The 129,871-nt window shown below is 39.2% G+C and overlaps 14 protein-coding genes and 3 pseudogenes across 14 annotated transcripts; 8 read left to right on the forward strand and 9 right to left on the reverse strand.

The window, feature by feature from the left end:
• Nucleotides 1-12,028: 12,028 nt before the first annotated feature.
• LOC139446519 (uncharacterized) lies at nucleotides 12,029-17,321 on the reverse strand (annotated as a pseudogene).
• A 1,189-nt stretch (nucleotides 17,322-18,510) lies between these two features.
• Nucleotides 18,511-28,713, forward strand: LOC139446520 (C-type lectin lectoxin-Lio3-like). The gene is made up of 4 exons (XM_071227824.1): nucleotides 18,511-18,522; nucleotides 19,777-20,104; nucleotides 23,111-23,290; nucleotides 28,487-28,713. Exons 1-4 carry the CDS (start codon nucleotides 18,511-18,513, stop codon nucleotides 28,711-28,713), a joined length of 747 nt encoding a protein of 248 aa, XP_071083925.1.
• An 11,681-nt stretch (nucleotides 28,714-40,394) lies between these two features.
• Nucleotides 40,395-42,610, reverse strand: LOC139444867 (uncharacterized). Its single transcript, XM_071225858.1, has 3 exons — nucleotides 42,472-42,610; nucleotides 40,630-40,749; nucleotides 40,395-40,453 (listed from the first exon to the last, which is right to left on the reverse strand). The coding sequence occupies exons 1-3, from the start codon at nucleotides 42,608-42,610 to the stop codon at nucleotides 40,395-40,397; spliced, it is 318 nt and encodes a 105-aa protein (XP_071081959.1).
• A 2,146-nt stretch (nucleotides 42,611-44,756) lies between these two features.
• LOC139444948 (uncharacterized) lies at nucleotides 44,757-45,865 on the forward strand. The gene is made up of 3 exons (XM_071225969.1): nucleotides 44,757-44,895; nucleotides 45,504-45,623; nucleotides 45,807-45,865. The coding sequence occupies exons 1-3, from the start codon at nucleotides 44,757-44,759 to the stop codon at nucleotides 45,863-45,865; spliced, it is 318 nt and encodes a 105-aa protein (XP_071082070.1).
• A 4,793-nt stretch (nucleotides 45,866-50,658) lies between these two features.
• On the reverse strand, nucleotides 50,659-52,886 carry LOC139444866 (uncharacterized). The gene is made up of 3 exons (XM_071225857.1): nucleotides 52,748-52,886; nucleotides 50,894-51,013; nucleotides 50,659-50,717 (listed from the first exon to the last, which is right to left on the reverse strand). The coding sequence occupies exons 1-3, from the start codon at nucleotides 52,884-52,886 to the stop codon at nucleotides 50,659-50,661; spliced, it is 318 nt and encodes a 105-aa protein (XP_071081958.1).
• Nucleotides 52,887-55,020: 2,134 nt separating this feature from the next.
• Nucleotides 55,021-56,130, forward strand: LOC139444947 (uncharacterized). The gene is made up of 3 exons (XM_071225968.1): nucleotides 55,021-55,159; nucleotides 55,769-55,888; nucleotides 56,072-56,130. Exons 1-3 carry the CDS (start codon nucleotides 55,021-55,023, stop codon nucleotides 56,128-56,130), a joined length of 318 nt encoding a protein of 105 aa, XP_071082069.1.
• Nucleotides 56,131-59,021: 2,891 nt separating this feature from the next.
• On the reverse strand, nucleotides 59,022-60,237 carry LOC139444946 (uncharacterized). The gene is made up of 3 exons (XM_071225967.1): nucleotides 60,099-60,237; nucleotides 59,257-59,376; nucleotides 59,022-59,080 (listed from the first exon to the last, which is right to left on the reverse strand). Exons 1-3 carry the CDS (start codon nucleotides 60,235-60,237, stop codon nucleotides 59,022-59,024), a joined length of 318 nt encoding a protein of 105 aa, XP_071082068.1.
• A 7,993-nt stretch (nucleotides 60,238-68,230) lies between these two features.
• LOC139444945 (uncharacterized) lies at nucleotides 68,231-69,340 on the forward strand (annotated as a pseudogene).
• Nucleotides 69,341-74,113: 4,773 nt separating this feature from the next.
• Nucleotides 74,114-76,345, reverse strand: LOC139444864 (uncharacterized). The gene is made up of 3 exons (XM_071225854.1): nucleotides 76,207-76,345; nucleotides 74,349-74,468; nucleotides 74,114-74,172 (listed from the first exon to the last, which is right to left on the reverse strand). Exons 1-3 carry the CDS (start codon nucleotides 76,343-76,345, stop codon nucleotides 74,114-74,116), a joined length of 318 nt encoding a protein of 105 aa, XP_071081955.1.
• A 2,146-nt stretch (nucleotides 76,346-78,491) lies between these two features.
• Nucleotides 78,492-79,600, forward strand: LOC139444865 (uncharacterized). Its single transcript, XM_071225855.1, has 3 exons — nucleotides 78,492-78,630; nucleotides 79,239-79,358; nucleotides 79,542-79,600. The coding sequence occupies exons 1-3, from the start codon at nucleotides 78,492-78,494 to the stop codon at nucleotides 79,598-79,600; spliced, it is 318 nt and encodes a 105-aa protein (XP_071081956.1).
• Nucleotides 79,601-83,488: 3,888 nt separating this feature from the next.
• On the reverse strand, nucleotides 83,489-84,610 carry LOC139444944 (uncharacterized). The gene is made up of 3 exons (XM_071225966.1): nucleotides 84,472-84,610; nucleotides 83,728-83,847; nucleotides 83,489-83,547 (listed from the first exon to the last, which is right to left on the reverse strand). The coding sequence occupies exons 1-3, from the start codon at nucleotides 84,608-84,610 to the stop codon at nucleotides 83,489-83,491; spliced, it is 318 nt and encodes a 105-aa protein (XP_071082067.1).
• Nucleotides 84,611-98,383: 13,773 nt separating this feature from the next.
• On the reverse strand, nucleotides 98,384-99,605 carry LOC139444943 (uncharacterized). The gene is made up of 3 exons (XM_071225965.1): nucleotides 99,467-99,605; nucleotides 98,625-98,744; nucleotides 98,384-98,442 (listed from the first exon to the last, which is right to left on the reverse strand). The coding sequence occupies exons 1-3, from the start codon at nucleotides 99,603-99,605 to the stop codon at nucleotides 98,384-98,386; spliced, it is 318 nt and encodes a 105-aa protein (XP_071082066.1).
• Nucleotides 99,606-102,103: 2,498 nt separating this feature from the next.
• Nucleotides 102,104-103,324, forward strand: LOC139444854 (uncharacterized). The gene is made up of 3 exons (XM_071225841.1): nucleotides 102,104-102,239; nucleotides 102,963-103,082; nucleotides 103,266-103,324. The coding sequence occupies exons 1-3, from the start codon at nucleotides 102,104-102,106 to the stop codon at nucleotides 103,322-103,324; spliced, it is 315 nt and encodes a 104-aa protein (XP_071081942.1).
• Nucleotides 103,325-104,469: 1,145 nt separating this feature from the next.
• Nucleotides 104,470-105,648, forward strand: LOC139446521 (uncharacterized; annotated as a pseudogene).
• An 8,514-nt stretch (nucleotides 105,649-114,162) lies between these two features.
• LOC139444941 (uncharacterized) lies at nucleotides 114,163-115,377 on the reverse strand. The gene is made up of 3 exons (XM_071225962.1): nucleotides 115,239-115,377; nucleotides 114,398-114,517; nucleotides 114,163-114,221 (listed from the first exon to the last, which is right to left on the reverse strand). Exons 1-3 carry the CDS (start codon nucleotides 115,375-115,377, stop codon nucleotides 114,163-114,165), a joined length of 318 nt encoding a protein of 105 aa, XP_071082063.1.
• A 2,039-nt stretch (nucleotides 115,378-117,416) lies between these two features.
• LOC139444942 (uncharacterized) lies at nucleotides 117,417-118,639 on the forward strand. The gene is made up of 3 exons (XM_071225964.1): nucleotides 117,417-117,555; nucleotides 118,278-118,397; nucleotides 118,581-118,639. The coding sequence occupies exons 1-3, from the start codon at nucleotides 117,417-117,419 to the stop codon at nucleotides 118,637-118,639; spliced, it is 318 nt and encodes a 105-aa protein (XP_071082065.1).
• A 6,896-nt stretch (nucleotides 118,640-125,535) lies between these two features.
• On the reverse strand, nucleotides 125,536-126,750 carry LOC139444940 (uncharacterized). The gene is made up of 3 exons (XM_071225961.1): nucleotides 126,612-126,750; nucleotides 125,771-125,890; nucleotides 125,536-125,594 (listed from the first exon to the last, which is right to left on the reverse strand). Exons 1-3 carry the CDS (start codon nucleotides 126,748-126,750, stop codon nucleotides 125,536-125,538), a joined length of 318 nt encoding a protein of 105 aa, XP_071082062.1.
• Nucleotides 126,751-129,871: the final 3,121 nt, after the last annotated feature.

A 129,871-nucleotide genomic window follows, 5' to 3' on the forward strand; every position in this document is an offset into this window, starting at 1 on the left:
ACGCACTGGAGGTTATAGTTGGTGAGGTGGGAAAAATGGGGATTAACGTCTCATTCAAGATCATTGCACTTCTATAGAGACGTACATGCACGTGTCCTAGTCAAGAATAATGCCGATTTTACAGTGCTAGCCCACCGAGACATCATGCCGCAGCCCCAGTGAGCTGGGCATGAATAGCTCAAATACTTTTTATCAGTGGAATTGTAGAGGACTAAAGAATAATTTCCATGATTTACATTCTTCCTCATTCTAACCATTTACCTCAATTTCAAAAGCATAAAATGCAGCAAGAAAATAAACTATTAAATCAGATAATTGGGAAGATTATAATAAAAATGTTTTCTATTTATGAGTTTCATACTGCAGTTGGGTAGGCTCAGGATACTGCTACAGTAGATGATAACATACATTATCAACTCTTGAAACACTTACCAGTATCATATTAATATTTGACGAAATATGGACATCTGGAAACATTCCGTCTTCATGGCATGATGCCATAGTTGTTCCCCTACCAAAACCTGGATGGGATCACACTGATTCCTCAAATTATAGACCTATTTTATTAAGCAGCTGCGTTTGCCAAACCATTGAATGCATGGTCAACAATATATTAACATGGTACTTGGAATCTACTAATGTAAAATTCAATTTGGATTTCGGAAAAATTTGGTTAGATTGGAGTCATTCGTTAAGAATGCCCTTATTAACAAGCAACATGAAGTGTCTTTTTCGATTTAGAAAAAGCATATGACACCACATGGAAACATCGTATTTTATAAGATTTACATGATTTTGGATTGCGAGGCTGTTTGCCTCAATTCATATACACGTTTTTATCAGACAGTCAATTTCAAGTTATGTGATCAGGAACAGGACGTCCCACAGGGCATTATTTTGTCTGTCACATTGTTCAGTATGGAAATAAATAGCCTATCTAAGGTTTTAAATGATTCCATTGACGGTTCTTTATTCCTTGATGATTTTAACATTTCATGTTGTGGTCAAATATGAATATTGTCGAAAGGCAACTACAATTGTGTCCAAATAAAATCCATAAATGGTCATTAAAAATGTTTTTAAATCTTCAAAATCCAAAACGAATTGTATACATATTTGTAGAAAATACAAACCCCCATAAAGACCCAGAGCTACTTTTGGATAGCACTCCTATTAAAATTGTAAAAGATGCCAAGTTCTCCGACATTATTTTTGATCACATCTGACCTTTTTACCGCAAATAAAATATTTGAGCTAACAATTTCACGTTGTGACAACGTCGTGACAACGTTGCGGATGTTACGTCCATATAACGTTATTCTGTGGACTCCCATTTATGTTGTCACAACGTCATGGCCTAACGTTGTGTTACGTCATATTCATGTCGTCACAACGTTGTGATGACGTTGTATTTTACGTTGTGGGAACGTTGTGATAAGGTCGTGTTTACGTTGTGGTAACGTTGCGGATGTTACGTCCATATAACGCTATTCTGTGGACTCCCATTTATGTTGTCACAACGTCATGGCCTAATGTTGTGTTACGTCATATTCACGTCGTCACAACGTTGTGATGACGTTGTACTTTTACGTTGAGGGAACGTTGTATTCGACGTTGTGGTTATGTTGTATTTTACGTTGTGGCAATGTTATAATAATGCGTCCCTACAACGTTATTCTGTGTACTACCATGGACGTGGTCACAACGACGTGAAATAACTTTGTGTTACAAGGATGAAATACGGTTGTGACCATTCAACACTAAAATGTTGTAAAAACAACCCCAAAACTTGTTCCGGAAATGTTTTAGAATATGCTTTAGTCACGTGAATGTGTATGATTCGAGATACCTTTTACCAATATTTTAAAACCAGGGCGTCGAATAGCCCAGTTAACAGTGAGTTAGATCGTGTTTTGCTAACAATGTTCAAAATTTAAAAACACCACTCAGCTGTTAACTAGATACATGATTTGACTATAACAAAGTCAGAAAACATTACCCTTTAGGCTTGTACTGAAAAAAAAACAAAAAAAGAATGGCAGACATTGTAAGGGGTTGACCATGTGATATTTTCTGGGGAGGGTCGGGTCCTGGAATATTATCGAAAAAATATATTGTCACCGAAAATTCTTGACAAAAATAATTACGGTTCAGACTGGTGAAAAAAATGCCTGCCACAAAAAAATTACATAGATCTAGATGCAAGGTGCTTATCTTCAGGCTCATAGAGTTAAAGAAAATCATATATCTGCTTTTGTAGCTGTGACCGAAAACATATGTAATCTCCATAGAAAAGTTCCAGGTCCCCACCTCCTTCAATATTAAATGGTCGGTCTCTAATCAAGTCCATATTGTATACTTCAACTTTCAGTCATGCGAAGTCACCATTCAACAAAGAACTCCAAGACACATTTGCGTTTACATTTTATTATTTTTAGATTATAGAAAATGTATACACTTTTCGAAATTATTGAATGCCAGAATCTTCTTTCTTTGGTGTTCACTTCCACTTCCCTGAAATACAAACAGCTTAATAAATCTCGAGCAGGTATTTGAAAGATTTCGTATGAGGAGAAACATTCATTTGGAGATAAGGTTTTATCAATATTCAAACTATAATGTGTAATTCAAGTGACTGATGGAAACAAATTTTAACATTCATTCAGAGACATCAAGAATCAGGTTGAATACAAAACGTGGTATGAGCATAGATTTATATAAATAGATCTTAGCATTCATTTCAAGCCTAAAAAAACCCACCAATTAACATGGATATAGACAATGGAATGTAACCGTAAACAATTGTACTTACGTTAACATAATTCACAGCCCAGGGTTTATTTGGTGTGTTCCTCAATGATTCAACATTCTTGATTTTATCTCCTGGAATGGTCGTGTAACATTTTCCCCCTTGCTGCAACGAAAACAAGAAAAAAAGTCAAAACTAAAACTATATTCAATAAGCATACATTTAGATCTGTAGTCTAAACAAAAAGATAACATACATTGTATAATTGCCTAAAATTTAGGAAAACTGTAAATCTAAAGTCTTCATGTATAAGGTCCGATCGGAAATAAACTCAGGCTACAGATATAAGTAACAAAATTATGAGTACCATCATAAAAAAAAAACACCTAATGTAATTTGGTTTTACATATACACCGGTCTGACAAACCAGTGATTGTTATAGTGAGCCACGTCTCACAACCTCTGTCAGAGTACAATGACACACAATCATGTTAGTACAAACATGGTTTGTTGGGGACCTTTTCTAAACCGGAATCCAAACGGGAACAGATATATTTGACAGACTTTGTAGCTAATTACGACTCACATCTTCATCGCAGCGCTGTTTATAAAGATCTAGCTACAGTACGATTTCGTAGCTAGCACTGGAACTTACTCGTTCAGTTTTCGATCACCATTTTATTCTCTCTCATTGCCAAAACGTTTCAGAGAACCAAGTATCATATACTTACTACGTTTATTAACATAATACAGTTCAATATCGTTAAATATAATTCTATAGTATGGTAGCCTGGCAACATACCGAGATCGAAAACCGAACGAATATGGTTGCTATCAATTCCATTGTATTTTTCATTGGTGCACATTGACTAGATCTACACCTATCTCACATTAATAATCAACAAACGATGACCAAATCACTGACAATGTATGGTGATATTTAACTTTTGATTATCGACTAGCTTATCATCACCAGCGAGAACAATACCGCAAACACCCCGTTATAGCGCGCGACGAGACTCGTTTTAATTTTGCTCGTTTTCATTAGAAGGGAGTCGGACATAGATCTAGTTATCGGAAAATGATGGATTGATTCTTTTTTGGGAAATATTAAAAATACACATGATAAGCGCCTTTCTCAAATAAACTTTATAGACAGCACCAACAACCATATGATCCACGTTTAGGCTACTTCAGTCAGTGCTAATTGAGCCTTTTCGGGAACAACAAGTATGTTTCTGTCTCTTCCCGAAAATACAATTTTTCATAACATCATTGAGCGCTTTAGACAAGGGCTATAACTAGCAGCCTACAGAGAGTCGATCTGAAAATACTTCCATTGTTTTGATTCCCTCTCTTCGCTGTATAAGAGAAATCTACTCAACCTTTCCCATGGCCTGAATGAGCCACATTGTTTCACAAAAATCAAAGTCAGAATATAATTATAGTTACAACACACCAAGACGAGTTGTTTGGGCAGTAAGAGCACGGTTTGGCTGGGCATTTGATTGACAGACAAAAGGACCGAGGGGCGGAGCCCCGAGGTGATCCTTTCGTCTGTCAATCAAATGCCAAGCCAAACCGTGCTCTTACTGCCCAAACAACGAGTGGGTGGGTGTGTTGTAAGTGACTTGTAGCACGGGTTGCGACGGTCATTCCAAAATTGCGCGAGTTTGTGTAAAATTTAGTGACGTATAATATGACGTTAACTTTTAACGTTAACGTTTAACTTTTAATCTAATTGTTAAATCAAGTGTAAACTTTGGTATTTTCAAAAGCACATTAGAAATGTCAACTATTAATTTTCCGAATTTAGCAAAATGCGTTCTGTGTCCAGTTGTTTTTATTTTTGACCGTTACATTGTAATCTTTTAATTAAGTTATAAACATTTCTGTTGTTTTTTTTGTTTATTTACGTTATTACTCTTGAAAACTGTACAACACTAAAGAAACATTGTAAGTTTGAAATTTCTCAAGCCAATAGGCGGGGCTTGCTGATCTTGGCATCAGCCAGTGGTAATAATCTTTAACAAACCGTGCTCTTACTACCATGATACAGCACGGGTAAGATCAAAGGTACCGCTCGCAACCCGTGCTACAAGTACATGTAAACTTTCAGATTTCAGAAATAACACGGAAGAAATGGCGATAACTGTCAGTGGTCAGTAGGCGATGCATACGTTAAGCCTATTTAGGCCTACAGACCTTATACGCTTACGATCGAAACCCGAACATAATATGACGACCACAAAACGCCGCCAGACTGAATTCTGGTCAAATATATACCTACTGCTTGCCCTAGGTAATTACCCTTGGTATCCATAAAATAATAATATGGTAAAAAGTCATGGGCTTCCTTCACCTCTATATACATCATGTTCTGTGTTTCAAATATTACTATCAACATTGACGCTCAGCTCAGTGAAAGTGACCGGCAAACTACATTCTAAACCCCGCCACTTCTGAATAATACGATACATTTAAATCATTTGACTATCTGCATGTACAGAAACATATCAACAAGCGGAGACTGCTTTTGAAAAATAACTTACCTTATCCGAATTCACAGATCATCTGTCCAGTTCCCGTTGCTGCACAATCACTTGGTTGTATTATATCCAGAGTGAGCTTGAACTAAGATGGCTGGTGACAACAAATCTTCCGCGACAATGTGACGTCATTTTGACGTCACTTCACGAGGCAACAGGCTAAACTTTTCAGCAGTCGCTCTCACGCCACAAAAAATGCGCGCCAATGTGCTTTTAACTGTAATTTTGCTTTAGACAACATTTAGTCGACAGATAACTTCGTTCATAGATATATATGTTTAAAATAAATAAAACTAAGAGATGGTAGATCTACAAGTGGTTTCCTAAACATCATTTACAAAAAGTGTTGTAATGTCAAAGCATAACGTTATCACAACGTTAATTTGCAACGTTGTTGTTACGTTGTGGAATAACGTTACAATGTAACGTAATATTAACGTTGTAATAGAGATAAGCAATTACGTTCTGGAAATTTTAGTATTAAGAGATGAAAATTCAAATGCCAAATATACAGAAAGGTAATGCATTACTGCCTTGGTATTCTGACAAATTCATGTTGATTTTGATAAAGCAGTTCTATTCCTTTATAACTATCAAGAAGCAAACTTTATAACGTTTCACCGACGTTTCAGAAACGTAGTTACGAAACGTTGTGCGATGTCCGATGCACAACGTTTTCACAACGTGAATGTGCAACGTTGTTATAACGTTGTGAAATAACGTTGCACGTTGACGTTATAAAAATGTTGTGACAACGTTATTTCACGACGTTTCCAATCCACAACCTTTCCACAACGCTGTGACAACGTTATTTCACGACGTTACCAATCCACAACCTTTCCACAACGTTGTGACAACGTCGTGTGTTAGCTGACTTACTGAAAGTATATGTAGCTTCAAATTCCAAGTGGGGAGGGGATGAGAAAACCCTCCTCAACTGTACAGAGCACTTATTCGCTCTAAACTTGATGTTTCTATCATCTATGGTGGAGCCTGCAAAAGCAATCTAAACGTTTGGATTCTATTTACTATCAAGGTCTCAGACTCTGTCATGGATCTTTCCGAACTTCTATTGACAGTCTGTACGTTGAGGCCGATGAGGCATCTCTTAAACAATGACGAATTAAATTATCCTTACAGTATATCTCTAAATTACGTTCTAATAACTCGAATCCAGCATATGTCTGTGTTTTAACTCCCTTTAAAAGATCTCTACAAGTAGAACAGATGATCTCTACTTGTAGAGATCTTCTGTTCTCCCACCACTTGGAATAAGACTACAATCTGGTATTTCTGCAGCTAAAATAAGTTTTGAAAATATAGCCCCACTCAGCTTTTGTCTTCTCCACCATGGCAGTTAGTAAAGCCAGAAGTGGACCTAACATTAACTAAATTAAAGAAATCTGAGTGAGTGAGTGAGTGAGTTTATGCTTTACTTCACATCGGCAATATTTTAGCCATATCGTGACGAGATGTTAAACATTACATATATTAAACGAATTGAAAACTTGTCATAGATGTAAAGAAATCTAAAACATATCAACTATTTTATCAACAACAATATAATAAATTAAGATACACATATGATACTTCCAAATCTATATTTATACATGGATCCAAGGATAGGGGCTTGGGTGCAGGATCATCACCTCCATACCTGATAATAGTTCGAGTTTCAAAGCAGAGGCCAATACCATTTTAACAGCTTTACAATATATCAGTAAACAGTCAAAATATAAGAAGTTTATCATATTTTCCTATTCTCTTTCGTGTCTACAGGCTATTCATAACATGTCGTGTCTACATCCACTTTTAATCGATTTTAATTGATGAACTTGCCGCTGGCCATTGAGACATCATCCTTGGTTGGTTACCCAGCCATGTTGGCATCATTGGTAAACACAATGGCTGATGCTGCGGCTAAGGCAGCACTCAATAAATCTGTGACAACATGGTACACTTTTGCTCCCATACACTGATTACAAACCATTTATTAGATCCTATATCTGAGATCTAATGCAAAAGAAATAGGACACCCAAGTAGGTATAAATATATTACATGAAATAAAAACAATTTTGGTTTACACCTACAGGAATATTTACTGAAAGGTGAGGATCCTCCATTGTGTATCCCTTGTGATGAGAGAATCACGGTCAAGCATGTCCTGCTTGACTGTATTGCGATCACAAGGGATAAATATTTCAAATCATCATCTCTTGAGGATCTCTTGAATACACTCTTCAAAAAAAGAAACGCATAGGTACATCCGGTTGCATCACCCTAGGAATCGATTTGCTACAGCAACGGACACTGCAGGACGGCCAAAAGTTGGACCTGTCTTGCGACGTCTACACCGTCAACGACGTGTCCGGTGGTGCAACAGAGTACAGGTATAGGATCTCAGGAACTGGCGACCCGTTTGGTTCAGCGATGAGTCACGTTTTCTTCTTCAACGACGGGATGGAAGACAAAGTGTATATATACTGACGTCGACATGTACGTTTCGCGCCGAACTGCGTTGGAAAGGTGGATTGGTTAAGTGGAAGGAGTGTCATCGTTTTGGGAGCCATATCCTACACGGGTAGATCACAGTAAGTGGTTGTCCAGGGCATTCTAACAGCAAACCTATACATAGACCAAATTCTGCGCCCTCACCTCCTGCCAACTTTGAGTGAGTGAGTGAGTGAGTTAAGTTTTAAGTCACATCGGCAATATTTCAGCCATATCGTGACTAGCAATGGTTAAGTATAATTCATAGATTGAAGCTTATGTAAAAACCTGTCAACGAGGGACAGTAAAATGACTAGATATATCACAGAAATAAATGTAAAACTAGTATTTAATCATAAAATCAATAGCACTATACAAAACATGACAGTATAAAAACGGGCTATAGATCGCCAGCAACTGAAGGTAGACCACCATGCTAGGGTCCATGGGGACTTACAGTACTTTTGCTACCTGCATGGACCCCAGCAGGATTTACACCATCCCTTCAGTGGTTGGCGATTATTGTCAATTTAGCCGAATTAAAAGAACATATATCCTGCAATTAAAACCATGGTAGTAATAAATACACTGTGAATGCCGTGGACTTACGTACCATCTCCGGGGGACAATTATTTTACACTACTTCAACCCCCTTCGAAGTACAGCCACTGACAATCTTAGTTATCCAATTTATTCAACCAGTATTAAAAGATCATTTATTAATTACAAAACACATTTATCAAAATTTGTGTACAAGTTCTATTTCTTTTATAAAGTTAATTATTAAATGAGACGAAACATTATTAAAAAGATCCATTATTGAATTTGCACTGAAATATTTATCCCTTGTGATGGCAAAATCAACACAGTCAAGCAGGACATGCTTGACTGTGATTCTCTCATCACAAGGGATACAAAATGGAGGATCCTCACCCTTTAAAAGATATTCGTGTGTATACCTGCTATGGCCAATACGACATCGTCGCATAATGACCTCTTCAAATCTGGACTGACAGCCCAAGTAGGTGTAACCAATATTTGGTTTAATTTCACGTAATTTATTGATACCGACTTGGGAGTCCCACTTCTTTTGCATAAGATCACAAATATAAGATCTGATTACAGGTTTAAAATCAGTGTATGGGATAAGAAGTGGTGTCACAGATTTGTTGAGTGCTGCTTTAGCAGCAGCATCAGCCATTGAGTTGCCTTTGATGCCCACATGACTGGGCAACCAACAAAAGACGATGTCATATTGGCCAGTAGCAAGTTCATTAAATAATTCAATGATTTTGATTAAAAGTGGATGTTGACATGATACGTTATGGATAGCCTGCAGGCAAGAAAGAGAATCGGAAAATATGATAAATTTCTTATATTTTGACTGTTTACTGATATATTTTAAAGCTGTTAAAATGGCATTGGCCTCTGCTGTGAAAATAGAACTATTATCGGTTAATCTGGAGGAGATAATCCTGGATCCAATGACAGTGGCGCTGTTGCCAGCGCCACTATCCTTGGATCCATCTGTAAATATAGATTTGTAAGTATTATATGTGTGTCTTAATTCATTATATTTTTGTTGATAAATAAGTGGATTAGTTTCCGATTTCTTTAAGTTAGTTAATGTCAGATCCACCTCTGGCTTTACTAACTGCCAAGGTGGAGAAGACAAAAGCTGCGTGGGGGCTATATCGTCAAGATTAATTTGAGCAGCTGAAATATCAGATTGAAGTCTTATTCCAAGTGGGGGAGAACCGATGATTTTTTTTTATAGAGATTTTCATAGAGGGGGTTAAAAACACAGTCATATGCTGGATTCGAATTATTAGAGCGTAATTTAGAGATATACTGTAAGGATAATTTAATGCGGCGTTGTTTAAGAGATGGCTCATCAGCTTCAACGTACAGACTGTGAATAGGAGAAGTTCGGAAAGATCCAAGACACAATCTTAGACCTTGATGATGGATAGTATCCAAAAGGTTAAGGTTGCTTTTGCAGGCTCCACCATAGACGATGGAGCCATAATCCAGTTTAGAGCGAATTAGTGCTCTGTATAATTGGAGTAGGGTTTTCTGATCCCCTCCCCACTTGGAATTTGAAACAACTTTCAGTAGGTCAGTATTTTTCAAATATTTTATATGTGGTAAAAAGGTTAAATGGTGGTCAAAAATAATACCCAGGAATTTAGCCTCTTTTACAACTTTAATCGGAATGCTATCTAAAACTAACTCAGGGTCTTTATGAGGTTTGTATTTCCTACAAAAGTGTAAACAGTTTGTTTTGGATTTCGAAAATTTAAAACCATTTTCTAAACACCATTTATTTATCTTATTTAGACATAATTGTAATTGTCTTTCGATAGTATGCATGTTTTTACCACGACATGATATGTTAAAGTCATCCACGAATAAAGATCCATCAATGGAGTCATTTATAACCTTAGAGAGGCTATTTATTTTAATGCTGAACAATGTGACAGACAAAATACTGCCTTGTGGGACACCCTGATCCTGATTATAATGATCAGACAGGGTAGTACCCACGCGGACTTGAAATTGTCTGTCAGATAAAAACTTGGATATAAATTGAGGCAAACGGCCTCGCAATCCAAAGTCATGTAAGTCTTTTAAAATACCGTGCTTCCATGTAGTGTCGTATGCTTTTTCTAGATCGAAAAAGATAGACACTGCATGTTGCTTATTTACAATGGCATTCTTAACGAATGACTCCAATCGAACTAAATGGTCAATGGTACTGCGATTTTTACGGAATCCACATTGGATATTTGTGATTAAGTTATTAGATTCTAAGTACCAGGTTAATCTGTTATTGACCATGCGTTCCATGGTTTTGCAAACGCAATTAGTCAATGAAATTGGTCGATAATTGGAAGGATCAGTATGATCACGACCAGGTTTAGGTATGGGAATTACAATAGCATCATGCCATGAAGAAGGAAATTCTCCTGACGTCCAGATTTTATCAAAGATCATCAAGAGGGTTTCTAAACAGGATTGCGGTAAATGTTTTAAGAGTTGATAATGTATATTATCAGACCCGGAAGCAGTGTCATGAGCTTGCCCAAGGGCAGTATTGAGTTCATGAATGGAAAAGATTTCATTGTAATCCTCCCCATTATCGGAATTAAAATTAATAGGTTTCTTTTCTTGTTGCTTTTGATATTTTTGGAATTGAGGGGCATAGTTCGAGGAGGAAGAATGTTGAGCCAGAGTTTCACCAAGTTTGTTAGCAATATCATAAGTATCAGTTAATAATTCATTCCCATTTTTAAGGTGGTGGACACTAGATTTAGAACCCTTACCTTTTATTTTCTTATTCATGTTCCATACCTTAGATATCGGCGTACGTGAATTTATCTTGGAGACATAATTTTGCCAAGATTGACGCTTGTTTTGTTTAAAAGTACGCCGTGCTTTAGCGTTTAATATTTTAAATTTATTTAAATTGTGGACCATAGGATGGCGACGGAAATAGTGTTCAGCTTTTGTCCTTGCCTTCCTAGCTAGCTTGCAATCATTGCTGAACCATGGTTTACGTATGTGAGGATTTGAGGAGGACTTCGGAATACATTCATCAGCTATTTTATTAAGTTCATCAGAAAAAATTTTAATAGGATCGGTCACATCAAGAAAACCATCAGGTTTTAGTTGATTAGTGCAAAGGACTTCATATAAAGCCCAGTTTGCCTTAGTAAAATTCCATCTTGATGATGGCGGAACATCAGATGGTGTCACAGATTTTAAAATGGTAGGAAAGTGGTCACTTCCACAGAGGTCATCGTGGACTGACCATTCAAATTCCTGAAGTAAATTAGAATCTACAACTGACAAGTCTAGACAAGAGTACGTGCCAGTTGCAGGATGTAGATATGTGTGAGTATCATCATTAAAAATGCACAAATCGTTATTTATGAAAAAGTACTTTTCCTTTATTATTAGTGTCACTACTACCCCAAAGAGGGTTATGGCCATTCAAATCTCCCATGATAACACATGGCTTAGGGAGTTGGTCATATAGTGCTTGAATATCAGACTGTCGAAGAGAGTACGACGGTGGTACATACAATGAACATAATGTAAAAACAATATTTAATGTCACACGTACCGCAACAGCCTGAATAGTTGATTCTTTCAAATCTTGAATTAGTAGCTGAAGATCATTAAAATTATTCCGAAGTCCTCTACAATTCCATTGAATGAGGGTAGCAGAGCAACTCATGGGGGTTCAACTGGAGATCTTGAGCGGGAGGAAGACCCTCTCCGTTGAATTGGTGGAGATGGGGTGACTTCCATATCTAGAGGTTCAAAGGGGTTATGAACCTCCAGAGGGACTGTCAATGGTAAAGGCACCTCGCAGTGTTTCAGGGCCTTTGATTCTTTTTTCTTTTGTTGTTTTTTTCCTTTTCTTGTCATGCTTACATTATGTAGCATTGCAGTAATAGTTTCAGGTTCAGGTTCAGGTTCAGGTGCAGATCGTGGCCGAGTTTCTGTAGTTTGTGAAGCTGTTGACGATGAAACAGTGGTCTTGTCAGTATTAACTGGAAATAAAATGGTCTGTTCGTCTGAGACCCGTTTGGCATGAAGCATCAACTTTGAGTGGAGACAAGGAGACTGCAGCAGAGTAATTCAGCCTAGAAGTGGAAGTAGGTGACTCTTGGTCTAAAAGCTTTTTAGCATCTGTGAAGGAAATGTCATTATTGTATTTGATTTTTAGAATTTTTGTTTGTCTCACATAACAGGGGCACGATTTAAATGTGGACATGTGAGCACCGTTGCAGTTTGCACATTTGATGGCATCTGTGCAGTCTGTGCTGTCATGAGACTGGCTGCAGCGGGAGCAAACAGGTGAGTTTCGACAAGATTTAGCACCATGTCCAAATTGTTGGCATTTGAAACACCGGAGTGGATTTGGTATATATACATCCACCCCAATGTTGAAATACCCCGCTTTGATAGACGATGGAAGCTTTGCGAGAGCAAACGTGAAAAGATATGTATTTGTTTTTACGAAGGAGTCACCATCTTTCCTTGTGAATCTCTTCACAGAAGTCACACCCTGATTTTTCAGTTCCGTTGCAATCTCCTCCTCAGACATGTCGGAAAGGCATTTAGCACGATCACGTACAATACCTCGACATGAATTCAGAGTCTTGTGCACTGAGACAACAATCTCAGTATTTGCAAAGTGATGAGCTTGGAGTAGATTTAGAGACTGTTGTCTCCGTGCACATTCCACAAGCAAGGAGCCGGAACGGAGACGAGTAACATTGATCACATTTCCACAGATACCTTCTATGGATTTGGAAACTACAAAGGGGTTGATTTTGAGGGGTACACCATCAACTCCTTCTACAACAAGAAAACGGGGCCAAGAATCAACAATATGTGCAGACTCTTCATCAGAAGAAGTTGCATTATTTGTGTCAATATGACGTCTTTTTGTTTTTGATCGAGAACCAGTGGACATGGGGGTAGCCATGATGAAAGAAAGATATTCGACACCCCTGCTCCCCACCCGCCATGGAGTGTCAACAAGGACAGTGTTGTAGTGGTAACCGACTACAAACACCAGGGTTACAAGGGTGCTATACTCCAGCAAAAAGGACACAGGTAGCTAAAATTGTCAAACAGGGTAAAAGTCAGGCTGGTTCCGCCCAAGACAGTTACCTGAAGACCAATAGAACCTGGAGGTCAATAATGCCAGATTGGCCCCTGAGCCACCGCCTTCTGGCATAGGACTCTAGACAAAGTTATTTACAACATGACTTTTATTATAATATTACATGTTGAAGACACAGTTATAACAATGAATTGGAAGTGCAACTTATCCATGCACAGGGCATGGCGTGACCAGCCGATTGATAGAACCGGGCCCATTCTACCACCCGTCTAGGTGAAGTTAGGGTCAAAGTGGTGTGTTGGGCAAAAGGAACACTGTTCCTGGCTCCAGAGCCCTCAACCACCAGTATCCCGTCCTCCACCGACACAGGGGCGCAACCCACGGCAAACGGGCTGCCCACTTTGGTCGCCTCTTACGACCAGCAATGGGGTGCTGTGGAAATATTCTACCCCGGTTCCACACGGGGGAAGAGCTATTAGCGCTACCCAGCACTCACCACGAGGAGGTTGCTCTTCACGAGTGCCTCCCAACTTTGAACCGCCAGAGGGAGTTGTTCCAACATGACAACGCTCTGCCCCACACAGCACGTGCAACAGTTAATTTCCTTGTTAATGAGAACATCAATGTCCTTCCATGGCCGTCCAAATCACCTGATCTCAACCCGATTGAACATTTGTGGGACGAACTTGAGAAAAAATCTGACGACTTGTGCAATCTGTGCCAAGGAGGTGTCGAGCAGTGACGGCTGCAAGAGGTGGTGTGACCAGGTACTGACCACGACGCCTCCTTGTGGCTACACATGTCCAGTGACTGAACTGAATCAATGCTGACAATAACGACAATGCTTTTGTCGATCACTGTGTCTAATTTCATTTGATTGTGTACACGCATATTCTGTGTTGATACTTTTACATCCGTTTAATAAATATCCTATGCGTTTCTTTTTTTGTGAAGAGTGTAGTCTTAGTTCTCATTTAATTATAGGATTTGTAAAAGAAATAGAACTTATTTATAGATTTTGAATTGTGTAGATAGTTATTTTTTTATAATATTGGTAGTGTTTAACCTGTAACTTAGATGGTAAGTGTCTGTATCCTCAAAGGGGGTTGAAGTTGCATAAAATTACTGTCCCCCTGAGAGGATTTGCAAGACCACATCCTCAAAGTATGTTTATTCAAACCACAGTTCTTAAACGTCGTATTTTTGTTTATTTTAACTGTCCGCCCGGAGAGCGGAAGGTCCGGAGTTCGATCCCCGGCCGCCTCATACCAAAAGACGTTAAAAGATGGTACTTGTTGTTACCCTGTCTGGCGCTCGGCATTAAGGGGCTAAAACAAGGATTGGTCGGCTCGGAATCAGTATACTGTGTCTGAGTGGGGTATTCATGTTAAACTGCGGCATGGTATCTCAGTGAGCTAGCACTATAAATCGGCATCAGTCAGGTCTAGTTCAAGCAGCCACACACACACACACACACACACACGTGCATGCACGTCGCTATATAAGTGCAATAATATTGGACGCGACGTTAAACCCCATTTCACCTCACCTCACCTTATTTTAACTGATGGCTAAATTTCGTACAATCGCCAGCCACTGAAAAGATGGTGTAAATCCTGCTGGGGTCCATGCAGGTAGCAAAGGTACTGTAAGTCCCCATGGTCCCTAGTATGGTGATCTACCTTCATGTGCTGGCGTTTTATACCACTTTTTATATTGTGTTATAACATATAGTGGTGTCTTTTTATGGTTGTCTGTTGGTTTTAAATGATAATCTGTTATATTCTCGTGACGATATGGCTGAAATATTGCCGATGTGACGTTAAGTGAGTGAGTTAATATTTAACGTCACATCGGCAATATTTCAGCCATATTGTGACGAGAAGTTATACATTAATAATACATATATTTAGATTACACAATAACTAGAATATCACAGATTCGATTTAAACTAGTTGAGAACATTTACAAGAATACAGTTTTTGTCAACAACACAGTTATAAACCTGGGATATAGATCGCCTTCGACTGCTGATAGTTCAACAGTTAACCCGAAGAATAAAATGACGAATATACTACGTTTAAAAGTGTGGCATGCATAAAAATACTTCGAATTAATGTGTGAGATGTACACCCTTGTTTTTAATCAACTAAACGAGGACTCTCGCACAGGTCTATGCAACTGCGGATTCTCAGTATGTAGACACGAGTGGGTGTGAGATGTACACTCTTGTATTTAAGCCACTACACAAGGACTATCGGACCGGGTTTTTTAACTCTCAGTATGCAGGCAGCAGTGGGTGTGAGATGTACACCCTTATATTAAACAAACCACAAAATGAGGCCTCTTGTTCATGCCTGTTAGTTTGGGGACTCTCAGTATGTAGAAAACAGTGGGTGAAAGACATTACCCCTGAACTCTTTCAACACCGTAGGCCGGTTTACCTGCCACTAAACCTTGAGTCCCTAGACACCGCAGGTCGGTCGACCGGCAAAGCCGTACTCACGTCAAAATAGTTTATTATTTTATAAACCTTTCTGTTATACCATTTATTTATTAAAGCTGTCACATTTCACAATGTCGGAAATATACATTTCAATTTATCATATTTTATTGATAGATTAAAAACTTATTTACTATTTCCTGCAATGTAATTATTGAAAATAAAATTTTCGAATACACACTTCGACGACCATGGTTTTCGAATATGAGGATTTACAGACCCCTTATATTAGGATTTGTCTGGTCAGCAATATAACTGAGTTGACCCGAAAACCATTGGATTGAATCCGGTACAAATTGATGTAGATCAGCAAGAATAGACTAAATAAGGCATTTTTATCCCGGTTTTGGATATTCAAAATAGCGTTTTTATCTTTGAGATATTTAGGGAGGGGGAAGTAGCTGCTCCCTGACAAGGGGACATATTCAGCTGTGTTTACCTCTATAAGAACAATGCGATCTAAGATCCACCCACTCCCTTCAGACTGAAACTCTTGGGAGTCTTTATACAATTTTTGAAAAGCTTCACCTAAAAGGGATTCTATCGTGGGTCCATAAATTGGTTGTTCGAAGAATGGGGTCCGATAAATTGCTCTCATTATTTTCATTTGATATATTTTACTTTCAATGTTAAAAACCATTTCATACCTTTCTTTTCCAACAGAAAGTCATGCAAAATAGTGACTATGTTTGACTGTTCATTTGCAAGAAATTGCAGAATATCGACACTACCTGCCTCGCCCGGAGTCAGTGTTGCTGTCCTAAGCGATCCTTTGAGGGCTGACCTCTGACCTTCCCCTATTTGGCTGCGTCTTGCTTCATATCTCTCTCGCCTGCGAACACATGAGTCGCACTTCCCTACGCTCGGGGAGTAGAACCTCCCTTCTAAAGCCAGCATACAAAGCTCGCGGTCCTTCTCACTGCATTGTTGACAAAACATTTACCAGGTAGCAAACATCGCACGTGACCGCAAAAGTTACAGGTATCATAACGGGCTGAATGATAATTGGCATTTGTTGAGAGTGTCTGTAAAGAAGGCCGTTTACTTGTAGTTTCAGAACTCGCAGACTGGTTTGGTCTCTTCAGGCTCGGTTGACAACTGTGGTTTTTGTATTGATCCACGCGTGAATAAGCCACATTGATAACACTCATACCTCTGTGTGTCATGGACTGTTCGCACATGTCGGAGAAGATGTTGGTTCTGTTTAAACACTTTGCTACACAGATGGCAAGCGTAAGACTTTTTGTTGATACCGACGTGGTTAGGTAGTAACTCAATTCTTTTTAGATTTACACCTGGACACTCGTGCCGTTGTGACTTATAGCCCATGTCTCCACGTCCGAGATGGATTTCACTTCCTCAAGAAATCACAGGTTTTCTTGATGTGTCAAGTTATTAGATAATATATTTATACAATAATACAATCAGTTAAGGAATGGAATATTTGATTTCTTTTCTTTTCTACTGATATTCAACTACAGTAAACTACGGTTATAATATAACCGGACTACGGATATAACGAACTTACTTTTTTGGCCCCGACTGTTTGCTGTAGTTATACTGTATATATGCTTATAACGAACTACGGTTATAACGAACTAAAATTAGTAGTCCCTTTGAGTTCGTTATAACCGTACTTTACTGTATTACCTTAGGTCGAGAGAAAATCTGTGCTCGTGTATTGACAGACGATTTTTAAACAGATTTGTACTTTCGACAGACAGGCTGTTTGCGACCTTCGTACATGTGTATATGCGGTGTATTATTAATAATTTAATTTTTCCTTGAATGTTAACACTCACTAATATGTATATTACTGATAATGTAGAGAATAATTACAATATTGGTTATAGGTAGCTCACGCACTGTCAGCTTAATGACCAAGTTTTAGCGCGAGGATTCCCTTGTATTGCACCACGCTTTGCAATCTCAGACAGTTGTTTTACTGTGACGTCACGCTCCTTAACCAATCAAATTGCCTCCCCCCCGATACAAAATCGGTAAAGTAAACTCATCAATATCCCATGTTTGTCTGGGGTTATTGGTAATCAATTGACATACAGTGCATTTACATTAGTCAAGTCTATATGTCATGACGTTGTTGAGGATATAAATAGTTGCTCGCGTCAACAACCCCAGTTACAAAACAATATTACAAAAACACATAGACAAGGCCACAGCAACCTGATACAAGTGCTACCCGTCGTCCGGCAGCTCATGTTTACCCTTTTCGCGAACACCTGGTGTCATATTTCATTTTCAGCGATCCCCTTACATCATTATCACCCACTACTTTGCCTTTTTACGCCCAATGGAATCTTTTTTGGTGGAAAAATCGAGACTGGTTATTCTCAGGTGTTGACGTTCTATTGCATATGGGATGGGTTCTTTTTTAAAGTTGATGAAAAAATAACGCAAACTCTTGAAGCAAGTGTTTTTCTACGACATCAGAAGCAGTATGACGTCAGTTTCAGATATCAATGGTTAAAATACCGAATCCACAGAACGTTATGACGTTACGATATTTTCGAACTATGTTTGAACAAGCGTGAAATACTCACATGCCCCGCCAATATGACATGCCGGGTGTGTGCAATGCATTAGCTCCTGCGAACTATGTTCACTGGGCCTTTTTGTAAAGAAATATAGTACGTTTTTCAAGATCTGCTCTGGAAACGAGGACTACCGCCATTTTCAGTCTACATCAAAGTCGTTGCCATGGAAACTCGAAAAATAACTTTTTAAAAAAAATCCCAAACTATCAAAAGGCACCAGTTCACAACTAGATCTATCTATGTGCCAAGTTTGGTGAAGAAATATGGTACGGTTTTCAACTTCTGCTCCGGGAACGAGCATTACCGCTATTTTCAGTCTAAATTAATCTCGTTGCCATGGAAACTCGAAAAATATAATTTTTTTAAATCCCAAACTATCAAAAGGCACCGGTTCACCACTACATCTATCTATCTGCCAAGTTTGGGGAAGAAATATGGTACGGTTTTCAAAATCTTCTCCGGAAACGAGGATTAACGCCATTATCAGTCTAAATCAAAGTCGTTGCCATGGAAACTCGAAAAATATATTTTTTTTAAATCCCAAACTATCAAAAGGCACCAGTTCTCCACTAGATCTATCTATGTGCCAAGTTTGGTGAAGAAATATGGTACGGTTTTCAAGATTTTCTCCGGAAACGTGGACTACCGCCATTTTTAGTCTAAATCAAAGTCGTTGCCATGGAAACTCGAAAAATATAATTTTTTTAAAATCCCAAGCTATCAAAAGGCACCAGGTTACCACCAGATCTATCTATGTGCCAAGTTTGGTGAAGAAATATGGTACGGTTTTCAAGATCTGCTCCGGAAACGAAATGTGACGGACAGAAGGACGAAAGGATGAAAGGACGGACGGACGGACAGCACCCATTCCTATATCCCCCTTCCACTTCGTGGCGGGGGATCATAATAACAGAGTGAATTTAACGCCTCTCAGATCAATAGTTCTGTTATATCACGGCGTGTCGGTTTGTTCTGGATCTCAGACTCTGACAAACCTGGAAACATAATCAGGGCCAAATGGATTCAATACCAGGATCATAGGTTTCTGGCAAAATACATAAATTCCACCAGGTACCAATTCACCTCTGCGCGAACAGGTGATTAAAACATTACGATGCAGATGATTGCAATCTAGCGACAAATCTGATCCTGAATTGCGTTAACTATTTACATGGGACGCAATCAATATGTATTAACACGCGGTAATTATTTCAGTCTGTGGGATCGATATGGTAAGCGAACATATCGGCAAACCATTTTATTTTCTCGACGTTGGTGACTGAAGAAAGACTACATACTTTGCGCAATGGAGGCTGGTTTTATCATACTCGTACTGACTTATTTTGTTACCGGTGCTTCTCCTTCAGTGAAGTCCGGCTTTGGAAACAAGTGGGAAAGTTTCACAAATATTATAATATCAGCTGACATCCTATCTGAAGTTTCCGACATTTTAAGCAGAGTTACGTGTGTGTCTCTGTGCCTCAAGAACGAGGCGTGTGTGTCTGTGTTCTACAGACAGCAGCACCGGCGGTGTCAGCTCCACGACGTGGTGTTTCTGTCGCCCCAGGACGGACAAGAGGAAGCAGGCACCGTGTACTACAGCCTTACGGCAGGTAATTTATATTTACCTTCTTCACCAACTCGAATTGCAATTTGCATATCAAATATATAGATAATACTAAACTCGCTCCAGTGTGATACCATTTTTATTAAACGAGTAATTAGTTCTGGTATCTGACGAGCGAAAGCGAGCCAGATACCAGAACTATTGTCGAGTTTCATAAAATTGGTATTACACGGGAGCGAGTTTCGTATCTTTTTTATTACTGCCGTTTATAACTTTTTCAAACTTGCACTGTCGTGTGTATCTGCGCGTGTATCCACAGCACAAAGTTTGACAGAATAATACTTCAAATAGAGTAAATATTGACGCATTTTAATTAAATATCATACAAAAACTACCTACTTTCAGAATTCAGGGTCTGTTCCATAAAGCTAACGTAGCGCCATCACAATGTCTTATGGCGTAATTTGTGGAATTTTGTTGCAAGATATCCCGGCAAAACAATGCCATATGACGTCAGACTAGCCACAGGGGTGCTGGGGCAATCGAAAATGCATAAGCTCCTCATTGAACTATACCATTGATGTTGAGAGTTCTCGATATTTGTTCGTGAAACATGTTCCCACAGTGTATAAGCACGAGCTTGGTATTAAACACTGTTTAATACCAGCTCATTGTTATTAAACAGTGGTATCTTTAACGGGCGTGAGGTGAGGTAATAGGTGTGAGAAATGGGGTTTAATGCCGCGTTCAAGATTATTGCACTTATATAGCGACGTGCATGCACGTGTGTGTGTGTGTGTGTGTGTGTGTGTGTGTGTGTGTGTGTGTGTGTGTGTGTGTGTGTGTGTGTGTGTGTGTGTGTGTGTGTGTGTGTGTGTGTGTGGCTGGCTGCTTGTACTAGTCCGGGCTGTTGCCGATTTATAGCGCTAGCTCACTGAGATACCATGCCGCAGTTTAGCATGAATAGTGAGTGAGTGAGTGAGTATGGTTTTACGCCGCTTTTAGCAATATTCCAGCAATATCACGGCGGGGGACACCAGAAATGGGCTTCACACATTGTACCCATGTCGGGAATCGAACCCGGGTCTTAGGCGTGACGAGCGAACGCTTTAACCACTAGGCTTTAACATGAATACCCCACATAGACACAGTATACTGACTCCGAGCCGACTAGTCCATGTTTGAGCCCCTTAATGTTCAGCGTCAAGCAGGGTAACACAAGTACCATCTTTAAAAGTCTTTTGGTATGACGCGGCCAGGTATGGAACACAGGACCTTCCGCTCTCCGGGCGGACGCTCTACCGCTAGACCGCGGAGGCGGTCAGGCGAGTAATATATCAATTTCGTGTATTTAAGGCACATTCGTTGTATAGACTTTCGGTTGTGTTTTAAGATATTTTTTTTCATATTATGGGTGGGTTTTTTTCTGGGCAGGACAAAACTAACTGACGAAAGAATGTGGTATCCGATGGGATCAATTATGCAAATAAAAATGGTCAGGTACGAGTAGGTCGCCCTTGTCTGTTGGCGATCGAGTCAGAACTGACAAATCGGGAATCTGGACAGGTTACCGGCATAATGGATCACACTTCAACTAAGAAGTAATTCTCGGTGTCTACATAACAAGTTTCAGTTGGTATTATGTTGCCTGCTGTCAGTGTTCGCCTAATTAATCACTGGCCAAGTGGCGTAATATTTTAATGCGGACTTTCCAGAAAATTGCATTATGCAGGTACGGTCTGTGAATGATGAGAAATTCAATGCTTTTTTTTCGACAATGGAATTTAAGAATGACATTTTTTCTCGGTCTACTTGTAATAGTTCTGTTAAGGTCAGTGAGGACATCAGGCTTTAATGGGTTACTGTATAGGAAATTCATGCTTTTCTTATTTTGTCTACAATTGCCTGTTCATGTTTGGTATATGGTACAGACCGAATAAAGAAGCAACACGTCTGGGGTGATTTCCTTCTATCATCCAAAACTGGCTCCCACAGGAGATATCGCTTGGATTAGATCAAGCGATATCTACACTGTAGATATCACTGCAAAGAAATTACATCACAATGCTTTGCAGACCATTGTGACGTTTAACCCCATTTCACCTCACCTCACTTGTTTAAGATAACCCGTAAAATAGGAAATGAACTGAAACCAGTATGGTTCATATTGTTTTAAACATGCCAGTGTTGAGTAAATATTTCGGGAATTTTTTTTTATTGTAAATATAATTTGGCGAACAAAGAGTTTACCGCCGTGTTGATGCATCGCATCAAATCTATTCTTGTATGATAAAGAGGTTGTCATACAAGTGCGTTTTGCGATAGTATATATTCTGTTTTAAGAAAAAAATATTGTATTCAGCGAGCCTTTGCCACAAAATACAGTTGCGTGAAAAACTCTGTATCCAGAGAAGTTCATGGTTTCTAGGGTCACTTACAATTTCATTAAGTTGTACTTTTTCTTGTATTCTTTTACAGCAAGTGCTTTATCGTTAAGATAGTTACTTGAAACAAAAGAATATGCCTTCTTGTTACAATGATCCTATTGAACAATGTGATTATATTTTCAGTACCACATGCATTGTCACTTGCTAATTCCTCTTGAACAGTTATAGAGTTGGTATCCTTTGTCTGCCACGAGTATTGTTGTGGTATTTTGTAATTGCAAAAAAGTCCAGTACATCACAGTCTGTGTCCCATCTAACTTACTAAGAACTTAAAGAAAAGAAATTAATGAGTCTACCCCCAAAATATTCCGGACCAGAAACGGTCGTCATCAGCCTCAGCAAATCGTAGGAGGTGACTTAAATGTGGACCAGGTGATTACAATGAGTAACCTAGCTCATGTGTCACTTCACACTGACGGTTTGGGTATCAAACATTGGTTTAGTAAAAAAAACTTACTATTCTCATAGATTTCCCGTTTAGAACCTTTAAAATATATATCTTTTGGTGTTGCCATGACTTCTGTTAACATTTAAGTAACAAATAGAAAAGCACCACAAAAAAACAACAACAACTTCAAAACATAACTTTTTTTTTCTGTCTTCAGGTGCTTGTCCATCTGGCTACGTCCACAACCGCCTCCTCAACTTCTGCTACCAGCTTCATCTTGACAAGTTACTGTACGACGATGGTCTTGCTGACTGTACGGCAAGAGGAGAACACTTTGTTGTTATTGACAGTGCGGACAAGCAGAACCACGTGGTGAAGCAGATCACATCCTCGTCAGGTGGTAATTTACTCTCAGATATGTGATAGGATCACACACACACACACACACACACACACACACACACACACACACACACACACACACACACACACACACTAATACTAACACTAACACACTAACACACAAACGAACCAGACACTAACACTAACACTAACACACTAACACTAACACACAAACGAACCAGACACTAACCCACACACACATTGGCCTTCAAATCACCTGTGTTTTTTGTGATTTGAAACCAGTGACCGATCAATCAGAATCGACTGTTTTCCAAATTTATGGTAGAGTTCATTCATGAAGTTTGTTGGTTCCTGTCCTAGATGCTGTATGCTGTTTAGCAGGCAAGGTACATGGGCAGATGATGTTATACATGTTTATCACTTCGGTCCGTCCGTCCGTCCCTCCGTCTGTTAAACCGTCTGTCCTCGGTCCGTTTTCGTGAAAACCGTTGATTATTTCTTGATTAAACGTGCCACATAGATCCGTCTAGTGGTGAAATCGTGCCGTTTGATAATTTGGGATATATTCATAAAATTGAACAGCATAATTTTCTTCACTGAACTTGACATGTAGGCAAATAAGGCACCTATACAATTTGTCTAGTCAATTTGTTGAAACTTATTTATCTGAAGAGAGAAAATACTAAGCAAAAAAAAAAATACGGGATATTTTATTTTGAGGTGAAACTACAGAAAAAGACACCAATGTTTGGTGAAAGTACAATAATAAACGCGTTGAGAGCGCTGTACATGTAACACGGTGCTCACTAAGTTGCACCATTGATTTTAAGATAATTTTAGAACTGAATCTAAGCTGCCACGTTGTCTGAGTGCAGAATTTGTGATCTTAACTATCACCGAGTGATATCACAATTGCCTAGAACCAGTGGTTGGAGATGACAAAGGAAACGGTTCATTATCAGAGGAAAGTGGTTGTGAATAATTAATGCTATAAAGATTATAGATGTTTAGAGTCCTTAATTATTTCGCTGTAGTTAATTATTTCACGCTAATGTTAGAGAGTCACTTCTATGTCAAAGAAGAACAGACTTCCAGACATGACAACTTCCAGCTAGCAACGACCGCCTCCGTGGTCTAATGGTAGAGCGTCCGTCCGGAGAGCGGAAGGTCCGGGGTTCGATCCCCGGACGCGTCATACCAAAAGACGTTAAAAGATGGTACTTGTTGTTACCCTGTCTGGCGCTCGGCATTAAGGGGCTAAAACAAGGACTGGTCGGCTCGGAGTCAGTATAGTGTGTCTGAGTGGGGTATGCATGTTTAACTGCGGCATGGTATCTCAGTGTGCTAGCACTATTAATCGGCACCAGTCCGGACTAGTACAAGCAGCCACACACACACACATACACGTGCATGCACGTCGCTATATAAGTGCAATAATCTTGGACGCGACGTTAAACCCAATTTCACCTCACCTCACCTCCAGCTGGCAACAGTTTATTAAACGTGACAAGTGGTGATGAATTTAAATATTCATATTATTATAGTTTGAATTTTTTTCAATAAAACTGTAACATAAATTATTTTTTATGCACTTTTGGGGAAATGTCACTGTGGGGTAGTATCCGATGGGGGAATTTTACATGTGGGGAAGTGTCCTACGCTCTTGCGAAATATATACACAATGTATTGTCAGTGAGTTCGTTTAAAAGTTACGTCACATCAGCATGCAGTGTTTCGTCACATCAGCAGTGTTTCGTCACATCAGCAGTGTTTCAGCTGCAATGACTTCCATAAACAATGCTGACACTATCATAGTGTTCAAATTCAATCTGCCTCACCAAGCGTGAATAAGCCTTATGCATATTAAGCAAACAGATTTTCGCACTGGGCAAATACCTAGCGGGTATATATTTTTATAGATACGAACCGTCCTCGTTTATTGTTGACACACTGGGCACAAATGCATAAAAAAGACCAGTGCAGCTTTTGCAGCAGCATCGGCCGTTGTGTTACCAATGATTTCAACATGGCTGGGTACCAAACAAAAGTCGATGGCATACAGGCAGCAGCAAGATCACTAAATTATTCAACGATTTTAAGTGAAAGAGGATGTTTACATGACATATTTTTTATAGTAGCCTGAAGACACGAAAGAGAATCTATGAAAATAACAAATTGTGTATGTTTAGATTTTTGATTATTGATATATTTTAGTGCTGTTAAAATGACGTTTGAATATGTAACTGTTATCTGGTAGTCGTGAAGACACTGTTCTGGATCAATCAATAGATTTATAAGTGTCATATTTGTTTCTCAATTGGTTGTATTTTTTGTTTATTTATACATAAGTGGGTTTGTATCTGACTTCTTTAGTTCAATTAATGTCAAGTATACATTTTGCCTTACCGTTTGCCTCAGAAGGTGATGACAAAAATTGAAAGGGAGCTATATCTTTAAGGTTAATTGTACCAGCGGAAATGACAGGTGTCGGTCGGGTAGCCTAGTGGTTAAAGCGTTAGCACGTCATGCCGAAGACCCAGGTTCGATTCCCGACATGGGTACAATGTGAGAAGCCCATTTCTGGTGTCCCCCGCCGTGATATTGCTGGAATATTGCTAAAAGCGGCATAAAAACATACTCACTCACTCATCCAAGTAGTGGAATATATAAGAGTTGATTTTTTTATATTGTAACTGTCTTCATAAAGAGGATTAAATAGGCATTCAAATGTTGGATTTGACGGATTAAAATATAAATTAGTTATGCATTGTAAGGATAATTTCAAACCACGTAGTTTAAGGGAAGGCTCATCTACTTCCACATACAGACTATGAATAGGTGGAGTTCTGAAGGTTTCAGGTCAAAGCCTCAGGCTCTGATATCTAGCTATTTTGAATTACTATTACACGCTCACCATAAACGAGGGAGCCATTATCAAGTTTTGAACGGATCAGTGACCTGTACAAGTGTAAGAGGGTTATCTGATCTCCCTCCCCACTTAGAATTAAAAACTACTTTTAACAAGAGTCATCAGAAAGATGACATATCCCCCCGGCAGCTGTCTGTAAAGTAACCACTAGTAAATGTGAAATTCTGTATGTAATGAGTCAACAGTTGAATGTTCTTTTAGAAGCATACATTGTTTACCCACTGAATGGTTTTCGAATTCTGGCCCGGAAACGAACCCGTTCCTCAATGGAGTCTAGGTCCAACTTCTTTTCATAAAAATCGTAACCAAATAAAAATTCGTAAAAACAAAATATCAAAAGGCATCACTTCAGTATGTGCCTGATAGCTGTGCCAAGTTTCAATAAAATACACTGAATGGTTTTCGAATTCTGCCCCGGAAACGAACTCCATCCCCAATTGAGTCTATGTCCAACTTCATTCCATAAAAATTTAAAAAAATTAAAATTAGAAAAATCCCAAAATATCAAAAGGAATCACTTCAGTATGTGCCTGATAGCTGTGCCAAGTTTCAATCAAATACACCGAATGGTTTTCGAATTCTGCCCCGGAAACGAACTCCATCCCCAATTGAGTCTATGTCCAACTTCATTCCATAAAAATTTAAAAAAATTAAAATTAGAAAAATCCCAAAATATCAAAAGGCACCACTTCAGTATGTGCCTGATAGATTTGCCAAGTTTCAATCAAATACACTGAATGGTTTTCGAATTCTGCCCCGGAAACGAACCCCATCCCCAATTGTGTCTATGTCCAACTTCATTCCATAAAAATTTAAAAAAATAAAAATTAGAATAATCCCAAAATATCAAAAGGCACCACTTCAGTATGTGCCTGATAGATTTGCCAAGTTTCAATCAAATACACTGAATGGTTTTCGAATTCTGCCCCGGAAACGAACCCCATCCCCAATTGTGTCTATGTCCAACTTCATTCCATAAAAATTTAAAAAAATAAAAATTAGAATAATCCCAAAATATCAAAAGGCACCACTTCAGTATGTGCCTGATAGATTTGCCAAGTTTCAATCAAATACACTGAATGGTTTTCGAATTCTGCCCCGGAAAAGGAAATGATTACGGACGGAAAGACGGTCAGACGGACGGACGGACGGACAGACAGACTGGCTGATCGCTATATACCCCCGCATTATATGCCGGGGGGATAACAAATCGTTTGCCTTCAGACATTTAGCTTTAGGGTATTTAATATGCGGAAGGAAAGTTAAGTGGTTATTAAAAATAAGTCCCAAGAACCTGGCCTCCTTCACAACTTTGATGGGGGTGCCATTCAAAAATAGTTAAGGGTCCTTATGCGAATTATGTTTCCTGCAGAAATGATGTATACAGTTAGTTTTCTTATTGAGAAAATTTCAACCCGTTTTCAAGGGACCACTTATTATTATTTAGACTGCCTCTCTATTGTATGCATATTTTTACCTGGACAAGTAATATTAAAATCATCCACGAAAAGTGATCCATCTTCTGAATCACTTAAACCCTTTGGCAGCCTATTTATTTTAATACGAGTAAGTGAAAAACAAAATACTGCCTGATTCTGATTAGCCTGAATGGTCAGACGGGGTTGTACCCACTCGGACTTAAAATTGCATGTCTGTTAAAAACTGATATGAAATAAGGTACATGAATTCTTAACCCCAAAGCAGATAAATCCTTTAAATGCTATGCTTCCATAGTGTAGTAGTGTATGCTTACCCAAGATCAACGAAAATTGATACTATGTGTTGTTTGTTTGCTAGAGCATTTTAACAAAGTATTATAATCGTATTAATACTTAATAGTACTTCTATTTCCCCCCGGAAACCACATGGAATATTTGTGTGAAGATTATTGGTTTCCAGATACCCAACTAATCTATTATTCAACATTCGTTCCATTGTTTTGCAAACGCAACCGGTTAAAGAAACAGGGCGGTAATTTGGGGGACCTGTATGATCCCGGCTAGGGTTTTGGTATTGGGAGTACAATGGCCACGAGTGATGTAAAATATCCTGATATCAAAAATATCAAAAAGTGTCTGAAGACATGTTTCAGACAATTGCTGCAATAATTGGAGTGGATATCATCCAATTGACCAATCATAGGTTTCAATAATGACTTGAAGACCACATGGCCACTGCACATTTGGTTCCTAATTAAACTAAGTGCCATTAGATATCCATGTAGCACACATCACCACATTGACATCAAGGTAATTTTATTTTCTAGAATCTTACCTGACTTTTACTTTTATAAACTTTCAGACAGTAAGGTCTCCAGCTACTACTTCGATGGTTCAGATGCGACAAATGAAGGACAGTGGGTATTCCACGATGGCCGACCTATGACCTACTTTGCCTGGAGTCCATCCTTCCCGGTTAATCTTACAAACAAACATTATGTTGTCGCCAGCAAAGCTAGCAATGCATTTCTGTGGCAAGACAGGAAGAAGGCCGAAACAAAGTACTACATTTGCGAGAAAGATATTTGATCTGGTGTTGTTTTGTCAAGATTAGGACGATACCTTGGTGTATTGTGCTCTCCAAGCAAAGTTTCATATACAGAACATGACTTGGCCCCATACCTGGCACTTATGGAACATGAAGACTTGCCGTGATGTTCAGCACACATACTTTTAATCTGTAAAATACCTGATTGTTCTGCACCGATGTTTTCTGTAGAAAATCAATTCGACATTAGTATGTGGAATCAGACATGTATAACCATTTTTACATAAATCTATAAAGTAAACTACGTTTATACCGCACCCGTGAGGTTTAGGGGAAGAATAGGTCTTCAGCAACCCATGCTTGCCGTAAAAGGCGACTATGCTTGTCGTAAGAGGCGACTAACGGGACCGGGTGGTCAGGCTCGTTGACTTGGTTGATACATGTCATTGATCCCAATTGCGTGGATCGATATTCATGATGTCAATCACTGGATTGACTGGTCCAGACTCGATTATTTACAGACCGCCGTCATATAGCTGGAAAATTGCTGATCCCATCAGTCGCCTCTTACGACAAGCATAAAAACGGTATAGTCAAAAGTATATTACAATAAATTGTTCTATACCAACTACAGATTTAGAGTGAGTGAGTTGGGTTTAACGCCTCCTAACGTGTGCATACCAACTCCTGCGGGGAACAGTTGGTATTATTGTAGTCATGCCTTGCGAGTTGGGTTTAACGCCGCTTTTAACAGTATTCCAGTCATATTGCGGCTTTTCAGCTTAATGTGGGAGGAAGGCCCGAAGTGATGCAGGTCTCAGACGTTTACCACTTTGGTGAAACCCACGAGCACGGGTATGGTACTGACACACCTAGAAACATAATCGGAGCGAACCGGGATTCGAACCCACAATCATTCTAGGTTTCTGGCGTGTCCAAAGGACGCAATTTTGCATAGCAACTCGGCCACCCGTGGCCCCTACAGATTTAGAATGACCAGAGGACACTCTAAAAGACAATATAGCAAGAGGGCTGCTTCAACTTTCCAACTTGGGACCAGCTGCTCTAAACTTTGGTGTAAACATTCAACGTCTTTTGAGGTAGAAGAGGCTCTTTTTCGAAGATTTCAAAGAGCGTCATTCTACTGTTACACAAACGTTGTTTGATCAGGGTTAAACATTTTAAACTTTTTCAAAAGGTTTATGGTAGACTCGTTGAAGCTTCACTGACAAAAATGATGTTTCATGAAGTGAGTCAGGGCTCCAGTCTATAATAAACTCCGGAAACGTACACACATCAGTGAAACCTGCTACAAGAGAGATGATGAGCCATTAGGACGTCAGGGCGTACTCATTGTTGCATCACCACACAGCTCATAATCTGTAGTGATCTGGTTGTTTTATTCCTTGTGACATGGTATCAACATAAATATTCAGCCAGCGTTTCTTCATGAACATATATTCGTTTGACGGTTTCATGTCTTGAATTGGGCGGTCGGGTAGCCTAGATGTTAAAGCGTTCGCTCGTCACGCCGAAGACCCGGGTTACGATTCCCGTCATGGGTACAATGTGTGAAGCGCATTTCTGGTGTCCCCCGCCGTCATATTGCTGTAATATTGCTTAAAACGGCGTAAAACCAAACTCACTCACTCATGTCTTGAATTGATTATCCTGCATTTGTTATTGAACTAATTAATTTTAAAAACTGGTTACCAGGTTATTAACGCATCTTTATGAAACAGAATAAATCTAACAACATCAATCAATCAACCATTAGCTATACCCTTTTCAGTGATATATAAGAACATCGTGTGACAGTTGTATTTACTCTGCAATCATTAGTGTACATGCAACCGGACCCGTGAAGATCCGGGGAAGAATAGGTCTTCAGCAACCCATGCTTGCCGTAAAAGGCGATTATGTTTGTCGTAATAGGCGACTAACGGGATCGGGTGGTCAGGCTCGCTGACTTGGTTGATGCATGTCATTGATCCCAATTGCGTGGATCGATGTTCATGATGTCAATTACTGGATTGTCTGGTCCAGACTCGATTATTTACAGACCGCCGTCATATAGCTGGTATATTGCTGAGTGCGGCGTAAAACAAACAACCAACCAACCAACATGCAACCGGGACTTGAGAATGACTGCATTCGTCTCAAGGATTAATTCCGGAGTGGTTACACTATTCCTTATTCATTTTGTAACAAGTTCGCCCTCTTTGATGAAGACTGGCTTAGGAATCAAGTGGAAAATGTTCACAAATGTTATAGTACCCTCACTGCAGTTTCAAACGTTCAAAGCAGTTTGACATGTGTGACGCTGTGTCATCGGAACGAGGCTTTTGCATGTGTGTTCTACAGACGGCAGCACCGACGCTGTCAGCTCTATTGTTGTGTTGTTCCTGTCGCCCGAGGACGGAGATCAAGAGGCGGACACCGACTACTCATTGTTACTACAGGTGAGACGTGTTTAGGGAAACTGTTCAAACGTTTACCCTGCTCTTGTCCTGGGGAAAAGTATACGTGTAACTCTGTCTCAGGAAGGAACGATTGTCCTTCATTCATTCTCGAATCCTTGGTGAATGTATGCCAGCTGAATACACTAAAGTGGTGAACGATGTCCGATGCAGCCTTTCTCCAAATCATCGGTATGTATCAAACCGCTATTTACATACTGAAAATACTAAACAAGATTATTAGCGGGTTCTTTTATTCAAGACCTCAGTAAAGCTTTCGAAAGAGTTATGGTAAACATGTGATAATTATTTCAAAATTTTACGAATCATTGACAAATATACATTACATCTGATACAATTGCCTATGGACCCGTGGAGATTCGGGGTAGAGTAGGTCTTCAGCAACCCATGCTTGTCGTAAAAGGCGAATATACTTGTCGTAAAAGGCGACTGACGGTATCGGGTGGTCAGGGTCGCTGACTTGGTTGATGCCTGGGCGATATCAATGTCATCGGATAGAAAAAACATTGAACAATAAATAAAGAAGATTTTGGTGAGTTGTGATTGAAATGTACAGACAAAAACATCATGGTAACACAGGTACTGCTTTTTACCGTGGACAATGCCTTAAAAAAGTGCGGAGCTGTAGGATTAAGTAAACGAGTAACGTTTGATGTTTCATGTGAAAGTGTTCCTTAAAGTCACATGACACATGAAACAGATCAGTAGCGGGTATAACCGCCACGTGCCCGGATGACACATTCCACCCTACGTCTCATGCCTGCAGTCAGACGTTGGATCTGTTTATAGGTCAACAACAACCACTCCTGACGCAATGCTGCTTCCAATTGGGGTAAATCTTATACAGGACGATCTTGTGGCTGTATGCGCCGCCCGAGAATATCCCAAAAAAATATAAGGGGGTTCAAATCTGGGCTCATTGCTGGCCAGGGTAGAGTCGTTATTGCATTGGCCCTCATGTAATCCACGAATGCATGCGAACGACGAGGCCTGGCATTGCGATCTATGTACTGAGGTATCATGATCAAGAGGGTGGTTGTCAAATTAAGGAACTACGACTGGCCTTAAAACGTCCCGGATGTACTGAGCCCCATGCAATCATGGGAGATACACCCCCAAACCATTACCGAGCCCCCACCGTATGCAACAATCAGTTTAATGTTCCTGGGGGCGTAAGTCGTGTTCCGGTGCCTCCAAACACTCGTTCTTCCACCAGTGACGTGCAGAAGAAAGCGAAATTCGTCTGACCAATGGATCCGTCTCAAAGTTCTCAGATTCCAGTTCTGTCGCGCAATACACCATGCTAAACGAGCAGCTTTGTTGTGATCTCTATGCCAGGGACGCTTTATGACTCGTCTAGCGCTCAGTCCTGCTGCTTTCAGCCGGTTCCTGACGGTTCTGGTGCTTAATCGACGATTGGGCAGCCACACCTATTTCAGAGGAGTACTTGTTAAAAAGGGTTCTCGGCGTATGAGACGAAGAAGGTCCCTGTCTACGCGATGTGTCGTCACAGAAGGTCTTCCGGTTCTGGGACGGTCCTGTACATCACCGGTCTGAGCATGTTTCTCGACTAAAGGGCTTACGACAGTGAGATGATTCCCCAAATTCCGACCAATGGCAAAAACATTCCTGCGTTATGCTTGCCGATTATTTGCCATCTTGTGGCGTTTGATAATCGCCTTCGTGCCACGGCCACACAATGTCATGGAATCACCGTTTAAAACCGAGCTTAAGAAAGCAATTTTAACGTTTGGATATACTGCTTTCACAGATACTCGAGGGTAGCATGCTGCACGGGCATACCATGCATGGTGAGCTTTGGTCACGCATGGCTGATTACATCATTTCGAAAAAATAATTCTTCCCGTAATTATATCTTTCATAACTGTTACAAATATTGGGACCAAACAATAATGAAATATATAACAGTGTGCTGAACTCTTTCTTTGTGTACATAACACCTAATAATATGTCAGCTAAACACAGCTTTTGAACGTTGTTCAATAAACACCGACTGTATGGTTGTATTGATATAAATTAAATACTGTAGCGCTATTTTATTCATTAAGATCAAGAAGTTGTACATATTTTATAAACTATCTTATTTTGTATTAATGATTTTAGCGTGTCTCACATTGCCGTGAAGATTCGGGAAGGAATAGGTCTTCAGCAACCCATGCTTGCCGTAGAAGGCGACTATGCTTGTCGAAAGAGGCGACTAACGGGATCGGGTGGTCAGGTCCAAAGACTTCATTGATGCATGTCATCGATCCCAATTGTGCGAATCGATGCGCATGATATTAATCATTGGATTGTCTGGTCCAGACTCGATTATTTACAGACCGCCGTCATATGGCTGTAATATTGCTGAGTGCGGCGTTAAACAACATAAACTTTATTGATGGCGTTACTTTTTACCTGTTGTACCAATCCACTGTAATCAATATCTAATACAACCAACCTATTGTTTTATTAATCACGACAACTGTAACACGTTACACGTAAATAAACTATTTCTCTTCATAGACACAGATGTGTATGCTTGTCCACTGAAGGAATAGGGGTCAGGATTGATTTGGCGGACTGCATTTCAGTGTTGCCCATGTCGTGTATGTGAAGCTTTCAGTGTCTTGTTTGTCTGACCAAGGCTCGATTATTTACAGGTGTTGATCTAGCAATGTTTATTTGTTTGTGACGGCTTTGCAGCAGCACTCGGTAATAATGGAGTCAGGACCACACAATCCAGTGATTGACGTCACCAGCTTCGATCTACGCAAATGGAAGACGATAACTTGGAAACCAAGTCAGCGAGTCTGACCACCACCAGATCCCGCTAGTCGCCTCTCTCGTATTGCTTACTGTGGTGTTTAGGATTCACGTGTTCACTACAATACTATACCATACCAATTCTATCGTGACACTGAAGAATAATAACAGACGTCAAAATAACATTAAAATCGGGTGTTTAATTCAATGCCATCTAATTCACTTAAATACCTCAAAATTAAGCCTTTTCACACACTAAAATGCGTGCGAATGTATCGATCTATCGTTAGCCTTCATATAATCAATGCAACGACAGTGGTTTCCGATTACATTATCAGATGTTTTTGTCACTGACTGGTACATTGCACAAGCACTTGGTCACATCGATTTCAGAACACATAAAAGGCGACTATGCTTGTCATATGAGGCGACTAACGGGATCGGGTGGTCAGGCTCGCTGACTTGGTTGATGCATCTCATCGATCCCAATTGCGTGGATCGATGCTCATGATATCACAATCACTGGATTGTCTGGCCCAGACTCGATTATTTACAGACCGCCGTCATATAGCTGGAATATTGCTGAGTTCAGCGTACAACAACAAACCAACCGACCAACCAACATGCAATAGTTAAAACATACAGAAGCCACGAGTCAAAATCAAGCTCAATCTAAAGCGCTCGGTTCCGAACTAAAATAACAGTTATCTATTTTACAATTACAACCTCAAATTTCAAAATACAATAGGTTTATCTCTTAATTAACTGGTTTAGCCAGGTGGATAAAGGGAGAATCGAAATAGAATTGATTTATGCCGACATTTACCCACTACTACCATGTCAACTCGTTAGTTCCTGTAGCATTGAACACGTATTCAATGCTGTGCTATCACGGCACAATGGATAGACTGAAACCTTGTGACGGGTTAATGCATTAAGTCGAGACACCGAGCACTAATTAATACTAAGTTTTTCTATGGTCAGGTGCACACAGGCCGCTCATTAACCCAGATTCACATTATAGCGTTTTGTTCGTGTTACTATCCATTTGATTTATTTATCAAATTCAACTGAAACCCGATTTTGTGTTACAGGCATGGCTCATCCATTGGTGATGCATTGCACACGGGGGCTTCACGACTTCAACTCGCGCTTCACAACGATTGCGGCCTGTGAAGTTCCGGGGTAGAAGAGGTCTTCAGCGACCCATGCTTGCCATAAAAGGCGACTATGCTTGTCGTAAGAGGCGACTAACGGGATTGGGTGGTCAGGCTCGCTGACTTGGTTGATGCATGTCATCGATCCCACACTGCGAGGATCGATGCTCATGATGTCAATCACTGGATTGTCTCGTACCGACTCGATTATTTACAGAGCTAGAATATTGCTGAGTGCGGCGTTAAACAACAAGCAAATCACAGCGGTTACACACGCATGTCAAAGGTGTGCAACGTGTGGAGCACCCGTGTACCATGCGTTCTCAGCGTTTGAAGGGGTAACGAACATCTGTGCAGTAGTGTATATCAAGACAGATTTACATAAATCGTATGTCACCTTTCCTTTGTATTTCATAAGGAATTCTTTGAATACATACCTTTTTCTCAAACATAATCATGTCCATTAAAAAAAAAAAATACGACCTCAAACATACGTGTACCGCGTCATGATCGATTATCGTTGATGTCCGTTCATCTCGAATGTCAAGATATCTGTAAAACATTTCCCACTGAGGCACGGATATAACGGCATATATTTTCGGTAATTTTCAATGAACATTATCGTTTCCTTCATGGGGATTGGCTTGTCAGCACGAATTGTTCCATTGCATTCAAGTTATTTGAAAATGTCATAGTGACGTCATATGAACGCATTGTCATAAGTAATTGAAGATGACGTCAACCATAGGTTCAGGCGTTTTCACGAGCGGGTGTTCCCAAGGTTTAACACAGTATTATTGATCATTATACAATACCTGTTAAAAATAACAGATATCACATCGCTCATAATACATGAGAAAGATTTGCATAAGCATTCCGTCCATCGGCAATAAAGGTGGCATAAATACGTATTGAATAATTCAACTGTGTGTCTAGCGCCAAGACAAAGGTATTCAAATCTTTGAAATAAATTAGTAGATTTAAAAGAATATCTTTATGCGGCAGGAACGACATTAAAGGTTGTGTACAATCTAATATAAATCTAATATCTAATTATAAATGCGTTTTTACGCAATTACGACATTTACTACGCTAGCCTATTTTAACCAAAAAGCGTGATTGTGTATTGATAATGTACTAACTCAAGAACCGTCAATTTGGCTTACAATGGGGCAAACAGGAACTGAATACTTTTCATTGTCAATTCTACTGTGGTTACAGATGATGTCTAAATGAGAACCTCCTTCGTTTGAAGGGGCAGCCTAGTTATTAAAACGTTCACTCGTCACGCCGAAGACCCAGGTTCGATTCCCGACATGGGTACAATGTGTGAAGCCCATTTCTGGTGTCCCCCGCCGTAATATTGCTGTAATATTGCTAAAAGATACCATACCCACTCATTCACTCTTCCGTTTACAGTTATACATCCAATTCCTGAGGAATTGTGAACAAACATGAAAACACCATTACTTCTTGTCACTGCCTGTCCGTTATTATGGCATTCAATATAAAACGTTAACGCACTAGAGAATGATTATTCTCGAGTCTGTGCCGAAACAGTCAGTGAGTGAGTATGGTTTACGCCGCTTTTAGTAATAATCCAGAAATATCACGGCGGGGGACACCAGAAATGGGCTTCAAACAGTGTACCCATGTCGGGAATCGAACCCGGGTCTTCGGCGTGACGAGCGAACGCTTTAACTACTAGGCTACCCGACCGCCCCCTGTGCCGAAACTGATTCCATTAGGCGTACATGTAGAAGATAAAGTACTGGTGAAAATAATATGAATGGATCGAAAATCAATGTTGACACCAGGTGTTCGTGATGAAAAGGGTAATCATGTCCTGCTCTACCGATAGGGGCCGTAATTCATACAGTTTGCATGACAAGGTAAGTGTATGTTTGTCACCTGTCGACTTCAGCCTGTAAACAATCAAGACTGGACAAGACAATCCAGTGACACGATAACGCGTTTACTGAATGTGTTGTCACTAGAAACACCCTGCCATGATTGGGATTGTCGAGTTAAATTCAAGGTCCACCAACCATAGTGAAGGGGACAAGCTGCAATATTCTGATGCGCCTCGGTAAATGTTTGATTGTTTGTTTGTTTGTTTGTTTGTTTGTTTGTTTTTTCTACTCAGCAATATTCCAGCTATATGACGGCGGTCTGTAAATGATCAATTTTGGACCAGACAATCCAGTGATTGACATTATGAGCATCAATCCACGTAGTTGGGATCGATGACATGCAACAACCAAGTCAGCGAGCCTAACCACCCGATCCCGTTAGTCGCCTCTTACGACAAGCATAGTCGCATTTTACGACAAGTATGGGTTGCTGAAGACCTATTCTTCCCCGGATCTTCACGGGTCGCCTCGGTAAATGCACAATTCACATCCACGATGCAGATCAATCATCTTTAAAGCACTGGGTATGAAATGTGTGATTGCTGGTAATAACATGCCAGTAAGTGCTATCGTGATTGCTTGTTCATTGTTTGTCGGTGTAGTGGCTCTGTTGGTTCTTTGAGGCATGTTCGCAAGATGGAATTTACCACGTCTGCCCCACAGAATACAATACATTCAGTTCTTGCTTGATGCATATGACATCCAGTTATTTACCTAGTTCCATAGAAGACTCAGTCAATAATCGAAATCTATGATTGTGGGTTCGAATCCCAGTTCGCCCCGATTATGTTTCTAGGTTTGTCAGCACCATACCCGTGCTCGTGGGTTTCACCGAAGTGGTAAACGTCTGAGGCCTGCATCACTTCGGGCGTTCCTCCCACATTAAGCTGGCACGCCACGATATAACTGGAATACTGTTAAAAGCGGCGTTAAACCCAACTCGCAAGGCATGACTACAATAATACCAACCGTTCCCCGCAGGAGTTGGTATGCACACGTACATGCTGGTGATGTTACTCTTCAATATTGACTTTTATCACATTACTTTTGATTATGGTTGTAATGCATCATTAAATACAATGTCTAGATCTATTCATGAATACTGTAAACACACCCAAGAATATTCAGCTGTAGCTGACTGACACTTTACTATTTCATGATGTGTTACAATGGTCAAATGTATGATCGATGTCATCAGAAAGGATGCATCTATAATTATCATGCACAGATCAATGAATATGTCATTGTCAAAACAAAGCACTCTATTTCCAAACCGAAGCAGAATCACTGAGTTTTTCTCATTGCACTAGACCAGTAGCTAAGGTGTATGACGTATGAATACATGACACAATTCATACTACTACTTTATACTACTTCCGCCTTCTTCCCAAATAGCTGGTCGTGGGTTCAGATTGGCCTTCCAGCACCATACGCATACACTACCTGCGTCATATTAGGCGTGTTCAAGGGACACGACTCTGCACAGCGAATCGCGGCGCCTTAGACGACTGGGCCATCCGTGACCCCTCATGCAAAAGAAGAGGGACACCCGAGTAGGTGTAAATACGCTACATGAAATTACACCAACCATCGGTTACACCGATTTTGGTTAGTCAGTCCAGATTTGGAAAGGTCAAAACCCGATGATGTCGTATTGGCCATTGACGCTAAAGTCATGAACATTTATTGAAAGGTGAGGACCCTCCATTCTGCATCCCTTGTGATGAAAGATCAATGTTTCAAATCATCATCTATTAAAGATCTTTTTCGTAGAATTAATTCTCGTTTAAATATTGGCTTTTAAAGGATATAGAATTATTTGAAATATTTTTGTTAATATTTTTTTAAAAACATGTTTTCAAATTCGCAACTGAGATTGTTTGTGGTTGAATCCAAGTACAGTTATATCAGTGTCCCCCTGAGAGGGTACATACGTTCCACATGCATAATGTATATGTATTATTTGTATTAAACACCTTGAATGCTAACTCTAAATGCACACAGCCGTCTTGATGTACATATTATATTTATCGCTGTACTTTATGTATGCTCTTGTACCACCGTCGGTGGTCTATGGAGAATAAAGAATCTGATATCAGTGTCCCCCTGAGAGGGTACATACGTTCCACCTCTTTCAAAGTAAATTTAAACTACCACATTTATAAGCGTAGTATATTTGTTAGTTTTAACTGGTGGATTAAACTGACTACACTTGCCAGCAGCTGAAGGGATAGTGTCAATTCTGCTGGGGAACCGTGCAGGTGGCAGAAGTATCGTCCCTACGGTTCCTTGTCCGTTTTTTATATTGTGATGTTGTTGTCTTTTACATGCTCTCAACTTGATTTAATTTGAAACTGTAATAATCTAGTTATGATACTGTCCATCACTGATGCGTGTGTGTGTGTGTATGTGTGTGTTAGGAATGTATTACTATATGTCGTCATGATATGGCTGAAATAGTGTATTGTCGATGTGACATTGAACTATCTCACTCACTCGCTTAACATAACGAGCCGTGAAGATCCGGGATAGAATAGGTCTTCAGCAAACCATAAGGCGACCATGCTTGTCGTAAGAAGCGACTAACGGGATCGGGTGGTTAGGCTCGCTGACTTGGTTGATGCATGTCATCGAATACCAATTGCGAGGAATTATTTTCATGATATTAATCAATGGATTGTCTGGTCCATACTCGATTATTTACAGACCGCCGTCATATAGCTGGAATATTGCTGAGTGCGCCGTTCAACAACAAACAAACAATTAAACATCATATACCTTTCTCATCTCATGATGATATTATTTGAATATATTTTTTTTAAAACTGCAAAAGATGTCAGTGTAGAACAATGTGAACATACATATGCTCATGTCATAAATCCTTTTGAGGAACTACCTTTGCTGGTAATGTTGTACGATTAAACAAACAAAAAACAAAACAAATACTGTATATCAGATATACTTGATATAATATACATTTTGCTGATTATGTTGTACGATTGCAGATCAATATTATGTTGAACGAGATGGTGGCAGTGAACACATTAGAAATCAGATACAAGCATTACATATTGGATCACCTGTTGTCTGATATCACACCTGTAAAGACGTCTTTAATGAGCAAGACACAACAAAGGTGATTGTTATAATTATTTATTGAAACTATTGACTTGTGGGAACACTATTCAGTAATACATTCTCGAAATCGCCTTCAAAGTGCGATGCCAGTGTCTCTTCAATAGAGTGATCTACAAAAGAAATACATCAAATCATATGATCTTGGCATATTTGACATGAAATTATTTCTGAAGCATACATTTTCAGATACAGTTATGTTGAACGGATGATGGTTTCTACTGTATAAAACGGATCATTGCAGTAAGATTTGCTCCACCTTACATTTGACTCACTGCTCCAAGTTGTTGATGCTCCTTGCGAACTCTTCCAAACTCACGCTTGAGTCTCCTAAATGGAGAAAGGTTGTTGCAGTCAGTCAGAATAAATGTTCAGGAGTCAGATTTATTCGGGAAAAGGGTCCACATTACCCATGAGCGTCAAAACAAATACAAACACTTGACAAATAATTACATTATTTTAAACATTTCATTTGTATAAATGAAGTTGAAGGCAAAAGCTCTTACCATTTTCATCTGAGAACGAAAGGAGCTCCATGGCCGATCGTCTGTCCATTAGCGTCTCAGCTTCGGATAGGTCAATTGTGCCGTCCATGTTTGTATCAAGGTTATCCACATTACGTTTGCCTTGAATGAAAATAGTCATGTTTGGAAAGATACAAAATGAAAGAACACGAATGCATTTTCGGTTAAGGAATATGAGATAGTGGTCACTTTTAATCAGGCTATGAGTATTGATATCAAATGAACATATTTATATTTATCATATAATGGGTAGGTTTCTCGTCGGGATAAAGCCAACGGATAAAAACGATATCCGTTGGGGTCATATGCGGATAGAGATGCAAATATCAAAGGTCAAGTAGGGACTACTTTCAGTGTTTATAAACAAACATGGCGTCGCACTTGTCATTCGGCGATCGAGTCAGAATTAACCATCGTGAATCTGGATAAACTACAGGGATTTTAAAAAAACAGTCTTATATACTGAAAGTCAGTGTCGAACTGTGACGTAACTAAGGCATTTTATAGGTTTGGGCAACTTTGGAGATATAAATTTCGAAACAATTTTGCGAGGGCACAAGGCCTAGCCAAGCGGGATCAGAAGCCATATCTGTGCTTGTAGACCTCTGCGGCTTGAAACCTTTTCCACAAATAAAATAGTTGGGTTTAGGCAAAATATGTATGAATCGTTACCTTGTTTCGTTTTGGCGCTGTGTATACATCTGACTACACTTCTTAACGTTATGACAGAACAGGCCGACTGTGAACAATCACTGGCCGTGACGTCTCATAGACTAGGGTGAGAGTAGCTTCCCTTTGACAAAGGGCAGTTACTCTAGCGGACAGACCGATGGATTGTCGCGAAAGGCAATTAAAAACAATTGTTGTTTTGCGTATATGTTGCTTCGCCACTGTATAAGAAACAGATTTCAGTTTCAACTATATTGGCTTCTGTCACTGTCCGACTGACACATCACCTACCCTGTGACGTAATAAATATTAATGCGCGCATACCAGGAAAACTCGCAATGTTTAGGTAATGTTTGTGAGTGAGGGGAAGCGATTTTAAAGCACAGAATTGAAGAATGACATTATATGATAAAGAGGTTATCACGCTTGTGTGTTTAGGGATGGTAAATATCCTGTATTAGGAATAAACACTATGTATTTAGCTCGCCAAGCCTCGCTAAATACAATGTATATTCCTAATGCAGGATATTTACCATCCCCAAACACACTCGCGTGATAACCTCTATACATCTACAGTAACATTCCAAAACATATACTTGTTTCCATTTCAAATCGTCATCGTATATAGCTCTTCGGCTGGCTGACTAACATTTACATCAAAACAAATAGCGAACACCATTCTGTCTCATTCTGTAGTGCTTAATGACATGATCACATTTTCATTATGTTCGTTCTCTAGAATAGACTAGTCCATGTAATATTTTCATACATTCAAAAACAATGTTCGGTGTCCGTTTTCGTTCAGCAATATTCCAGGTAATATAACAGTTGGACTTAAATAACTGGGTGTGGCACAGACAATCCAGTGACTTATATCATGAGCATCGGTCTACACAACTGCATGATTATAGAAAGCATCTTGTCGGTTACAATTTTTACACTGAAAGCAGAGTTGGCCTTTTAGGCATTTAATTTATTACTTTCATTTGAACCTGATGTAAAAGAGAGACGTTAATGTACTTGATACATCACCGATTTGGTCCTACTACAGCCGCTCATTGTTCTATAACTTAAACCGTAACTCCAGTACAGTTTGGGAAAATAGAAGATACTGTATGTCAGGCACTTAATGAAGTACTCTTTGACTTCGCTCACCCAACAACACCCTGGCTCCAATCTTTGCTATTGTGCCAACTGTGCGCCATCTAACGAACCGTCGTCTCCGTCGTCCCCAGGCATCAGACTGAGGGATGGAGACTATGGCCACAAGCAGGAGGACAAGGAACAAACGCATCTTGGGATGTATTCTGCAGTGAAAATAAATTCTTTTAGCGAGTGAGCGAGTTGGGTTTAACGCAGCTATTAACAGTTATATCACGGCGTTTCAGCTTAATATGGGAGGGAAGGCCGCAGTGATGCAGGTTTTAGACGTTTACCACTTCGGCGAAACCCACGAGCACGGGTATGGTGCTTACAAACTTAGAAACATAACCGGGGTGAACCGGGATTCCAACCCACAATCTGGCGTGCCCAAGGAACGCAACTCAGCACCGCGAATTGCGGCGCCTTAGACGACAGAGCCCCCCGTGCCCCACTGAATTGTTTTAAGAAGCCGCATTCTCATGTGGGTGTGATTATTGTTGCTGATTGCCTTATGAAACGTTGATTGCTTAAGATGTAATGGATTTGACGACTGACTATCATTACAAACAATTAAATCCTCAGTTAAATCCACATTTTGTAACCAATGCCAACTGAAATGATAAGTTACACGTAAACTAATCAGACAGATAGTATTACTCACCAGGAGGACACGAGACAGGTCACAGTTGTTATGAATGTCATGTCCCTGGTATTTATACATTCTTTCCATTCATCAACCCGTGAAGTGAATCTGTTGCCAAAATATGTTAAGTGCCTGTTTGACAGAAACGTGCAAATGTAAATATGAAAAGAGATAAGTATCTACTTAGTCCACACCTCTTAATTGTCCTCTTTACGAGGGCTGTGTGTGAAGTGTATTTGTGTGTGATATCTATTTTTTTAAATTGTTTGAGAATATTTAAAAGAAACTTATCACACCTCCATGTCAGAATATTCAGATCTAATTGGTTCATGTGATACTGATAAAATTCTATGTATTTCCAGTGGGAGGGAAATACATTTCTGAGTGGGAAAATATATCCCATATACCCCGACATGAAAAAAACAGGCTGCACGTGTATTTATGAGCGAGGCCATATATATTCCACCCTGCTACGAAGCACAAAGCTGCACATTGTTTACGAGTCAAAGAATGACACGAGAGACATCACTAGTTACCCTTAGCTCATTCGAGCAGTGGTTTTCTATCTGTTTTCAATTTGTTTTAATTTTTAATCGCTGTGGCAGTATCACACGGGGTATATGTGAATTTGTGCGTCCCACGTTAGGTTTTAAACCACGAGCTGGATACTGCTACAATTTCTTATATTTGTGTACCAGAGGTGTATATGGCCATCTCTGAGAAAAATATATTTTCCATTCAGCAAACACTGGAAGCCTTCAATTTGTAGATCCAAAATAAAAGAAACCAAAACATTTGCATGTTTATAGAAAGCATCTTGTCGGTTACAATTTTTACACTGAAAGCACAGTTGTATGTAAACTTGTAGACTTAAATATTCTCAAACAATTTTTTTTAAAAATAAATTTCACACACAAATACACTTCACACACAGCCCTCGTAAAGAGGACAATTAGGAGGTGTGGACTAAGTAGATACTTATCTCTTTTCATATTTACATTTGCACGTTTCTGTCAAACAGGCACTTAACATATTTTGGCAACAGATTCACTTCACGGGTTGATGAATGGAAAGAATGTATAAATACCAGGGACACGACATTCATAACAACTGTGACCTGTCTCGTGTCCTTCTGGTAAGTAATACTTTAGGCACTATCTGTCTGATTAGTTTATGTGTAACTTATCATTTCAGTTGGCATTGGTTACAAAATGTGGATTTAACTGAGGATTTAATTGTTTGTAATGATAGTCAGTCGTCAAATCAATTACATCTTAAGCAATCAGCGTTTCATAAGGCAATCAGCAACAATATTCACACCCACATGAGAATGCGGCTTCTTAAAACAATTCAGTGGGGCACGGGGAGCTCAGTCGTCTAAGGTGCCGCAATTCGCGGTGCTGAGTTGCGTTCCTTGGGCACGCCAGATTGTGGGTTGGAATCCCGGTTCACCCCGATTATGTTTCTAAGTTTGTAAGCACCATACCCGTGCTCGTGGGTTTCGCCGAAGTGGTAAACGTCTAAAACCTGCATCACTGCGGCCTTCCCTCCCATATTAAGCTGAAACGTCGTGATATAACTGTTAATAGCTGCGTTAAACCCAACTCGCTCACTCGCTAAAAGAATTTATTTTCACTGCAGAATACATCCCAAGATGCGTTTGTTCCTTGTCCTCCTGCTTGTGGCCATAGTCTCCATCCCTCAGTCTGATGCCTGGGGACGACGGAGACGACGGTTCGTTAGATGGCGCACAGTTGGCACAATAGCAAAGATTGGAGCCAGGGTGTTGTTGGGTGAGTGAAGCCAAAGAGTACTTCATTAAGTGCCTGACATGCAGTATCTTCTATTTTCCCAAACTGTACTGGAGTTACGGTTTAAGTTATAGAACAATGAGCGGCTGTAGTAGGACCAAATCGATGATGTATCAAGTACATTAACGTCTCTCTTTTACATCAGGTTCAAATGAAAGTAATAAATTAAATGCCTAAAAGGCCAACTCTGCTTTCAGTGTAAAAATTGTAACCGACAAGATGCTTTCTATAATCATGCAGTTGTGTAGACCGATGCTCATGATATAAGTTACTGGATTGTCTGTGCCACACCCAGTTATTTAAGGACCACTGTCGTTAAGCACTACAGAATGAGACAAGATGTTGTTCGTTATTTGTTTTGATGTAAATCTAAGTCAGCCAGCCGAAGAGCTATATACATGTACGATGACGATTTGAAATGGAAACGTGTATATGTTTTGGAATGTTACTGTAGATGTATATAAATATGTTCATTTGATATCAATACTCATAGCCTGATTAAAAGTGACCACTATCTCATATTCCTTAACCGAAAATGCATTCGTGTTCTTTATTTTGTATCTTTCCAAACATGACTATTTTCATTCAAGGCAAACGTAATGTGGATAACCTTGATACAAACATGGACGGCACAATTGACCTGTCCGAAGCTGAGACGCTAATGGACAGACGATCGGCCATGGAGCTCCTTTCGTTCTCAGATGAAAATGGTAAGAGCTTTTGCCTTCAACTTCATTGATACAAATGAAATGTTTATTACTTTTAAAATAATGTAATTATTTGTCAAAGGTTTGTATTTTTTTACTCTCATGGGTAATGTGGACCCTTTTCCCGAATAAATCTGACTCCTGAACATTTATTCTGACTGACTGCAACAACCTTTCTCCATTTAGGAGACTCAAGCGTGAGTTTGGAAGAGTTCGCAAGGAGCATCAACAACTTGGAGCAGTGAGTCAAATGTAAGGTGGAGCAAATCTTACTGCAATGATTCGTTTTATACAGTAGAAACCGTCATCCGTTCAACATAACTGTATCTGAAAATGTATGCTTCAGCAATAATTTCATGTCAAATATGCCAAGATCATATGATTTGATGTATTTCTTTTGTAGATCACTCCATTGAAGAGACACTGGCATCGCACTTTGAAGGCGATTTCGAGGATGTATTCCTGAATAGTGTTCCCACAAGTCAATAGTTTCAATAAATAAGTATAACAATCACCTTTGTTGTGTCTTGCTCATTAAAGACGTCTTTACAGGTGTCATTTCAGACAACAGGTGATCCAATATGTAATGCTTGTATCTGATTTCTAATGTGTTCACTGCCACCATCTCGTTCAACATAATATTGATCTGCAATCGTACACCAACATAATCAGCAAAATGTATATTATATCAAGTATATCTGATATACAATAGTTGTTTTGTTTGTTGTTTGTTTAATCGTACAACATTACCAGCAAAGGTAGTTCCTCAAAAGGAGTTATGACATTAGCATATGTATGTTCACATTGTTCTACACTGACATCTTTTGCAGTTTTTAAAAAAATATATTCAAATAATATCATCATGAGATGAGAAAGGTATATGATGTTTAATTGTTTGTTTGTTGTTGAACGGCGCACTCAGCAATATTCCAGCTATATGACGGCGGTCTGTAAATAATCGAGTATGGACCAGACAATCCATTGATTAATATCATGAAAATAATTCCTCGCAATTGGTATTCGATGACATGCATCAACCAAGTCAGCGAGCCTAACCACCCGATCCCGTTAGTCGCTTCTTACGACAAACATGGTCGCCTTATGGTTTGCTGAAGACCTATTCTATCACGGATCTTCACGGCTCGTTATGTTAAGCGAGTGAGTGAGATAGTTTAATGTTAACGTCACATCGACAATACACTACTTCAGTCATATCATGACGACATATAGTTATACATTCCTAACACACACACACACACACACAAACACACACACACACACACACACACACACACACACACACACACACACACACACACACACACACGCACCAGTGATGGACAGTATCATAAGTAGATTATCACAGTTTCAAATTAAATCAAGTTGAGAGCATGTAAAAGACAACAACAACACAAAAAAACGGACAAGGAACCGTAGGGACGATACTTCTGCCACCTGCATGGTTCCCCAGCAGAATTGACACTATCCCTTCAGCTGCTGGCAAGTGTAGTCAGTTTAATCCACCAGTTAAAACTAACAAATATACTACACTTATAAATGTGACAGTTTAAATTTACTTTGAAAGATGTGGAACGTATGTACCCTCTCAGGGGGACACTGATATCAGATTCTTTATTCTCCATAGACCACCGACGGTGGTACAAGAGCATACTTAAAGTACAGAGATAAATATAATATGTACATCAAGACGGCTGTGTGCATTTAGAGTTAGCATTCAAGGTGTTTAATACAAATAATACATATACATTATGCATGTGGAACGTATGTACCCTATCAGGGGGACACTGATATCACTGTACTTGGATTCAACCACAAACAATCTCAGTTGCGAATTTGAAAACATGTTTTTAAAAAAATATTAACAAAAATATTTCAAATAATTCTATATCCTTTAAAAGCCAATATTTAAACGAGAATTAATTCTACGAAAAAGATCTTTAATAGATGATGATTTGAAACATTGATCTTTCATCACAAGGGATGCAGAATGGAGGGTCCTCACCTTTCAATAAATGTTCACGACTTTAGCGTCAATGGCCAATACGACATCATCGGTTTTTGACCTTTCCAAATCTGGACTGACTAACCAAAATCGGTGTAACCGATGGTTGGTGTAATTTCATGTAGCGTATTTACACCTACTCGGGTGTCCCTCTTCCTTTGCATGAGGGGTCACGGGTGGCCCAGTCGTCTAAGGCGCCGCTATTCCATTGAACACACCAGAAACCTATGATTGTGGGTTCGAATCCCAGTTCGCCCCGATTATGTTTCTAGGTTTGTCAGCACCATACCCGTCTCGTGGGTTTCACCGAAGTGGTAAACTTTTGAAACCTGCATCACTTTGGACTTTCCTCCCACATTAAGCTGACAGGCCGTGATATAACTGGAATATTGTTAAAAGCGGCGTTAAACCCAACTCACTCACTCACTCCTTTGCATTAGATCATTGATGTAACATCTAATTACAAGCTAATAATCACTGTCACAGATTTGTTGAGTGTTTTTGCAGCCGTATCGGCCATTGAAACATGGCTGGGTAACCACCAAAAGACGATGTCATATTGGCCAGTAGCTATTAAAACACGCCATATCATTAAAACACGCAAAAATGTCGACCGAGAGTGGATGTTTACATGACACATTTTGTAATAGCCTGAAGGCACGAAGGAGAATGGGAAAAGGTATAAGCTGTTTATGTTCAGATTGGTTCTTGATATATTTTAGTGCTGTTAAAATGACATTTGCTTCTACTGTGAATATGGAACTGTTATATGGTAATCTTGAAGATAGTGTTCTAGATCCAATGATAGTGACATTAGCAACTGTGCCACCATCCTTGGATCCATCTGTAAGAAGAAAACAGCGTTATCCCTATCCCCCGCCATTATAATTATATTTGTTCATTTAGTAGTGGATATAACCAACGCAAAGTATCAATATGCATGTTTCAAAGTAGAGTAGAGGAATGCCTAGAAACATAATCGGGGCGAACTGCGATTCGAACCCACAATCATAGGTTTCTGGTGTGTTCATGGGACACGACTCTGCACAGCGACTCGCGGCGCCTTAGACGACTGGGCCATCCGTGACCCCTCATGCAAAAGAAGAGGGACACCCGAATAGGTGTAAATACGCTACATGAAATTACACCAACCATCGGTTACACCGATTTTTGTTAGTCAGTCCAGATTTGGAAAGGTCAAAAACCGATGATGTCGTATTGGCCATTGACGCTAAAGTCATGAACATTTATTGAAAGGTGAGGACCCTCCATTCTGCATCCCTTGTGATGAAAGATCAATGTTTCAAATCATCATCTATTAAAGATCTTTTTCGTAGAATTAATTCTCGTTTAAATATTGGCTTTTAAAGGATATAGAATTATTTGAAATATTTTTGTTAATATTTTTTTAAAAACATGTTTTCAAATTCGCAACTGAGATTGTTTGTGGTTGAATCCAAGTACAGTGATATCAGTGTCCCCCTGATAGGGTACATACGTTCCACATGCATAATGTATATGTATTATTTGTATTTAACACCTTGAATGCTAACTCTAAATGCACACAGCCGTCTTGATGTACACATTATATTTATCTCTGTACTTTAAGTATGCTCTTGTACCACCGTCGGTGGTCTATGGAGAATAAAGAATCTGATATCAGTGTCCCCCTGAGAGGGTATATACGTTCCACATCTTTCAAAGTAAATTTAAACTGTCACATTTATAAGCGTAGTATATTTGTTAGTTTTAACTGGTGGATTAAACTTACTACACTTGCCAGCAGCTGAAGGGATAGTGTCAATTCTGCTTGGGAACCGTGCAGGTGGCAGAAGTATCGTCCCTAAGGTTCCTTGTCCGTTTTTTATATTGTGTTGTTGTTTTCTTTTACATGCTCTCAACTTGATTTAATTTGAAACTGTGATAATCTAGTTATGATACTGTCCATCACTGATGCGTGTGTGTGTGTGTGTGTGTGTGTGTGTGTGTGTGTGTGTGTGTGTGTGTGTGTGTGTGTGTGTGTTAGGAATGTATAACTATATGTCGTCATGATATGGCTGAAATAGTGTATTGTCGATGTGACATTGAACTATCTCACTCACTCGCTTAACATAACGAGCCGTGAAGATCCGTGATAGAATAGGTCTTCAGCAAACCATAAGGCGACCATGCTTGTCGTAAGAAGCGACTAACGGGATCGGGTGGTTAGGCTCGCTGACTTGGTTGATGCATGTCATCGAATACCAATTGCGAGGAATTATTTTCATGATATTAATCACTGGATTGTCTGGTCCATACTCGATTATTTACAGACCGCCGTCACATAGCTGGAATATTGCTGAGTGCGGCGTTCAACAACAAACAAACACTCAAACATCATATACCTTTCTCATCTCATGATGATATTATTTGAATATATTTTTTTAAAAACTGCAAAAGATGTCAGTGTAGAACAATGTGAACATACATATGCTCATGTCATATCTCCTTTTGAGGAACTACCTTTGCTGGTAATGTTGTACGATTAAACAAACAAAAAACAAAACAAATACTGTATATCAGATATACTTGATATAATATACAATTTGCTGATTATGTTGTTGTACGATTGCAGATCAATATTATGTTGAACGAGATGGTGGTAGTGAACACATTAGAAATCAGATACAAGCATAACATATTGGATCACCTGTTGTCTGAAATGACACCTGTAAAGACGTCTTTAATGAGCAAGACACAACAAAGGTGATTGTAATAATTATTTATTGAAACTATTGACTTGTGGGAACACTATTCAGGAATACATCCTCGAAATCGCCATCAAAGTGCGATGCCAGTGTCTCTTCAATAGAGTGATCTACAAAAGAAATACATCAAATCATATGATCTTGGCATAGTTGACATGAAATTATTGCTGAAGCATACATTTTCAGATACAGTTATGTTGAACGGATGACGGTTTCTACTGTATAAAACGGATCATTGCAGTAAGATTTGCTCCACCTTACATTTGACTCACTGCTCCAAGTTGTTGATGCTCCTTGCGAACTCTTCCAAACTCACGCTTGAGTCTCCTAAATGGAGAAAGGTTGTTGCAGTCAGTCAGAATATATGTTCAGGAGTCAGATTTATTCGGGCAAAGGGTCCACATTACCCATGAGCGTCAAAACAAATACAAACACTTGACAAATAATTACATTATTTTAAACATTTCATTTGTATAAATGAAGTTGAAGGCAAAAGCTCTTACCATTTTCATCTGAGAACGAAAGGAGCTCCATGGCCGATCGTCTGTCCATTAGCGTCTCAGCTTCGGATAGGTCAATTGTCCCGTCCATGTTTGTATCAAGGTTATCCACATTACGTTTGCCTTGAATGAAAATAGTCATGTTTGGAAAGATACAAAATGAAAGAACACGAATGCATTTTCGGTTAAGGAATATGAGATAGTGGTCACTTTTAATCAGGCTATGAGTATTGATATCAAATGAACATATTTATATTTATCATATGGGTAGGTTTCTCGTCGGGATAAAGCCAACGGATAAAAACGATATCCGTTGGGGTCATATGCGGATAGAGATGCAAATATCAAAGGTCAAGTAGGGACTACTTTCAGTGTTTATAAACAAACATGGCGTCGCACTTGTCATTCGGCGATCGAGTCAGAATTAACCATCGTGAATCTGGATAAACTACAGGGATAACTGATACAATTATTTTAAAAAAACAGTCTTATATACTGAAAGTCAGTGTCGAACTGTGTCGTAACTAAGGCATTTTATAGGTTTGGGCAACTTTGGAGATATAAATTTCGAAACAATTTTGCGAGGGCACAAGGCCTAGCCAAGCGGGATCAGAAGCCATATCTGTGCTTGTAGACCTCTGCGGCTTGAAACCTTTTCCACAAATAAAATAGTTGGGTTTAGGCAAAATATGTATGAATCGTTACCTTGTTTCGTGTTGGCGCTGTGTATACATCTGACTACACTTCTTAACGTTATGACAGAACAGGCCGACTGTGAACAATCACTGGCCGTGACGTCTCATAGACTAGGGTGAGAGTAGCTTCCCTTTGACAAAGGGCAGTTACTCTAGCGGACAGACCGATGGATTGTCGCGAAAGGCAATTAAAAACAATTGTTGTTTTGCGTATATGTTGCTTCGCCACTGTATAAGAAACAGATTTCAGTTTCAACTATATTGGCTTCTGTCACTGTCCGACTGACACATCACCTACCCTGTGACGTAATAAATATTAATGCGCGCATACCAGGAAAACTCGCAATGTTTAGGTAATGTTTGTGAGTGAGGGGAAGCGATTTTAAAGCACAGAATTGAAGAATGACATTATATGATAAAGAGGTTATCACGCTTGTGTGTTTAGGGATGGTAAATATCCTGTATTAGGAATAAACACTATGTATTTAGCTCGCCAAGGCTCGCTAAATACAATGTATATTCCTAATGCAGGATATTTACCATCCCCAAACACACTCGCGTGATAACCTCTATACATCTTCAGTAACATTCCAAAACATATACTTGTTTCCATTTCAAATCGTCATCCTATATAGCTCTTCGGCTGGCTGACTAACATTTACATCAAAACAAATAGCGAACACCATTCTGTCTCATTCTGTAGTGCTTAATGACATGATCACATTTTCATTATGTTCGTTTTCTAGATTAGACTAGTCCATGTAATATTTTCATACATTCAAAAACAATGTTCGGTGTCCGTTTTCGTTCAGCAATATTCCAGGTAATATAACAGTTGGACTTAAATAACTGGGTGTGGCACAGACAATCCAGTGACTTATATCATGAGCATCGGTCTACACAACTGCATGATTATAGAAAGCATCTTGTCGGTTACAATTTTTACACTGAAAGCAGAGTTGGCCTTTTAGGCATTTAATTTATTACTTTCATTTGAACCTGATGTAAAAGAGAGACGTTAATGTACTTGATACATCACCAATTTGGTCCTACTACAGCCGCTCATTGTTCTATAACTTAAACCGTAACTCCAGTACAGTTTGGGAAAATAGAGGATACTGTATGTCAGGCACTTAATGAAGTACTCTTTGGCTTCGCTCACCCAACAACACCCTGGCTCCAATCCGTGCTATTGTGCCAACTGTGCGCCATCTAACGAACCGTCGTCTCCGTCGTCCCCAAGCATCAGACTGAGGGATGGAGACTATGGCCACAAGCAGGAGGACAAGGAACAAACGCATCTTGGGATGTATTCTGCAGTGAAAATAAATTCTTTTAGCGAGTGAGCGAGTTGGGTTTAACGCAGCTATTAACAGTTATATCACGGCGTGTCAGCTTAATATGGGAGGGAAGGCCGCAGTGATGCAGGTTTTAGACGTTTACCACTTCGGCGAAACCCACGAGCACGGGTATGGTGCTTACAAACTTAGAAACATAACCGGGGTGAACCGGGATTCCAACCCACAATCTGGCGTGCCCAAGGAACGCAACTCAGCACCGCGAATTGCGGCGCCTTAGACGACTGAGCCCCCCGTGCCCCACTGAATTGTTTTAAGAAGCCGCATTCTCATGTGGGTGTGATTATTGTTGCTGATTGTCTTATGAAACGCTGATTGCTTAAGATGTAATGGGTTTGACGACTGACTATCATTACAAACAATTAAATCCTCAGTTAAATCCACATTTTGTAACCAATGCCAACTGAAATGATAAGTTACACGTAAACTAATCAGACAGATAGTATTACTCACCAGGAGGACACGAGACAGGTCACAGTTGTTATGAATGTCGTGTCCCTGGTATTTATACATTCTTTCCATTCATCAACCCGTGAAGTGAATCTGTTGCCAAAATATGTTAAGTGCCTGTTTGACAGAAACGTGCAAATGTAAATATGAAAAGAGATAAGTATCTACTTAGTCCACACCTCTTAATTGTCCTCTTTACGAGGGCTGTGTGTGAAGTGTATTTGTGTGTGATATCTATTTTTTTAAATTGTTTGAGAATATTTAAAAGAAACTTATCACACCTCCATGTCAGAATATTCAGATCTAATTGGTTCATGTGATACTGATAAAATTCTATGTATTTCCAGTGGGAGGGAAATACATTTCTGAGTGGGAAAATACCCCGACATGAAAAAAACAGGCTGCACGTGTATTTATGAGCGAGGCCATATATATTGCACCCTGCTACGAAGCACAAAGCTGCACATTGTTTACGAGTCAAAGAATGACACGAGAAACATCACTAGTTACCCTTAGCTCATTCGAGCAGTGGTTTTCTATCTGTTTTCAATTTGTTTTAATTTTTAATCGCTGTGGCAGTATCACACGGGGTATATGTGAATTTGTGCGTCCCACGTTAGGTTTTAAACCACGAGCTGGATACTGCTACAATTTCTTATATTTGTGTACCAGAGGTGTATATGGCCATCTCTGAGAAAAATATATTTTCCATTCAGCAAACACTGGAAGCCTTCAATTTGTAGATCCAAAATAAAAGAAACCAAAACATTGGCATGTTTATAGAAAGCATCTTGTCGGTTACAATTTTTACACTGAAAGCACAGTTGTATGTAAACTTGTAAACTTAAATATTCTCAAACAATTTTTTTTAAAATAAATATCACACACAAATACACTTCACACACATCCCTCGTAAAGAGGACAATTAGGAGGTGTGGACTAAGTAGATACTTATCTCTTTTCATATTTACATTTGCACGTTTCTGTCAAACAGGCACTTAACATATTTTGGCAACAGATTCACTTCACGGGTTGATGAATGGAAAGAATGTATAAATACCAGGGACACGACATTCATAACAACTGTGACCTGTCTCGTGTCCTTCTGGTAAGTAATACTTTAGGCACTATCTGTCTGATTAGTTTACGTGTAACTTATCATTTCAGTTGGCATTGGTTACAAAATGTGGATTTAACTGAGGATTTAATTGTTTGTAATGATAGTCAGTCGTCAAATCCATTACATCTTAAGCAATCAGCGTTTCATAAGGCAATCAGCAACAATAATCACACCCACATGAGAATGCGGCTTCTTAAAACAATTCAGTGGGGCACGGGGAGCTCAGTCGTCTAAGGCGCCGCTATTCGCGGTGCTGAGTTGCGTTCCTTGGGCACGCCAGATTGTGGGTTGGAATCCCGGTTCACCCCGGTTATGTTTCTAAGTTTGTAAGCACCATACCCGTGCTCGTGGGTTTCGCCGAAGTGGTAAACGTCTAAAACCTGCATCACTGCGGCCTTCCCTCCCATATTAAGCTGACACGCCGTGATATAACTGTTAATAGCTGCGTTAAACCCAACTCGCTCACTCGCTAAAAGAATTTATTTTCACTGCAGAATACATCCCAAGATGCGTTTGTTCCTTGTCCTCCTGCTTGTGGCCATAGTCTCCATCCCTCAGTCTGATGCCTGGGGACGACGGAGACGACGGTTCGTTAGATGGCGCACAGTTGGCACAATAGCACGGATTGGAGCCAGGGTGTTGTTGGGTGAGTGAAGCCAAAGAGTACTTCATTAAGTGCCTGACATACAGTATCTTCTATTTTCCCAAACTGTACTGGAGTTACGGATTAAGTTATAGAACAATGAGCGGCTGTAGTAGGACCAAATCGGTGATGTATCAAGTACATTAACGTCTCTCTTTTACATCAGGTTCAAATGAAAGTAATAAATTAAATGCCTAAAAGGCCAACTCTGCTTTCAGTGTAAAAATTGTAACCGACAAGATGCTTTCTATAATCATGCAGTTGTGTAGACCGATGCTCATGATATAAGTTACTGGATTGTCTGTGCCACACCCAGTTATTTAAGGACCACTGTCGTTAAGCACTACAGAATGAGACAAGATGTTGTTCGTTATTTGTTTTGATGTAAATCTTAGTCAGCCAGCCGAAGAGCTATATACATGTACGATGACGATTTGAAATGGAAACGTGTATATGTTTTGGAATGTTACTGTAGATGTATATAAATATGTTCATTTGATATCAATACTCATAGCCTGATTAAAAGTGACCACTATCTCATATTCCTTAACCGAAAATGCATTCGTGTTCTTTCATTTTGTATCTTTCCAAACATGACTATTTTCATTCAAGGCAAACGTAATGTGGATAACCTTGATACAAACATGGACGGCACAATTGACCTGTCCGAAGCTGAGACGCTAATGGACAGACGATCGGCCATGGAGCTCCTTTCGTTCTCAGATGAAAATGGTAAGAGCTTTTGCCTACAACTTCATTGATACAAATGAAATGTTTATTACTTTTAAAATAATGTAATTATTTGTCAAGTTTTTGTATTTTTTTACTCTCATGGGTAATGTGGACCCTTTTCCCGAATAAATCTGACTCCTGAACATTTATTCTGACTGACTGCAACAACCTTTCTCCATTTAGGAGACTCAAGCGTGAGTTTGGAAGAGTTCGCAAGGAACATCAACAACTTGGAGCAGTGAGTCAAATGTAAGGTGGAGCAAATCTTACTGCAATGATCCGTTTTATACAGTAGAAACCGTCATCCGTTCAACATAACTGTATCTGAAAATGTATGCTTCAGCAATAATTTCATGTCAAATATGCCAAGATCATATGATTTGATGTATTTCTTTTGTAGATCACTCCATTGAAGAGACACTGGCATCGCACTTTGAAGGCGATTTCGAGGATGTATTCCTGAATAGTGTTCCCACAAGTCAATAGTTTCAATAAATAATTATAACAATCACCTTTGTTGTGTCTTGCTCATTAAAGACGTCTTTACAGGTGTCATTTCAGACAACAGGTGATCCAATATGTAATGCTTGTATCTGATTTCTAATGTGTTCACTGCCACCATCTCGTTCAACATAATATTGATCTGCAATCGTACAACAACATAATCAGCAAAATGTATATTATATCAAGTATATCTGATATACAATATTTGTTTTGTTTGTTGTTTGTTTAATCGTACAACATTACCAGCAAAGGTAGTTCCTCAAAAGGAGTTATGACATTAGCATATGTATGTTCACATTGTTCTACACTGACATCTTTTGCAGTTTTTAAAAAAATATATTCAAATAATATCATTTCTAACACACACACACACACACACACACACACACACACACACACACACACACACACACACACACACACACACACACAAACACACACACAAACACACACACACACACGCACCAGTGATGGACAGTATCATAAGTAGATTATCACAGTTTCAAATTAAATCAAGTTGAGAGCATGTAAAAGACAACAACAACACAATATAAAAAAACGGACAAGGAACCGTAGGGACGATACTTCTGCCACCTGCACGGTTCCCCAGCAGATTTGACACTATCCCTTCAGCTGCTGGCAAGTGTAGTCAGTTTAATCCACCAGTTAAAACTAACAAATATACTACGCTTATAAATGTGATAGTTTAAATTTACTTTAAAAGAGGTGGAACGTATATATCCTCTCAGGGGGACACTGATATCAGATTCTTTATTCTCCATAGACCACCGACGGTGGTACAACAGCATACATAAAGTACAGAGATAAATATAATATGTACATCAAGACGGCTGTGTGCATTTAGAGTTAGCATTCAAGGTGTTAAATACAAATAATACATATACATTATGCATGTGGAACGTATGTACCCTATCAGGGGGACACTGATATCACTGTACTTGGATTCAACCACAAACAATCTCTATTTTTTTAAAAACATGTTTTCAAATTCGCAACTGAGATTGTTTGTGGTTGAATCCAAGTACAGTGATATCAGTGTCCCCCTGAGAGGGTACATACGTTCCACATGCATAATGTATATGTATTATTTGTATTTAACACCTTGAATGCTAACTCTAAATGCACACAGCCGTCTTGATGTACATATTATATTTATCTCTGTACTTTAAGTATGCTCTTGTACCACCGTCGGTGGTCTATGGAGAATAAAGAATCTGATATCAGTGTCCCCCTGAGAGGGTACATACGTTCCACATCTTTCAAAGTAAATTTAAACTGTCACATTTATAAGTGTAGTATATTTGTTAGTTTTAACTGGTGGATTAAACTGACTACACTTGCCAGCAGCTGAAGGGATAGTGTCAATTCTGCTGGGGAACCGTGCAGGTGGCAGAAGTATCGTCCCTACGGTTCCTTGTCCGTTTTTTATATTGTGTTGTTGTTGTCTTTTACATGCTCTCAACTTGATTTAATTTGAAACTGTGATAATCTACTTATGATACTGTCCATCACTGGTGCGTGTGTGTGTGTGTGTGTGTGTGTGTGTGTGTGTGTGTGTGTGTGTGTGTGTGTGTGTGTGTGTGTTTGTGTGTGTGTGTGTGTGTGTGTGTTAGGAATGTATAACTATATGTTGTCATGATATGACTGAAATAGTGTATTGTCGATGTGACGTTAACATTGAACTATCTCACTCACTCGCTTAACATAACGAGCCGTGAAGATCCGGGATAGAATAGGTCTTCAGCAAACCATAAGGCGACCATGCTTGTCGTAAGAAGCGACTAACGGGATCGGGTGGTTAGGCTTGCTGACTTGGTTGATGCATGTCATCGAATACCAATTGCGAGGAATTATTTTCATGATATTAATCACTGGATTGTCTGGTCCATACTCGATTATTTACAGACCGCCGTCACATAGCTGGAATATTGCTGAGTGCGGCGTTCAACAACAAACAAACACTTAAATATCATATACCTTTCTCATCTCATGATGATATTATTTGAATATATTTTTTTTTAAACTGCAAAAGATGTCAGTGTAGAACAATGTGAACATACATATGCTCATGTCATAACTCCTTTTGAGGAACTACCTTTGCTGGTATTGTTGTACGATTAAACAAACAACAGACAAAACAAATATTGTATATGCGATATACTTGATATAATATACATTTTGCTGATTATGTTGTTGTACGATTGCAGATCAATATTATGTTGAACGAGATGGTGGCAGTGAACACATTAGAAATCAGATACAAGCATTACATATTGGATCACCTGTTGTCTGAAATGACACCTGTAAAGACGTCTTTAATGAGCAAGACACAACAAAGGTGATTGTTATAATTATTTATTGAAACTATTGACTTGTGGGAACACTATTCAGGAATACATCCTCGAAATCGCCTTCAAAGTGCGATGCCAGTGTCTCTTCAATAGAGTGATCTACAAAAGAAATACATCAAATCATATGATCTTGGCATATTTGACATGAAATTATTGCTGAAGCATACATTTTCAGATACAGTTATGTTGAACGGATGATGGTTTCTACTGTATAAAACGGATCATTGCAGTAAGATTTGCTCCACCTTACATTTGACTCACTGCTCCAAGTTGTTGATGCTCCTTGCGAACTCTTCCAAACTCACGCTTGAGTCTCCTAAATGGAGAAAGGTTGTTGCAGTCAGTCAAAATAAATGTTCAGGAGTCAGATTTATTCGGGAAAAGGGTCCACATTACCCATGAGCGACAAAACAAATACAAACACTTGACAAATAATTACCTTAATTTGAACATTTCATTTGTATAAATGAAGTTGAAGGCAAAAGCTCTTACCATTTTCATCTAAGAACGAAAGGAGCTCCATGGCCGATCGTCTGTCCATTAGCGTCTCAGCTTCGGATAGGTCAATTGTGCCGTCCATGTTTGTATCAAGGTTATCCACATTACGTTTGCCTTGAATGAAAATAGTCATGTTTGGAAAGATACAAAATGAAAGAACACGAATGCATTTTCGGTTAAGGAATATGAGATAGTGGTCACTTTTAATCAGGCTATGAGTATTGATATCAAATGAATATATTTATATACATCTACAGTAACATTCCAAAACATATACTCGTTTCCATTTCAAATCGTCATCGTATGTAGCTCTTCGGCTGGCTGTCTAAGATTTACATCAAAACAAATAACGAACAACATTCTGTCTCATTCTGTAGTGCTTAATGACATGATCACATTTTCATTATGTTCGTTTTCTAGATTAGACTAGTCCATGTAATATTTTCATACATTCAAAAACAATGTTCGGTGTCCGTTTTCGTTCAGCAATATTCCAGGTAATATAACAGTGGGACTTAAATAACTGGGTGTGGCACAGACAATCCAGTGACTTATATCATGAGCATCGGTCTACACAACTGCATGATTATAGAAAGCATCTTGTCGGTTACAATTTTTACACTGAAAGCAGAGTTGGCCTTTTAGGCATTTAATTTATTACTTTCATATGAACCTGATGTAAAAGAAAGACGTTAATGTACTTGATACATCATCGATTTGGTCCTATCACAGCCGCTCATTGTTCTATAACTTAAACCGTAACTCCATTACAGTTTGGGAAAATAGAAGAAACTGTATGTCAGGCACTTAATGAAGTACTCTTTGACTTCGCTCACCCAACAACACCCTGGCTCCAATCTTTGCTATTGTGCCAACTGTGCGCCATCTAACGAACCGTCGTCTCCGTCGTCCCCAAGCATCAGACTGAGGGATGGAGACTATGGCCACAAGCAGGAGGACAAGGAACAAACGCATCTTGGGATGTATTCTGCAGTGAAAATAAATTCTTTTAGCGTGTGAGCGAGTTGGGTTTAACGCAGCTATTAACAGTTATATCACGGCGTGTCAGCTTAATATGGGAGGGAAGGCCGCAGTGATGCAGGTTTTAGACGTTTACCACTTCGGCGAAACCCACGAGCACGGGTATGGTGCTTACAAACTTAGAAACATAACCGGGGTGAACCGGGATTCCAACCCACAATCTGGCGTGCCCAAGGAACGCAACTCAGCACCGCGAATTGCGGCGCCTGAGACGACTGAGCCCCCCGTGCCCCACTGAATTGTTTTAAGAAGCCGCATTCTCATGTGGGTGTGATTATTGTTGCTGATTGCCTTATGAAACGCTGATTGCTTAAGATGTAATGGATTTGACGACTGACTATCATTACAAACAATTAAATCCTCAGTTAAATCCACATTTTGTAACCAATGCCAACTGAAATGATAAGTTACACGTAAACTAATCAGACAGATAGTGCATAAAGTATTACTCACCAGAAGGACACGAGACAGGTCACAGTTGTTATGAATGTCGTGTCCCTGGTATTTATACATTCTTTCCGTTCATCAACCCGTGAAGTGAATCTGTTGCCAAAATATGTTAAGTGCCTGTTTGACAGAAACGTGCAAATGTAAATATGAAAAGAGATAAGTATCTACTTAGTCCACGCCTCCTAATTGTCCTCTTTACGAGGGCTGTGTGTGAAGTGTATTTGTGTGTGATATCTATTTTTTTAAATTGTTTGAGAATATTTAAAAGAAACTTATCACACCTCCATGTCAGAATATTCAGATCTAATTGGTTCATGTGATACTGATAAAATTCTATGTATCTCAAGTGGGAGGGAAATATATTTCTGAGTGGGAAAATATATCCCTTATTCCCCGACATGAAAAAAACAGGCTGCACGTGTATTTATGAGCGAGGCCATATATATTGCACCCTACTACGAAGCACAAAGCTGCACATTGTTTACGAGTCAAAGAATGACACGAGAGACATCACTAGTTACCCTTAGCTCATTCGAGCAGTGGTTTTCGATCTGTTTTCAATTTGTCTTAATTTTTAATCGCTGTGGCAGTATCACACAGGGTATATGTGAATTTGTGCGTCCCACGTTAGGTTTTAAACCACGAGCTGGATACTGCTACAACTTCTAATATTTGTGTACCAGAGGTGTATATGGCCATCCCTGAGAAAAATATATTTTCCATTCACAAAACACTGGAAGCCTTCAAAACAACTGATGCATGAAAATACCACTGGGTCACAGGTCAATTAAATTTATTGTATAAGCGCACTTTACAGATATTGTCTCGGTGGGGCGTCCTCTGGCCACTTTGGTTCAGCTGCTGTCACATCTGTCAATCACTTTAACATACATCACAGGGGAAAGGTCAACAAGAAAGGTGACATCGATTTCGAGTAGTTCACATAAGTTTGATAAATACATGATGCCTATGTTTGAAGTAATTTGTTACTTATTGAATATTGAGTCACGGTCAAAAAATTGTTTTCTATTCCTCCTTGTAATGACAAACATGTTTATACCATATCGCCATAGCTTGAAACTTAAAAAACACTTGGGACAGAGAATTCGAAATTCGTCGTAGTTCTTAAGTTCTTAAATGTGTACCCGAGTCTGTAAATGTGTACGTGAGGCTATTGTTGTGTATAGAATACAGCACTTAAGTAACTGTTAGGTCTTCAAATCTGCACATACACCATTTCGCAAACTACAATGTATATTTATCTATGCTGTAAAAAGCCTGCACGTCAGTCTACACGTCAGCCTTCACAAAGTACTGAACATGCAAATATTCAAAAAAAGGAAAGGAAACGACAAAACAAAAAACAAACTCAAAGAAGCGCATCTCCTCTTGAGGTACCTCTTACTAACTCGTTTGGACCTCTGGATATGGAGGTGACCCTGTCTTCCGATGACAGAGGTAGAAATTCTTCTTCCTCACGACCACGTGAGAGGTCACCTATTGAACCACCGTGACTCCATCAAATAACCTACTCCAATGGAATTGCAAAGGATTTTAAACCGTCTGCTTTATGTCTACAGGAGACATACCTTAAAAGTACTGACAAATTTGATATTAGGCAGTATAACTGTCATCATTCATATTCTCCTCCAGGCGACAAAGCAACTGGAGGGTCATCTATTTTGGTGAGACAGGGCGTGATTCACAGCCCTGTTTCTATCAATTCAAATCTTCAAGCTGTTGCTGTTCGTTTAACTTTGAACATTGTCTTTACTCTGTGTTCCTTGTATATTCCTCCATCCACTATGCTTCAACAAACAGATCTTCAAAATCTATATGATCAGCTACCCAAGCCATGCATCATCGTGGGTGATTTGAATGGACACAACCCTTTATGGGGAAGTGTTACCACAAACAATAAAGGGAAAATACTTGAGGAATTCATTTCAGATAATAATTTATGTATCTGTAATGATGATTCAAACACTTATTTACATCCAGCCACTGGAACGTACTCATCTCTTGATCTGTCTCTCAACGATTCAAATCTATTTAATGAATTTGACTGGTCGGTCCATGATGACCTCTGCGGAAGTGATCACTTTCCCACCATTCTTAAAGCTGTGAACCCGAATCCTGAAAACTCGACATCCAGGTGGAATTTTAAGAAGGCCGATTGGTCATTATATGAAATATTGTGCACTGCAAAATTAACCCCTCATCATTTTCAAAATGTTGAAGATCCGATTCAATTGTTTTCAGATCAGCTCAATGAAATAGCTGATCAAACAATTCCAAAGTCCTCTGCAATTCCTCATATTCGCAAACCGTGGTTTACCTACGAATGTAAACAGGCACGGAAGTGTAGGAAGAAAGCGGAAAAGTACTTTCGCCGACATCCCACAGTTCATAATTTAGATCAAGTAAAAATTACAAATACAAAAGCCAGGCGGGCTTATAAACAAAATAAGTGTCAATCTTGGAGGACCTACGTCTCCAAAATAAATTCCCGTACTCCTATATCCAAAGTATGGAACATGATCCAAAAAATTAAAGGCAAAGGATCAAAATCTTCTGTTCACCGTTTGAAGGAAGGTGATCAGTTATTAACTGATAAATCAGATATTGCCAATAAACTTGGTGAAACATTGGCAAAACATTCGTCATCGTCTAATTATGCCCCTGAATTCATAAAATATCAGAAACAACAGGAAAAGAAAAATGTTAATTTTAACTCTGATAACGGGGAAGACTATAATGAAGTGTTTTCCTTCCATGAGCTACATACAGCCCTTGGGCAAGCTCATGATACAGCGGCTGGTGCTGATAATATTCACTATCAGCTCCTGAAACATTTGCCTGATTCATGTCTAGAAACACTATTAGATATATTTGACCACATATGGACGTCGGGGAATTTTCCTCCTTCTTGGCATAATGCCATTGTAGTCCCTATCCCAAAGCCGGGTCGGGATCATACAGATCCATCCAATTACCGTCCTATATCTTTAACCAGTTGTGTCTGTAAAACCATGGAGCGAATGGTAAATAATAGATTGGTTTGGTTCTTAGAAACCAATAACCTACTAACTAATATTCAATGTGGTTTCCGCAAAAATCGAAGTACTATAGATCATTTAGTACGATTGGAATCGTTTGTGAAAAATGCTCTTGTTAACAAACAACATGCTGTGTCAATTTTTTTCGATCTTGAGAAAGCTTATGACACTACCTTGAAGCATGGCAATTTAAAAGATTTACACGAGTTTGGTCTGAGAGGCCGCTTACCACATTTTATATCACAGTTTTTAGCGGGCAGGCAATTTCAAGTCCGAGTGGGTTCAACCCTGTCTGACCATTATAATCAGGATCAGGGTGTCCCACAAGGAAGTATATTGTCAGTTACTCTATTTAGTATTAAAATCAATAGTCTTTCAAAGGTTTTAAATGATGCAGTAGATGGGTCACTTTTCGTAGATGATTTTAATATATCTTGTCGTGGTAAAAATATGCACACTATTGAGAGACAGCTACACTTATGCCTCAATAAAATACATAAATGGTGTCTAGAGAATGGGTTTAAGTTCTCTAAAGTCAAAACAAACTGTATCCATTTTTGCCGCAAATATAAACCGCATACGGACCCAGAACTGTTTTTGGCTGGTTTTCCTATTAAAGTTGTCAAGGAAGCCAAGTTCTTGGGTATTATATTTGATAATCATCTAACATTTTTACCACATATAATATGGGGAGGGGATCGGACAACACTCCTTCATTTATATCGTTCTCTCATCCGTTCCAAACTCGATTATGGCTCCATTATTTATGGTGGTGCCTGTAAAAGCAACTTAAAATTATTGGATTCAGTACATCATCAAGGACTGAGGCTATGTCTTGGTGCCTTTAGAACTTCACCAGTTGACAGTTTATATGTAGAGGCAGACGAGCCATCTCTTAAACAACGTCGAATTAAACTTTCATTGCAATATGTGACTAAATTATACTCAAATCCGTCGAATCCAGCATACGACTGTGTGTTTAATCCCATGTATGAAAATCTATTCCAGTCAAAACCAAAGCTTGTCACCCCTCTAGGGTTCAGAATTAAGCCACATATTACCGCAGCTACTATTGATCTTTCTACTATCTCACCATACCGGTTACTGTCTACACCTCCTTGGCAACTAGTCAAACCTTAGGTAGACCTGACACTAACTACCCTAAAAAAAGCTGATACAAACAAGTTGATTTATCAACAAGAATATGCCCAGTTGCGGTCAAAATATGATACCCATCGCTCTATTTTTACTGATGGCTCCAAGGATGGTGGCAAAATGTCAAGTGCTACTGTCATTGGATCTAAAAGGGTGTCTTCTAGAATCCCAGATAATAGCTCTATTTTTACAGCTGAGGCCAATGCTATTCTTATAGCTTTGGACTTCATTCAAAACCAATCATCTCAACAGTTCATCATCTTTTCTGATTCCTTGTCATGCTTTCAGGCAATACATAATTGTTCTTCAAATCATCCGTTAATACGTGACATTTTAGAATTGAATAATGTTCTCGCCACTGCCCAATACGACATCGTCTTTTGCTGGTTGCCCAATCATGTTGGCATCGCTGGTAACACTATGGCTGATACTGCTGCAAAGGCAGCCCTCACCAAATCAGTAACACCACTTCTTTTACCATACAGTGATTACAAGCCAGTAATTCGATGCTACATCAATGATCTGATGCAAAAGAAGTGGAACACCCGAGTGGGTATCAACAAACTTATTGTTATAAAACCATCAATAGGGTATATCTACTTGGGTTGCTCTTCAAGACATGATGAAGTTGTTTTGCAACGATGTCGTATTGGACACAGTCGATATACCCACGAGTATCTTTTAAAAGGTGAGGATCCCCCGTTCTGTGTCCCTTGTGATGAGCGAATCACAGTCAAGCATGTTTTGCTTGACTGTTGATTTTTCTCTCACAAGGGATAAATATTATCATTCAACATCTTTAAAGGATCTTTTTTATGATATCAGTGCTCATTTAATTCTCGGTTTTTTAAAAGAAATACTATTATTTGATAAATTTTGAATTGTTTTAGAATAGTTGGATATTTTTGTCAACTGAGATGTATGTAGGCAGTGCCACTGAGGGGGTTAAAGCAGTGTAAAATTAATGTCCCCTGACAGTGGCACGTGAGTTCATATATATTGAAGTAATTAATATCAACTAGTGTTTTAATTCCTTGATTGTGTTTTCTTTTTTAATATTGGTTAATATTTCATACAACCACTCGTGACCAAAGTGATGGCATAAATCCTGCTAGGAATCATGCAGGAAGCAAAAGCACTGTAAGTCCCCATGATCCCCAGTTAGGTGGTCTAGCTTTAGTCGCCAGTGCTCTCTAGCCAGGTTTTACTTTCTAATAACTGTATTGAAAACGTCTTTGTTTTACTATTGCTCAGGTAAGTTTTATGTCTCCACTGTGATAATTACCTTACTGTTTTACTGTCCTTTGACGACAGAAATTTTAATATAATCAATTTGTTCTCATCGCGATATGGCTGCAATATTGCCGATGCGATATAAAATTATAACTAACTCACTCACTGACTTTGCTGTAAAACAACATACACTCAAACCTCGCTGAATCCTCCAGAGCGCAAAGAGAAATTCTATCTCTGTTGTGGAACAAGAAATTCCGTTTTTTTTCCACGATCTACCCCAAGCATAACAAGAATATCAAATGGCCGGTCCACAACATAATACATAAATAATACATAAACACACTTCATATACACCCCTCCCGAAGAGGACAATTAGAAAGTGTGAACTAAAGTAGATACTTATCTTAGCTAAGCTGTATGACTTGCGTCTTGTTATTCGTACAGTCAAGCTACAGAATGACACCCAGTTGCTTACAACTGATATGTAAATTTGTAGATCCAAAATAAAAGAAACCAAAACATTTGCTTGTTTATAAAAAGCATCTTGTTGGGTACAATTTTGAAACTGAAAGCAGAGTTGTATGTAAATTTGTAGATCCAAAATAAAAAAAAACAAAATTTTGGTTAAAGTGGTTAACAGATGTGACAGCAGCTGAACCAAAGTGGCCAGAGGACGCCCCACCGAGACAATATCTGTAAAGTGCGCTTATACAATAAAGTCAATTGACCTGTGACCCAGTTGTATTTTCATGCATCAGTTGTTTTGAAGGCCTCCAGTGTTTGCTGAATGGAAAATATATTTTTCTCAGAGATGGCCATATACACCTCTGGTACACAAATATAAGAAATTGTAGCAGTATCCAGCTCGTGGTTTAAAACCTAACGTGGGACGTACAAATTCACATATACCCCGTATGATACTGCCACAGCGATTAAAAATTAAAACAAATTGAAAACAGATCGAAAACCACTGCTCGAATGAGCTAAGGGTAACTTGTGATGTCTCTCGTGTCATTCTTTGACTCGTAAACAATGTGCAGCTTTGTGCTTCGTAGCAGGGTGCAAGATATATGGCCTCGCTCATAAATACACGTGCAGCCTGTTTTCTTCATGTCGGGGTATACGGGATATATTGTCCCACTCAGAAATGTATTTCCCTCCCACTTGAGATACGTAGAATTTTATCAGTATCACATGTACCAATTAGATCTGAATATTCTGACATGGAGGTGTGATAAGTTTCTTTTAAATATTCTCAAACAATTTTTAAAAAATAAATATCACACACAAATACACTTCACACACAGCCCTCGTAAAGAGGACAATTAGGAGGTGTGGACTAAGTAGATACTTATCTCTTTTCATATTTACATTTGCACGTTTCTGTCAAACAGGCACTTAACATATTTTGGCAACAGATTCACTTCACGGGTTGATGAACGGAAAGAATGTATAAATACCAGGGACACGACATTCATAACAACTGTGACCTGTCTCGTGTCCTTCTGGTGAGTAATACTTTATGCACTATCTGTCTGATTAGTTTACGTGTAACTTATCATTTCAGTTGCCATTGGTTACAAAATGTGGATTTAACTGAGGATTTAATTGTTTGTAATGATAGTCAGTCGTCAAATCCATTACATCTTAAGCAATCAGCGTTTCATAAGGCAATCAGCAACAATAATCACACCCACATGAGAATGCGGCTTCTTAAAACAATTCAGTGGGGCCTGAGGGGCTCAGTCGTCTAAGGCGCCGCAATCCGCGGTGCTGAGTTGCGTTCCTTGGGCACGCCAGATTGTGCGTTCGAATCCCGGTTCACCCCGATTATGTTTCTACGTTTGTAAGCACCATACCCGTGCTCGTGGGTTTCGCCGAAGTTGTAAACGTCTAAAACCTGCATCACTGCGGCCTTCCCTCCCATATTAAGCTGACACGCCGTGATATAACTGTTAATAGCTGCGTTAAACCCAACTCGCTCACACGCTAAAACAATTTATTTTCACTACAGAATACATCCCAAGATGCGTTTGTTCCTTGTCCTCCTGCTTGTGGCCATAGTCTCCATCCCTCAGTCTGATGCTTGGGGACGACGGAGACGACGGTTCGTTTGATGGCGCACAGTTGGCACAATAGCAAAGATTGGAGCCAGGGTGTTGTTGGGTGAGTGAAGCCAAAGAGTACTTCATTAAGTGCCTGACATACAGTATCTCCTATTTTCCCAAACTGTAATGGAGTTACGGTTTAAGTTATAGAACAATGAGCGGCTGTAGTAAGACACAATCGGTGATGTATCAAGTACATTAACGTCTCTCTTTTACATCAGGTTCAAATGAAAGTAATAAATTAAATGCCTAAAGGGCCAACTCTGCTTTCAGTGTAAAAATTGTAACCGACAAGATGCTTTCTATAATCATGCAGTTGTGTAGACCGATGCTCATGATATAAGTTACTGGATTGTCTGTGCCACACCCAGTTATTTAAGTCCCACTGTCATTAAACACTACAGAATGAGACAAGATGTTGTTCGTTATTTGTTTTGATGTAAATCTTAGTCAGCCTGCCGAAGAGCTATATACATGTACGATGACGATTTAAAATGGAAAAGTGTATATGTTTTGGAATGTTACTGTAGATGTATATAAATATGTTCAAATGATATCAATACTCATAGCCTGATTAAAAGTGACCACTATCTCATATTCCTTAACCGAAAAAGCATTTGTGTTCTTTCATTTTGTATCTTTCCAAACATGACTATTTTCTTTCAAGACAAACGTAATGTGGATAACCTTGATACAAACATGGACGGCACAATTGACCTGTCCGAAGCTGAGACGCTAATGGACAGACGATCGGCCATGGAGCTCCTTTCGTTCTCAGATGAAAATGGTAAGAGCTTTTGCCTTCAACTTCATTGATACAAATGAAATGTTTATTACTTTTAAAATAATGTAATTATTTGTCAAATGTTTGTATTTTTTTACTCTCATGGGTAATGCGGACCCTTTTCCCGAATAAATCTGACTCCTGAACATTTATTATGACTGACTGCAACAACCTTTCTCCATTTAGGAGACTCAAGCGTGAGTTTGGAAGAGTTCGCAAGGAGCATCAACAACTTGGAGCAGTGAGTCAAATGTAAGGTGGAGCAAATCTTACTGCAATGATCCGTTTTATACAGTAGAAACCGTCATCCGTTCAACATAACTGTATCTGAAAATGTATGCTTCAGCAATAATTTCATGTCAAATATGCCAAGATCATATGATTTGATGTATTTCTTTTGTAGATCACTCCATGGAAGAGACACTGGCATCGCACTTTGAAGGCGATTTCGAGGATGTATTCCTGAATAGTGTTCCCACAAGTCAATAGTTTCAATAAATAATTATAACAATCACCTTTGTTGTGTCTTGCTCATTAAAGACGTCTTTACAGGTGTCATTTCAGACAACAGGTGATCCAATATGTAATGCTTGTATCTGATTTCTAATGTGTTCACTGCCACCATCTCGTTCAACATAATATTGATCTGCAATCGTACAACAACATAATCAGCAAAATGTATATTATATCAAGTATATCTGATATACAATATTTGTTTTGTTTGTTGTTTGTTTAATCGTACAACATTACCAGCAAAGGTAGTTCCTCAAAAGGAGATATGACATTAGCATATGTATGTTCACATTGTTCTACACTGACATCTTTTGCAGTTTTAAAAAAAATATATTCAAATAATATCATCATGAGATGAGAAAGGTATATGATGTTTAATTGTTTGTTTGTTGTTGAACGCCGCACTCAGCAATATTCCAGCTATGTGACGGCGGTCTGTAAATAATCGAGTATGGACCAGACAATCCAGTGATTAATTATAATCAAAATAATTCCTCGCAATTGGTATTCGATGACATGCATCAACCAAGTCAGCGAGCCTAACCACCCGATCCCGTTAGTCGCTTCTTACGACAAGCATGGTCGCCTTATGGTTTGCTGAAGACCTATTCTATCCCGGATCTTCACGGCTCGTTATGTTAAGCGAGTGAGTGAGATAGTTTAATGTTAACGTCACATCGACAATACACTATTTCAGTCATATCATGACGACATATAGTTATACATTCCTAACACACACACACACACACACACACACACACACACACACACACACACACACACACACACACACACACGCACCAGTGATGGACAGTATCATAACTACATTATCACAGTTTCAAATTAAATCAAGTTGAGAGCATGTAAAAGACAACAACAACACAAAAAAACGGACAAGGAACCGTAGGGACGATACTTCTGCCACCTGCACGGTTCCCCAGCAGAATTGACACTATCCCTTCAGCTGCTGGCAAGTGTAGTCAGTTTATTCCACCAGTTAAAACTAACAAATATACTACACTTATAAATGTGACAGTTTAAATTTACTTTGAAAGATGTGGAACGTATGTACCCTGTCAGGGGGACACTGATATCAGATTCTTTATTCTCCATAGACCACCGACGGTGGTACAAGAGCATACTTAAAGTACAGAGATAAATATAATATGTACATCAAGACGGCTGTGTGCATTTAGAGTTAGCATTCAAGGTGTTTAATACAAATAATACATATACATTATGCATGTGGAACGTATGTACCCTATCAGGGGGACACTGATATCACTGTACTTGGATTCAACCACAAACAATCTCAGTTGCGAATTTGAAAACATGTTTTTAAAAAAATATTAACAAAAATATTTCAAATAATTCTATATCCTTTAAAAGCCAATATTTAAACGAGAATTAATTCTACGAAAAAGATCTTTAATAGATGATGATTTGAAAGATTGATCTTTCATCACAAGGGATGCAGAATGGAGGGTCCTCACCTTTCAATAAATGTTCACGACTTTAGCGTCAATGGCCAATACGACATCATCGGTTTTTGACCTTTCCAAATCTGGACTGACTAACCAAAATCGGTGTAACCGATGGTTGGTGTAATTTCATGTAGCGTATTTACACCTACTCGGGTGTCCCTCTTCTTTTGCATGAGGGGGCACGGGTGGCCCAGTCGTCTAAGGCGCCGCTATTCCCTTGAACACACCAGAAACCTATGAATGTGGGTTCGAATCCCAGTTCGCCCCGATTATGTTTCTAGGTTTGTCAGCACCATACCTGTGCTCGTGGGTTTCACCGAAGTGGTAAACTTTTGAAACCTGCATCACTTCGGACTTTCCTCCCACATTAAGCTGACAGGCCGTGATATAACTGGAATATTGTTAAAAGCGGCGTTAAACCCAACTCACTCACTCACTCCTTTGCATGAGATCATTGATGTAACATCTAATTACGAGCTAATAATCACTGTATGGACTTAGAAGTAGTGTCACAGATTTGTTGAGAGTTTTTGCAGCCGTATCGGCCATTGAAACATGGCTGGGTAACCACCAAAAGACGATGTCATATTGGCCAGTAGCTATTAAAACACGCCAGATCATTAAAACACGCAAAAATGTCGACCAAGAGTGGATGTTTACATGACACATTTTGTAATAGCCTGAAGGCACGAAGGAGAATGGGAAAAGGTATAAGCTGTTTATGTTCAGATTGGTTCTTGATATATTTTAGTGCTGTTAAAATGACATTTGCTTCTACTGTGAATATGGAACTGTTATATGGTAATCTTGAAGATAGTGTTCTAGATCCAATGATAGTGACATTAGCAACTGTGCCACCATCCTTGGATCCATCTGTAAGAAGAAAACAGCGTTATCCCTATCCCCTGCCATTATAATTATATTTGTTCATTTAGTAGTGGATATAACCAACGCAAAGTATCAATATGCATGTTTCAAAGTAAAGTAGAGGAATGCCTAGAAACATAATCGGGGCGAACTGGGATTCGAATCCACAATCATAGGTTTCTGGTGTGTTCAAGGGACACGACTCTGCACAGCGACTCGCGGCGCCTTAGACGACTGGGCCACCCATGCCCCCTCATGCAAAAGAAGAGGGACACCCGAATAGGTGTAAATACGTTACATGAAATTACACCATCCATCGGTTACACCGATTTTGGTTAGTCAGTCCAGATTTGGAAAGGTCAAAACCGATGATGTCGTATTGGCCATTGACGCTAAAGTCATGAACATTTATTGAAAGGTGAGGACCCTCCATTCTGCATCCCTTGTGATGAAAGATCAATGTTTCAAATCATCATCTATTAAAGATCTTTTTCGTAGAATTAATTCTCGTTTAAATATTGGCTCTTAAAGGATATAGAATTATTTGAAATATTTTTGTTAATATTTTTTTAAAAACATGTTTTCAAATTCGCAACTGAGATTGTTTGTGGTTGAATCCAACTACAGTGATATCAGTGTCCCCCTGATAGGGTACATACGTTCCACATGCATAATGTATATGTATTATTTGTATTTAACACCTTGAATGCTAACTCTAAATGCACACAGCCGTCTTGATGTACACATTATATTTATCTCTGTACTTTAAGTATGCTCTTGTACCACCGTCGGTGGTCTATGGAGAATAAAGAATCTGATATCAGTGTCCCCCTGAGAGGGTATATACGTTCCACATCTTTCAAAGTAAATTTAAACTGTCACATTTATAAGCGTAGTATATTTGTTAGTTTTAACTGGTGGATTAAACTGACTACACTTGCCAGCAGCTGAAGGGATAGTGTCAATTCTGCTGGGGAACCGTGCAGGTGGCAGAAGTATCGTCCCTACGGTTCCTTGTCCGTTTTTTATATTGTGTTTTTGTTGTCTTTTACATGCTCTCAACTTGATTTAATTTGAAACTGTGATAATCTAGTTATGATACTGTCCATCACTGATGCGTGTGTGTGTGTGTGTGTGTGTGTGTGTGTGTGTGTGTTAGGAATGTATAACTATATGTCGTCATGATATGACTGAAGTAGTGTATTGTCGATGTGACGTTAACATTGAACTATCTCACTCACTCGCTTAACATAACGAGCCGTGAAGATCCGGGATAGAATAGGTCTTCAGCAAACCATAAGGCGACCATGCTTGTCGTAAGAAGCGACTAACGGGATCGGGTGGTTAGGCTCGCTGACTTGGTTGATGCATGTCATCGAATACCAATTGCGAGGAATTATTTTCATGATATTAATCACTGGATTGTCTGGTCCATACTCGATTATTTACAGACCGCCGTCACATGGCTGGAATATTGCTGAGTGCGGCGTTCAACAACAAACAAACAATTAAACATCATATACCTTTCTCATCTCATGATGATATTATTTGAATATATTTTTTTTAAAACTGCAAAAGATGTCAGTGTAGAACAATGTGAACATACATATGCTAATGTCATATCTCCTTTTGAGGAACTACCTTTGCTGGTAATGTTGTACGATTAAACAAACAACAAACAAAACAAATATTGTATATCAGATATACTTGATATAATATACATTTTGCTGATTATGTTGTTGTACGATTGCAGATCAATATTATGTTGAACGAGATGGTGGCAGTGAACACATTAGAAATCAGATACAAGCATTACATATTGGATCACCTGTTGTCTGAAATGACACCTGTAAAGACGTCTTTAATGAGCAAGACACAACAAAGGTGATTGTAATAATTATTTATTGAAACTATTGACTTGTGGGAACACTATTCAGGAATACATTCTCGAAATCGCCTTCAAAGTGCGATGCCAGTGTCTCTTCAATAGAGTGATCTACAAAAGAAATACATCAAATCATATGATCTTGGCATATTTGACATGAAATTATTGCTGAAGCATACATTTTCAGATACAGTTATGTTGAACGGATGATGGTTTCTACTGTATAAAACGGATCATTGCAGTAAGATTTGCTCCACCTTACATTTGACTCACTGCTCCAAGTTGTTGATGCTCCTTGCGAACTCTTCCAAACTCACGCTTGAGTCTCCTAAATGGAGAAAGGTTGTTGCAGTCAGTCAGAATATATGTTCAGGAGTCAGATTTATTCGGGAAAAGGGTCCACATTACCCATGAGCGTCAAAACAAATACAAACACTTGACAAATAATTACATTATTTTAAACATTTCATTTGTATAAATGAAGTTGAAGGCAAAAGCTCTTACCATTTTCATCTGAGAACGAAAGGAGCTCCATGGCCGATCGTCTGTCCATTAGCGTCTCAGCTTCGGACAGGTCAATTGTGCCGTCCATGTTTGTATCAAGGTTATCCACATTACGTTTGCCTTGAATGAAAATAGTCATGTTTGGAAAGATACAAAATGAAAGAACACGAATGCATTTTCGGTTAAGGAATATGAGATAGTGGTCACTTTTAATCAGGCTATGAGTATTGATATCAAATGAACATATTTATATTTATCATATAATGGGTAGGTTTCTCGGCGGGATAAAGCCAACGGATAAAAACGATATCCGTTGGGGTCATATGCGGATAGAGATGCAAATATCAAAGGTCAAGTAGGGACTACTTTCAGTGTTTATAAACAAACATGGCGTCGCACTTGTCATTCGGCGATCGAGTCAGAATTAACCATCGTGAATCTGGATAAACTACAGGGATAATTGATACAATTATTTTAAAAAAACAGTCTTATATACTGAAAGTCAGTGTCGAACTGCGACGTAACTAAGGCATTTTATAGGTTTGGGCAACTTTGGAGATATAAATTTCGAAACAATTTTGCGAGGGCACAAGGCCTAGCCAAGCGGGATCAGAAGCCATATCTGTGCTTGTAGACCTCTGCGGCTTGAAACCTTTTCCACAAATAAAATAGTTGGGTTTAGGCAAAACATGTATGAATCGGTACCTTGTTTCGTTTTGGCGCTGTGTATACATCTGACTACACTTCTTAACGTTATGACAGAACAGGCCGACTGTGAACAATCACTGGCCGTGACATCTCATAGACTAGGGTGAGAGTAGATTCCCTTTGACAAAGGGCAGTTACTCTAGCGGACAGACCGATGGATTGTCGCGAAAGGCAATTAAAAACAATTGTTGTTTTGCGTATATGTTGCTTCGCCACTGTATAAGAAACAGATTTCAGTTTCAACTATATTGGCTTCTGTCACTGTCCGACTGACACATCACCTACCCTGTGACGTAATAAATATTAATGCGCGCATACCAGGAAAACTCGCAATGTTTAGGTAATGTTTGTGAGTGAGGGGAAGCGATTTTCAAGCACAGAATTGAAGAATGACATTATATGATAAAGAGGTTATCACGCTTGTGTGTTTAGGGATGGTAAATATCCTGTATTAGGAATAAACACTATGTATTTAGCTCGCCAAGGCTCGCTAAATACAATGTATATTCCTAATGCAGGATATTTACCATCCACAAACACACTCGCGTGATAACCTCTATACATCTACAGTAACATTCCAAAACATATACTTGTTTCCATTTCAAATCGTCATCGTATATAGCTCTTCGGCTGGCTGACTAACATTTACATCAAAACAAATAGCGAACACCATTCTGTCTGATTCTGTAGTGCTTAAATGACATGATCACATTTTCATTATGTTCGTTTTCTAGAATAGACTAGTCCATGTAATATTTTCATACATTCAAAAACAATGTTCGGTGTCCGTTTTCGTTCAGCAATATTCCAGGTAATATAACAGTTGGACTTAAATAACTGGGTGTGGCACAGACAATCCAGTGACTTATATCATGAGCATCGGTCTACACAACTGCATGATTATAGAAAGCATCTTGTCGGTTACAATTTTTACACTGAAAGCAGAGTTGGCCTTTTAGGCATTTAATTTATTACTTTCATTTGAACCTGATGTAAAAGAGAGACGTTAATGTACTTGATACATCACCGATTTGGTCCTACTACAGCCGCTCATTGTTCTATAACTTAAACCGTAACTCCAGTACAGTTTGGGAAAATAGAAGATACTGTATGTCAGGCACTTAATGAAGTACTCTTTGGCTTCGCTCACCCAACAACACCCTGGCTCCAATCCGTGCTATTGTGCCAACTGTGCGCCATCTAACGAACCGTCGTCTCCGTCGTCCCCAGGCATCAGAGTGAGGGATGGAGACTATGGCCACAAGCAGGAGGACAAGGAACAAACGCATCTTGGGATGTATTCTGCAGTGAAAATAAATTCTTTTAGCGAGTGAGCGAGTTGGGTTTAACGCAGCTATTAACAGTTATATCACGGCGTGTCAGCTTAATATGGGAGGGAAGGCCGCAGTGATGCAGGTTTTAGACGTTTACCACTTCGGCGAAACCCACGAGCACGGTTATGGTGCTTACAAACTTAGAAACATAACCGGGGTGAACCGGGATTCCAACCCACAATCTGGCGTGCCCAAGGAACGCAACTCAGCACCGCGAATTGCGGCGCCTTAGACGACAGAGCCCCCCGTGCCCCACTGAATTGTTTTAAGAAGCTGCATTCTCATGTGGGTGTGATTATTGTTGCTGATTGCCTTATGAAACGCTGATTGCTTAAGATGTAATGGATTTGACGACTGACTATCATTACAAACAATTAAATCCTCAGTTAAATCCACATTTTGTAACCAATGCCAACTGAAATGATAAGTTACACGTAAACTAATCAGACAGATAGTATTACTCACCAGAAGGACACGAGACAGGTCACAGTTGTTATGAATGTCGTGTCCCTGGTATTTATACATTCTTTCCATTCATCAACCCGTGAAGTGAATCTGTTGCCAAAATATGTTAAGTGCCTGTTTGACAGAAACGTGCAAATGTAAATATGAAAAGAGATAAGTATCTACTTAGTCCACACCTCCTAATTGTCCTCTTTACGAGGGCTGTGTGTGAAGTGTATTTGTGTGTGATATCTATTTTTTTAAATTGTGTTGAGAATACTTAAAAGAAACTTATCACACCTCCATGTCAGAATATTCAGATCTAATTGGTTCATGTGATACTGATAAAATTCTATGTATTTCAAGTGGGAGGGAAATACATTTCTGAGTGGGAAAATATATCCCGTATACCCCGACATGAAAAAAACAGGCTGCACGTGTATTTATGAGCGAGGCCATATATATTGCACCCTGCTACGAAGCACAAAGCTGCACATTGTTTACGAGTCAAAGAATGACACGAGAAACATCACAAGTTACCCTTAGCTCATTTGAGCAGTGGTTTTCTATCTGTTTTCAATTTGTTTTAATTTTTAATCGCTGTGGCAGTATCACACGGGGTATATATGAATTTGTGCGTCCCACGTTAGGTTTTAAACCACGAGCTGGATACTGCTACAATTTCTTATATTTGTGTACCAGAGGTGTATATGGCCATCTCTGAGAAAAATATATTTTCCATTCAGCAAACACTGGAAGCCTTCAATTTGTAGATCCAAAATAAAAGAAACCAAAACATTTGCATGTTTATAGAAAGCATCTTGTCGGTTACAATTTTTACACTGAAAGCAGAGTTGTATGTAAACTTGTAGACTTAAATATTCTCAAACAAATCTTTTAAAAATAAATATCACACACAAATACACTTCACACACAGCCCTCGTAAAGAGGACAATTAGGAGGTGTGGACTAAGTAGATACTTATCTCTTTTCATATTTACATTTGCACGTTTCTGTCAAACAGGCACTTAACATATTTTGGCAACAGATTCACTTCACGGGTTGATGAATGGAAAGAATGTATAAATACCAGGGACACGACATTCATAACAACTGTGACCTGTCTCGTGTCCTTCTGGTAAGTAATACTTTATGCACTATCTGTCTGATTAGTTTACGTGTAACTTATCATTTCAGTTGGCATTGGTTACAAAATGTGGATTTAACTGAGGATTTAATTGTTTGTAATGATAGTCAGTCGTCAAATCCATTACATCTTAAGCAATCAGCGTTTCATAAGACAATCAGCAACAATAATCACACCCACATGAGAATGCAGCTTCTTAAAACAATTCAGTGGGGCACGGGGGGCTCTGTCGTCTAAGGCGCCGCAATTCGCGGTGCTGAGTTGCGTTCCTTGGGCACGCCAGATTGTGGGTTCGAATCCTGGTTCACCCCGATTATGTTTCTACGTTTGTAAGCACCATACCCGTGCTCGTGGGTTTCGCCGAAGTGGTAAACGTCTAAAACCTGCATCACTGCGGCCTTCCCTCCCATATTAAGCTGACACGCCGTGATATAACTGTTAATAGCTGCGTTAAACCCAACTCGCTCACTCGCTAAAAGAATTTATTTTCACTGCAGAATACATCCCAAGATGCGTTTGTTCCTTGTCCTCCTGCTTGTGGCCATAGTCTCCATCCCTCAGTCTGATGCTTGGGGACGACGGAGACGACGGTTCGTTAGATGGCGCACAGTTGGCACAATAGCACGGATTGGAGCCAGGGTGTTGTTGGGTGAGTGAAGCCAAAGAGTACTTCATTAAGTGCCTGTCATACAGTATCTTCTATTTTCCCAAACTGTAATGGAGTTACGGTTTAAGTTATAGAACAATGAGCGGCTGTAGTAGGACCAAATCGGTGATGTATCAAGTACATTAACGTCTCTCTTTTACATCAGGTTCAAATGAAAATAATTAATTAAATGCCTAAAAGGCCAACTCTGCTTTCAGTGTAGAAATTGTAACCAACAAGATGCTTTCTATAATCATGCAGTTGTGTAGACCGATGCTCATGATATAAGTCACTGGATTGTCTGTGCCACAACAAGTTATTTAAGGACCACTGTCGTTAAGCACTACAGAATGAGACAAGATGTTGTTCGTTATTTGTTTTGATGTAAATTTAAGTCAGTCAGCCAAAGAGCTATATACATGTACGATGACGATTTGAAATGGAAACGTGTATATGTTTTGGAATGTTACTGTAGATGTATATAAATATGTTCATTTGATATCAATACTCATAGCCTGATTAAAAGTGACCACTATCTCATATTCCTTAACTGAAAATGCATTCGTGTTCTTTATTTTGTATCTTTCCAAACATGACTATTTTCATTCAAGGCAAACGAAATGTGGATAACCTTGATACAAACATGGACGGCACAATTGACCTGTCCGAAGCTGAGACGCTAATGGACAGACGATCGGCCATGGAGCTCCTTTCGTTCTCAGATGAAAATGGTAAGAGCTTTTGCCTTCAACTTCATTGATACAAATGAAATGTTTATTACTTTTAAAATAATGTAATTATTTGTCAGATGTTTGTATTTTTTTACTCTCATGGGTAATGCGTACCCTTTTCCCGAATAAATCTGACTCCTGAAAATTTATTCTGACTGATTGCAACAACCTTTCTCCATTTAGGAGACTCAAGCGTGAGTTTGGAAGAGTTCGCAAGGAGCATCAACAACTTGGAGCAGTGAGTCAAATGTAAGGTGGAGCAAATCTTACTGCAATGATCCGTTTTATACAGTAGAAACCGTCATCCGTTCAACATAACTGTATCTGAAAATGTATGCTTCAGCAATAATTTCATGTCAAATATGCCAAGATCATATGATTTGATGTATTTCTTTTGTAGATCACTCTATTGAAGAGACACTGGCATCGCACTTTGAAGGCGATTTCGAGGATGTATTCCTGAATAGTGTTCCCACAAGTCAATAGTTTCAATAAATAATTATAACAATCACCTTTGTTGTGTCTTGCTCATTAAAGACGTCTTTACAGGTGTCATTTCAGACAACAGGTGATCCAATATGTAATGCTTGTATCTGATTTCTAATGTGTTCACTGCCACCATCTCGTTCAACATAATATTGATCTGCAATCGTACAACAACATAATCAGCAAAATGTATATTATATCAAGTATATCTGATATACAATAGAGATGAGAAAGGTATATGATGTTTAATTGTTTGTTTGTTGTGCGAACGCCGCACTCAGCAATATTCCAGATATATGACGGCGGTCTGTAAATAATCGAGTATGGACCAGTCAATCCAGTGATTAATATCATGAAAATAATTCCACGCAATTGGTATTCGATGACATGCATCAACCAAGTCAGCGAGCCTAACCACCCGATCCCGTTAGTCGCTTCTTACGACAAGCATAGTCGCCTTATGGTTTGCTGAAGACCTATTCTATCCCGGATCTTCACGGCTCGTTATGTTAAGCGAGTGAGTGAGATAGTTCAATGTTAACGTCACATCGACAATACACTATTTCAGCCATATCATGACGACATATAGTTATACATTCCTAACACACACACACACACACACACACACACACACACACACACACACACACACACACACACAAATATATATATATACTGTATAAAAACCCGTCTGCAATAACTAGCTAATTACATCTTATATAAAACTTGTTTGAGCGAGTGAGTGTGAGTGAGTCAATATTTAACGCCACATCGGCAATATTTCAGGCATATCGTGACGAGAACATTATTAATATATGAAATTATACAAATAAAAACTTGCCTGCGATGGACAGTATCATAACTAGATTATCACAGTTTAAAATTAAATCAAGTTGAGAGCATGTAAAAGACAACATTCAAGACCTATTCTATCCCGGATCTTCACGGATCGTTATGTTAAGCGAGTGAGTGAGATAGTTCAATGTTAACGTCACATCGACAATACACTATTTCAGTCATATCATGACACACACACACACACACACACACACACACACACACAAACACACACACACACACACACACAAACACACAAACACACACACACACACACACACACACACACACACACACACACACACACACACACACACACACACACACACACACACACACACACACACACACACACACACACACACACACACACACCAGTGATGGACAGTATCATAACTAGATTATCACAGTTTCAAATTAAATCAAGTTGAGAGCATGTAAAAGACAAACAACACAATATAAAAAACGGACAAGGAACCGTAGGGACGATACTTCTGCCACCTGCACGGTTCCCAAGCAGAATTGACACTATCCCTTCAGCTGCTGGCAAGTGTAGTCAGTTTAATCCACCAGTTAAAACTAACAAATATACTACGCTTATAAATGTGATAGTTTAAATTTACTTTGAAAGATGTGGGACGTATGTACCCTGTCAGGGGGACACTGATATCTGATTCTTTATTCTCCATAGACCACCGACGGTGGTACAAGAGCATACATAAAGTACAGAGATAAATATAATATGTACATCAAGACGGCTGTGTGCATTTAGAGTTAGCATTCAAAGTGTTAAATACAAATAATACATATACATTAAGCATGTGGAACGCATGTACCCTCTCAGGGGGACACTGATATCACTGTACTTGGATTCAACCACAAACAATCTTAGTTGCGAAATCGAAAACATGTTTTTAAAATAATATTAACAAAAATATTTCAAATAATTCTATATCCTTTAAAAGCCAATATTTAAACGAGAATTAATTCTACGAAAAAGATCTTTAATAGATGATGATTTGAAAGATTGATCTTTCATCACAAGGGATGCAGAATGGAGGGTCCTCACCCTTCAATAAATGTTCATGACTTTAGCGTCAATGGCCAATACGACATCATCGGTTTTTGACCTTTCCAAATCTGGACTGACTAACCAAAATCGGTGTAACCGATGGTTGGTGTAATTTCATGTAGCGTATTTATACATGTACCTACTCGGGTGTCCCTCTTCTTTGCATGAGGGGGCACGGGTGGCCCAGTCGTCTTGTCCGTTTTTTATATTGTGTTGTTGTTGTCTTTTACATGCTCTCAACTTGATTTATTTGAAACTGTGATAATCTAGTTATGATACTGTCCATCACTGATTAAATATTGGCTTTTAAAGGATATAGAATTATTTGAAATATTTTTGTTAATATTTTTGTAAAAACATGTTTTCAAATTCGCAACTGAGATTGTTTGTGGTTGAATCCAAGTACAGTGATATCAGTGTCCCCCTGAGAGGGTACATACGTTCCACATGCTTAATGTATATGTATTATTTGTATTAAACACCTTGAATGCTAACTCTAAATGCACACAGCCGTCTTGATGTACATATTATATTTATCTCTGTACTTTATGTATGCTCTTGTACCACCGTCGGTGGTCTATGGAGAATAAAGAATCTGATATCAGTGTCCCCCTGAGAGGGTACATACGTTCCACCTCTTTCAAAGTAAATTTAAACTATCACATTTATAAGCGTAGTATATTTGTTAGTTTTAACTGGTGGATTAAACTGACTACACTTGCCAGCAGCTGAAGGGATAGTGTCAATTCTGCTGGGGAACCGTGCAGGTGGCAGAAGTATCGTCCCTACGGTTCCTTGTCCGTTTTTTATATTGTGATGTTGTTGTCTTTTACATGCTCTCAACTTGATTTAATTTGAAACTGTAATAATCTAGTTATGATACTGTCCATCACTGATGCGCGCGCGCGCGTGTGTGTGTGTGTGTGTGTGTGTGTGTGTGTGTGTGTGTGTGTGTGTGTGTGTGTGTGTGTGTTAGGAATATATAACTATATGTCGTCATGATATGACTGAAATAGTGTATTGTCGATGTGACGGTAACATTGAACTATCTCACTCACTCGCTTAACATAACGAGCCGTGAAGATCCGGGATAGAATAGGTCTTCAGCAAACCATAAGGCGACCATGCTTGTCGTAAGAAGCGACTAACGGGATCGGGTGGTTAGGCTCGCTGACTTGAACAAACATATGCTCATGTCATAACTCCTTTTGAGGAACTACCTTTGCTGGTAATGTTGTACGATTAAACAAACAACAAACAAAACAAATATTGTATATCAGATATACTTGGTATGATATACATTTTGCAGATTATGTTGTTGTGCGATTGCAGATCAATATTATGTTGAACGAGATGGTGGCAGTGAACACATTAGAAATCAGATACAAGCATTACATATTGGATCACCTGTTGTCTGAAATGACACCTGTAAAGACGTCTTTAATGAGCAAGACACAACAAAGGTGATTGTTATAATTATTTATTGAAACTATTGACTTGTGGGAACACTATTCAGGAATATATCCTCGAAATCGCCTTCAAAGTGCGACGCCAGTGTCTCTTCAATAGAGTGATCTACAAAAGAAATACATCAAATCATATGATCTTGGCATATTTGACTTGAAATTATTGCTGAACCATACATTTTCAGATACAGTTATGTTGAACGGATGATGGTTTCTACTGCATAAAACGGATCATTGCAGTGTAAGATTTGCTCCACCTTACATTTGACTCACTGCTCCAAGTTGTTGATGCTCCTTGCGAACTCTTCCAAACTCACGCTTGAGTCTCCTAAATGGAGAAAGGTTGTTGCAGTCAGGCAGAATAAATGTTCAGGAGTCAGATTTATTCGGGAAAAGGGTCCTAATTACCCATGAGAGTCAAAACAAATACAAACACTTGACAAATAATTACATTATTTTAAACATTTCATTTGAATAAATGAAGTTGAAGGCAGACAAGAGCTCTTACCATTTTCATCTAAGAACGAAAGGAGCTCCATGGCCGATCGTCTGTCCATTAGCGTCTCAGCTTCGGACAGGTCAATTGTGCCGTCCATGTTTGTATCAAGGTTATCCACATTACGTTTGACTTGAAAGAAAATGGTCATGTTTGGAAAGATACAAAATGAAAGAACACGAATGCATTTTCGGTTAAGGAATATGAGATTGTGGTCACTTTTAATCAGGCTATGAGTATTGATATCAAATGAACATATTTATATACATCTACAGTAACATTCAAAAACATATACACTTTTCCATTTCAAATCGTCATCGTATGTAGCTCTTCGGCTCGCTGACTAACATTTACATCAAAACAAATAACGAACACCATTCTGTCTCATTCTGTAGTGCTTAATGACATGATCACATTTTCATTATGTTCGTTTTCTAGATTAGACTAGTCCATGTAATGTTTTCATACATTCAAAAACAATGTTCGGTGTCCGTTTTCGTTCAGCAATATTCCAGGTAATATAACAGTGGGACTTACATAACTGGGTGTGGCACAGACAATCCAGTGACTTATATCATGAGCATCGGTCTACACAACTGCAAAAAAGAGACGTTAATGTACTTGATACATCACCGATTTGGTCCTACTACTGCCGCTCATTGTTCCATAACTTAAACCGTAACTCCAGTACAGTTTGGGAAAATAGAAGATACTGTATGTCAGGCACTTAATGAAGTACTCTTTGGCTTCGCTCACCCAACAACACCCTGGCTCCAATCTTTGCTATTGTGCCAACTGTGCGCCATCTAACGAACCGTCGTCTCCGTCGTCCCCAAGCATCAGACTGAGGGATGGAGACTATGGCCACAAGCAGGAGGACAAGGAACAAACGCATCTTGGGATGTATTCTGCAGTGAAAATAAATTCTTTTAGCGAGTGAGCGAGTTGGGTTTAACGCAGCTATTAACAGTTATATCACGGCGTGTCAGCTTAATATGGGAGGGAAGGCCGCAGTGATGCAAGTTTTAGACGTTTACCGCGTCGGCGAAACCCACGAGCACGGGTATGGTGCTTACAAACGTAGAAACATAACCGGGGTGAACCGGGATTCGAACCCACAATCTGGCGTGCCCAAGGAACGCAACTCAGCACCGCGAATTGCGGCGCCTGAGACGACTGAGCCCCCCGTGCCCCACTGAATTGTTTTAAGAAGCCGCATTCTCATGTGGGTGTGATTATTGTTTCTGATTGCCTTATGAAACGCTGATTGCTTAAGATGTAATGGATTTGACGACTGACTATCATTACAAACAATTAAATCCTCAGTTAAATCCACATTTTGTAACCAATGCCAACTGAAATGATAAGTTACACGTAAACTAATCAGACAGATAGTGCATAAAGTATTACTTACCAGAAGGACACGAGACAGGTCACAGTTGTTATGAATGTCGTGTTCCTGGTATTTATACATTCTTTCCGTTCATCAACCCGTGAAGTTAATCTGTTGCCAAAATATGTTAAGTGCCTGTTTGACAGAAACGTGCAAATGTAAATATGAAAAGAGATAAGTATCTACTTAGTCCACACCTCCTAATTGTCCTCTTTACGAGGGCTTTGTGTGAAGTGTATTTGTGTGTGATATCTATTTTTTTAAATTGTTTGAGAATATTTTAAAGAAACTTATCACACCTCCATGTCAGAATATTCAGATCTAATTGGTTCATGTGATACTGATAAAATTCTACGTATCTCAAGCGGGAGGGAAATACATTTCTGAGTGGGAAAATATATCCCTTATTCCCCGACATGAAAAAACAGGCTACACGTGTATTTATGAGCGAGGCCATATATCTTGCACCCTGCTACGAAGCACAAAGCTGCACATTGTTTACGAGTCAAAGAATGACACGAGAGACATCACAAGTTACCCTTAGCTCATTCGAGCAGTGGTTTTCTATCTGTTTTCAATTTGTTTTAATTTTTAATCGCTGTGGCAGTATCATACGGAGTATATGTGAATTTGTGCGTCCCACGTTAGGTTTTAAACCACGAGCTGGATACTGCTACAACTTCTAATATTTGTGTACCAGAGGTGTATATGGCCATCTCTGAGAAAAATATATTTTCCATTCAGGAAACACTGGAGGCCTTCAAAACGACTGATGCATGAAATTACCACTGGGTCACAGGTCAATTGACTTTATTGTATAAGCGCACTTTACAGATATTGTCTCGGTGGGGCGTCCTCTGGCCACTTTGGTTCAGCTGCTGTCACATCTGTCAATCACTTTAACATACATCACAGGGGAAAGGTCAACAAGAAAGGTGACATCGATTTCGAGTAGTTCACATAAGTTTGATAAATACATGATCCCTATGTTTAAAGTAATTTGTTACTTATTGAATATTGAGTCACGGTCAAAACATTGTTTTCTATTCCTCCTTGTAATGACAAACATGTATATACCATATCGCCATAGCTTGAAACTTAAAAAACACTTGGGACAGAGAATTCGAAATTCGTCGTAGTTCTTAAGTTCTTAAATGTGTACCCGAGTCTGTAAATGTGTACGTGAGGCTATTGTTGTGCATATAATACAGCACTTAAGTAACTGTAATGTCTTCAAATCTGCACATACACCATTTCGCAAACCACAATGTATATTTATCTATGCTGTAAAAAGCCTGCACGTCAGTCTACACGTCAGCCTGCACAAAGTACTTAACATGCAAATATTCAAAAAAAGGAAAGGAAACGACAAAACAAAAAACAAACTCAAAGAAGCGCATCTCCTCTTGAGGTACCTCTTACTAACTCGTTTGGACCTCTGGATATGGAGGTGACCCTGTCTTCCGAAGACAGAGGTAGAAATTCTTCTTCCTCACGACCACGTGAGAGGTCACCTATTGAACCACCGTTGAACCATTGAACCATCTTTTAGCTTATGTTAAAAACTCATGGATCACAGCAAATGGTGTATATCTACTACTAGACAGGTCACTGTTTGGACTTGAAAAACACGTGTTATACTGCTGTGTGTATATTCACCCAGAAGGATCTACATGGTACGACAGTAATGTTGGATCTAAAAACGGTATATTGCTATTTCAGGATGAACTGCTTGACATCCTAGGTGATGTTGGTGACGTTTCGTGCATTTTAGGGGGTGACTTTAATGCAAGAACTGGCAAAGAGCCAGATTATGTAGAGGATGATATACTTGAATATCTCCATGGCCAGGATACTTCATACTGGGACTTCCTCTTAGACAGGTTTAATCTGTGTAGATATTCAAACGATACTATTCTTAATAACTTTGGAAAATGTTTTATCAATTTATGTGCTGTTTTAAATGTACACATTATGAATGGCCGCTGTGGAAGTGATTCCGAGAAAGGTGATTTTACATTTGTTGGCAATGCTGGAGCAAGTGTTATCGATTACATTATAAGCACCATAGATATATTTGACTTGTGCCAAAATTTTGATATTGAGTCACGCCACGAATCACAGCACCTGCCTATCACAATGTCATTACGAGCGCTTCATTCAGGTGGAAAAACATCATTTGAAAACGCCTACCATAGTCATTCAATGTTTAAGTGGGATAACAGCAAAGCAGATATTTTCCAAGAACGACTGTTATCAGATACCTTTGCATGCCTCCTAAGAGAAGCTATTGATTCTGTTTTTACAAATATTGATGAAAGTGTATCGTTATTTACAGAAGCTATTACATATGCAGGGAATGTAATGAAAAGGGAAGTAACCCCTAACAGAGAAAGTAAACAGTGGTTTGACTGGGAATGTGAGTTGTTAAAAAAAGAAAGATGCACACTTTTAAACCATTTCAGAAAATTAAAGGATAAAGACTCACTTACTAAGTACACTGATTCGAAAAATAAGTATAAAGCTACTTGCAGAAAAAAGAAACAAAATTTCATGGATAGAAGCAGAGAAAAACTAGAAGAAAGTATCAGCTCATCAAAACAGTTTTGGACGATCTTGAAAAACATCAGCAAAAAGAAGGAAACTAAAAGTAACATCGAAATGCATGAGTGGTTTAATTACTTCAAAAATCTTTTCAGCGGTGATGATTCCACAAATAACTTCCCGTTGAACTCTTTTGATAATGATGAAACCAATTTTGCAACGGAAATATTAGATTCCCCAATCTCAAAAGAAGAAATTAAATCTGTTATTCAAAATCTGAAAAACTTGAAAAGCCCGGGATTTGATAAACTTATAACAGAATTCTTTAAATACTCTCTTGATAATACCCTGTCGTATTTGGAAATATTATTCAATACAATAATGGATACCTCTTACTTTCCAAAAGGTTGGACACTTGGAACCATCGTTCCAATTCACAAAAAAGGCTCAGTGACTGATGTTGAAAACTATAGGGGGATTACACTTACCAGTATATTCAGTAAGATATTTCTTAGCATTATTAATAAACGCTTGGTATTGTGGTCGGAAGCACTTGATAAGATTGAGGAAGAGCAAGCAGGTTTTCGACAAGGTTACTCAACCACTGATAATATGTTTATTCTCCAGGCTCTTATAGATAGGTATATTCAACGTAAACGTGGAAAATTGTATGCTATATTTGTAGATTTTTCGAAAGCATTCGATTCAGTCTGTAGAGATAAGTTATGGTATTTATTTAATTCACATGGTGTCAGTAATAAAATGGGTAAATTGTTATGTGGTATTTATAAGGAAGTTAAATCATGTGTTAAACAAAACGGCATGTATTCAGATTCTTTTATATGTCATACTGGTGTACGCCAAGGATGTGTATTAAGCCCTTTTTTGTTCTGTTTTTTCATTAATGAGCTTGCAGCCCAAATCAAAAGAAATTATGATGATGGTATACAATTACATCCTGAACTTATAAAAATATTTATGTTACTATTTGCAGATGATATAATCATGTTCTCGAGTACTGTGAAAGGTTTACAAACTTTGATAAATCAGCTAGAATTGTACTGTGATACGTGGAAACTTAATGCTAATCTAGATAAGACAAAAATTGTTGTATTTAGCAAAGGAAATACGCTGTCAAAAAACGAAAAGTGGTACTTTCGGGGACAATTACTCCAAACTGAAACCTCATATAAATATCTTGGTGTAATATTTTCAAGTAAATTATCATGGAACCGACATATATGTAATGCAGCAATCCAAGCTAAAAAGATGCTATTGGGCATTTTACAAACGTTTGAACATTTTAGCGAGTGTGCTTATAAATCTTTTTTCAAAATCTTTGACACAAAAATAGCTCCTATTCTTTCCTATGGTTCAGAAATATGGGGTTTTGCAGAGGCTAAAGAAATTGAATCCGTACATTTATACGCATGCAAAATATTTCTTGGTGTTAAACATAGTACGTCTAACGTAATGGTTTATGGTGAATGTGGTCGCATGCCCTTGTATATATATCACTACTTAAAAATCATACGATACTGGTTAAAATTACTAAAAATGCCAGTAAGTAGATTGCCAAAAAAATGTTATAATATGATGCTATTGTATGAAAAGAATGGAGATCAAAATTGGGCATACAATGTTAAATGTCTACTGTATAAATGTGGGTATGGTTACATCTGGGAAAACCAATGTTTCTTAGAGAATCATGCCATGTTCATATCGAAAATAAGGCAGACGCTTTTTGACATGTACTTTCAAACATGGAGATCTACTGTAGATGTTTCTAGCAAATGTGAATATTATAGATATTTTAAAATGCAAATATGCGCAGAAAAATATTTAACTGATGTAAATATAAGAAAATGCAGAATATCATTAACACAATTTAGATGCAGCTCACACAGGTTAATGGTTGAAGTTGGCAGGCACAACAAAATACCCAAATGTTTAAGATTATGTAAACAATGTTCTTTAAATGTTGTCGAAGATGAATTTCATTTTCTACTTGTATGTTGTAAATATGACAATTTAAGGAAAAAATATATTGAACAGAAATACTATGTACATCCAAATAAATACAAGTTTATCTCTTTAATTTCACATGTGAGCAAAACGGCTATACAAAATCTCTCTCTCTTTATATATCATGCCATGTTATTAAGAAATGAATCCTTGTAACATTCCTAACCGCTTCCACATTGTCATGTATTCTGTACTATGGGCCTGTGGCCTTACAGTTATATATGAATAAACTGATTGAACTGATTGATTGATTGATTGAACCACCGTGACTCCATCAAATAACCTACTCCAATGGAATTGCAGAGGACTTAGAAATAATTTTAATGACATTCAATTATTGATACAGGATTTTAAACCGTCTGCTTTATGTCTACAGGAGACATACCTTAAAAGTACTGACAAATTTGATATTAGGCAGTATAACTGTCATCATTCATATTCTCCCCCGGGCGACAAAGCAACTCAATTCAAATCTTCAAGCTGTTGCAGTTCGTTTAACTTTGAACATTGTCTTTACCCTGTGTTCCTTGTATATTGCTCCATCCACTATGCTTCGACAAACAGATCTTCAAAATCTATATGATCAGCTACCCAAGCCATGCATAATCGTGGGTGATTTGAATGGACACAACCCTTTATGGGGAAGTGTTACCACAAACAATAAAGGGAAAATATTTGAGGAATTCATTTCAGATAATGATTTTTAAGGATCTGTAATGATGATTCAAACACTTATTTACATCCTGCCACTGGAACGTACTCATCTCTTGATCTGTCTCTCACCGATTCAAATCTATTTAAGGAATTTGACTGGTCGGTCCATGATGACCTCTGCGGAAGTGATCACTTTCCCACCATTCTTAAAGCTGTGAACCCGAATCCTGAAAACTCGACATCCAGGTGGAATTTTAAGAACGCCGATTGGTCATTATATGAAATATTGTGCACTGCAAAATTAACCCCTCATCATTTTCAAAATGTTGAAGATCCGATTCAATTGTTTTCAGATCAGCTCAATGAAATAGGAAGGAAGGTGATCAGTTATTAACTGATAAATCAGACATTGCCAATAAACTTGGTGAAACATTGGCAAAACATTCGTCATCGTCTAATTATGCCCCTGAATTCATAAAATATCAGAAACAACAGGAAAAGAAAAATGTTAATTTTAACTCTGATAACGGGGAAGACTATAATGAAGTGTTTTCCTTCCATGAGCTACATACAGCCCTTGGGCAAGCTACAGGGGCTGGTGCTGATAATATTCACTATCAGCTCCTGAAACATTTGCCTGATTCATGTCTAGAAACACTATTAGATATATTTGACCACATATGGACGTCGGGGAATTTTCCTCCTTCTAGGCATAATGCCATTGTAGTCCCTATCCCAAAGCCGGGTCGGGATCATACAGATCCATCCAATTACCGTCCTATATCTTTAACCAGTTGTGTCTGTAAAACCATGGAGCGAATGGTAAATAATAGATTGGTTTGGTTCTTAGAAACCAATAACCTACTAACTAATATTCAATGTGGTTTCCGCAAAAATCGAAGTACTATAGATCATTTAGTACGATTGGAATCGTTTGTGAAAAATGCTCTTGTTAACAAACAACATGCTGTGTCATTTTTTTTTTTGATCTTGAGAAAGCTTATGACACTACCTGGAAGCATGGCATTTTAAAAGATTTACACGAGTTTGGTCTGAGAGGCCGCTTACCACATTTTATATCACAGTTTTTAGCGGGCAGGCAATTTCAAGTCCGAGTGGGTTCAACCCTGTCTGACCATTATAATCAGGATCAGGGTGTCCCACAAGGAAGTATATTGTCAGTTACTCTATTTAGTATTAAAATCAATAGTCTTTAAAAGGTTTTAAGTGATGTAGTAGATGGGTCACTTTTCGTAGATGATTTTAATATATCTTGTCGTGGTAAAAATATGCACACTATTGAGAGACAGCTACAATTATGCCTCAATAAAATACATAAATGGTGTCTAGAGAATGGGTTTAAGTTCTCTAAAGTCAAAACAAACTGTATCCATTTTTGCCGCAAATATAAACCGCATACGGACCCAGAACTGTTTTTGGCTGGTTTTCCTATTAAAGTTGTCAAGGAAGCCAAGTTCTTGGGTATTATATTTGATAATCATCTAACATTTTTACCACATATAATATGGGGAGGGGATCGGACAACACTCCTTCATTTATATCGTTCTCTTATCCGTTCCAAACTCGATTATGGCTCCATCATTTATGGTGGTGCCTGTAAAAGCAACTTAAAATTATTGGATTCAGTACATCATCAAGGACTGAGGCTATGTCTTGGTGCCTTTAGAACTTCACCAGTTGACAGTTTATATGTAGAGGCAGACGAGCCATCTCTTAAACAACGTCGAATTAAACTTTCATTGCAATATGTGACTAAATTATACTCAAATCCGTCGAATCCAGCAAACGACTGTGTGTTTAATCCCATGTATGAAAATCTATTCCAGTCAAAACCAAAGCTTGTCCACCCTCTAGGGTTCAGAATTAAGCCACATATTACCGCAGCTACTATTGATCTTTCTACTATCTCACCATACCGGTTACTGTCTACACCTCCTTGGCAACAAGTCAAACCAGAGGTAGACCTGACACTAACTACCCTAAAAAAAGCTGATACAAACCAGTTGATTTGTCAACAAGAATATGCCCAGTTGCGGTCAAAATATGATACCCATCGCTCTATTTTTACTGATGGCTCCAAGGATGGTGGCAAAATTTCAAGTGCTACTGTCATTGGATCTAAAAGGGTGTCTCCTAGAATCCCAGATAATAGCTCTATTTTTACAGCTGAGGCCAATGCTATTCTCATAGCTTTGGACTTCATTCAAAACCAATCATCTCAACAGTTCATCATCTTTTCTGATTCCTTGTCATGCCTTCAGGCAATACATAATTGTTCTTCAAATCATCCGTTAATACGTGACATTTTAGAATTGAATAATGTTCTCGCCACTGCCCAATACGACATCGTCTTTTGTTGGTTGCCCAGTCATGTTGGCATCGTTGGTAACACTATGGCTGATACTGCTGCAAAGGCAGCCCTCTCCAAATCAATAACACCACTTCTTCTACCATACAGTGATTACAAGCCAGTAATTCGATGCTGCATCAATGATCTGATGCAAAAGAAGTGGAACACCCAAGTGGGTATCAACAAACTTATTGTTATAAAACCATCAATAGGGTATACCTACTTGGGTTGCTCTTCAAGATGAAGTTGTTTTGCAACGATGTCGTATTGGACACAGTCGATATACCCACGAGTAAAAGGTGAGGATCCCCTGTTCTGTGTCCCTTGTGATGAGCGAATCACAGTCAAGCATGTTTTGCTTGACTGTGTTGATTTTTCTCTCACAAGGGATAAATATTATCATTCAACATCTTTAAAGGATCTTTTTTATGATATCAGTGCTCATTTAATTCTCGGTTTTTTAAAAGAAATACTATTATTTGATAAATTTTGAATTGTTTTAGAATAGTTGGATATTTTTGTCAACTGAGATGTATGTAGGCAGTGCCACTGAGGGGGTTAAAGCAGTGTAAAATTATTGTCCCCTGACAGTGGCACGTGAGTTCATATATATTGAAGTAATTAATATCAACTAGTGTTTTAATTCCTTGATTGTGTTTTGTTTTTTAATATTGGTTAATATTTCATACAACCACTCGTGACCAAAGTGATGGCATAAATCCTGCTGGGAATCATGCAGGAAGCAAAAGAACTGTAAGTCCCCATGATCCCCAGTTAGGTGGTCCAGCTTTAGTCGCCAGTGCTCTCTAGCCAGGTTTTACTTTCTAATAACTGTATTGAAAACGTCTTTGTTTTACTATTGCTCAGGTAAGTTTTATGTCTCCACTGTGATAATTACCTTACTGTTTTACTGTCCTTTGACGACAGAAATTTTAATATAATCAATTTGTTCTCATCGCGATATGGCTGCAATATTGCCGATGCGATGTAAAATTATAACTAACTCACTCACTCACTCACTATGCTGTAAAACAACATACACTCAAACCTCGCTGAATCCTCCAGAGCGCAAAGAGAAATTCTATCTCTGTTGTGGAACAAGAAATTCCGGTTTTTTTCCACGATCTACCCCAAGCATACCAAGAATATCAAATGGCCGGTCCACAACATAATACATAAATAATACATAAACACACTTCATATACACCCCTCCCGAAGAGGACAATTTGAAAGTGTGAACTAAAGTAGATACTTATCTTAGCTAAGCTGTATGACTTGCGTCTTGTTATTCGTACAGTCAAGCTACAGAATGACACCCAGTTGCTTACAACTGATATGTAAATTTGTAGATCCAAAATAAAAGAAACCAAAACATTTGCATGTTTAATAAAAAGCATCTTGTTGGGTACAATTTTGAAACTGAAAGCAGAGTTGTATGTAAATTTGTAGATCCAAAATAAAAAAAACCAAAATTTTGGTTAAAGTGGTTAACAGATGTGACAGCAGCTGAACCAAAGTGGCCAGAGGACGCCCCACCGAGACAATATCTGTAAAGTGCGCTTATACAATAAAGTCAATTGACCTGTGACCCAGTGGTATTTTCATGCATCAGTTGTTTTGAAGGCCTCCAGTGTTTGCTGAATGGAAAATATATTTTTCTCAGAGATGGCCATATACACCTCTGGTACACAAATATAAGAAATTGTAGCAGTATCCAGCTCGTGGTTTAAAACCTAACGTGGGACGCACAAATTCACATATACCCCGTATGATACTGCCACAGCGATTAAAAATTAAAACAAATTGAAAACAGATAGAAAACCACTGCTCGAATGAGCTAAGGGTAACTCGTGATGTCTCTCGTGTCATTCTTTGACTCGTAAACAATGTGCAGCTTTTGTGCTTCGTAGCAGGGTGCAAGATATATGGCCTCGCTCATAAATACACGTGCAGCCTGTTTTCTTCATGTCGGGGTATACGGGATATATTGTCCCGCTCAGAAATGTATTTCCCTCCCACTTGAGATACGTAGAATTTTATCAGTATCACATGAACCAATTAGATCTGAATATTCTGACATGGAGGTGTGATAAGTTTCTTTTAAATATTCTCAAACAATTTTTTTAGATAAATATCACACACAAATACACTTCACACACAGCCCTCGTAAAGAGGACAATTAGGAGGTGTGGACTAAGTAGATACTTATCTCTTTTCATATTTACATTTGCACGTTTCTGTCAAACAGGCACTTAACATATTTTGGCATATTTTGTGTGTGTGTGTGTGTGTGTGTGTGTGTGTGTGTGTGAGTGTGTTAGGAATGTATAACTATATGTCGTCATGATATGGCTGAAATAGTGTATTGTCGATGTGACGTTAACATTGAACTATCTCACTCACTCGCTTAACATAACGAGCCGTGAAGATCCGGGATAGAATAGGTCTTCAGCAAACCATAAGGCGACCATGCTTGTCGTAAGAAGCGACTAACGGGATCGGGTGGTTAGGCTCGCTGACTTGGTTGATGCATGTCATCGAATACCAATTGGGTGGAATTATTTTCATGATATTAATCACTGGATTGTCTGGTCCATACTCGATTATTTACAGACCGCCGTCATATAGCTGGAATATTGCTGAGTGCGGCGTTCAACAACAAACAAACAATTAAACATCATATACCTTTCTCATCTCATGATGATATTATTTGAATATATTGTTTTTGAAACTGCAAAAGATGTCAGTGTAGAACAATGTGAACAAACATATGCTCAACAACATAATCTGCAAAATGTATATTATATCAAGTATATCTGATATACAATATTTGTTTTGTTTGTTGTTTGTTTAATCGTACAATATTACCAGCAAAGGTAGTTCCTCAAAAGGAGTTATGACATGAAAATATGTTTGTTCACATTGTTCTACACTGACATCTTTTGCAGTTTTAAAAAAAATATATTCAAATATGACGAGAACATTATTAATATATGAAATTATACAAATAAAAACTTGCCTGCGATGGACAGTATCATAACTAGATTATCACAGTTTAAAATTAAATCAAGTTGAGAGCATGTAAAAGACAACATTCAAGACCTATTCTATCCCGGATCTTCACGGATCGTTATGTTAAGCGAGTGAGTGAGATATGTCAATGTTAACGTCACATCGACAATACACTATTTCAGCCATATCATGACGACATATAGTTATACATTCCTAACACACACACACACACACACACACACACACACACACACACACACACACACACACACACACACACACACATCAGTGATGGACAGTATCATAACTAGATTATCACAGTTTCAGATAAATCAAGTTGAGAGCATGTAAAAGACAACAACAACACATTATAAAAAACGGACAAGGAACCGTAGGGACGATACTTCTGCCACCTGCACGGTTCCCCAGCAGAATTGACACTATCCCTTCAGCTGCTGGCAAGTGTAGTCAGTTTAATCCACCAGTTAAAACTAACAAATATACTACGCTTATAAATGTGACAGTTTAAATTTACTTTGAAAGATGTGGAACGTATGTACCCTGTCAGGGGGACACTGATATAAGATTCTTTATTCTCCATAGACCACCGACGGTGGTACAAGAGCATACATAAAGTACAGAGATAAATATAATATGTACATCAAGACGGCTGTGTGCATTTAGAGTTAGCATTCAAGGTGTTAAATACAAATAATACATATACATTAAGCATGTGGAACGTATGTACCCTCTCAGGGGGACACTGATATCACTGTACTTGGATTCAACCACAAACAATCTCAGTTGCGAATTTGAAAACATGTTTTTACAAAAATATTAACAAAAATATTTCAAATAATTCTATATCCTTTAAAAGCCAATATTTAAACGAGAATTAATTCTACGAAAAAGTTCTTTAATAGATGATGATTTGAAACATTGATCTTTCATCACAAGGGATGCAGAATGGAGGGTCCTCACCTTTCAATAAATGTTCATGACTTTAGCGTCAATGGCCAATACGACATCATCGGTTTTTGACCTTTCCAAATCTGGACTGACTAACCAAAATCGGTGTAAACGATGGTTGGTGTAATTTCATGTAGCGTATTTATACATGTACCTACTCGGGTGTCCCTCTTCTTTGCATGAGGGGGCACGGGTGGCCCAGTCGTCTAAGGCGCCGCGATTCCCTTGAACACACCAGAAACCTATGATTGTGGGTTCGAATCCCGGTTCGCCCCGATTATGTATGCTCTTGTACCACCGTCGGTGGTCTATGGAGAATAAAGAATCGGATATCAGTGTCCCCCTGACAGGGTACATACGTTCCACATCTTTCAACGTAAATTTAAACTATCACATTTATAAGCGTAGTATATTTGTTAGTTTTAACTGGTGGATTAAACTGACTACACTTGCCAGCAGGTGAAGGGATAGTGTCAATTCTGCTGGGGAACCGTGCAGGTGGCAGAAGTATCGTCCCTACGGTTCCTTGTCCGTTTTTTATATTGTGTTGTTGTTGTCTTTTACATGCTCTCAACTTGATTTAATTTTAAACTGTGATAATCTAGTTATGATACTGTCCATCGCAGGCAAGTTTTTATTTGATTAATTTCATATATTAATAATGTCCTCGTCACGATATGCCTGAAATATTGTCGATGTGGCGTTAAATATTGACTCACTCACACTCACTCGCTCAAACAAGTTTTATATAAGATGTAATTAGCTAGTTATTGCAGACAGGTTTTTATACAGTATTTATATATTTGTGTGTGTGTGTGTGTGTGTGTGTGCGTGTGTTTGTGTGTGTGTGTGTGTGTGTGTGTGTGTGTGTGTGTGTGTGTGTGTGTGTGTGTGTGTGTGTGTGTGTGTGTGTGTGTGTGTGTGTGTGTGTGTTAGGAATGTATAACTATACATTATTAATCACTGGATTGTCTGGTCCATACTCGATTATTTACAGACCGCCGTCATATAGCTGGAATATTGCTGAGTGTGGCGTTCAACAACAAACAAACAATTAAACATCATATACCTTTCTCATCTCATGATGATATAAATTGAATATATTTTTTTTGAAACTGCAAAAGATGTCAGTGTAGAACAATGTGAACAAACATATGCTCATGTCATAACTCCTTTTGAGGAACTACCTTTGCTGGTATTCTTGCACGATTAAACAAACAACAAACAAAACAAATATTGTATATCAGATATACTTGATATAATATACATTTTGCAGATTATGTTGTTGTACGATTGCAGATCAATATTATGTTGAACGAGATGGTGGCAGTGAACACATTAGAAATCAGATACAAGCATTACATATTGGATCACCTGCTGTCTGAAATGACACCTGTAAAGACGTCTTTAATGAGCAAGACACAACACAGGTGATTGTTATAATTATTTATTGAAACTATTGACTTGTGGGAACACTATTCAGGAATACATCCTCGAAATCGCCTTCAAAGTGCGATGCCAGTGTCTCTTCAACAGAGTGATCTACAAAAGAAATACATCAAATCATATGATCTTGGCATATTTGACATGAAATTATTGCTGAAGCATACATTCTCAGATACAGTTATGTTGAACGGATGACGGTTTCTACTATATAAAACGGATCATTGCAGTAAGATTTGCTCTACCTTACATTTGACTCACTGCTCCAAGTTGTTGATGCTCCTTGCGAACTCTTCCAAACTCACGCTTGAGTCTCCTAAATGGAGAAAGGTTGTTGCAGTCAGTCAAAATAAATGTTCAGGAGTCAGATTTATTCGGGAAAAGGGTCCACATTACCCATGAGAGTAAAAAATACAAACATTTGACAAATAATTACATTATTTTAAAAGTAATAAACATTTCATTTGTATCAATGAAGTTGAAGGCAAAAGCTCTTACCATTTTCATCTGAGAACGAAAGGAGCTCCATGGCCGATCGTCTGTCCATTAGCGTCTCAGCTTCGGACAGGTCAATTGTGCCGTCCATGTTTGTATCAAGGTTATCCACATTACGTTTGCCTTGAAAGAAAATAGTCATGTTTGGAAAGATACAAAATGAAAGAACACGAATGCATTTTCGGTTAAGGAATATGAGATTGTGGTCACTTTTGATCAGGCTACGAGTATTGATATCAAATGAACATATTCATATACATCTACAGTAACATTCCAAAACATATACTCGTTTCCATTTCAAATCGTCATCGTATGTAGCTCTTCGGCTGGCTGACTAAGATTTACATCAAAACAAATAGCGAACACCATTCTGTCTCATTCTGTAGTGCTTAATGACATGATCACATTTTCATTATGTTCGTTTTCTAGAATAGACTAGTCCATGTAATATTTTCATACATTCAAAAACAATGTTCGGTGTCCGTTTTCGTTCAGCAATATTCCAGGTAATATAACAGTGGGACTTAAATAACTGGGTGTGGCACAGACAATCCAGTGACTTATATCATGAGCATCGGTCTACACAACTGCATGATTATAGAAAGCATCCTGTCGGTTACAATTTTTACAGTGAAAGCAGAGTTGGCCTTTTAGGCATTTAATTTATTACTTTCATTTGAACCTGATGTAAAAGAGAGACGTTAATGTACTTGACACACCACCGATTTGGTCCTACTACAGCCGCTCATTGTTCTATTACTTAAACCGTAACTCCATTACAGTTTGGGAAAATAGAAGATACTGTATGTCAGGCACTTAATGAAGTACTCTTTGGCTTCACTCACCCAACAACACCCTGGCTCCAATCTTTGCTATTGTGCCAACTGTGCGCCATCTAACGAACCGTCGTCTCCGTCGTCCCCAAGCATCAGACTGAGGGATGGAGACTATGGCCACAAGCAGGAGGACAAGGAACAAACGCATCTTGGGATGAATTCTGCAGTGAAAATAAATTGTTTTAGCGTGTGAGCGAGTTGGGTTTAACGCAGCTATTAACAGTTATATCACGGCGTGTCAGCTTAATATGGCCGCAGTGATGCAGGTTTTAGACGTTTACCACTTCGGCGAGACCCACGAGCACGGTTATGGTGCTTACAAACGTAGAAACATAATCGGGGTGAACCGGGATTCAAACCCACAATCTGGCGTGCCCAAAGAACGCAACTCAGCACCGCGAATTGCAGCGCCTTAGACGACTGAGCCCCCCTGTGCCCCACTGAATTGTTTTAAGAAGCCGCATTCTCATGTGGGTGTGATTATTGTTGCTGATTGCCTTATGAAACGCTGATTGCTTAAGATGTAATGGATTTGACGACTGACTATCATTACAAACAATTAAATCCTCAGTTAAATCCACATTTTGTAACCGATGCCAACTGAAATGATAAGTTACACGTAAACTAATCAGACAGATAGTGCATTAAGTATTACTCACCAGAAGGACACGAGACAGGTCACAGTTGTTATGAATGTCGTGTCCCTGGTATTTATACATTCTTTCCGTTCATCAACCCGTGATGTGAATCTGTTGCCAAAATATGTTAATTGCCTGTTTGACAGAAACGTGCAAATGTAAATATGAAAAGAGATAAGTATCTACTTAGTCCACACCTCCTAATTGTCCTCTTTACGAGGGTTTGTGTGAAGTGTATTTGTGTGTGATATTTATTTTTAAAATTTTTGTTTGAGAATATTTAAAAGAAACTTATCACACCTCCATGTCAGAATATTCAGATCTAATTGGTTCATGTGATACTGATAAAATTCTACGTATCTCAAGTGGGAGGGAAATACATTTCTGAGTGGGACAATATATCCCGTATATCCCGCCATGAAGAAAACATGCTGCACGTGTATTTATGAGCGAGGCCATATATCTTGCACCCTACTACGAAGCACAAAGCTGCACATTGTTTACGAGTCAAAGAATGACACGAGAGACATCACAAGTTACCCTTAGCTCATTCGAGCAGCGGTTTTCGATCTGTTTTCAATTTGTTTTAATTTTTAATCGTTGTGGCAGTATCACAAGGGGTAAGTGAACCAAAGTGGCCAGAGGACGCCCCACCGAGACAATATCTGTAAAGTGCGCTTATACAATAAAGTCAATGGACCTGTGACCCAGTGGTAATTTCATGCATCAGTTGTTTTGAAGGCCTCCAGTGTTTCCTGAATGGAAAATATATATTTTTCTCAGAGATGGCCATATACACCTCTGGTACACAAATATTAGAAGTTGTAGCAGTATCCAGCTCGTGGTTTAAAACCTAACGTGGGACGCACAATTCCACATATACCCCTTGTGATACTGCCACAACGATTAAAAATTAAAACAAATTGAAAACAGATAGAAAACCACTGCTCAAATGAGCTAAGGGTAACTTGTGATGTCTCTCGTGTCATTCTTTGACTCGTAAACAATGTGCAGCTTTGTGCTTCGTAGCAGGGTGCAAGATACATGTATATGGCCTCGCTCATAAATACACGTGCAGCCTGGTTTTTTTCATGTCGGGGTATACGGGATATATTTTCCCACTCAGAAATTTATTTCCCTCCCACCTGAGATACGTAGAATTTTATCAGTATCACATGAACCAATTAGATCTGAATATTCTGACATGGAGGTGTGATAAGTTTCTTTTAAATATTCTCAAACAATTTTTTTAAAATAAATATCACACACAAATACACTTCACACAAAGCCCTCGTAAAGAGGACAATTAGGAGGTGTGGACTAAGTAGATACTTATCTCTTTTCATATTTACATTTGCACGTTTCTGTCAAACAGGCACTTAACATATTTTGGCAACAGATTCACTTCACGGGTTGATGAACGGAAAGAATGTATAAATACCAGGGTCACGACATTCATAACAACTGTGACCTGTCTCGTGTCCTTCTGGTGAGTAATACTTTATGCACTATCTGTCTGATTAGTTTACGTGTAACTTATCATTTCAGTTGGCATTGGTTACAAAATGTGGATTTAACTGAGGATTTAATTGTTTGTAATGATAGTCAATCGTCAAATCCATTACATCTTAAGCAATCAGCGTTTCATAAGGCAATCAGCAACAATAATCACACCCACATGAGAATGCGGCTTCTTAAAACAATTCAGTGGGGCCTGAGGGGCTCAGTCGTCTAAGGCGCCGCAATTCGCGGTGCTGAGTTGCGTTCCTTGGGCACGCCAGATTGTGGGTTCGAATCCCGGTTCACCCCGATTATGTTTCTACGTTTGTAAGCACCATTCCCGTGCTCGTGGGTCTCGCCGAAGTGGTAAACGTCTAAAACCTGCATCACTGTGGCCTTCCCTCCCATATTAAGCTGACACGCCGTGATATAACTGTTAATAGCTGCGTTAAACCCAACTCGCTCACACGCTAAAACAATTTATTTTCACTGCAGAATTCATCCCAAGATGCGTTTGTTCCTTGTCCTCCTGCTTGTGGCCATAGTCTCCATCCCTCAGTCTGATGCCTGGGGACGACGGAGACGACGGTTCGTTAGATGGCGCACAGTTGGCACAATAGCAAAGATTGGAGCCAGGGTGTTGGGTGAGTGAAGCTAAAGAGTACTTCATTAAGTGCCTGACATACAGTATCTTCTATTTTCCCAAACTGTAATGGAGTTACGGTTTAAGTTATAGAACAATGAGCGGCTATAGTAGGACCAAATCGGTGATGTATCAAGTACATTAACGTCTCTCTTTTACATCAGGTTCAAATGAAAGTAATAAATTAAATGCCTAAAAGGCCAACTCTGCTTTCACTGTAAAAATTGTAACCGACAGGATGCTTTCTATAATCATGCAGTTGTGTAGACCGATGCTCATGATATAAGTCACTGGATTGTCTGTGCCACACCAAGTTATTTAAGTCCCACTGTTATATTACCTGGAATATTGCTGAACGAAAACGGACACCGAACATTGTTTTTGAATGTATGAAAATATTACATGGACTAGTCTATTCTAGAAAACGAACATAATGAAAATGTGATCATGTCATTACGCACTACAAAAATGAGACAGAATGGTGTTCGCTATTTGTTTTGATGTAAATCTTAGTCAGCCAGCCGAAGAGCTACATACGATGACGAATTGAAATGGAAACGAGTATATGTTTTGGAATGTTACTGTAGATGTATATGAATATGTTCATTTGATATCAATACTCATAGCCTGATTAAAAGTGACCACTATCTCATATTCCTTAACCGAAAATGCATTCGTGTTCTTTCATTTTGTATCTTTCCAAACATGACTATTTTCTTTCAAGGCAAACGTAATGTGGATAACCTTGATACAAACATGGACGGCACAATTGACCTGTCCGAAGCTGAGACGCTAATGGACAGACGATCGGCCATGGAGCTCCTTTCGTTCTCAGATGAAAATGGTAAGAGCTTTTGCCTTCAACTTCATTGATACAAATGAAATGTTTATTACTTTTAAAATAATGTAATTATTTGTCAAATGTTTGTATTTGTTTACTCTCATGGGTAATGTGGACCCTTTTCCCGAATAAATCTGACTCCTGAACATTTATTTTGACTGACTGCAACAACCTTTCTCCATTTAGGAGACTCAAGCGTGAGTTTGGAAGAGTTCGCAAGGAGCATCAACAACTTGGAGCAGTGAGTCAAATGTAAGGTGGAGCAAATCTTACTGCAATGATCCGTTTTATACAGTAGAAACCGTCATCCGTTCAACATAACTGTATCTGAAAATGTATGCTTCAGCAATAATTTCATGTCAAATATGCCAAGATCATATGATTTGATGTATTTCTTTTGTAGATCACTCTATTGAAGAGACACTGGCGTCGCACTTTGAAGGCGATTTCGAGGATGTATTCCTGAATAGTGTTCCCACAAGTCAATAGTTTCAATAAATAATTATAACAATCACCTTTGTTGTGTCTTGCTCATTAAAGACGTCTTTACAGGTGTCATTTCAGACAACAGGTGATCCAATATGTAATGCTTGTATCTGATTTCTAATGTGTTATCTACCACCATCTCGTTCAACATAATATTGATCTGCAATCGTACAACAACATAATCAGCAAAATGTATATTATATCAAGTATATCTGATATACAATATTTGTTTTGTTTGTTGTTTGTTTAATCGTACAACATTACCAGCAAAGGTAGTTCCTCAAAAGGAGATATGACATGAACATATGTATGTTCACATTGTTCTACACTGACATCTTTTGCAGTTTTTAAAAAAATATATTCAAATAATATCATCATGAGATGAGAAAGGTATATGATGTTTAATTGTTTGTTTGTTGTTGAATGCCGCACTCAGCAATATTCCAGCTATATGACGGCGGTCTGTAAATAATCGAGTATGGACCAGACAATCCAGTGATTAATATCATGAAAATAATTCGACGCAATTGGTATTCGATGACATGCATCAACCAAGTCAGCGAGTCTAACCACCCGATCCCGTTAGTCAATTTTATCTTTACAGGATAAAATGGTTTATTTCAGTTGGGCAATCCTGGGATAGGTGACCCATCATTTAATTTGTGCACTATAGTATTTATGTTGCAGGCTAAGGGAGGTAACTCGGGTCTACAAGCTATAATTTTGCATTACAGGCCAGCTCCCATGATATTATTCAGGTTATACATTAGTAGCATGGCAAAGGGAGATAACTGAAGTAAACCTTTAATGTGTAGGAATTCCCCTCTGCCTTTCGCTTTTGGCGGCCATTACAGGCAAACTGTTTTTTCCTCGTGTTCCTGCAGATACTTTAGTGTTTCGCAGCATGTCAGGGAGAGGGAAACCAATGAGGAAGCGGCCGACACGTGGGACAAGAGCGGCCACGAAGAGGAAACGGAAGGAACAGCCCCCTTCGCAGTCGTCACCGCCCGGCATGCCCGAAGCAGCGATGGGACAGCTAGATAACTTGGCGACAGCACGTGGACCCAGTCAGAGTGGCGGTCAAGTTCAAACAGACAGGACGGCGCCTTCCCAGACTTCGTCAAGTGAAAATGCCAGTGGGTCTAGACCGTCTAGGGGTGAGTTTGTTGACATAACCTTTAATCCAGAAGTTACAAATAATATAACGGAATTGGTTTCCTTACCCACTCAGCCGTTTAGTACACAAACACAGTCAGTCACTTCACACGCACAGCCCCCATGTTTCCCTCCCATACTGTTCACCGGGAGTGAGTTTACCCCTCCCATGACACAATGTGGTGATGATGATTTGGGGGCTAACGTTCCTTCAAGTATCAAACAAAAGATATGTAATGGTGAATATATCAATCTTGCATTGCTGCTGAAATCTGACCGAGAATTACAAGATTATGCTTGTACATCAGCCATTTTCCTTAACTCGGAAGGTCATTTGGAACTAAAACCAAAGGCTTCAGGTTAAGTGATTGAAACCATAGCTGAGTGGACAACTGCATTCACAGTGTATATCAGCATTTTTATAAAAAGTCACCCGGAACATATACAAGGAATGCTCAAATACATGAACACAATTCGTCTGGGGGCATCTCGTCATACTGGGATTGGTTGGAGAACGTATGATGAGCAGTTCAGACTGCGTCAAGCAAGAAATCCACAGAAATCATGGGGGTCAATCAATGTAGAGCTTTGGATGTTATACATGCAAGTTCCGTCCCAGTATTTTGGCTCATTCCCCAGAAAGGATCACCAGTCATTTCGTGTCCATAACACAAACAGAAACTCAACATGCCATGACTACAACTACAGGTATTGCAGTCGAGACAAGTGCAAGTTCAAACACACCTGCTCCAAATGTGGAGGAAATTCCCACCCTGCATCTAACTGTTTGTCCAAAACACAATCTGGCAAATTTGTATACACTAGGCAGAACCCCAATCAGACCCCAAGTTCTTCAGCAAATGGCAAGAAATTATCCCAACCAGGAAGTGGCGCATCTGCTAATACAGGGATTTCAGGCAGGTTTTAAGCTTTGTTATACAGGACCGAGAGTGCCGACTACCACTCTTAAAAATCTTAAATCTATTGACCAAAATTTCTCAATAGCCCAGCAAAAGGTGCAAAAAGAGTTAGCTTTAGGTAGGATAGCCGGCCCTTTTGATTTTCCTCCATTTCCTGATTTGAAACTATCACCAATAGGTCTGGTTCCCAAAAGTGTTCAAGGAGAGTACAGATTGATCCACCATTTGTCCCATCCAGAAGGTCAGAGTGTTAATGATTTTATTGACCAGTCTATCAGTTCAGTAGAATATGCAAGATTCGATAAGGCTGTGTCAATGATTCATGACTTAGGAAAAGGAACCTTACTGTCTAAAGCAGATATCAAAAGTGCCTTTAGGCTTTTAATTGTTTCACCCAGTGATTTTAATCTCCTTGGTTTTAAGCTAGGTGACAGCTTTTATTTTGACAAGTGTCTCCCGATGGGTTGTCAGATCAGTTGTGCCTTATTTGAAAAATGTTCATCCTTCATCGAATGGGCGGTACACCAGAAGTCTGGCCATGGCAACATAATGCACTACTTGGATGATTTCTTGTTTGCAGGACCAGCAGACACTTGTCAATGTAAAGACTCTATGGATGCTTTTCAGCAAATTTGTTATCAATTGGGGGTGCCGGTAGCTCATGAAAAAACTGTTGAACCTACAACAAAGATTACCTTTCTTGGATTAGAGTTAGATTCTATCAATATGTGTGTAAGGGCACCACAAGAAAAGATACACAAGGCTTCCCTTATGATCAACCATGCTCTGTCACATTCTAAGCTGAGGCTCACAGAGATTCAGTCCTTGATCGGGGTGTTAAATTTTTTGTGTAATGCGGTCGCGCCAGGCAGAGCATTTTTGAGACGCCTCATCTCGTCGACATGTGGAAAGAAAAAGCACCACAGGATCAGGATAACCAAAGCTATGAAGGCAGATCTAACAGTTTGGAAGCTATTTCTGGATAACTTCAATGGGATTTCAGTCATGAGATCAAGATGGTGGGAGTCCTCAACTCACCTGCAGCTTTTCACGGATAGTGCAGGGGCCAATGGTCTGGGCTTTGGGATATACTTTCAAGGAAAATGGGCATGTGACAAATGGCCAGGAAGCTGGATACAAGCTGGTTTCCCACAGAACATAACACTGCTGGAGTACTTTCCTATTGTGGTTTCCATTGAAACATGGGGTCCATATTTGGCAAATAAGAAAGTATTGTACCACTCTGATAACCAAGCAGTAGTACAAATTATTAACACCTTATCTTCAAAGTGTGAACATGTTATGTCATTGGTCCGTCATCTCGTGCTTCGATGTTTAGAGCTTAACATAACGATTAGGGCAGAATACATCGAAGGAAAGTGTAATGATTTAGCTGATTCACTGTCGCGTTTCCAGTTTTCCAGGTTTCACCAGCTCGCTCCAGAGGCGGAGCGAAAAGCAACACCAGTGCCACCAGGAGTTTGGAAAATCTTGAAGCTGAGTCCCATAGATTGATTAAGGCATCCTTGGCTACAAGTACCAGGAAGACCTATATGAGTGCAATACATTCATTTTCTAGCTTCCGTCAGGCTTTAGGCTTGCAAGAAGTTTGGCCTGTCTCGGTAGAGCAGCTTATACAGTACATTTCATATCTTTCACTAAGATCTTTGTCCTCAGCTACTATTAGTCTACATGTCTCAGCCTTAAGTTATCAACACAAGATACAAGGTTTGTCTGATCCATCAGTTCATTTCATTGTCCGGAAGATGCTTGAAGGTAGCAGACGCCTTACAAAGAAAGTAGATGTCAGAGCTCCAATATCTTACAAGATTTTGCTGCAGATGCCTGTGGCTTTAGGAGTGATATGCAATTCATCATATGAAGCAATACTATTTAAGGCTGCCTTCTCTTTAGCGTTTTTCGGCTTTTTCCGGGTTGGCGAACTTGTTTACACTGACAGTGAGCATTCGGATCGACCGTTAATGTTACAAGATGTTTCTCTTGAGAAAACCGCTTTGAGAGTGCGAATCAGGCATTCGAAGACGGATCAGAGAGGGAAAGGTACAATTCTGTACATACACGCCGTTCCAGGAAGCAGGATGTGCCCTGTCAGCTGCCTTTGTCAGTATTTGGAAGTCCGACCACCAGGTTCAACTCACCTGTTTTGTCATTATGACATTCAGCCAGTCACTAGGTACCAGTTTTCAGCTATTGTTTCCAAATGTGTAAGGCTACTGGGTTTAAACCCCACCCTGTATAAATCCCATTCCTTCAGAATCGGGGCGGCTTCCTCTGCAGCAGACATGGGTGTACCTGCAGAAAAGATACAGCAGTGGGGTCGCTGGCAGTCTGCTGCATACGTTTCTTACATTAGAACTTTCTGAGCAGTATATTTATGCTTTCATTCCATTAATGTACTTTCTTACACAGGGCAAGTCCTAACTAAACCCTCTTAACTAACTTCAGCTTCATAACAACCATCATGATCAAATATCACATACTGTTCATTTTTATGCATTCATGTATATGTTGTTTTCCTCATTACTTCATTTCATTCTAATAATGTTATTACCTGCTTTACCAAGGTGTTTGGTTATTGTATGTTGTATAAAAAAAAAATTTGTTCATGCATTAATTAAGTCTTTTTTTATAGATGTTTGGATTGTAGGCTCATCATTTGTCTATTGGGCTCAGCGGCAGAGTTTCAGATTAAAGTTAGGGAGGCATCTCGGCTTACATAAATTGGGTTTCACCTTAAGTTGGTTTGGCAAGAGAGGGATGCACTGGAGCGAGCTCAGACAGCTATTGCTGACCCAGCTTGAAAGGAAACCTCCTCCAAGTGTCATAATTCTCCACTTAGGTTCAAATGATCTGGTAAGCTCCCCTATTAGGAATTTGGTTCAAAATGTCACAGAGGATGTCACATATTTTGCTCAGATACTTCCTTTCACAGTCTTTGTATGGTCTGAGTTACTGCCACGACAGTATTGGCACATGGCTGCAAATTACAAATCAGTGGAGAAAGCCAGAAAGCGCTTAAATAGAGCAGGCATGAGTGCAGTGCTAAGGGTTGGAGGGCGATCCATAAAGCATGGTATTCGGGCTCAGGATTTGGGGATGTACAGGCATGATGGTGTCCATCTTTCAGATGTAGGGCTTTCCATATTTGTCAATACCTTTCAGGAGGCTTTGGAGTACTTCCTTCTGGATGACCGATCAAAGGTGTTTACTGGCAATTAAATGTGAAGTTCTTTTTCTGTGCTAAGTATTGGAGGGTCTGTGTATAGACACAGTCCTGTGGCGTAATACTTGCGGGTTGGGCATAGTAATTTCCGGAGGCCTTCGATGAGCGCTACCCGCGAGGGCCTAGCTTGCTTAATGACACGCTGGTTGACCTCCTTTGGTGTACCCTGGGGGGATCAAAGTCAATTCGCTTTTTGATGACTCGTTATGTGTTTATCCTCTCGAGTCAAGTTTTTCTGTTTGTCCTATTGCCTTCGGGCCGGCATTCAGTGATTTTGGTTCGCCCAACCTGCAGGGTTATGCAAAATATCATCCCCCTGTAATTTCACGAATAAAGCCGTGGCCATACTCCACACTTAACTTTACATAATCTTTTGGTTATTTATTCATCTAGTATGCTCTAGATTGGCATTATCTTGAAATAATCAATTTTATCTTTACAGGATAAAATGGTTTATTTCAGTTGGGCAATCCTGGGATAGGTGACCCATCATTTAATTTGTGCACTATAGTATTTATGTTGCAGGCTAAGGGAGGTAACTCGGGTCTACAAGCTATAATTTTGCATTACAGGCCAGCTCCCATGATATTATTCAGGTTATACATTAGTAGCATGGCAAAGGGAGATAACTGAAGTAAACCTTTAATGTGTAGGAATTCCCCTCTGCCTTTCGCTTTTGGCGGCCATTACAGGCAAACTGTTTTTTCCCCCTCCCGATACCCTCCCATATTATAGCTTAAAAGTTTATATTTACATTGCAGACATGTCTTGAGCTACATGATTAATGTATATACCTTATGAAGGTTAGTAAGTTACAATTTCTGCCTAGAAGTTTTGCTGTTTCAGGTTGTTGTGGATGATTACAGGGGTATCAAGTCAAATTTAAGTTCTGCTTTGTCACGGCAGCAGGACTCCATTCAGTCACTGAGGTGAGGTTCGTTCCACGCCATGTGTGACAACGCGGCGTAATACTTGCGGGTTGGGCATAGTAATTTCCGGAGGCCTTCGATGAGCGCTACCCGCGAGGGCCTAGCTTGCTTAATGACACGCTGGTTGACCTCCTTTGGTGTACCCTGGGGGGATCAAAGTCATTTCGCTTTTTGATGACTCGTTATGTGTTTATCCTCTCGAGTCAAGTTTTTCTGTTTGTCCTATTGCCTTCGGGCCGGCATTCAGTGATTTTGGTTCGCCCAACCTGCAGGGTTATGCAAAATATCATCCCCCTGTAATTTCACGAATAAAGCCGTGGCCATACTCCACACTTAACTTTACATAATCTTTTGGTTATTTATTCATCTAGTATGCTCTAGATTGGCATTATCTTGAAATAATCGCTTCTTACGACAAGCATGGTCGCCTTATGGTTTGCTGAAGACCTATTCTATCCCGGATCTTCACGGCTCGTTATGTTAAGCGAGTGAGTGAGATAGTTCAATGTTAACGTCACATCGACAATACACTATTTCAGTCATATCATGACGACATATAGTTATACATTCCTAACACACACACACACACACACACACACACACACACACACACACCAGTGATCGACAGTATCATAACTAGATTATCACAGTTTCAAATTAAATCAAGTTGAGAGCATGTAAAAGACAACAACACAATATAAAAAACGGACAAGGAACCGTAGGGACGATACTTCTGGCACCTGCACGGTTCCCCAGCAGAATTGACACTATCCCTTCAGCTGCTGGCAAGTGTAGTCAGTTTAATCCACCAGTTAAAACTAACAAATAAACTACGCTTATAAATGTGATAGTTTAAATTTACTTTGAAAGATGTGGGACGTATGTACCGTGTCAAGGGGACACTGATATCAGATTCTTTATTCTCCATAGACCACCGACGGTGGTACAAGAGCATACATAAAGTACAGAGATAAATATGATATGTACATCAAGACGGCTGTGTGCATTAAGAGTTAGCATTCAAGGTGTTAAATACAAATAATACATATACATTAAGCATGTGGAACGTATGTACCCTCTCAGGGGGACACTGATATCACTGTTCTTGGATTCAACCACAAACAATCTCAGTTGCGAATTTGAAAATATGTTTTTAAAAAACCGAAGTGGTAAACTTTTGAAACCTGCATCACTTCGGACTTTCCTCCCACATTAAGCTGACAGGCCGTGATATAACTGGAATATTGTTAAAAGCGGCGTTAAACCCAACTCACTCACTCACTCCTTTGCATGAGATCTTTGATGTAACATCTAAATACAAGTTTATAATCACTGTATGGACTTAGAAGTGGTGTCACAGATTTGTTGAATGTTTTTGCAGCCGTATCGGCCATTGAAACATGGCTGGGTAACCACCAAAAGACGATGTCATATTGGCCAGTAGCTATTAAAACACGCCAGATCATTAAAACACGCAAAAATATCGACCAAGAGTGGATGTGGATAGTGACATTAGCAACTGTGCCACCATCCTTGGATCCATCTGTAAGAAGAAAACAGCGTTATCTCTATCCCCCGCCATTATAATTATATTTGTTCATTTAGTAGTGGATATAACCAACGCAAAGTATCAATATGCATGTTTCAAAGTAGAGTAGAGGAATGCCTAATATGACGCAGGTAGTGGATGCGTATGGTGCTGGCAGGCCAATCTGAACCCACGACCAGCCATTTGGGAAGAAAGCGGAAGTTGTATAAAGTAGTAGTATGAATTGTGTCATGTATTCATACGTCATACAGCTTAGCTACTGGTCTAGTGCAATGAGAAAAACTCAGTGATTCTGCGTCGGTTTGGAAATAGAGTGGTTTGTTTTGACAATGACATATTCATTGATCTGTGCATGATAATTATAGATGCATCCTTTCTGATGACATCGATCATACATTTGACCATTGTAACACATCATGAAATAGTAAAGTGTCAGTCAGCTACAGCTGAATATTCTTTGGTGTGTTTACAGTATTCATGAATAGACATTGTATTTAATGATGCATTACAACCATAATTAAAAGTAATGTGATAAAAGTCAATATTGAAGAGTAACATCACCAGCATGTACGTGTGCATACCAACTCCTGTGGGGAACAGTTGGTATTATTGCAGTCATGCCTTGCGACTTGGGAGTAAAGCCGCTTTTAACAGTATTCCAGTTATATCGTGGCCTGTCAGCTTAATGTGGGAGGAAAGTCCGAAGTGATGCAGGTTTCAAACGTTTACCACTTCGGTGAAACCCACGAGCACGGGTATGGTGCTGACAAACCTAGAAACATAATCGGGGCGAACTGGGATTCGAACCCACAATCATAGGTTTCTGGTGTGTTCAAGGGACACGACTCTGCACAGCGAATCGCGGCGCCTTAGACGACTGGGCCACCTGTGACCCCTCATGCAAAAGAAGAGGGACACCCGAGTAGGTGTAAATACGCTACATGAAATTACACCAACCATCGGTTACACCGATTTTGGTTAGTCAGTCCAGATTTGGAAAGGTCAAAAACCGATGATGTCGTATTGGCCATTGACGCTAAAGTCATGAACATTTATTGAAAGGTGAGGACCCTCCATTCTGCATCCCTTGTGATGAAAGATCAATGTTTCAAATCATCATCTATTAAAGATCTTTTTCGTAGAATTAATTCTCGTTTAAATATTGGCTTTTAAAGGATATAGAATTATTTGAAATATTTTTGTTAATATTTTTTTAAAAACATGTTTTCAAATTCGCAACTGAGATTGTTTGTGGTTGAATCCAAGTACAGTGATATCAGTGTCCCCCTGAGAGGGTACATACGTTCCACATGAATAATGTATATGTAATATTTGTATTTAACACCTTGAATGCTAACTCTAAATGCACACAGCCGTCTTGATGTACATATTATATTTATCTCTGTACTTTATGTATGCTCTTGTACCACCGTCGGTGGTCTATGGAGAATAAAGAATCTGATATCAGTGTCCCCCTGAGAGGGTACATACGTTCCACATCTTTCAAAGTAAATTTATACTATCACATTTATAAGCGTAGTATATTTGTTAGTTTTAACTGGTGGATTAAACTGACTACACTTGCCAGCAGCTGAAGGGATAGTGTCAATTCTGCTGGGGAACCGTGCAGGTGCCAGAAGTATCGTCCCTACGGTTCCTTGTCCGTTTTTTATATTGTGTTGTTGTTGTCTTTTACATGCTCTCAACTTGATTTAATTTGAAACTGTGATAATCTAGTTATGATACTGTCGATCACTGGTGTGTGCGTGTGTGTGTGTGTGTGTGTGTGTGTGTGTGTGTGTGTGTGTGTGTGTGTGTGTGTGTGTCATGATATGGCTGAAATAGTGTATTGTCGATATGACGTTAACATTGAACTATCTCACTCACTCGCTTAACATAACGAGCCGTGAAGATCCGGGATAGAACAGGTCTTCAGCAAACCATAAGGCGACCATGCTTGTCGTAAGAAGCGACAAACGGGATCGGGTGGTTAGGCTCGCTGACTTGGTTGATGCATGTCATCGTATGCCAATTGCGTGGAATTATTTTCATGATATTAATCACTGGATTGTCTGGTCCATACTCGATTATTTACAGACCGCCGTCATATAGCTGGAATATTGCTGAGTACGGCGTTCAACAACAAACAAACACTCAAACATCATATACCTTTCTCATCTCATGATGATATTATTTGAATATATTTTTTTAAAAACTGCAAAAGATGTCAGTGTAGAACAATGTGAACATACATATGTTCATGTCATATCTCCTTTTGAGGAACTACCTTTGCTGGTAATGTTGTACGATTAAACAAACAACAAACAAAACAAATATTGTATATCAGATATACTTGATATAATATACATTTTGCTGATTATGTTGTTGTACGATTGCAGATCAATATTATGTTGAACGAGATGGTGGCAGTGAACACATTAGAAAACAGATACAAGCATTACATATTGGATCACCTGTTGTCTGAAATGACACCTGTAAAGACGTTTTTAATCAGCAAGACACAACAAAGGTGATTGTTATAATTATTTATTGAAACTATTGACTTGTGGGAACACTATTCAGGAATACATCCTCGAAATCGCCTTCAAAGTGCGATGCCAGTGTCTCTTCAATAGAGTGATCTACAAAAGAAATACATCAAATCATATGATCTTGGCATATTTGACATGAAATTATTGCTGAAGCATACATTTTCAGATACAGTTATGTTGAACGGATGACGGTTTCTACTGTATAAAACGGATCATTGCAGTAAGATTTGCTCCACCTTACATTTGACTCACTGCTCCAAGTTGTTGATGCTCCTTGCGAACTCTTCCAAACTCACGCTTGAGTCTCCTAAATGGAGAAAGGTTGTTGCAGTCAGTCAGAATATATGTTCAGGAGTCAGATTTATTCGGGAAAAGGGTCCACATTACCCATGAGCGTCAAAACTAATACAAACACTTGACAAATAATTACATTATTTTAAACATTTCATTTGTATCAATGAAGTTGAAGGCAAAAGCTCTTACCATTTTCATCTAAGAACGAAAGGAGCTCCATGGCCGATCGTCTGTCCATTAGCGTCTCAGCTTCGGACAGGTCAATTGTGCCGTCCTTGTTTGTATCAAGGTTATCCACATTACGTTTGCCTTGAAAGAAAATAGTCATGTTTGGAAAGATACAAAATGAAAGAACACGAATGCATTTTCGGTTAAGGAATATGAGATAGTGGTCACTTTTAATCAGGCTATGAGTATTGATATCATTGAACATATTCATATACATCTACAGTAACATTCCAAAACATATACTCGTTTCCATTTCAAATCGTCATCGTATGTAGCTCTTCGGCTGGCTGACTAAGATTTACATCAAAACAAATAGCGAACACCATTCTGTCTCATTCTGTAGTGCTTAATGACATGATCACATTTTCATTATGTTCGTTTTCTAGAATAGACTAGTCCATGTAATATTTTCATACATTCAAAAACAATGTCCGGGGTCCGTTTTCGTTCAGCAATATTCCAGGTAATATAACAGTGGGACTTAAATAACTGGGTGTGGCACAGACAATCCAGTGACTTATATCATGAGCATCGGTCTACACAACTGCATGATTATAGAAAGCATCCTGTCGGTTACAATTTTTACACTGAAAGCAGAGTTGGCCTTTTAGGCATTTAATTTATTACTTTCATTTGAACCTGATGTAAAAGAGAGACGTTAATGTACTTGATACATCACCGATTTGGTCCTACTACAGCCGCTCATTGTTCTATAACTTAAAACGTAACTCCATTACAGTTTGGGAAAATAGAAGATACTGTATGTCAGGCACTTAATGAAGTACTCTTTAGCTTCACTCACCCAACAACACCCTGGCTCCAATCTTTGCTATTGTGCCAACTGTGCGCCATCTAACGAACCGTCGTCTCCGTCGTCCCCAGGCATCAGACTGAGGGATGGAGACTATGGCCACAAGCAGGAGGACAAGGAACAAACGCATCTTGGGATGTATTCTGCAGTGAAAATAAATTCTTTTAGCGTGTGAGCGAGTTGGGTTTAACGCAGCTATTAACAGTTATATCACGGCGTGTCAGCTTAATATGGGAGGGAAGGCCGCAGTGATGCAGGTTTTAGACGTTTACCACTTCGGCGAGACCCACGAGCACAGGTATGGTGCTTACAAACATAGAAACATAATCGGGGTGAACCGGGATTCAAACCCACAATCTGGCGTGCCCAAGGAACGCAACTCAGCACAGCGAATTGCGGCGCCTTAGACGACTGAGCCCCCCGTGCCCCACTGAATTGTTTTAAGAAGCCGCATTCTCATGTGGGTGTGATTATTGTTGCTGATTGCCTTATGAAACGTTGATTGCTTAAGATGTAATGGATTTGACGACTGACTATCATTACAAACAATTAAATCCTCAGTTAAATCCACATTTTGTAACCAATGCCAACTGAAATGATAAGTTACACGTAAACTAATCAGACAGATAGTGCATAAAGTATTACTCACCAGAAGGACACGAGACAGGTCACAGTTGTTATGAATGTCGTGTCCCTGGTATTTATACATTCTTTCCATTCATCAACCCGTGAAGTGAATCTGTTGCCAAAATATGTTAAGTGCCTGTTTGACAGAAACGTGCAAATGTAAACATGAAAAGAGATAAGTATCTACTTAGTCCACACCTCCTAATTGTCCTCTTTACGAGGGCTGTGTGTGAAGTGTATTTGTGTGTGATATCTATTTTTTTAAATTGTTTGAGAATATTTAAAAGAAACTAAAAGAGGACGCCCCACTGAGACAATATCTGTAAAGTGCGCTTATACAATAAAGTCAATTGACCTGTGACCCAGTGGTAATTTCAGGCATCAGTTGTTTTGAAGGCCTCCAGTGTTTGCTGAATGGAAAATATATATTTTTCTCAGAGATGGCCATATACACCTCTGGTACACAAATATTAGAAATTATAGCAGTATCCAGCTCGTGGTTTAAAACCTAACGTGGGACGCACAAATTCACATATACCCCTTGTGATACTGCCACAACGATTCGTAGCAGGGTGCAAGATATATGGCCTCGCTCATAAATACACGTGCAGCATGTTTTCTTCATGTCGGGGTATACGGGATATATTGTCCCACTCAGAAATGTATTTCCCTCCCACTTGAGATACGTAGAATTTTATCAGTATCACATGAACCAATTAGATCTGAATATTCTGACATGGAGGTGTGATAAGTTTCTTTTAAATATTCTCAAACAAAATTTTTAAAAATAAATATCACACACAAATACACTTCACACAAACCCTCGTAAAGAGGACAATTAGGAGGTGTGGACTAAGTAGATACTTATCTCTTTTCATATTTACATTTGCACGTTTCTGTCAAACAGGCACTTAACATATTTTGGCAACAGATTCACTTCACGTGTTGATGAATGGAAAGAATGTATAAATACCAGGGACACGACATTCATAACAACTGTGACCTGTCTCGTGTCCTTCTGGTGAGTAATACTTTATGCACTATCTGTCTGATTAGTTTACGTGTAACTTATCATTTCAGTTGGCATTGGTTACAAAATGTGGATTTAACTGAGGATTTAATTGTTTGTAATGATAGTCAGTCGTCAAATCCATTACATCTTAAGCAATCAACGTTTCATAAGGCAATCAGAAACAATAATCACACCCACATGAGAATGCGGCTTCTTAAAACAATTCAGTGGGGCACGGGGGGCTCAGTCGTCTAAGGCGCCGCAATTCGCTGTGCTGAGTTGCGTTCCTTGGGCACGCCAGATTGTGGGTTTGAATCCCGGTTCACCCCGATTATGTTTCTACGTTTGTAAGCACCATACCCGTGCTCGTGGGTCTCGCCGAAGTGGTAAACGTCTAAAACCTGCATCACTGCGGCCTTCCTTCCCATATTAAGCTGACACGCCGTGATATAACTGTTAATATAGCTGCGTTAAACCCAACTCGCTCACACGCTAAAACAATTTATTTTCACTGCAGAATACATCCCAAGATGCGTTTGTTCCTTGTCCTCCTGCTTGTGGCCATAGTCTCCATCCCTCAGTCTGATGCTTGGGGACGACGGAGACGACGGTTCGTTAGATGGCGCACAGTTGGCACAATAGCAAAGATTGGAGCCAGGGTGTTGTTGGGTGAGTGAAGCCAAAGAGTACTTCATTAAGTGCCTGACATACAGTATCTTCTATTTTCCCAAACTGTAATGGAGTTACGGTTTTAATTATAGAACAATGAGCGGCTGTAGTAGGACCAAATCGGTGGTGTGTCAAGTACATTAACGTCTCTCTTTTACATCAGGTTCAAATGAAAGTAATAAATTAAATGCCTAAGAGGCCAACTTTGCTTTCAGTGTAAAAATTGTAACTGAAAGGATGCTTTCTATAATCATGCAGTTGTGTAGACCGATGCTCATGATATAAGTCACTGGATTGTCTGTGCCACACCCAGTTATTTAAGTCCCACTGTTATATTACCTGGAATATTGCTGAACGAAAACGGACACCGAACATTGTTTTTGAATGAATGGAAATATTACATGGACTAGTCTATTCTAGAAAACGAACATAATGAAAATGTGATCATGTCATTAAGCACTACAGAATGAGACAGAATGGTGTTCGCTATTTGTTTTGATGTAAATCTTAGTCAGCCAGCCGAAGAGCTACATACGATGACGATTTGAAATGGAAACGAGTATATGTTTTGGAATGTTACTGTAGATGTATATGAATATGTTCATTTGATATCAATACTCATAGCCTGATTAAAAGTGACCACTATCTCATATTCCTTAACCGAAAATGCATTCGTGTTCTTTCATTTTGTATCTTTCCAAACATGACTATTTTCTTTCAAGGCAAACGTAATGTGGATAACCTTGATACAAACATGGACGGCACAATTGACCTGTCCGAAGCTGAGACGCTAATGGACAGACGATCGGCCATGGAGCTCCTTTCGTTCTCAGATGAAAATGGTAAGAGCTTTTGCCTTCAACTTCATTGATACAAATGAAATGTTTATTACTTTTAAAATAATGTAATTATTTGTCAAATGTTTGTATTTGTTTACTCTCATGGGTAATGTGGACCCTTTTCCCGAATAAATCTGACTCCAGAACATTTATTTTGACTGACTGCAACAACCTTTCTCCATTTAGGAGACTCAAGCGTGAGTTTGGAAGAGTTCGCAAGGAGCATCAACAACTTGGAGCAATGAGTCAAATGTAAGGTGGAGTAAATCTTACTGCAATGATCCGTTTTATACAGTAGAAACCGTCATCCGTTCAACATAACTGTATCTGAAAATGTATGCTTCAGCAATAATTTCATGTCAAATATGCCAAGATCATATGATTTGATGTATTTCTTTTGTAGATCACTCTATTGAAGAGACACTGGCATCGCACTTTGAAGGCGATTTCGAGGATGTATTCCTGAATAGTGTTCCCACAAGTCAATAGTTTCAATAAATAATTATAACAATCACCTTTGTTGTGTCTTGCTCATTAAAGACGTCTTTACAGGTGTCATTTCAGACAACAGGTGATCCAATATGTAATGCTTGTATCTGATTTCTAATGTGTTATCTACCACCATCTCGTTCAACATAATATTGATCTGCAATCGTACAACAACATAATCAGCAAAATGTATATTATATCAAGTATATCTGATATACAATATTTGTTTTGTTTGTTGTTTGTTTAATCGTACAACATCACCAGCAAAGGTAGTTCCTCAAAAGGAGATATGACATGAACATATGTATGTTCACATTGTTCTACACTGACATCTTTTGCAGTTTTTAAAAAAATATATTCAAATAATATCATCATGAGATGAGAAAGGTATATGATGTTTAATTGTTTGTTTGTTGTTGAACGCCGCACTCAGCAATATTCCAGCTATATGACGGCGGTCTGTAAATAATCGAGTATGGACCAGACAATCCAGTGATTAATATCATGAAAATAATTCCACGCAATTGGTATTCGATGACATGCATCAACCAAGTCAGCGAGTCTAACCACCCGATCCCGTTAGTCGCTTCTTACGACAAGCATGGTCGCCTTATGGTTTGCTGAAGACCTATTCTATCCCGGATCTTCACGGCTCGTTATGTTAAGCGAGTGAATGAGATAGTTCAATGTTAACGTCACATCGACAATACACTATTTCAGTCATATCATGACGACATATAGTTATACATTCCTAACACACACACACACACACACACACACACACACACACACACACACACACACACACACACACACACACACACACACACACACACACACACACACACACCAGTGATCGACAGTATCATAACTAGATTATCACAGTTTCAAATTAAATCAAGTTGAGAGCATGTAAAAGACAACAACAACACAATATAAAAAACGGACAAGGAACCGTAGGGACGATACTTCTGCCACCTGCACGGTTCCCCAGCAGAATTGACACTATCCCTTCAGCTGCTGGCAAGTGTAGTCAGTTTAATCCACCAGTTAAAACTAACAAATAAACTACGCTTATAAATGTGATAGTTTAAATTTACTTTGAAAGATGTGGAACGTATGTACCGTGTCAAGGGGACACTGATATCAGATTCTTTATTCTCCATAGACCACCGACGGTGGTACAAGAGCATACATAAAGTACAGAGATAAATATAATATGTACATCAAGACGGCTGTGTGCATTTAGAGTTAGCATTCAAGGTGTTAAATACAAATAATACATATACATTATGCATGTGGAACGTATGTACCCTCTCAGGGGGACACTGATATCACTGTACTTGGATTCAACCACAAACAATCTCAGTTGCGAATTTGAAAACATGTTTTTAAAAAAAATATTAACAAAAATATTTCAAATAATTCTATATCCTTTAAAAGCCAATATTTAAACGAGAATTAATTCTACGAAAAAGTTCTTTAATAGATGATGATTTGAAACATTGATCTTTCATCACAAGGGATGCAGAATGGAGGGTCCTCACCTTTCAATAAATGTTCATGACTTTAGCGTCAATGGCCAATACGACATCATCGGGTTTTGACCTTTCCAAATCTGGACTGACTAACCAAAATCGGTGTAACCGATGGTTGGTGTAATTTCATGTAGCGTATTTACACCTACTCGGGTGTCCCTCTTCTTTTGCATGAGGGGGCACGGGGGGCCCAGTCGTCTAAGGCGCCGCTATTCACTTGAACACACCAGAAACCTATGATTGTGGGTTCGAATCCCAGTTCGCCCCGATTATGTTTCTAGGTTTGTCAGCACCATACCCGTGCTCGTGGGTTTCACCGAAGTGGTAAACGTTTGAAACCTGCATCACTTCGGACTTTCCTCCCACATTAAGCTGACAGGCCGTGATATAACTGGAATATTGTTAAAAGCGGCGTTAAACCCAACTCACTCACTCACTCCTTTGCATGATATCTTTGAAGTAACATCTAAATACAAGTTTATAATCACTGTATGGACTTAGAAGTGGTGTCACAGATTTGTTGAGTGTTTTTGCAGCCGTATCGGCCATTGAAACATGGCTGGGTAACCACCAAAAGACGATGTCATATTGGCCAGTAGCTATTAAAACACGCCAGATCATTAAAACACGCAAAAATATCGACCAAGAGTGGATGTGGATAGTGACATTAGCAACTGTGCCACCATCCTTGGATCCATCTGTAAGAAGAAAACAGCGTTATCTCTATCCCCCGCCATTATAATTATATTTGTTCATTTAGTAGTGGATATAACCAACGCAAAGTATCAATATGCATGTTTCAAAGTAGAGTAGAGGAATGCCTAATATGACGCAGGTAGTGGATGCGTATGGTGCTGGCAGGCCAATCTGAACCCACGACCACCTATTTGGGAAGAAAGCGGAAGTTGTATAAAGTAGTAGTATGAATTGTGTCATGTATTCATACGTCATACAGCTTAGCTACTGGTCTAGTGCAATGAGAAAAACTCAGTGATTCTGCGTCGGTTTGGAAATAGAGTGGTTTGTTTTGACAATGACATATTCATTGATCTGTGCATGATAATTATAGATGCATCCTTTCTGATGACATCGATCATACATTTGACCATTGTAACACATCATGAAATAGTAAAGTGTCAGTCAGCTACAGCTGAATATTCTTTGGTGTGTTTACAGTATTCATGAATAGACATTGTATTTAATGATGCATTACAACCATAATTAAAAGTAATGTGATAAAAGTCAATATTGAAGAGTAACATCACCAGCATGTACGTGTGCATACCAACTCCTGTGGGGAACAGTTGGTATTATTGCAGTCATGCCTTGCGACTTGGGAGTAAAGCCGCTTTTAACAGTATTCCAGTTATATCGTGGCCTGTCAGCTTAATGTGGGAGGAAAGTCCGAAGTGATGCAGGTTTCAAACGTTTACCACTTCGGTGAAACCCACGAGCACGGGTATGGTGCTGACAAACCTAGAAACATAATCGGGGCGAACTGGGATTCGAACCCACAATCATAGGTTTCTGGTGTGTTCAAGGGACACGACTCTGCACAGCGAATCGCGGCGCCTTAGACGACTGGGCCACCTGTGACCCCTCATGCAAAAGAAGAGGGACACCCGAGTAGGTGTAAATACACTACATGAAATTACACCAACCATCGGTTACACCGATTTTGGTTAGTCAGTCCAGATTTGGAAAGGTCAAAAACCGATGATGTCGTATTGGCCATTGACGCTAAAGTCATGAACATTTATTGAAAGGTGAGGACCCTCCATTCTGCATCCCTTGTGATGAAAGATCAATGTTTCAAATCATCATCTATTAAAGAACTTTTTCGTAGAATTAATTCTCGTTTAAATATTGGCTTTTAAAGGATATAGAATTATTTGAAATATTTTTGTTAATATTTTTTTAAAAACATGTTTTCAAATTCGCAACTGAGATTGTTTGTGGTTGAATCCAAGTACAGTGATATCAGTGTCCCCCTGAGAGGGTACATACGTTCCACATGAATAATGTATATGTAATATTTGTATTTAACACCTTGAATGCTAACTCTAAATGCACACAGCCGTCTTGATGTACATATTATATTTATCTCTGTACTTTATGTATGCTCTTGTACCACCGTCGGTGGTCTATGGAGAATAAAGAATCTGATATCAGTGTCCCCCTGAGAGGGTACATACGTTCCACATCTTTCAAAGTAAATTTAAACTATCACATTTATAAGCGTAGTATATTTGTTAGTTTTAACTGGTGGATTAAACTGACTACACTTGCCAGCAGCTGAAGGGATAGTGTCAATTCTGCTGGGGAACCGTGCAGGTGGCAGTATCGTCCCTACGGTTCCTTGTCCGTTTTTTATATTGTGTTGTTGTTGTCTTTTACATGCTCTCAACTTGATTTAATTTGAAACTGTGATAATCTAGTTATGATACTGTCCATCACTGGTGTGTGTGTGTGTGTGTGTGTGTGTGTGTGTGTGTGTGTGTGTGTGTGTGTGTGTGTGTGTGTGTGTGTGTGTGTGTGTGTGTGTGTGTGTGTGTGTGTGTCATGATATGGCTGAAATAGTGTATTGTCGATATGACGTTAACATTGAACTATCTCACTCACTCGCTTAACATAACGAGCCGTGAAGATCCGGGATAGAATAGGTCTTCAGCAAACCATAAGGCGACCATGCTTGTCGTAAGAAGCGACAAACGGGATTGGGTGGTTAGGCTCGCTGACTTGGTTGATGCATGTCATCGTATGCCAATTGCGTGGAATTATTTTCATGATATTAATCACTGGATTGTCTGGTCCATACTCGATTATTTACAGACCGCCGTCATATAGCTGGAATATTGCTGAGTGCGGCGTTCAACAACAAACAAACACTCAAACATCATATACCTTTCTCATCTCATGATGATATTATTTGAATATATTTTTTTAAAAACTGCAAAAGATGTCAGTGTAGAACAATGTGAACATACATATGTTCATGTCATAACTCCTTTTGAGGAACTACCTTTGCTGGTAATGTTGTACGATTAAACAAACAACAAACAAAACAAATATTGTATATCAGATATACTTGATATAATATACATTTTGCTGATTATGTTGTTGTACGATTGCAGATCAATATTATGTTGAACGAGATGGTGGCAGTGCGACCGGCGGCGGAAGTCGTCTTGTCAAGCGGTAGCTGACAGTTGGGTCCGCGGCGGGAGCCGCACAATGGTTTTGCTAATGGGGCCGGGCAGTGTGATCTGCTTTGGCCGGCTACCTGGGGCCGGGCAGCGGCAGTCTGACTTAGGCCAGCAGCGTGGAGCTGCTTTTGGCAACGTGGGAGTTGCCAAGCAATGGTAGCGTTTAAATATGCTACCGTGGGGGCCGGACAGCGGTAGCAGTCTCAGGCCAGCAGCGCTAGCTGCAATCGCCGTCGGCCACGCGCGTGGCCATGGCAACGGTAGCATTTTTGGTATATACAATTAGCAGCTAAGTAGCCCACTAGTACCTGCACACCCTCGGCCATTTAACCCAATCTCATCTTCTGTTTTATTACAGGCACGGGCACCAACGGCTCGGTGGCCCGTGCCTCTCCTTGGCATATCGCGGGATAATTACATTTAGTACTAACTACTAAATGACTTTATCGCGCGTATCCAAACCATGGGCTAATTACGTCTGTAACCCAATCACCCCTCGTAACTCAATCACCCCGGGCCACCACTCGGCACCGTGCCCGGGGAATAATCCCGCGCAAGCATCATCCCGCCCTTTGTTAGTCCGTCATTCGCGAGCAGCCCTTCCCCAAGTACACACGTGTGTCACTGTATCTAATCCCCGTATCCAGCGATGTGATTGGCTGGGGCCGCGTCACCGTCGGCCTCGTTGTGCGCATCGGGGATTCTCCCTATGTTGGGCGAAATGGCGGGAGAACTAAAACCAAGCCTTACTTGTTGGTTTGCGCTAACCGGGCCGGGCGCTGAATGTTCCAGCAACTGGAGTATTTTTCCCAGTTGCTCGTTTACCTGGGTAGCCGAGTTGGCAACCTGCGCGGCATTTACAAGCTGCGCCGATTGTACGTTAATTCTGTTGCCACCTTCGATATTTCCGTAATTGGCAGACTCACCATCAGCTGTTGTCTCCTGTACAATGTGTACTCCCGGGGTTTGTCTTCTGGTTGTCCTGGCCTGCTTGGCTCCCCTCACAAGCTTGTGGTTGACGGTTGCTCTTCTCTTGGGAGGCATCACGAAAAGTCGGGGTGGTGAGTTGGTATTCCACAAGCGTAAATTGTCCCGAGGGTGAAGTTCGGGAGTAGAGCGGAATAAATGCGATACGGCGAGTGCTGAAATAGATGGTATTCAAAGCGTAATCGGCGAAACGGTCGCGATTGTGTAAATGCGATACGGCGAGTGTTGGAATAGATGGTATTCAAAGCGTAATCGGCGAAACGTTCGCAACTGGGTACAAAGGAAACGTAAAATGGGAAAGCGATTAGATACAGTGACACACGTGTGTACTTGGGGAAGGGCTGCTCGCGAATGACGGACTAACAAAGGGCGGGATGATGCTTGCGCGGGATTATTCCCCGGGCACGGTGCCGAGTGGTGGTCCGGGGTGATTGAGTTACGAGGGGTGATTGGGTTACAGACGTAATTAGCCCATGGTTTGGATACGCGCGATAAAGTCATTTAGTAGTTAGTACTAAATGTAAATATTATGTTGAACGAGATGGTGGCAGTGAACACATTAGAAAACAGATACAAGCATTACATATTGGATCACCTGTTGTCTGAAATGACACCAGTAAAGACGTTTTTAATGAGCAAGACACAACAAAGGTGATTGTTATAATTATTTATTGAAACTATTGACTTGTGGGAACACTATTCAGGAATACATCCTCGAAATCGCCTTCAAAGTGCGATGCCAGTGTCTCTTCAATAGAGTGATCTACAAAAGAAATACATCAAATCATATGATCTTGGCATATTTGACATGAAATTATTGCTGAAGCATACATTTTCAGATACAGTTATGTTGAACGGATGACGGTTTCTACTGTATAAAACGGATCATTGCAGTAAGATTTGCTCCACCTTACATTTGACTCACTGCTCCAAGTTGTTGATGCTCCTTGCGAACTCTTCCAAACTCACGCTTGAGTCTCCTAAATGGAGAAAGGTTGTTGCAGTCAGTCAGAATATATGTTCAGGAGTCAGATTTATTCGGGAAAAGGGTCCACATTACCCATGAGCGTCAAAACTAATACAAACACTTGACAAATAATTACATTATTTTAAACATTTCATTTGTATCAATGAAGTTGAAGGCAAAAGCTCTTACCATTTTCATCTAAGAACGAAAGGAGCTCCATGGCCGATCGTCTGTCCATTAGCGTCTCAGCTTCGGACAGGTCAATTGTGCCGTCCTTGTTTGTATCAAGGTTATCCACATTACGTTTGCCTTGAAAGAAAATAGTCATGTTTGGAAAGATACAAAATGAAAGAACACGAATGCATTTTCGGTTAAGGAATATGAGATAGTGGTCACTTTTAATCAGGCTATGAGTATTGATATCATTGAACATATTCATATACATCTACAGTAACATTCCAAAACATATACTCGTTTCCATTTCAAATCGTCATCGTATGTAGCTCTTCGGCTGGATGACTAAGATTTACATCAAAACAAATAGCGAACACCATTCTGTCTCATTCTGTAGTGCTTAATGACATGATCACATTTTCATTATGTTCGTTTTCTAGAATAGACTAGTCCATGTAATATTTTCATACATTCAAAAACAATGTTCGGGGTCCGTTTTCGTTCAGCAATATTCCAGGTAATATAACAGTGGGACTTAAATAACTGGGTGTGGCACAGACAATCCAGTGACTTATATCATGAGCATCGGTCTACACAACTGCATGATTATAGAAAGCATCCTTTCGGTTACAATTTTTACACTGAAAGCAGAGTTGGCCTTTTAGGCATTTAATTTATTACTTTCATTTGAACCTGATGTAAAAGAGAGACGTTAATGTACTTGATACATCACCGATTTGGTCCTACTACAGCCGCTCATTGTTCTATAACTTAAAACGTAACTCCATTACAGTTTGGGAAAATAGAAGATACTGTATGTCAGGCACTTAATGAAGTACTCTTTGGCTTCACTCACCCAACAACACCCTGGCTCCAATCTTTGCTATTGTGCCAACTGTGCGCCATCTAACGAACCGTCGTCTCCGTCGTCCCCAAGCATCAGACTGAGGGATGGAGACTATGGCCACAAGCAGGAGGACAAGGAACAAACGCATCTTGGGATGTATTCTGCAGTGAAAATAAATTCTTTTAGCGTGTGAGCGAGTTGGGTTTAACGCAGCTATTAACAGTTATATCACGGCGTGTCAGCTTAATATGGGAGGGAAGGCCGCAGTGATGCAGGTTTTAGACGTTTACCACTTCGGCGAGACCCACGAGCACAGGTATGGTGCTTACAAACATAGAAACATAATCGGGGTGAACCGGGATTCGAACCCACAATCTGGCAACTCAGCACAGCGAATTGCGGCGCCTTAGACGACTGAGCCCCCCGTGCCCCACTGAATTGTTTAAAGAAGCCGCATTCTCATGTGGGTGTGATTATTGTTGCTGATTGCCTTATGAAACGTTGATTGCTTAAGATGTAATGGATTTGACGACTGACTATCATTACAAACAATTAAATCCTCAGTTAAATCCACATTTTGTAACCAATGCAAACTGAAATGATAAGTTACACGTAAACTAATCAGACAGATAGTGCATAAAGTATTACTCACCAGAAGGACACGAGACAGGTCACAGTTGTTATGAATGTCGTGTCCCTGGTATTTATACATTCTTTCCATTCATCAACCCGTGAAGTGAATCTGTTGCCAAAATATGGTAAGTGCCTGTTTGACAGAAACGTGCAAATGTAAATATGAAAAGAGATAAGTATCTACTTAGTCCACACCTCCTAATTGTCCTCTTTACAAGGGCTGTGTGTGAAGTGTATTTGTGTGTGATATCTATTTTTTTAAATTGTTTGAGAATATTTAAAAGAAACTTATCACACCTCCATGTCAGAATATTCAGATCTAATTGGTTCATTTGATACTGATAAAACTCTACGTATCTCAAGTGGGAGGGAAATACATTTCTGAGTGGGAAAATATATCCCGTATACCCCGACATGAAAAAAACCAGGCTACACGTGTATTCATGAGCGAGGCCATATATATTGCACCCTGCTACGAAGCACAAAGCTGCACATTGTTTACGAGTCAAAGAACGACACGAGAGACATCACAAGTTACCCTTAGCTCATTCGAGCAGTGGTTTTCTATCTGTTTTCAATTTGTTTTAATTTTTAATCGTTGTGGCAGTATCACACAGGGTATATGTGAATTGTGCGTCCCACGTTAGGTTTTAAACCACGAGCTGGATACTGCCACAACTTCTAATATTTGTGTACCAGAGGTGTATATGGCCATCTCTGAGAAAAATATATATTTTCCATTCAGCAAACACTGGAGGCCTTCAAAACAACTGATGCATGAAAATACCACTGGGTCACAGGTCAATTGAATTTATTGTATAAGCGCACTTTACAGATATTGTCTCGGTGGGGCGTCCTCTGGCCACTTTGGTTCAGCTGCTGTCACATCTGTCAATCACTTTAACATACATCACAGGGGAAAGGTCAACAAGAAAGGTGACATCGATTTCGAGTAGTTCACATAAGTTTGATAAATACATGATCCCTATGTTTGAAGTAATTTGTTACTTATTGAATATTGAGTCACGGTCAAAACATTGTTTTCTATTCCTCCTTGTAATGACAAACATGTATATACAATATCGCCATAGCTTGAAACTTAAAAAACACTTGGGACAGAGAATTCGAAATTCGTCGTAGTTCTTAAGTTCTTAAATGTGTACCCGAGTCTGTAAATGTGTACGTGAGGCTATTGTTGTGCATATAATACAGCACTGAAGTAACTGTAATGTCTTCCAATCTGCACATACACCATTTCGCAAACTATAATGTATATTTATCTATGCTGTAAAACAATATACACTCAAACCTCGCTGAATCCTCCAGAGCGCAAAGAGAAATTCTGTTGTGGAACAAGAAATTCCGGGTTTTTTCCACGATCTACCCCAAGCATACCAAGAATATCAAATGGCCAGTCAACAACATAATACATAAATAATACATAAACACACTTCATATACACCCCTCCCGAAGAGGACAATTAGAAAGTGTGAACTAAAGTAGATACTTATCTTAGCTAAGCTGTATGACTTGCGTCTTGTTATTCGTACAGTCAAGCTACAGAATGACACCCAATTGCTTACAACTGATATGTAAATTTGTAGATCCAAAATAAAAGAAACCCAAAAATTTGCATGTTTATAGAAAGCATCTTGTCGGGTACAAGTTTTAAACTGAAAGCAGAGTTGTATGTAAATTTGTAGATCCAAAATAAAATAAACCAAAATTTTGGTTAAAGTGGTTAACAGATGTGACAGCAGCTGAACCAAAGTGGCCAGAGGACGCCCCACCGAGACAATATCTGTAAAGGGCGCTTATACAATAAAGTCAATTGACCTGTGACCCAGTGGTAATTTCATGCATCAGTTGTTTTGAAGGCCTCCAGTGTTTGCTGAATGGAAAATATATATTTTTCTCAGAGATGGCCATATACACCTCTGGTACACAAATATAAGAAATTGTAGCAGTATCCAGCTCGTGGTTTAAAACCTAACGTGGGACGCACAAATTCACATATACCCCTTGTGATACTGCCACAACGATTCGTAGCAGGGTGCAAGATATATGGCCTCGCTCATAAATACACGTGCAGCATGTTTTCTTCATGGCGGGGTATACGGGATATATTGTCCCACTCAGAAATGTATTTCCCTCCCACTTGAGATACGTAGAATTTTATCAGTATCACATGAACCAATTAGATCTGAATATTCTGACATGGAGGTGTGATAAGTTTCTTTTAAATATTCTCAAACAAAATTTTTAAAAATAAATATCACACACAAATACACTTCAAACAAACCCTCGTAAAGAGGACAATTAGGAGGTGTGGACTAAGTAGATACTTATCTCTTTTCATATTTACATTTGCACGTTTCTGTCAAACAGGCACTTAACATATTTTGGCAACAGATTCACTTCACGGGTTGATGAATGGAAAGAATGTATAAATACCAGGGACACGACATTCATAACAACTGTGACCTGTCTCGTGTCCTTCTGGTGAGTAATACTTTATGCACTATCTGTCTGATTAGTTTACGTGTAACTTATCATTTCAGTTGGCATTGGTTACAAAATGTGGATTTAACTGAGGATTTAATTGTTTGTAATGATAGTCAGTCGTCAAATCCATT

The sequence above is a fragment of the Haliotis cracherodii genome, unplaced genomic scaffold, assembly GCF_022045235.1.
Source record: "Haliotis cracherodii isolate W230 unplaced genomic scaffold, xgHalCrac1.p SCAF_6, whole genome shotgun sequence".
NCBI lineage: Eukaryota > Metazoa > Mollusca > Gastropoda > Lepetellida > Haliotidae > Haliotis > Haliotis cracherodii.

Bases quoted from the DNA above. Each gene is read 5' to 3' on its own strand.
- LOC139444944 (XM_071225966.1), bottom strand. From the start codon at position 84,610: ATGCGTTTGTTCCTTGTCCTCCTGCTTGTGGCCATAGTCTCCATCCCT. The intron at 83,848-84,471 runs GTGAGCGAAGCC...TTTTCTTTCAAG, and splicing joins TGGAGCCAGGGTGTTGTTGG to TCAAACGTAATGTGGATAAC. The intron at 83,548-83,727 runs GTAAGAGCTCTT...TTCTCCATTTAG, and splicing joins TTCGTTCTTAGATGAAAATG to GAGACTCAAGCGTGAGTTTG.
- LOC139444943 (XM_071225965.1), bottom strand. From the start codon at position 99,605: ATGCGTTTGTTCCTTGTCCTCCTGCTTGTGGCCATAGTCTCCATCCCT. The intron at 98,745-99,466 runs GTGAGTGAAGCC...TTTTCTTTCAAG, and splicing joins TGGAGCCAGGGTGTTGTTGG to GCAAACGTAATGTGGATAAC. The intron at 98,443-98,624 runs GTAAGAGCTTTT...TTCTCCATTTAG, and splicing joins TTCGTTCTCAGATGAAAATG to GAGACTCAAGCGTGAGTTTG.
- LOC139444942 (XM_071225964.1), top strand. From the start codon at position 117,417: ATGCGTTTGTTCCTTGTCCTCCTGCTTGTGGCCATAGTCTCCATCCCT. The intron at 117,556-118,277 runs GTGAGTGAAGCC...TTTTCTTTCAAG, and splicing joins TGGAGCCAGGGTGTTGTTGG to GCAAACGTAATGTGGATAAC. The intron at 118,398-118,580 runs GTAAGAGCTTTT...TTCTCCATTTAG, and splicing joins TTCGTTCTCAGATGAAAATG to GAGACTCAAGCGTGAGTTTG.
- LOC139444865 (XM_071225855.1), top strand. From the start codon at position 78,492: ATGCGTTTGTTCCTTGTCCTCCTGCTTGTGGCCATAGTCTCCATCCCT. The intron at 78,631-79,238 runs GTGAGTGAAGCC...TTTTCATTCAAG, and splicing joins TGGAGCCAGGGTGTTGTTGG to GCAAACGAAATGTGGATAAC. The intron at 79,359-79,541 runs GTAAGAGCTTTT...TTCTCCATTTAG, and splicing joins TTCGTTCTCAGATGAAAATG to GAGACTCAAGCGTGAGTTTG.
- LOC139444866 (XM_071225857.1), bottom strand. From the start codon at position 52,886: ATGCGTTTGTTCCTTGTCCTCCTGCTTGTGGCCATAGTCTCCATCCCT. The intron at 51,014-52,747 runs GTGAGCGAAGCC...TTTTCATTCAAG, and splicing joins TGGAGCCAGGGTGTTGTTGG to GCAAACGTAATGTGGATAAC. The intron at 50,718-50,893 runs GTAAGAGCTTTT...TTCTCCATTTAG, and splicing joins TTCGTTCTCAGATGAAAATG to GAGACTCAAGCGTGAGTTTG.
- LOC139444940 (XM_071225961.1), bottom strand. From the start codon at position 126,750: ATGCGTTTGTTCCTTGTCCTCCTGCTTGTGGCCATAGTCTCCATCCCT. The intron at 125,891-126,611 runs GTGAGTGAAGCC...TTTTCTTTCAAG, and splicing joins TGGAGCCAGGGTGTTGTTGG to GCAAACGTAATGTGGATAAC. The intron at 125,595-125,770 runs GTAAGAGCTTTT...TTCTCCATTTAG, and splicing joins TTCGTTCTTAGATGAAAATG to GAGACTCAAGCGTGAGTTTG.
- LOC139444941 (XM_071225962.1), bottom strand. From the start codon at position 115,377: ATGCGTTTGTTCCTTGTCCTCCTGCTTGTGGCCATAGTCTCCATCCCT. The intron at 114,518-115,238 runs GTGAGTGAAGCT...TTTTCTTTCAAG, and splicing joins TGGAGCCAGGGTGTTGTTGG to GCAAACGTAATGTGGATAAC. The intron at 114,222-114,397 runs GTAAGAGCTTTT...TTCTCCATTTAG, and splicing joins TTCGTTCTTAGATGAAAATG to GAGACTCAAGCGTGAGTTTG.
- LOC139444867 (XM_071225858.1), bottom strand. From the start codon at position 42,610: ATGCGTTTGTTCCTTGTCCTCCTGCTTGTGGCCATAGTCTCCATCCCT. The intron at 40,750-42,471 runs GTGAGCGAAGTC...TTTTCATTCAAG, and splicing joins TGGAGCCAGGGTGTTGTTGG to GCAAACGTAATGTGGATAAC. The intron at 40,454-40,629 runs GTAAGAGCTTTT...TTCTCCATTTAG, and splicing joins TTCGTTCTCAGATGAAAATG to GAGACTCAAGCGTGAGTTTG.
- LOC139444946 (XM_071225967.1), bottom strand. From the start codon at position 60,237: ATGCGTTTGTTCCTTGTCCTCCTGCTTGTGGCCATAGTCTCCATCCCT. The intron at 59,377-60,098 runs GTGAGCGAAGTC...TTTTCATTCAAG, and splicing joins TGGAGCCAGGGTGTTGTTGG to GCAAACGTAATGTGGATAAC. The intron at 59,081-59,256 runs GTAAGAGCTTTT...TTCTCCATTTAG, and splicing joins TTCGTTCTTAGATGAAAATG to GAGACTCAAGCGTGAGTTTG.
- LOC139444854 (XM_071225841.1), top strand. From the start codon at position 102,104: ATGCGTTTGTTCCTTGTCCTCCTGCTTGTGGCCATAGTCTCCATCCCT. The intron at 102,240-102,962 runs GTGAGTGAAGCT...TTTTCTTTCAAG, and splicing joins GATTGGAGCCAGGGTGTTGG to GCAAACGTAATGTGGATAAC. The intron at 103,083-103,265 runs GTAAGAGCTTTT...TTCTCCATTTAG, and splicing joins TTCGTTCTCAGATGAAAATG to GAGACTCAAGCGTGAGTTTG.
- LOC139444947 (XM_071225968.1), top strand. From the start codon at position 55,021: ATGCGTTTGTTCCTTGTCCTCCTGCTTGTGGCCATAGTCTCCATCCCT. The intron at 55,160-55,768 runs GTGAGTGAAGCC...TTTTCATTCAAG, and splicing joins TGGAGCCAGGGTGTTGTTGG to GCAAACGTAATGTGGATAAC. The intron at 55,889-56,071 runs GTAAGAGCTTTT...TTCTCCATTTAG, and splicing joins TTCGTTCTCAGATGAAAATG to GAGACTCAAGCGTGAGTTTG.
- LOC139444948 (XM_071225969.1), top strand. From the start codon at position 44,757: ATGCGTTTGTTCCTTGTCCTCCTGCTTGTGGCCATAGTCTCCATCCCT. The intron at 44,896-45,503 runs GTGAGTGAAGCC...TTTTCATTCAAG, and splicing joins TGGAGCCAGGGTGTTGTTGG to GCAAACGTAATGTGGATAAC. The intron at 45,624-45,806 runs GTAAGAGCTTTT...TTCTCCATTTAG, and splicing joins TTCGTTCTCAGATGAAAATG to GAGACTCAAGCGTGAGTTTG.
- LOC139446520 (XM_071227824.1), top strand. The intron at 20,105-23,110 runs GTAATTTATATT...TTCTGTCTTCAG, and splicing joins GTACTACAGCCTTACGGCAG to GTGCTTGTCCATCTGGCTAC. The intron at 23,291-28,486 runs GTGGTAATTTAC...ATAAACTTTCAG, and splicing joins GCAGATCACATCCTCGTCAG to ACAGTAAGGTCTCCAGCTAC.
- LOC139444864 (XM_071225854.1), bottom strand. From the start codon at position 76,345: ATGCGTTTGTTCCTTGTCCTCCTGCTTGTGGCCATAGTCTCCATCCCT. The intron at 74,469-76,206 runs GTGAGCGAAGCC...TTTTCATTCAAG, and splicing joins TGGAGCCAGGGTGTTGTTGG to GCAAACGTAATGTGGATAAC. The intron at 74,173-74,348 runs GTAAGAGCTTTT...TTCTCCATTTAG, and splicing joins TTCGTTCTCAGATGAAAATG to GAGACTCAAGCGTGAGTTTG.